Source organism: Papio anubis, chromosome 16 (assembly GCF_008728515.1).
Source record: "Papio anubis isolate 15944 chromosome 16, Panubis1.0, whole genome shotgun sequence".
Classification (NCBI taxonomy): domain Eukaryota; kingdom Metazoa; phylum Chordata; class Mammalia; order Primates; family Cercopithecidae; genus Papio; species Papio anubis.
Window position 1 is genome coordinate 45,448,054 of NC_044991.1, and position 144,179 is coordinate 45,592,232.

Sequence of the window (144,179 nt, forward strand, 5' to 3'; positions counted from 1 at the left end):
CAAGATCAGGAAAATATTTAGGAAGGGATGCTGGTTCCTTTCTACATCTGTTCTATTACAAAATTGTTAGTGTAATTAAAATCTGATGGGAAGAATAAACAATGACTTAAGCTCAATTTTGAATGTTGTTGTACTTTAACATTTTTGTCATTTGGATAGCTGTCAGTTGACTTTTAGTTTTAAAAAAAGTCTTTGCAATAAGCATATACAAGCTTTTCTATTTAAAATATAGAATAATTTAACAATAATCTATTGTATGTTTCAAAATAGCCAGAAGAGAACAATTTGAGTGTTCCTGGCATAAAGAGAAGATGGTGGGTGTATAAATTGCTACAGCATTTAGAAAACAAGCAATCAATAATTGGTAAACTAAGAATGCATGTGCCCTTTTACCCAACCATTTTGCTTTTGGAAATCAATCCCATGTTAGTAACAGTGGCAGGACTCAAAGATATGTGTATCAAATTTAGCAAGGTGTCATAAGACTGTTTGTAGTAGAAAAATAAACAGTCACAAACAAAACAAAACAAAACAAAATACCTGGACACAGACTGAATGTCCATCAGCTGTGCAAGGATTGGCCAAATTGTGTTACATCCATAGAATGAAACATTTTGCAGGTATAATACAGAATAATTAGATCTTCAAGATTTACTTGGAGGAATACTCAAGAATGATTGCTAAGTGAGATGAGAAGTCTGAAGAGTAATGTAAATAATACAAACTTATTTTGTAAAAACGTTACAAAACATGACACACATTTGTTGAGTCATGGAGAAATATGTGAAATAATTCTCTGGCTACCTTGGAAATAAGGATCTACATATTAAATTTTTCCTGATATATCTTTGTACCAGTGAGCCTGAATACATTTATTGTGTAATTTCTGAAGAGAAATTCAATTTTACAAAGTTAAAACTTTTGGCTGGGCATGGTGGCTCATGCCTGTAATCTCAGCACTTTGGGAGGCCAAGGCAGATGGATCACCTGAGGTCAGGAGTTCGAGACCAGCCTGGCTAACATGGTGAAACCCTGTGTCCCACTAAAAATACAAAAAATTAGCTGGCCATGGTGGCAGGTGCCTGTAATCCCAGCTACTCAGGAGGCTGAGACAGGAGAATCGCTTGAACCAGGGAGGGAGAGTTTGCAGTGAGCAGAGATCGCGCCATTGCACTCCAGCTGGGGCAACAAGAGCAAAACTCCGTCTCAAAAAACAAAAAACAAAAACAAACAACAATGAAAAAAACCAAAATGTTTTAAAAGTCATTGATTTTTCCAAAGCACTTACACTTGGGTACTCAAAAAAATTATGTGACATAAATTTCTAAGTATAGAATTATTACTAATGTGACTATTTCATCTAATACCAAATGGCATGCATGTAAGAGTCTACATATGATTCCACCTGGGTAGTGTCATGAACAATCCAAACACCAGTAAAATAACATGAAACCAATTAAGAATATTTTTCTTGAATGCTCATTTTTGGTGCATATGAGAACAATTTTTGGTTGATTTTTTTAAAAAGTAGAATTGTATAGCATCCTTAGGTTTTTTTTTTTTTGGCAAATATAACATTTTCCTAAGTGTTAATCTTTTGATTTCTGACATTTACAAATACTTGAGCCTCACTTTCAGTTAGTAAAATGCTGCCACCCCTTCCTCTGTTTACTTCGGATGGGGTGGGGCAGAAACTTGAACTAGCACCCAGATGTGACTGCTGGCATTCCCCATCCTTAGCCCTGTTCACACGGGCTCAACTTGTTTCATGGAAGGGGTGGGGCTCCCATTAGCCTCATCCCCAGCAACCACCTGCTTCATGGTGACAGATGAGAGTTCTTGGTTCCCAGAGCCACAAAGAGAACAGAGGAAACACTTAGATGAATAGAAATTAGTTGTCTGGCCCCTGGGGTCTATAACAGGTAAAGGTCCTAAAATTTTTATTTTTCTCTTGCCAGAAGCTCATCTGATGAAGGACCTCTTGCAATCAGCTAAGGGGCCAAGGGGCATCTCTGATGTGCTGGCGAAATCAGTGCCTATGGGAACAAACTTTGGTTAATTTCATCTTAAATTCTAGTAAAAAACATAGAACATGAAATCTGCACTCTAAACAAATTAAGTGTGTCAGTTTTTTTTTGTTTTTTTCCAGTTACATTTCTTTTTCAGTGTTTACTTTTCAGGTGAGAAAACTCTGACATATGATTTTTTGTCCTCCAAACCATAGAACAATAAATTATGGTGTGCATCACATTGAATTTTGAATAGCCCAGATTACAGAAAAAGAGGGTCTCTGCCTTGGGTCTCAGGAAACACTATACCTCTAACAGTCCTGCTTCTGTTACTAACATGGGATAGATTCCCAAAAGCAAAACTCCTCCTTCTGGCGACACAAAATATCCCACGCAGACTGCCTGTAGCTATTGAGACAGCTTTAATCCTAAAGACTGTTAATAAATTCCTTTGGAATTCAGCGTTACAATAATTTAGTTTTTGAGAGGGACTCTTCTTAAGGGTTCCATTGAGTTTTCAATTGATACTTTTTTGTTAAAAAAGGGTAATTGTAATAAAAGAGAAATATTTTTGCATTGTAATTTTCCATTTTATGTAATGATATATTACAATCATCCTATGAGGGAGAAAAAAGCAGATACTGTTATTCTTGTTTTATGAATCAGAAAACTGAGCCCAGAGAGGTGAAGCTACTTGCCCAGGATCACATCCTGTGAACAAAAGCAGCACACACAGTTTTATCTGAAAGTATAAGAGGCGATCTCTCCTACTCTACAGCATAAGGGTGAGAATGATACTAATGAACACTAATCAGTTGTTAATTCTCTCTAGGTAAGGCCTAGAGCCTCCCTACTTTGGTAACTCCATCGGTGTCCTTAATTGGAGCAAGAAGGTGTGGCATTCTACACCTAAACTCCCCTGTGTCTTATTCATATGTATATCAGTTGTTTGTGTTGGAAACTGCCTGAATAAATACACTCACTGTAGAACAAAATAAACAAGAATACAAACGTGGCATATATTCACCCAAACATACATATATTTATAGTCACATAAAGGCCAACCCTCACCTGTGTGTAGTGAATGCAATATTCATAGAGGTGATCTTTTAAGTAAAATGTGTAAAGGGCAGCAGATGTGTTTTGACAACCACAGATAGAATAAATTACGTCTTCTAGAACCTCTTCTTGGCAATTGTCTCAGTGCAGTAGAAATTGCTGTATGTTATTTTCAGAATCCACAGACATTGTTCCATTCAAAGAAGTTATTGTTCTCATCTTGACTGGTGCTATCTTGTGAGGAAATGCTCATGGCAGGACACAAAAGAAGATGTCGGAGGACCCACAAGAAAACTAGAAAGGTGGAAACCATATATTGTAATATACCAAGTAGTAGTAATATACCAAGTAGTAGTAATATATCAAGTAGTTGAATTCCACAAGGACATTCATTCAATAATAATGAACAAAAAGAAACAGGTTTTTGTTTGTTTGTTTGTTTGTTTGTTTTGAGACAGAGTCTCGCTCTGTCGCCCAGGCTGGAGTGCTGTGGTGCGATCTCGGCTCATTGCAACCTCTGCCTCCCGGGTTCAAGCGATTCTCCTGCCTCAGCCTCCTGAGTAGCTGGGACTACTCAGGAGTAGTCCCATGGTGGCACATGCCACTGTGCCCGGCTAAGTTTTTGTATTTTTTTTTTTTTTCAGTTGAGACAGGGTTTCACCATGTTAGCCAGGATGGTCTCCATCTCCTGACCTTGTGATCCACCTGCCTCAGCCTCCCAAAATACTGGGATTACAGGCATGAGCCACCATGCCTGGCCTTTTTGTTTTTAACTTAACCTGGATTTTAGAGGTTGCACCAGCACCAAATGCTCTGCAAGAAGGACAACCTCTCTCAAATTCCTTCTGAATCTTTTTGAGATGTCCTTGCAGGTTTCTTACATACATTCTGCAAATAAATCCTCTTGTCTTAGCGAAGGGGACACAGGAGAACAAGCACTCCACATTTCTTTCCCAGTGAAGAAGGGAAAAAGGAGTCACTCTGCTTTGACTCCTTGTTCTAATCAATCCCTAACTATCCTAGGGCATGGCCACTACTGCCTTGGGCCTGGAACCTGCCAACGTCCTCACAAAATCAGCTGACCTGTAATATGGAGGCTGGTGACATTTGTGCTGAGAGTGCCAGTTCCTCACTGCTGTTGGCTAATTATTCTCTCCAAGTGTCATGGAGAGCTTAATGACGTAATTTTATCTTTTCATTTGCTCTTCTATGAGAGTCTTTATCCACCCTTTGATCTCCAACATGCTCAGGGGCTACTTCAAGGAAGGTACTCCCCTACCTGTGACACTGCTCCAGTATCCTTGAATCAACGTTGCGGGTTAGACTTCCAGACCTCCATTGAATCGGTCTTAGTGGTCCTACCTCACATGCCCTCCAAACCTATGTGGATACACTTGAGTCCTTAGAACAAATACAGTTCAGACACAAAGAGGACCCATCTCCATGGACTAGATGCTCAGGTATCAGAAACATTCCAGTTTTAAAGGTAGCCTCCTTGAGTCCATAAATACACCAAAGGAAGAGTTATCTGGTAAGTCCCCATCTCCAGAGGTGATGGGGGGAGACTCGGGAGGCATATACAATAGCATCTTAGGCTCTTTATAACCACATTATCCTTGAAGGGTAATTGGACTTCCCCAGAGGCCAAGCATCCCTTGGAAGAACTGGTGATGTCCTGGGAGCACGGTGGCCTGTGGTGTCTCCTCCAGTCATTTCTAGAACAAACTTGGGAGTTTTCATTACACTCATCAGTGCTCTGTTGTTCTTATCCGCGGGCTTGCTGTCTTGTCAGGGAGGTGACGTAGAACAAAGTTTATTTTTCCCCTCAACCTCCTTGATTTGCCAAGAACGACTGATTTCATTTGTAATTCAGTATCTGTTTAGGTAAGAGTGCCCTTAGATTGCACTTGCAGAGCAGAATGGAGGAGAGAAAGATATGAGTCCGGAGAAACTGGTTCCACCCAGGGCAGAAATGTCTTTTTGATGTCTGAAGGCTGGAGAGCCTCATGTGCTCCACCTTGTACCTTTTGGACACCAGGCCGCCCCACAGCTTGCCTTTATCTTGATAATACTTTGTTAAATGCTCAACTATTCCACCAAGTCATGTCTCTCCAACTTAAGCGGCATTGCTGTATAAGCTTTGAAATATTTCTCTGAAGTCCTCAGATCTTTGTATTTACAAACATTACCTTGGTACTCACTGAGTTTGTATTCACGAAACCTCTTGCCATCAATACCTTCATAAATCATGTCGAATGTGTGCTATTGTACTTAAATCCTAAGCATTCTCATCACCGTTGTCTCAACTATTGATATGATTATTCCAAATCTGGCATGGGGTGTCAGTAGATGTCTTGAGGTGAATTCATCTTTTTCTCACCCATTGAAGGCACATGGTAGGCGAGTGCCAAATGAATAAATGGGCCTCAATTTACTAATCTGTGAAGTGGGGAGGTTGGAATAGCCTATGATAAGGTCCTGTTCAGCCCAAACATTTGATGATTCCTTAAGGCTATGTCATCATAGCTGCTGAGGGGACTGTGCCACGCATTGGATAAACGAGTTAGACATGACTGCACCCTGTGACTAGATTTCTTCCTCAGGTAGAGGACATTGCATATACATGTAATGTATGTGTAATTTCTTCCTTAGGTAGAGGACATGCACATACATGTAAGGCCATAGAACGAAGACAAGTTCATGGTACGTAGAATTGGCTTTAGGATGAAAATGTTTCCTTTTGAAAGGTAAACAAATGTTTTCAGAAAATTCTTTAGAAAAGACAATGAAAAGAGGCCAGGCATGGTGGCTCACGCCTGTAATCCCAGCACTTTGTGAGCCTGAGGCAGGTGGATCACCTGAGGTCAGGAGTTCAAGACCAGCTTGGCCAACATGGTGAAACTCTATCTCTACTAAAAAAAATGCAAAAATTAGCTGGGAGTGGTGGTGCGCACCTGTGATCCCAGCTACTCCAGAGGCTGAGCCAAGAGAATTGCTTGGACCTGGGAGGTGGAGGTTGAAGTAAGCTGAGACTGCACCATTGCACTCCAACCTGGGCAACAGAGGCAGATTCCATCTCAGGAAAAAAAATAAAAATAAAAAGAAGATAATAAAAAGATAATTTGTTTTTTACATCTTGAAGTAGCCAAAACTTAGTTTAATTCTTCCATTGTGCATTGAAAGCATCTATGTAGGACAAGCAAGTTAGAGATCTCATATACTACCTGAGAACTAAAGTTAATAAAATTGTATTGTATTAGGTATTCTTGTTAAATAAGTAGATTTTAGCTGCTCTTGTCACACATACCAAAATAACTATGAGATATGATAGACAGATATGTTAGTCTACTCCAGTAAGTAACCATATTATCTATATGTATCCCATAGCATCATGTTGTAAACCTCAAATATATACAGTAAAATGTATTTAAAGAAAGCATCTCAACTTCATTCAATCACTCTCAAGGTGATTGGTTGGTATGTTGGACCGTTATTTATAGGCTCCCAATGAGAAAACATATATACATGTGTTAGGGGGCTGTTTCTGATTTGAGATGTTTACACCTAATGTGGGACAAGTTACATAGCTTTGAAGACAGGCTTGAATTCTGGATCTGATCTGTTACCTACCAACCCTGAGCTTTTAGCCAGTCTGAAACTCAATTTCCCCATCTGTATAATATATAGTATGTATATGATTTCACCTATGTTTCTAGACTTTTGGGTACCTTATGATGTGTTTATTGTACTTTTTTCCAACCAACAAATACACAATTTTAAATTTAGTGCCTACTATTTGAAAATATAACTGACATGTTATTTTAAAATAAGTCTATCCGGTGGCTTCCAACTTTTCAGACAGTCCATGGGTGGAAGGAGTTTCCATTTATAGAAGTGAAATGCATATTAATGGGAAATAAAACTCTTAAAGAGAGGACAAAAATCCCAGGAAATGACCCAGAAATACTCTTGGAAACAGTAAGTGTTTAATTTTCCCTAAACTAGAAAACTGGTCATTCAGGATGGAGTGCAGAGGAACTAAGAGAAATAGGAGTAATAATGATTGCTATGGAAGAAAGATCCTATAGTGACACTGGGGGCTCAAAACTACCACCCTCCATGGCCAGGTTGAAAAGCTCTGGATGGAACAAAAAGAGGAGCCCTGGGCCCATAGAATCCCCACCAGGCCTGCCAGGTTAATGATACCTTTCTCTCCATGCCAGTGAGGAAAGTCCTATGGTGCATCGTGATTAATTGTGTAATATGGACACCAGATTGTCCCCAAAGTCCCCATTTAGTACCACTTTCATCATTAAGTCCCCAGTTACCAGTTTGAGGTTGCTTTTCCTTCTGATGAGATTGACCTGTTACAAGGACCTAGCAGCATAGACACAGAAAAGTCTTTACCTGTCCAATCTCCTACCTGTTTATATATGTCAGTTTTGAGTAACTCAATCTTCCCATTTAGACTCCAGGAGAGGGATTTCTATTTTGATGGAGCTGAACACTCTTCTTTTGCAGTGGCAGAAACTGTACCCAGGACAGCCATGTGACTTGCACCAGCAACTGGCTAATGGCAGAGATGGGGTTAGAACTGGTTTCTCCTGACCCTAAGCCCAGGGCTCTTTTCATACAACCGTGCCTATCCTATGCAGAACATAACTCTACAAAGAGATACAGTGTAAACACTCATCCTTATTCCTTAAGGAAATAGACATTTTGTGTGTTTGGTTGCAGCAGCTTTGGGAGGAGACCCTCTGTGAGTGGGCCTACTGCTGAATGGCTGATTCCCAGAGGTTCCAAGGAAAGATTAGATGCCACAGATAACAAGGAGAGACTCCATGATGAGAGCTCAGGTATAAGTGTTTATGGGTCTGGGCATGAAAGGAAACCAGTATGAGTCAGAGCAGGCTCATTAGGGCTAGTAGGTAAGGCCAGGGCCTCGGAGATAAGATTTATTCTAATGAAGCCATTTGGGGAGTGCCTTCTGCCATTTCCTATGCTCTGTTTCTGTTTTTGGCTTATGCAATCCCACAACCTATGCTAAATCCTTTGTTGTGATGTGTCCAGGTAGATGCCACACATCCAGAAATTCTTCTCTTACAAAAAAGAAAATGAGGCTGGATGAAGACTGGCTCTCCCTTAAACATTCTTTTATATGACTTTCCTTGGCTATGCCATTCTGAATTGTGTAGCCAAGCATCTCCTCTCCTCTTTTATATGGAATTCTAAGTTTTACCTCACAGGAACATTATGTGTCAGCACCATCAATGGGTGAATGAAGGTCTATTTCTGCACGGTTCTAGAAGGTAACCATTAGCCACAAGTGGCTATTTAAATAAATTAAAATTAAGTGAAAATAAAAGTACACTTCTAAAATCACGAGTCATATTTCAATTGCTCAATTGCCACCTGTGGCTGGCGACTTCCAAACTGGTCAGTTATAATCACAGAAAGTTCTTTGGCAGCACTGATTTATTCAATAAGGATTAAAGAAGTGGGTTGGGCAATTTACCAGATTAGATTAGATACACTAAATAACTCTTCTAACTGAAGCAATGAAAATGTTGGATGGAATATTTTTTTTTTTTAAATTATGTAAGTGCTTCATTGAGCTAGCATTAGGCAAAAAAGAATCTGCAATCTGCAGCCTCCACATAGAAGTGAAAGCAGAATCCTATAACTCAGGTAAACACTGCAGCTGGAGCTTCCTTAAGGATTCTAAGAAGCGTGGGGGAACTTGAGCTTTTGATTAGCTCTTTGGATACAGAGTATGGGAGGTAAATTTTAGGGCCCACCCAAAGTGAAAGTCTCGTAGGACTGCACAATGCTTGGATCCTTAAGGGCTATGCCCCTGGAGATAAGGTGAACTAGGAAAGAAAATCTCTCTGTGCAGAAAGAAACATCAGTAAAGCTTGTGGTTTTCAACCTTAGTGCTGAATGGAGGGAAAAAGTGTCTTCTAAATATATGTAATCATAAGCCAGCTCTGAAGTGGGTTTTAGTTCATTTTTACACTGCCTGTGCAGTCTAGAAAATGTCACTCAGATCTTCTAATGTAAGTGGTAGCAATTTGGTAATACCTTTGGCACCTGGCAGATGAAAATGCATATCCTTATTTAAAACTTTGAATTAAAACTCACATTAAAAAATTCACAGAGATTAAATTTCAAATAAAAATTAGTAGCTCACAGTTCAAAAATTCACAATGCACAAGGAAAGATGATACCACTGATGAAAATCAGCAGATAGAAGAAAAATGGCCTGTTATAGAATATAAAATAATATATGCCAGTTAATTTGAAAACTTAGCTGAAATTGGTAATTTCGAAGAACTGTCAAAGGAAAACTTGGATATAGCTAGAAACTTCAAAAGATTTATTTCGTTTGAAGCTAAAAATATTCCCACACAGAAAGCACTAGCCCCAAATTTTCTGTGCGGTCCACTAGACATTCTTAGGATAAATAGTTGGGGTATTATACAATCTATACCAGAGTATATTAAAAGCAGGAAATGCTATCCTACTCATGGATGAAACAAAGTAACCTTGATACCAAATTCTGACAAAAACACAAATGTTACAGGGTAATTTTACTTACTAGCACAGATATGAAAACCTTCAACTAGATATTAATGAACCAAATCCAGCAAAATATAAAAATTATAATATTTATCATTGCCAGGTTTGCTTATCTCAGTCTGACATTAGATAACTTATCAATGTGATTTATTTAATTAGCAAATTAAAGAAGAAAAAATATCTGATCATCTCAATAGATGCAGAAAAATCATCTGACAAAAATTACCATTCATTAATGAAAACAAAACAGAAAACAACCTCTTGGCAAACTAGCAATGGAAGGGAACATTCTTAACCTGATAAAGGATCTGTACCAAAATGTATAGCCTACTTAATGGTGGTAGATTGAAAGCATTTCTTGTAAGATTAAGAGCAAGAAAAAATGCCTGCTATAGTAATTTCTTTTCATGATTATACCAGAGATCTAGGGAGGATCAGCAGGTAAGATAAATATCTGAAAGGCTAAAATAAAATTTTCATTATTCATAGATGATACAATTGTCTGTATTATACACCGAAAAGAAAGTTCAGTTAAATATTAGAAAAATATAAGAGAATTAATAAGGTAGCTGTATACAAAACCCAGTTTATAACCAATTGAATATTCATATGCCGGAGAAAGATTAATTGCATAACCCAATTTTTAACATACATCTGAAAAGAAACATAAAAATATGTTCCATTTCAGGATTGATATAACAAAAGTTTTCAGATACAAGACGGGTCAATTTGCACCAGCTCCACCCTAGCCCAGTTTAATGCAGAAGACTGGGTGATTTCTGCATTTTCAATCGAGGTATTTTAGTTCTATTCTACTGAGTGCCGGATTTGTGGGGTTAAGCCGCTGTTTGTGCCCACCTGCAGCCAGGCCGCAGCTTATGCATGAGAATGCCTCACCCGGGAAGCCAAGGGGAACCCCTCCTGCTCGGTGAATCCGAGACACACAACACCTGGAAAATCGGGTAACTCCCACCCCAATATTGCTCTTTGCCAAACAGCACACCAGGAGATCATATCCCACTCCACGTGGGAGGGTCCCATCACGGAGCCTCCCTCACTAAGAAAATGTATGAAGCCCCACCTGGCCGGCAAGGTGCAGCAGCGAGAAGCAGGGAGGTGGGCTGCCCGCCACTGCTGAGGCTTTGGGTGGTAAATGCACCAAAGCCAAGCTGCAGGCCTGAACTTTCAAGTGGAGCTCTGCCACAGCCCAAGGAAACCTGCCTGGCACCCCGGTGACTCCACCTCTGGGGGACAGGGCACAGCTACACAACATAAACAACAATGAAATTTAACAAAGCAGTAGAAATTTTAGATTTAAACGACTCTTGTCTTCATTGAAGCTTTGTGGAAGAGAGTGGCGGATCTCCCAACACTTGAGGCTGAGGACCTGAGAACTGACAGACTGCCTGCCTGGGAGCAACCCCACCCCTGAGTAGCCTTAACTGGGAGATGGTCTCCACTAGGGGCAGTCACCCACACCCCACACCTCACAGGGGTGGGAGTATACTCTTGAGAGGGAAGCTCCAGCAAGAATCAGAGCTGAGGTACACCTCGCTGCTCCAGAAATATTCCCATCTCTGCAGCCTGCTGCTACTACCCAGGCAAAAACAGGGTCTGGAGGACCCCAAGCACCCCCCAAATGACTTGATAGCTGAGGGTCCTGACTAGAAGGAAAACTATCAAACAGGAAGGACACTACAAACCCATCAGGCACTTCTACCTGAACATCAAAGACCTTGAGGCAGATGCAAAACCACAAAGATGTGGGGAAAAGCAGGGCAGAAAAAGCTGAACAAAAAGAGCACATCTCCCCGCAAAGTAGGTTACGCTTATCACAGCAACGGATCAAAGTTGGATGGAATGACTTGGATGAGATGGAGAGGTATGGTTTTAGTCCATCGGAATTTCTAGAGTTTAAAGGAGGAATTACGTACTCTGCGAAAAGAAATTGGGTAATCTGAAAGTGGAAGAACTGGACGTTGTGATCAATTCACGCAGCTGGCTTCAAACGAATACCGAAAGAGATGAAAACCAGCTACACGGCAGCCACGCGACAAACGCCTAGCAACCACCTTGGCCACCACTGGAAGAAAGCATCAGCCATCGAGAATCAAAATGAATGAAATGAAATAGAAGAGAAACCAAAAGAAAAAGAAGCAGAAAAAGAAATGAAACGTACCAAAGAAGCGGCTGATTATGCAAAAAAGAATTCAAATTCATTCGACTGTGCCCCAAGCGAGGGGAAGTGGTCGGAACCGTTGGAAACACCTCTGTGATATCATCCAGGAGAACTTCCTAACCTAGTAAAGGCAAGGCCAACATTCAAAATCCAGGGAAATAGAGAACGCTTACAAAGATACCTCGAGGAAGAGTAACCTAAGACACACATAATTGCCAGATTCACCAACAAACAAGAAAACCCATAAGCAGCCAGAAAGGGTCGGGCATCACAAGCAGCTTCCATCAGACTCACAGCAGATCTCTCGGGCAGAACTTCCTCTAAGCTAGAAGAGGGCTAATATTCAATATTCTTAGTGAAAAGAATTTTAAACCAGAATTTCATATCCAGCCAAATCTGGAAAGCCTATAAGATAGGTAATCTCATAGATAAGCAAATGCGATTGCCTACTCTGGATTTAGGGTCGCCTTTACAAGAGACCCTGGAAGGAAGCACTCAACATGGAAAGGAACAACCGCTGCTCACCGCCAAAACAAAATGCACACCACTTGCGGCCAGGGAAGAACCGCACCCAACCGAACGAGCCAAACAATCCAGTTAATATCATAATGGTATGCAGGATCAAGTCCACACATGTAACAATCTTAACCAACAAAATGGTCAAAATGCCCAATTAAAGAGACCAAGCAAACTGATAAAGAGTCAAGACCATCAGTTCAGTTGTATCTGCAGACCACCCTACACGCCAAAATGGATGGAGGAAGATTTCACTTAAGCAATGGAACAAAAAGCAGGGTTGTAAATTTAGTCCTGATAAATGCATCTAAACCATCAGCATCAAAGAGACAGCAGCTGGCCATTACATAATGGTCAAGGGATCAATCTAACAGGGTAAGAGCTAACTATCCCAATGAGAAGGGCAAAATCCGGGATCCATGCCAAGTCCTGAGACTCAAAAGCAGACTTAGACCCCACACACAATGGGAGACTTCAACACTCCACTCAAAGCCACAGATGATTCAATCAGAGACAGAAAGTTAACATACAGTCCGAGGAATTGAACTCATCTCCTGCATAAAGGCAGAGACCTAATAGACATCTATAGAACTCTCCACCCCAAATCAACAGGAGAATATACATTCTTTCTCAGCACCACATCAGGCTCATCTAAAAACACCACATAATACCAAAGCAAAGCACTCCCTCAAAACAAATGTACAAGAACAGAAATTGCAAATAAACTGTCTCTCAGACCACAGTGCAATCAAACTAGAACTCAGGACTAAGAAACTCAATCAAAACCGCTCTGCACACAAACGGAACAACCTGCCCTGAATGACTACCAAGTACATCACGAAACATGCTAAGAAAATAAAGATGTCTTTGAAACCAGAGGCACATGGGTCAGAATTTGGGATGACGAAAGTGAGTGTAGAGGGAATGAGGTAATTGGGGTCATTTACAAGAGAAAGTAGGAGACTTCCAAAAATTATACACTCTATAACATCACAATTAAAAAAAAGGAACTAGAGGAAGCAAGAGCAAACACATTCCAAAGTGCCAGGCAGAAGGCAAGAAATAACTAAGATCAGAGCAGGAACTGAAGGAGATAGAGATTAATAAAACCTCCAAAAAATCAATACTAATGAATCCAGGAGTTGTTTTTGAAAAGATCAAATAAAATGATAGACCACTAGTAAAGACTAATGTTAAGAGAGAAGAACTAAATCGGTCGCTAATTAAAATTATTTAAAGGGGATGTCACCACCGACCCTCACAGGTGCCATGTCCACCACCGTATAATGCCTTCAAACACCCCCACAAACCCAAGTCTCTTGTGTTCTGATGCACTTCCTGGACACCCCTACACCCTCCAAGACTAAACCAGGTGTTGAATCCCTGACAGACCAATAGTAGCTCGAAATTGAGGCACACTCATTAGTCGCTACTGCAAAACTAAAAAAGTCCAGGACCAGATGGATTCACAGCTGAATTCTACCAGAGGCAAGGAAGGAGGAGTTGGCACCCATTCCTTCCTGAACCACCCAACCGAATAGAAAAGAGGAGGGAATCCTCCCTTAACTCATTTTGCGAGGCCAAGATCATCCTGATACCAAAGCCTGGTAGAGACATTATTAAATAAAAGAGAATTTTAGACTAGCTTATCCCCTGGATGAATACTGATGCAAAAACCTTCAATAAAATACTGCTCGGATTCAGCAAACACTGTGCGCTTATCCAATGATCAAGTGGGTTTCCATCCTGGGATGCAAGGCTGGTTCAACATTCTAAAATCAATAAACATAATCCAGGAGAGAAATGAACCAAAAAGACAAAGAACCACATGATTATCTCAATAGATGCAGAAAAGGCTTTGACAAAATTCACAGCCCTTCACAAGAAAACGCTCAAATAAATTCGGTATTGATGGGAAACGTACCCCAAAAATAACAACAGCCATCATGACAAACCCACGTTTCACCACCGAATGCAAAACCGGAAAAAATTCCTTTGAAAAACTGGCATTAAGACAGGGATGCCCTTCTCACCTCATTCAACATAGTGCTGAAGTTCTACAACAGTAAGTAAGAGAAATCAGGGTATTCAGTAGGAAGGTAAGAAGTCAAATTGTCCTTTGCTTGTAGATGATACATTAGAGAGTTTGAAAAACCCCAATGCCCTACCCAAACTTCTTGTTGGATAAGCAACTTCAGCAAAGTCTCTAGGGATAAAATAATGTGTAAAATTGGCAAAGCATTCTTATAAGCACTAATAATAGATAAAATATTAGGAAGCCACAACCATGAATGAACCTCCATTCAGTACCATTTCAAAGAGAACCTAAATTACCCAGGAACCAACTCTCTATTGGCATGTAAAGCACCCTCTGCTATAACTACAAACCACTGCTCAGTGAAATGTAAAAGATAGCATACGTAAACAAATGCAAATGGATGGAATGACCATGCCCATGATAGGAAGAATCATTATCGTGAAAATGGCTGCTGCCTAAGGTAATTTGCGATCTAATAAGCATCCCCATCACTAATGAGGGCTCTAGAATTGGAAAAACTCATTGCAGTTCGAGCATGGAACCAAAGAGCCTCCCATCTCCCAAGAGATGCCAACCCCTGGCCAAAGAATGAAAGCGGGAGGACACGCTACCTGACCGAACGGAGTACTTATTATGGTTAGCAGTAACCCAGATGTGTTCTATACGGGTACCATGCCTCATGGCAAAATAGAGATAAATTCAATTGGCAGGTTTGAGATTCTTTGTAAAATAATACTGCCACTCATGGCTATCTGACCTTTGACGAAACCCGGAGAAAATACAAGAAATGGAAAAGGACTTATTAATAAATGAAGTGGGGAATTATTAGCTATGGGGGGCGGAAAGCCGAACCGATCCCCTACCTTTGCATGGCACTATTCCGACGATTTATGACTTTAGCTCTAATTGAATTATCGGCAACCCTTAGGGAGGAAAACCGTAGAAAACGGTCTCCAGGATGATAGGTGATGGTGGCGACTCCGCGGTTCAAAACATCAGCAAGTAACGCGCAAAGCTAAAATCGGGACTTAAATTTGAATTAAGATTTCTCGGCATGGTGCGGCGAATCCGGCCTTTAATTGAGGATTTGCAACCCGTAGAAATGAGAAAATCCCGCAATCACCATCCGAGGAAGGCTAATAATCCAAACCCCAGCGAACTCACCATAAGAAAACGCAACCCCACCGCGGTATGAGCGAAATAGACATTATATCATCCATACAGCCCAAAACGGTGACAATACGCGTTCAGCCCACCCATCACCGAGGTTCTAAACCTGTCCACGGTGATACTCAATCCACCAGCGCGGTTCGGCGACGCTGAAAGTCGCGGGCCGTTATGCCGGGAGAGATGCGGATACAGGAACAATTTCGCCAATTGTTTAGTGGACAAACCAGCTCAACCGATGAGGGCAGTAGATTCCCGCGATTCAGAAACTAGATAAAATGGCGATGACCCAGCCATCCGCCATTTCAGATATGGCCCAGGCGATATAGACCGCGCCGCAAAGACATACCACCCACGCTCGGCCATGCAGCACCATTCATGTTGATCTCCGGAACGGTCCCACCCGTCCAACGGTGCGACAGATTGCAAAACGGGCATATACACCGAACACCATGCGAAGCCGCTGTGGCGACATTTAAGGCCCCTTAGGTGGCCGCGGATGCAGCTGGAAACCACTATTCCCGGCAAACTACCGGCGCGAGTCGAGAAAACTGTGGAACACCGTGATGTTCTTTACCTTTGAGGTGAAACTAACGCACCCAGGCATCACTCTGGACCCGGTGGAAGCGTGGGAACACGCCAATAATCAAATCTCACCGGGGAGGGGGATGGAGGGATTCACTGTGGTTAGCACCGATAAAACGGACGAGCCGATGGGCGTGCTAAGACCACCATGCCGCATGTAAACAAACCCGGCACGTTAATAAAGGTAAATTCCATGTAACCAGCTTTACAATAATAAATGCAACAACTCTTTCATATACCGGTGGTGCCGGGTGCAAACGCATAAAAACAAAACATAATGAAACACCCTTTGATCAAACCAGCCAGGCAGGAATACATGGGTATAGCTTGGTCGAGCGATCCGTGCGAAGAAGAAAGATGTGGAATTCTCACCGAAACTGATCTGAAGGATTAACAAATTGTGTTGTAAATCTCTAGAGATGCAGGGGTATTCAGAAGCCGAAAGATGATTCCATGTTACCCAGATCTATGAGCTTAAAATAGATGAAAACAATCCTTTAATGGAATAGAGGACTTTCACTGAGGCGGGTGAATATTACTATTTACGCAATTAACTGGCATGGCCCGTGCCTGGAACAGAAATGGTCCTGGCGGTGAAACAGCAGCAGAGCCTGTAATTAAAACTTCGCCTGCTCGGAAATTTGATTCAGCGAAACAGCGGCAGTCGCAGCACTGTGATCATGGTGGTAAACAAATTACCCTTCACATTTCTCAGGGTACAAATCCAGTGTAAGTTGTCTGGAGTGAGTGGGTGTGGGTATGTGCTCTGCTCCTCAGAATCACTCAGGGATCCAGGGAAACAGAGCCTTCCTGGCCTTGTAGTTGTACTTTTGAGAACCCTGTGGCTTGTTTTGTCACTGTGGCATGGATAGCAAGAATGAGAGGGTCAAGTGCCGGCTTGTAAATTCTTTGGCTTAGAAGTGACCCATCATAGGCCTTTCCTCATAAATTAGCCATGTGATTCCATATAACTAGAAGGGAACCGATAAATGTGAAGGACCATATGGAAATTTCATAAATAACAAATATGACTGTTCATGGGTATCAAAGATCATAAGCAAACCGATAGCCTCTTTTATAAATGGTTTAAGAAAAAACTCGAAATTTTGGGGAGAAATGGTCAGGTGGCATAAACAAAAATTTTCACAGCCAAAAAAAAATACAGATGGCTCAAAATATATAAAATAATCCTAAAATGTATTTGTAGTAATAAGAGTTAAAATTAAAACCAAAATGGAACACCATTGTATACTGCCATTTTGGTAAGATTTTAAATGTTTGAAAATGATTAAGATGTAGGGGAACTAAGACTTTCACCCACTGTTGGTTGGGGTGTAATAAACAGTATAAGAACTTTGGGAACCAGTTTAGCATCTAGTATGGTACAGAACCTATGCATTTCTGTAATACAATAATCTATTTCAAGAGATAATTGTGTACAGTACTCATGTAATAGAGTGTGTATAAGAATGTTCACAACATCATGATTCAGATTAACCCCAAGTTGAAAACCACCTAATTTTGATTAAAGTAAACTGAATCAATAAATAGTAATATAGTCACTCAATGAAATAAAATTCAGCCATGAAAAATGAATAGATACATAACAGTTAAATACCTCAACATGGATAACCTCAAAAACACAATGTTGAATGCAGAAGTCTTAGAAGAATACTTATAGCAAAATTCTATTTATAGAGATCAAAACCAAACAAAACTAAGTTATATGTATACATAACATGTATCATATAAAATTATATAAAAAATCATATCTGGTACATGTATTTACAGATATATAGAAAAACCTTTAAAAACTGGGAGACAAAAATGATTCACACACAAATCAACATCAGGAATGAGAGAGGGATGTGATGTGAAAGAGACACACAGGGAAGGTTCTAAAATATGAGTAATTTTAAAACTGGGTGATGGAAACACGCCCAATTCTTTAAACTATAAGTATTAATACCCTTGTATATTTCATCTCATAAACAATAGTGAAAGTTCTGAATTACCTGGAGTCATCTAGGTAATAGAACTGCAACCCGTTTTCACCAGATCAGTTGGCTTCTTCTGCCACATACATTCCTCAGCATCCATTCTAAGATGGAAATTTTCTTCCTTTTTTCTCACCCATTCCTTGGTCATCACCACTTTTTATTAGGTTGGTGCAAAAGTAACTATGATTTTTGTAATAAAGTAATGCAAAAACTGCAATTACTTTTGCACCAACCTAATAATATGTTACCTATCTTCCAGAAATCTATGGACATCTCTCTTTTCTAACTCCTGGTTAGAACTCCTAGTTCCAACTCCTAGTCTTTTCTTTTAGGATAACATAATCTCTCTCTCTCTCTCTCTCTCTCTCTGTCTCTGTGTGTGTGTGTGTGTGTCTGTGTGTGTGTGTGTGTCTGTGTGTGTGTGTGTGTGTGTGTGTGAGAGAGAGAGAGAGAGAGAGAGAGAGAGAGATACATAATTCAGGGCACAGAAGAGAACTTAGAAATACTAATTTACAGAGATCTTGTATCCACAAGGCAAGAACAGGATGCTATAAAATGGAACAAAGTGTATGAAAGAATCATTTTAATTAAAAGAGACAAAAGTGAAGAAATTCTTAAAACGTAGAACAACAAAAAAAGAAGACAGAAAGTTGTAAAGAAATAATAAGAGACATAAAGGATATATCAAGGAGGTACAACAGCCAGCAAGTAGTAATGCCAGAAAGAAATAACATGGGGAGTTGAGGGTTCTAAATTATCTAAGAAGCAATATAAAAATATTTTTCTGAGCTGAAAGAAAACAGTTTTTTTTTTAAAAAATAGATAAGACTGACATCTAGATCCTGATTATGAAATATGAGAATACTAAGGATGAAGAGGAAAAAAGTTATTTCAGCAATAGAATTATTATTAAAAGCATAAGATACTGGGAAAATAAAGGAACAGTGTTTTTGGATTGTTGAAGAAAAATAATTTTCCTTCTTCCCTTTATTTTGTCCCCCTCATTTCCCATCCATCCATCCATCCATCCATCCATCCATCCATCCATCCATCCATCCATCCATCCACCCATCCACCCATCCATCCATCCATCTATCCATCCATCCATCCATCCATCCATCCATCCATCCATCCATCCATCCATCCATCCATCCATCCTTTCATTCATGTATCCATCCATCCATCCATCCCTCCATTTAGCCATGCTAACTCATCTTTCCTGGTTTTTCTCTCATAGTCTATGCATTCCTGAGCTATTTCCTTATAGCAGTTGCCGTGTGCATTATAAACAGATCCTTCAAGTTTTTCCTCTTAAATCCAAACAACATTATTAGTTCTTCTAGTATGACATTTGTTTGTTGGACTGATTTTAGATCTGTATTGGAATTTTTGTCCTTGTGCTTCGTTTTTGTCAAAATATATTATTATAATGCACATTATCCTGATTCTTGCTTTTTTCTTACATAATATATCATAAACAGTGCACAATGTCAATATGGAACTAATTAACTCTACTCATTTGCTTTCTAATAGTCCCTTGTAGGGATTTACCACAATTTATTCATCCACTTGCTCATTAAGAGTCATTCCACTTATTTCTAATCAAGTTCTAGTCTCTTCATGTAGTGGAAGTTCAGAGAATTAAGTGGCCAAAGTGGGAAGCTGGAAAGATCCAAATAATTATAGTGCATTTCAGGAGATTACACTGAGTGACACTCTCCACTCAATCAACTTTCTATACAATATCCCATTTCTACACAGAGCTTATCACTGCATATTTGCTTATCACTGGAAAACACACCTCCAGGTAGCAGCTTAGCTTTTCCTCTAGAGAGAGGTACATGAGTTATACACGGTGCAATATTTTCCCTCTTGAATGGACTTCCAGCTCCTTTTAACTCATGTTTACTCCCAAGCAAGTGACTAGAATGACAAACTCCACAGATCTCTATCTTGTTTTTAAACATAACATACAATCCTGACTTCCAAACAGGTAACCTTAAGTATACATGTAGAGCTTACCTGAGTGAGAGATGATGAATTGTAATTTAATTTTGCTTCCTAAGCTAATTGCATAAAGCTATACGCGGCCTTTTTTTAAACCTTAGCTCTATCTACTCAATAGATAGAAATACACGTTTCAGTGAGCACTATATTACTTCTCAGTGTGAGAAATAAGTGCAACCACATCAGTTTTATTTTCAAAGCCAATTTTATGAACCATGAGCTTAATTGAAAAGACACTCACTAGAGTCTACAATAAATACTTTAAATGTAAAAATATGGTATTTGAGAGTAATATTGGCTTTGTCTGCAGTTAAGGCTAAAATAATGTCGTTTTCTTTAAATTCACCACTGTGTTATCTTTTCCCATTGACTTTTCAGAATTTTTGGCCACAATTTAAGCATTAATTTTATCACTTTAATTGTCTTTTACAGAAATTAGTAAATTGATTTAAAAATCTAAGCACATTTATTTTCACCTATAGTTTTTTTATTGCTCACTAATAAGCTTTTTTCTAACCAGTATTTCAGCCATTGTATTAATTTTGACTGATTCCACAGATAATAGAAATAAGTGTTTTTATTTGCAGGTTTTATTTTCAGGAAGGGTGAGTGAATGCTACATTTTCAGTGACCTAGATTTTTTTTTAACTAAGATAGAACTATTACAAAATAAGATGTACTGGTATCACATGTTCAGACTGTGAGTTTTAGACAATTGTATAATATGTGTACTACTACCCCAAATAATATGCAAAGCATTTGTCTTCCCCCAGGGAGTTCCCTCATGCTCCTTCCAGTCCAGTCCCCATCCTTCCCTTCTCATCTCTCCCCAAGAAGCCACTATTTGATTTCTATAATTTCAATAGAAGATTAACTTTCTCTGAATTTAGATTTCAAACACAGCAAGTGAAATCACACAGCACGTACTCTTCATTTACTTAACACTGTATTTTTGATACTCAATCATGTCGTTGTGTGTCCTAGTTCATTCTTTTTATTGTTAAATAGTATTCTATTATATGAATATTCTATAATTTATTTAATTTTTGTTGATGGACATTTGGGTTATTTCCAGTTTTTAGATATTTTGAACACAGTTGCTGGACATATTATTGTACAAGTTTCTCTGTGGACTTAGCTTTTTATTTGTTTTGGGTAAACACCTAGGAGTGAAATTGCTGGGTCATAAGGTCAAGTTAAACATTGCAGGAAATTGCCAAAATGCTGAAAAGCGAGTTTTCAACTTTATACTCCAAGCAGCAGTGTACAAAAGTCCTAGTTGTTCCACACCCTTGCCAATGTTTGCTGTTATAATGCATCCCATGATAAATGTAATTTCCTGGTTCTTCTTCCTGTCTTTTATTTTATAGATTTTCAGTTTCTCCTACTTTAATTGATCCTACATGGTGTACCAGGGCTCACTATTCTAAGGCACAGCCCTTGTAAGGTAATAGCTCAAAGTCTTCATATGGTTTCCTAGTCAAATCCTTAGCCTGACAGTGAAGGTTCTCTGTGATCCAATCTTTACTTACATCTCTAATTTTATTTCCCAATCTCCAATATATAAATTCCACACACCCTGCATTCCAGCCAAACTAGCTATAGCTCGCGGTTTCCTAACCTGTTTCCCAGTTCTTGCCTCTCTGCTTTTCTTCATGCTATTCTTCACCGTCTAGTCCTTCCCTACTATCTCTAATCTCTGCAGCCTATTTCTCCAGAGTCTCGGCTCAAATCGTAATTTGCTATGATGCTCACTGCTCCAAACAGAAAAATCAAGCTTCGGAATCCCTATAGAACTGATTTTTTGCCTTTGTGTTAGGCCTTTTCACCTTCAACTTTTATTAGAGTTCATTTTCTCTAAGCCTTTAAGCCTTACTTCTCAGTGTGAGAAATAAGTATGTGTCCCTTTCTAGCTGTAAGCTAGTTAGAAGGTGAGGATAGCACCCCATCTCTTCCCTGTTCACACAGCAAGTCCTCAATAGCTCTTAACTGAAGTAATGAATAAGCTGAGTAAGTTGTAAGTGGGAATGGTGAGTGCTGCTTATTACCAGTGGTGGCCACTTATTTTAAAATGGCTATTATCTGGGTGGAGGAAATGAAATACACACTCTACCCTCCTCTCAGCCTGTCTTGTTCATTGCCTGATAAATACGTGAGCCGAGGATATCTACTGAGGTGAAAGTCTGAGCTCTGTTGTTTCCATTTTCGAGTTGTTTGTTTTTTCCCCTCTTTCTGCCAGCCCCTCTCTTCGCATCCCGGTAGGAAAGGAATCAGCTCTCAATCTTAGTTTCCCAGCTTCAGGGGCTGGTGGGTCTGTGGAAATAGTGGCTGCTGAAAGTAAATACTTTTCTGTCTTTTGAGAAAGTCTAAACCTGCAGTTCTCAAACTTTTTGGCCTCAGGACTCCTTGCCACTGTTAAAAGTGACTGAGGATGCCAAGGAGCTATATTCACATAGGTGTTTATCCATCAGTGGCTTTGTGTTCGTTTTATGAATCTCTTTAATAGATTAAAGAAGACAGCTGGATTCTCAGGTCGGCTCTGTGTTCATTCATTCTATCCTGGTATCACATTATGTAGTCTCTGGAAAACTCCACTGCACACTCCTGAAAGAATACAAAAGGCAAATGATGCCTAGCATTATAATATCAGTATTTTTGATCTCTCAGACTCTCTGAGAGGGTCTCAGGGACCTCAAGTCTTCTTGGACCACGTGCTGAGAACTGATGGCTTAATTTGAAGAGATTGTGATGTCCGTGGCTGGAGTGAGTATAATGGGGAAGGGAAGATGCCTTTAAGGAAGAGAGAAGAGTCAACTTTTTCTTTACTGAAAAGGGACCTACATCCTCTGGGTGGCTACATTCTGGGAAGCAGCCAGTGCTTCATGGGGTATGGTCATGAGGTCCATCTAAGAAGGCTAGGTTGGGGTTGGTTATCAACCTTGGTAAAGTCTCCCAGCCCCTAACTAAGGCCTGAAATCTCAGTGGTATCAGGCTCCAGGAAGCAGGATGGCTTTGGTCCAGGGGCATCTCACTTGTGACCAACGTTGACTAAAAGGGCCTCTTCAAGTGTGCTCAAAATTTAAGTTTTTAGGAAGCAGAGTATGGCCTCCCAGAAAGTTTTGAAACTTTTGAAGGCAATTTTAGTTGATTAGGAGGGGTGTGCTACTGGCATTGAGCCATTTAGCTCTGTCTGTGCACTGAAGATGCTAAACATCTCCAATGCACAGATCAGTGCCCCACAGATTTTCAGTGGCCCCAGATATTCATGAAAATTAAAAACTTGATTATAATCTTTCTAGTTTGGAATCTAATTCTGTATAACAAATGAAAAAAAAAGCATTTATTGGCATAATTTTCATATACCCTACATTTTTCAGAAATAAATCATGATGTTAATCATGGGAAATTCCACTTTGTTTTGTTTGGAATTTCATTCAGATTATTTTACCATTTTAGAAAATAACATTAAGGCAGCAATACTTATGGTAATTGAGTCACCACTACTGCACACCTGGACTCATCTGCCTTTGTAGCTGTGGCATTATATGTACAGATACAACCCTCATATCATTTCATTATATCTTCAAATTTAATCACACTTGATTATTTGCAAATTTATATACATTTATTTTTATTAGACATTTATCTTATATTTGCATTATAGTTTAATATATTGATGATTTTAAAGATTTTGTGTATAGATAGGTCATGTTATCTATGAATTTTATTTCAACGTTGTAGGGAACATTCAAATAAGTTTGGCACAAAAAAAAAGTGGTGAATCTGAATCTGATAGGGAACCCTAGAAGGAGGAAACTGAGGAGGGAACCCTAGAAACTTCATATGACCTTAGGTGAAGGCAGGTTGCAAGTCAGAGAGAGCACCAATAATGACTTCAGTAGATACATTGGTTTATTCATGTTTTCCTTAAAAAAGTATGTTATACTGAGAGAACATAATAAAAAAAAGAAAACTACAGACTAATATACTTATTGAATACAGGTTCAAAAATCCTTAGCAAAATACTAGCTAACTGAATCCAATAGCATGTAAAAAAGATAATCCACCATGATCAAGCGGGTTTTATATCCAGGATGCAGGGATGGCTCAACATACACAGCCAATAATTGTGATATACCACATAAACAGAATTAAAAACTAAAATCACATGATCATCTCAATAGACACAGAAAAAGCATTTGACAAAATCCAGCATCCCTCTATGATTAAAATCCTCAGCAAAATCGGCACAGAAGGGACATACCTTAAAGAAATAAAAGCCGTCTATGACAAATCCACAGCCAACATAATACTGAATGGGGAAAAGTTGAAAGCATTCCCCCTGAGAACTTGAACAAGACAAAGATGCCCACTCTCATCACTTTAATTCAACATAGTACTGGAAGTCCTAGCCAGAGCAATCAGACAAGAGAAAGAAAGAAAGGGCATCCAACCAGTAAAGAGGAAATTTAACTGTCACTGTTTGCTGATGATATCATCATACACCTAGAAAACCCTAAAGGCTCCTTCCAAAAGCTCCTAGAACTGATAAATGAATTCAGCAGGCTTCATGATACAAAATTAAAGTACATAAACAGTAGCTCTGCTATACACCAACAGCAACTAAGCAGAAAATCAAATCAAGAACTCACCCCCCTTTACAATAGCTGCAAAACAAACAACAAACAAACAAACAAAAAAACCACCACCAACAAAAAAAACTTAGGAATATACCTAACCAAGGAGGTGAAAGACCTCTATGAGGAAAACTACAAGATAGTTTTGAAAGAAATTATAGATAACACAAACAAATGGAAATACATCCCATGCTCATGGATGAGTAGAATCAATATTGTGAAAATGACGATACTGCCAGTAGCAATCTACAAATTAAATGCAATTCCCATCAAAATACCACCATCGTTCTTCACAGAACTAGAAAAAAAACTCTAAAATTCATGTGGCACCAAAAAAGAGCCTGCATAGCCAAAGCAAGACAAAGCAAAAAGAACAAATCTGGAATCATCATATTACCTGACTTCAAACTATATTATAAGGCCATAGTCACCAAAACAGCATGGTACTGGTATAATAGGCACATAGACCAATGAAACATAATAGATAACCCAGAAATAAGGGCAAATACTTACAACCAACTCATCTTTGACAAAGCAAATAAAAACATGAAGTAGGGAAAGGACACCTTAGTCAACAAATGGTGCTGAGATACTTGACAAGCCACATGTAGAAGAATGAAATGGGATCCTCCTCATCTCTCACGGTATATAAAAATCAACTCAAGATGGATGACAGACTTAAATCTAACACCTGGAACCATAAAAATTCTAGGAGATAACATTGGAAACACCCTTCTGGATATTTGCTTATTCGAAGACTTCATGACGAAGAACCCCAATGCAAATGCAACAAAAACAAAGAAAATAGTTGGACTTAATTGAACTAAAAAACTTCTGCACAACAAAAGAAACAATCAACAGAGTAATCAGACAACCCACAGAATGCGAGAAAACCTTCCCAATCTATACATCCCACAAAGGACTAATATCCAGAATCTACAAGGAACTCAAACAAATAAGCAAGAATAAACAAACAATCTCATCAAAAAGTGGGCTAAGGACATGAACAGATAATTCTCAGAAGAAGATACGCAAATGCCCAACAAACATATGAAAAATGTTCAACATCACTAATGATCAGGGAAATGCAAATCAAAACCACAATGTGATGCGATATCACCTTATTCCTGCAAGAATGGCCATAATAAAAAAATAAAAAAATAATAGATGTTGGCATGAATGTGGTGAAAAGAGAACACTTTCACACTGCTGGTGGGAATGTAAACTAGTACAAACACTATGGAAAACAGTGTAAAGATTCCTTAAAGAACTAAAAGTAGAATTACCTTTTGAACCAGCAATTCCACTACGGGGTATCTATACAGAGGAAAATAAGTCATTATATGAAAAAGATACTTTCTCATGCATATTTATAGCAGCACAATTCCCAATTGCAAAAATGTAAAACCAACCCAGATACCAATCAATCAATGATTGGATAAAGAAATTGTGATAGATCTATATCTATCTATATACCATGGAATACTACTCAGACATAAAAATGAACAAAATAGTGGCATTCACAGCAACCTGGATGGAACTGGAAACCACTATTTTAAGTGCAGTAACTCAGGAATGGAAAACCAAACATCAGATATTCTTAATCATAAGTGGAAGCTAAGTTTTGAGGATGCAAACACATAAGAATGATACAACAGACTTTGGGGGTTTGGGGGAAAGTGTGGGAGGGTGTGAGGGGTAAAAGAATACACACTGGATACAGTGTACACTGCTTGGGTGATGGATGCACCAAAATCTCAGAAATCACCACTAAAGAACTTATCGAGTAAGCAAACACCACTTGTTCCCCAAAAACCTACTGAAGTAAAGAAAAAAAAAGAAAACCACAGTGAGATACCATCTCACACTAGGCAAAATGGCTATTATTAAAAAGTCAAAAAATAACAGATGTTGAGGAGGTTGCAGAGAAAAGGGAATGCTTATACACCATTGGTGGAAGTGTAAATTGGTCTAACCATTGTGGAAAGCAGTGTGGTGATTCCTCAAAGTGCTAAAACCAGAACTACAATTTGACCAAGCAATCTCATTATTGGGTGTATACCGAAACGACTATAAATTGTTCTATTATAAAGACACATGCATGCATATTTCACTGCAGCAGTATTCACAATAGCCAAAGTATGGAATCAACCTAAATACCCTTCAGTGGTAGACTAGATAAAGAAAATGTGGTATGTATACACCATGGAATATGATGCAGCCATAAAAAAGAATGAGATCATGTCTTTCACAGGAACATGGATGGAGCTGGAGGCCATTATCCTTAGCAAACTAACAGGAATAGAAAACCAAATTCTGCATGTTCTCATGTAAAAGAGGGGGCTAAATGATGAGAACACATGGACTCAAAGAGGGGAACAACAGACACTGGGGCCTACTTGAGGGTGAAGGGTTGGAGGAGGGAGAGGAGCAGAAAGATATAACTATTGGGTACTAGGTTTAGTACCTGGGTTAAGAAATAACCTGTACAATAAACCTCCATGACACAAGTTTACCTATATAATGTACATGCACATGTACCCTTGAACCTAAAATAATTTTTTTTAAAAGAAAAAATAATACATTACACCCATCATAGAAGAGTGAATGGTGGAGGTGATCATTTATTTTGGACTTTTATTATTGGTTCCATTCAAACCTAGAAATGCAGCTCAGTTCTCTCCTGGACATTCACTGTCTTTGTCACTACTAAGAGCTACTTGTATTTCCAGTTCTGATTATGTAGTTTTAACCAGGAGGTCAAAGGCTCAGCTCTAAATAATTGAAACAGATGATTTGAGAGTCTGTCGTAGCCTACTGGAAGAGGAAGTTTATACTCTTTCAAGGAAGTTTTTTATTCATATAAATTTCCACAGAGATTATTTAAAACTAGTTATTTAGAAAGTTTTCAGGCCCACTTACCAGATACCACTTTGTGTCAAATGCAGGAGTAGTAAAGGGAATTTTTTCAAAAGGAAAGAATGAAAGAAAAAAAAAAGAGGGCTCTAGAATCAGACAGACTTGTGTTTCTGTCTCACTCACTAACTCTAAGACCCTGAACAAGTTACTGAATACTTTCTGAGCTCAAATTTTCCTCATTTATCAAGTGAAGTGATAGCAACTTCACTGTCTTGTTGTGACAATTAGATGAAAAAAAGTAAGCCCTCAAAATAGGTTAGAGTTTTCCTCTTTTCTTGAGTACTGCACACTGATCCACAAGTCAAACTTTAAGTTCTTTCTAGTAACTGTTATTTGTGTAAAATGTAAAAGATATTGAGGAGGACATTCACCATGGCTCCATCTTGATGACAATGAACCAAACCTAATGACAAAGTGAGTTAAATGCCAACTTTCTAAAAAGGGCTGCAAACCACTGAGTCCAGTCCCTGCCCTGGGCTGGCCATGAGGAGACACATCCTCTGTACTATCCCTAAAGGTCTCTGCAGTCCCCTTCCCAGCATGTGAAAGAATTGAGAGAAGTGGGAGTTCACAGGAGTTTCAACCTGATGAAGCAAGAGTTCATGATAAAGATGCCTTCTCATCTCTAAAGCTACGTGATAGGAATCCCTCATAAGGCTGGGGGTGCCTGGTAAAAGGAAAGGTAGGATCTCATTCCCGAATGGACATCTACAAGGCACGGAGGATTACTCACCTGCCCCAGAGAATAACTGAGGAGGGGGAGAAAGGACAGGGCAGGAGAGAGAACAAGGACCAATGGTGGAGATCCGTGCACACCCACACTTGGAATGCAGTTTCCTGGGTGGTGTCACAGAAAGGAGCCAGTTTTGGGTTATCTTGTGAAATCTTCACTGAAGATGGCTGAGAACAGGCATAAAGAGCTCCCAGGGCAAGCAGCTGCTGTGGTCTCTATACCTAATCCTGAGGGGTCATGAGCTTCTCCAACTTTCTCTTGGTCATAAAAGTGAAAAAATGTAGTTGTTGCAAGGGCCAGGAAAATTCAAAATGACTAAGCTTAGGCTGACATCTTGTGGCTCAGCCTGAAATAGGTGCTTCATTAAGAAATTATTTGTCAAGACTGGCAAAGAGAGGTGGCCTGCGAACAGAAAAAAGGCATAAAAATCCACTTATTATTTTGCACAATATGATGCTATCCTTTAATGTATTTTAAAGGATATCTGTGAGAAAGATAATATTTACAGATTTAAATTTATTTTTGGCTAATACACATGGCATAGACAATTATTGAAAAAATGACTTATTCTGCTTCCAATCCATTTCCAGCATGAGAGGTCTCCTTTCCTTTGCTGTACAGTGGTCTACAATCTGATCCCTCTGTGATGTCAGCAGGTATTCTGAGAACCCTGAGGAGTGCTGGAATATTCCATGTGCCCATCTGTGCCCTCAACACATCATGCTCCAGACTGAGGCACTATCTATCTCCTTTTTCAGGTCTGTGACCCATCCTTTTTATTTTATTTTTTTGAGATAGATTCCCGTCACCCAGGCTGGAGTGCAGTGGTGCGATCTCGGCTCACTCTGCCTCCCAGGTTCAAGCAATTCTCCTGCCTCAGCCTCCTGAGTAGCTGGGGTTACAGGCATGCACCACCTCACCAGCTAATTTTTATATTTTTAGTAGAGACAGGGTTTCACCATGTTGTCCAGGCTGGTCTCGAACTCCTGGCCTCAAGTGATCTGCCCACTTTGGCCTCCCAAAATGCTGGGATTACGGGTGTGAGTCACCGCTCCTGGACCTTCTGACCCTTTCTTCACACCATAATTATTTGCCAGGTCTGACCCAGAGACCCTGGCTGAATGACAGACGAACAAGCGCACTCAGACACAGGTATCCAGTGAAAGAGCAGGCTAGGGGACCAGGGATGGCCACAGACCCCAAAGAGAGTACTGTAAAGAGTCAGCAGCTGTGGCCCTGACCAACTGGTGCTGTGGGCATTTATTCAGTATAGATTTAATGACAAAGGCCTTGAGTCAATACACTTGTGGGTAATTGCATGTGGATGATTAAAGGCCAGGTTTCTGGAGATACAAGTAAACAACCTATTCAGATAAACTCCCCTGCATTCCTTTGTACCTACTTCTTGCCCTTTACCCCAGGGTAAGAACTGCTGCCTTCAGCTCATTCTTCCCCGAAGCTTTGCAAAACCCCCAACGGACTTCCAAGAAGTCTGTGTTTTTCCTACAATTTCTCCCACCACCCTGACCAATCTCCTACAATTATTCTCTCTGGTCTGTTTTGCCAAAGAATGTGGACAAAGATGATTCCTTTAAGCACAGTTCCAAAATGGCTGTGAATTAGACACTGCTGGCACTTGACAATAACATAAGGAATGTAAGTACAATGCACAAAACAGAAGCGCACAGATACAATCCCAGCTTCTCCTTGTTAAAATAATTCCTCAGCTGCCTTTTATCTCTGATTTCTCTATGGGCACAGCTCCGAGAACACTGAAAATCTGCTGGGTTTCATGCTTGTGTCCCAAAAAGAGTCCAGGTTTTTAATGTTCTCCGGAGTGAAAGACCCCCAAGTCCTGCCTCTGGTTATTGCCAGAGGAAGGAAAACATCACTTTGCACTACTAACCTCTGCAAGGATGCACCACCCACAACCATGCTGTGCACATTTTAAGAACATTCTGGTGCATTTGAATTTAGAGACTTTTGACAATGTTCAGAATTTCCCAAAGGATAATGGGCTCCTATTTGATTTACATCTCATGATGAAAGTGGTTCACAAAGAAGGCTCTTCTCAAAGCCGCGAGTCTAGCCCAAACTCCTAGTTTCAGTTTTTACTTTCAGAGTTACATGATAGGTATGTTTCAAAATGAAAGGTTCTTTTTTGATCTCACTGTATCACTATATGCTGATGGCAAATAGTTTAGCCTTTGTCAGCCTCCAAATGAAAACAGCAAAACTTCATTTTGTGAGGATCAAATGAGATAATTTATGTGAAAACATCTTGAAACAATAAAGGATTATATAAACATGAATGTCTGCTGACTTTAAAAAAAAATCTTCGTAACTCAATGCTTCTGAAGCTAGTAAATCAGTGTTCTTTTGTTACAATGTGTGGTTCTGCATAAATGCAGGAATATTGGGGAAAATGCTAAAATTACTCTTCATGCAACTTACTACTTTATTTGTGTATGTTGGGATTAATATTTTGAGACATATTCACACATTTTTCTCTTTTCTGTTTCTAAGTATATGGCCTTCTCTATAGTCAGCCTGAAGTATCCATTGCCTTGGGAAGACTGGTAAAGTGGAGGGTAGGGGATGGGAGGATGAAGAGACATTAGAATTGCTATAGCAGAAATTCAAAGAGAACAACATTACTTGTAAAATCATTGTTGTTTAATAAGAATCTTGAGAGTCAGTCACTATTATGAGAGAAAAGATTTTCTAAGGTGCCTGTAGGCCACATTGAGCAGACTAAGAGTTGTATCTACAGGCTCAGATGACAGGTTTTCTTCTACAGCAAAGAAGACGCCTCCTGTCTAGGACCACTAAGGGAGGAATAGTTGGATATGCAGTGGAAGAAAGAAAAGCTCAGTGGGATAGGACAGGCTATAATACAATACAGATGAAAGCCAAACCTGAATATCATCACTTTACATACCCAAAGTCAGAAGAGAAAGGAAGGCAGATGCTGGAGGGAGTGAACATGTCAGTTCTTGAAGTTCTTACCCCCAGGAATGTGGCAGGTTAAGTTCATCCAGAGAGGTATAGAGTAGCCCCAGATTACTGGGACTGCAGCCTGTTTCTTTGGGCTTCTGCATGGACTATAAGGAAGGAAGACTCTGCATGTGACCACTTTTAATATGGTGATGGGCAATGGTACTCCTACAGTGGCCAAAGACTGATTTGATGGTGAGACGCATGGTTAGATGTGTATCTGATATCCCTTTCAAGATCTATTTCCCATTTGGGATCCTGGGAGGAGAAAATGTCACGGTGATAAAGGCATGAGAGGGCTGACACTGAATGTCCTCAAGCTGTCCTCAGTTCGCATATGACATGAATGGGATCCAGATGTACCCACATGTTCTTAAAGAGGGGAAATAGAAATAATGGTGAGAATGGTCAAGGATGTTGCAGAAAGGTTATCATGGTGGGGAAAGAGCACCATCTTGGAATCATCTGGGTTAGGATTATGACCTTGTACTGAGAGAGATTCACAGCATGATTCGGAGCTAATGTATTGATGGGGGCCCAGTCAAGAGAGAGAACTGGGTTCTGTTCAGCTGTACATTACCTGAGTGACACCTGCCAGCAGCTGGTGAAAGCAGGGTGTGCTTGACTCTTGTCCTAGGACCAGCATGAACTCTGATGCAGATCTGAGATGCTCCTCCCCCATTCCCTGACCATGAGATGCTTGTGCCCCACACCCTCCATGTCCAAATGCCCAGATGCTATCCTGCTGAGGGCAGAGAAGGGAGAGAGTGGCACAGTCTTACAGATTGGGTGTTTTACATAATGAATAGTTTATGCATGATTAAGATATTAAAACAGACCTAGATTACTAGACTGGATTATGTCATTTACTCTCACTCTAAGATCTAGTAACAGAGAGATGGCAGGGGGGTGGTGGTTTTGCCAGGCTGATGATGTTCTATTTCTTGCTCTGAGCACTGAATCCCTATCTTTATTTTGTGAAAAATCATGGAGATGTGTATTTAAGACATTTGCACAGTGCTTTAAATACATGAGGCTTCAACCAAAAAGGTTTGAGAATTCTAATGCCTCTGAACCTACTTGTACATTCACAAGGACATACACATACAACCCAGCAGATGGCACTTATGAGAAGCCAAAAGTCCATTTTAGAGAAATAAAGATGCTCTCTTTTCTCCACACATTTGAGTGCAATGTGAGTAAATGTGTGACTTTACTTCCTGAGCTTTTGCTAAAGAAAATAAGTCAAAAATCTGTGAACCTAGAAGACTCTCCAAGTGCAGTGGCAGTGATGCCATAAGGAAAAGTTCAGGCTCATTTTATATTTAATACTCTCCAAGTAGTAAGTGCTCTAGAATCAACTTCAGATGACAGACATTAGAGATTTAGTATTATTGTATCTGTATATTATAAGTATCAGTGTGTCAGAAATTGAAACACGTCTTTTATATTTTGTCATCATTTTTATATATTTTTAGATACAGCACATACTTTCAAATATTCTTGGAGGCCTTAAATTAACTTTAGTTAAAATCTTCCCTGAACTGGCAGTAGTCTTATAATGCAGCAAGGTATGGTGGGAAGAAGAAAAGAGAAAGAAGAAAGTGGGTCAAGTCCGTACCTCTTGGTGTGACGTTAGTTGAACTATGTAACCTCTCAGGATGCTTCTTCACCAGTGAAATAATGCTCACATCTGCACACCCTGCAGCCTTGTGGTGAGAACAAAGGAGATGCTGCGTGCCTAAGTCCTTTGCAAACTGCATTCGTAGGACGCCTCTTGATCATTGCAAATCTGTCTTGAGAAATGAAAGGCAGAACACGTCCATCCTCTGCAGCTTTGTATTTCTAGAGTTTTGTGCCATGTTAGGTCATTAAAGGAGGCAGTATTAAAATTCAGTTGGCCCCTAATTAATTGTGCTTAATAATCTGTCACATGAAGTGATGTATCTATAAAATAGCTTGTGCAACATGGAAGTCAGTTGCTTTGTGGGTTATGATACAAAGTGGGAGTTGGAGAACCCTTTCTTTATATTTAGCCCATACATAACTGTAGCTGACAATGCTGGTGCCCATCCACCCTCCCTCCCCTCACTTCAGTATATACTCATGGACTCCAACTGCCAACACCTGTATCACTGTGCCTGGGGGCTTTCTCTGGTGAGCAAGCCTGTCTCAGCCTGCTCATGGACAGTGCTGAAAGTGTCAAAATGAATACCCTTAGAGGCAGCAGTCAATGAGTATCCCAGCTTTCTTACTCCCAGAGAGGGAAGACCTTTGAGGCATCTGTTCTACACGAATTCCCAGAATTCTCTGATGGGACTGAGTCCCAATCACTCCAGTGCTGGCTGGATTTTATCTTATTTATTTATTTATTTATTTATTTATTTATTTATTTATTTGAGACGGAGTCTCGCTCTGTCACCCAGGCTGTAGTGCAGTGGCCGGATCTCAGCTCACTGCAAGCTCCGCCTCCCGGGTTTACGCCATTCTTCTGCCTCAGCCTCCCGAGTAGCTGGGACTACAGGCGCCCGCCACCTCGCCCGGCTAGTCTTTTGTGTTTTTTAGTGGAGACGGGGTTTCACCGTGTTAGCCAGGATGGTCTCCATCTCCTGACCTTGTAATCCGCCCGTCTCAGCCTCCCAAAGTGCTGGGATTACAGGCTTGAGCCACCGTGGATTTTACTATCATTACAGTTGAGTTCCTTTCTGTGTCTTGCTTCCTCACTGTCCTACTTGTGTTTCCTTTACCTCTGAGATATGCTAATTTCCTCAAATCCCTGCATCAGGGTCTGCCTCTGGGGGATCCCAAACTAAGACAACAACCAGCAATATCAGCTTTAATCTTTGACTCTTGAAGTTGGATTTGTTGCCTCACTTGTGGGCTTCCTTAGGTTCAGAAACCTTCCTTTCCACTGCTAAGGTTTGAATATCCCCTCCAAAACTCATGTTGAAATTTAACTGACATTGTGATGGAATTAACAGTTGGGACCATTAGGAGGTGATTAGATCATGAAAACTTTGGCCCTGTGAATGGGTTAATGCTATTATTGCAGGAGTGGGTTAGTTATCTCAGTCTGGCCTCCTTTTTCTCTCTCTGTCCCTTACCATGTGTTGCCTCCTGCCATGCTGTGCCACAGCAAGAAGACCCTTACTATGTAGCCCCTTGATGTTGGATTTCCCAACCTCCGGAACCATGAGCCAAATAAGCTCCTGTTCATTATAAATTACCCAGTCTGGTACTCTTTTACAACAGCAGAAAATGGACTAAGCTAAGCCATCCACCCTTCATGCCCTACCCTTCCTGCTCCTTAAAACAATTGAGATTTCCTATATATGCTAATTTATTAGGGAGGAATGAGACATTTTAAGACCCATTCAATTGTTGTTTTTCTCATTGATTCTCTGTTTTTTTTCTCCCTTGTTTTTAGCACTTCACATTCCTTCCCTATTCTTTTGTCTATCTCTGGACCCCAACCTCCCACTCCATGTAAAAATAAGACAAGTATCAAATAGTGCTTCCAGAAACTTATCACAGGATAAACACACTCTTGAATAATAGTATGCTTCTCAAAATCATTTTTTTGGTACTAAAATATATAATGACTTCAGACATTGACTTCTGAATACATCACGAGCTGAAGTTCTGTTAGCCGGCACAGTCTTTAACGGAACAGGCTCTTCTTGAGTCACATGTTACAGTCTAAGATCTCAGGTAATTTAGGAGATCTCAGACACAGATCTAATGGAGAATAGACACACTGGCTTAATTAAGACATAGACAAAGGGAAGTGCGTTTTCTAAATGAGCTACTCTTTTTTTTTTCTTCTCTTTCATTTGAATATCACGGCAAACTTCAACTTTTGAGTAGTTTCATGGGGGAATAAGGACTGGCTTATAATCACTAAATCACTTGGAAACTGATCCCTCCATAACCAAGCATCCACCATGAAATATGTTCTCTTTGTTTTAGGAAAGAGGAAGAGAATACATTCCCTCCCTGAGCTGAGAGGATTTAACCAATCACAGTGACACCAAACCTGGGTGTCTCTTTATAACTGAAACGCCAGGAAGAGTTATTTATTATTTATCTTTTAAATTTTGTCCACTAAGTAATCCAGTATGATGTTTGAAGAACTCAGAGACCTTTTCAAACTCGGTGGGACTGAGAAACAAAAGAAGGAATCTTTTGTCGCTGCTGTTGATATTTTCTCCAGAATTAGAGAATCAGAAAGGGTGGTTCATGGTCTCGTAAAGCTTCTTCCATAAAATTCAGTAGAGGATCAGAACGTTCAGAGTTCTTAAATTCTCCCTTTGAGGATTAGGAGGTAGTAGTTTATAGAGCTGATAGTATCTCTAAGTTTTCAGTGGGGAAAGGCATTTCCCATAAAAACATAGGGTGTGTGACTAAAATAGAGTTTTGTTGCTGTGAGCATATCTTAAAATTTTATGGCCTGATTTTTTATTTCTTTGCAAAACCGGTCTTACCCTTTTACTTAGTCAAGCGTGTTTGCATAACTCCCTTACAGAAATGCCAGAGTTTCTGAAATCTGCTGAACACAGAGGGTCTCTTTGATGAGGAGGGAATCAGCCGTCCCTGTGGTATAAAGCCCACTTCCCGCATTGTGGGAATTTTCATTTGGTGGGACTTTAAGGTCCCTATGTGCTTCAAGTGTTAATATTGGTTAGTGGAAAATGGCATTTCCCACAGCCTCCATGGGCTGGAAAGTTTTATTTTCATTTGAGGTGACCATAGTTGTAAAGATCCTTAATCTCCTGTGTCCATAATTTCAGTATATCTCTCCCTCAATCAGGCGTGCATAATAAACATTCTTTCCTTTTATGTGACATGCAAGAAAGTTAATAAGTGCTGGAGAAAAGTGAACATTTTAGCTTTTAAAAAAGTACTGAGTTTTCTCCGTGCTATTTCCCAACTAAAGGAGGTAAAAACTCCTCCTTTATGGCCCACAACTAAAAGGAAAAGGTGAAAGTATTCAGAGCACATCGCTCACCGAGAAATCATAATGTTCAAGCTGGGAAAGCATTGAGTGAGGTGATGGGATTTTCTGTCCTCAGATTTTTCATTCAGACTTTCCCCGTTGGTGTTCAGTAACCCCTTAAGCATTGAGAAAACAAAGACTTTGTAGTTGTATGCCTTCACTCCTTGAACAGGCATGCGCCAGGTGATTAATAATGTTTTGGACTCTCTTAAGGGCATTTTACTGTGTTCTCATCTCCCAACCTTCCTTTTCCACCATGCCTAAGACAGAATTTATTTTGATATCTCTGTCTTTCTCTCTTTTCTGAGCATTTGCACAAATGATACCTGAATATATATTATTTGTCTTTATAAATGTTTTTAAACCCGATTTTGAAAACCTGACCTGATCAAATGCTACAAGAATACATATTAATATTTATATACCACTAATGAGAGTGGAAACTGTTAGAAACCTCTGAAGAATGAGTTGCTATATTTGGTAAAATTTAAAATTTGCATATCATCCAGCAATTGCCCACTTATGTTTTCTATATCTGTAAAATGGTGGCAATAATTTTATCTGTCTTATAGCATTGATGTGAGGATAAAGTGATTTAATATATGTAAAATACTTAGAAGTAATATTTTTAGCTTTTAATAAGTTGCAGATTGTATCAGTAGTAGTAGTAGAAATGTTGTTATTATTAATTTCCCACTTTAGAGAAACTCTCGCAATGTCCACAAGGAGACTGCTATGTGAATGTTCATAAAAATGTTGTTTGTAATAGGAATAAAAATGTGCAAAGAACCTACATATTAATCAAAAGTGAAACGGATGAAAATATGTTATATTCATACAATGAGATACTATACAACAGCCACATGTATCAGTAAAGCTAAACTTCAAAAATGTAATATTAATGAAATAATCTGCAAAAGAATGTATAAATTATGATACCAGTTACATAAAGACCATAAGTTTGTAAACAATAATATATATTTTAAGGGATGAATATATATGAAGAAAAGTATAAAGAGACACATAGGAATTATAATCTCCAAAGTCAAGGTAGTTGTTATCTCTAGCTGGGAGAAAGAGCTATATAATCAAGGATAAGACCACTTGGGACTTCGAATGGATTGAAAATGTTTTATTTCTCAAGATGTGTAATGTGTAAATACATTTTCATTGTATCATTCATAATGTATTTCAGTAAATATTAAATATTCACAACAAAATAAAAAGCAACAAATAGCAAGAATGAAGAATAAATAGCAAATTCATGAATAAGCTTTTACTTAAACATTTTTTGGAAAAAATAGTTATTGGTTAACTTGGAAAGTGCCTTTGACTACAATACAAGACGTTTTATATAATGATGTCTTGATTCTATTTAAATCCTTGTTAGGGAATTGAAGACAAGTGAAAACCAAAAGCCATGAGAAAATTCATATAGCAAGTACTTACTCGGGCTCCTCACAGAGTTAAAGAAGACAAGATAGTTTACCTGAAGCTAATGTCACCAATTGAGCATAAATAAGACTCCAGTGAAGCTAGTCAATCATTATTAGTTGTGCACCCCTGCAGCCCTCCAGACGCATACCCCGTGGCCCCTGTGCAGGTCTTTAGGTGTGGTAACTCGTTGTTCATTTGTGTCTGGGCTTTTTCATGCTGTTGTCCAGATGCTCATCACCAAATGCCCATGGCAGTATTTCTTACATTTAAAATTTCCAGACGGCTGAGATTCAATGGAAAGCACCCATCACAGACCACTCATTCATCCAACAGACATTTAATGAGTGTCTACTATATGCCTAACACCATAATAGGCACTGACGTAACTGTTGTAAATTTAATCTTTTATAAACTTCCCCGTGATGAGACTGCTTCTTAGACCAGGACATAAGATGAAGAATGATAATGCTCTGAAAGGCTGTCATTTAATGAGAGCTTAGGGACCTCTATCTCCACCAGCCCTACTTTAATCTCAAAGTGCTTTTGGCAGCTATATGTTCAAACGTTTTTCTTAAAAGCCTGGAGCCTTTCATGATAATCTATAATACAGAAAACAATTGCCATACATAATATTAAAAAATGAAAGGACACATGGTTGGTAACAAAGAGTGAGAAATACTGTTTACTGAGCTCAGCTTCTTTTTCTACTCAGCATTAGTTACGGGACTGATTTTAAAAGCTGACTTACTGTTGGAGACACCATGATTTAATTGTTTGAGCTTGTAAAATCCAGGGGAGCTAATGCGGAGCCTGTTGAAGGAGCATTTCCAATGAGCGACTGGAGTCTGCCAGAGCAAAGGCCCTTTCCCATGACCACAGGTGGAGTTTCTGGAATGGAAAGTTGCCTTAGGAAAATCTCTGCAATCATGGTAAAAATTCACTTTTTTTTTTCCTGCCATTGACTCAAATTTCCCTTAGTAAGAATGGCAGCAGAAAAGGATTTTGAAAAACTAGAATATGGAAGTTATAATGGACCATCCAGTGCAAGGCTCCATGGCTTTCTGTGAAGGGTCAGATAGTAAATATACTTATAGGTTTCCAGTATTGGATTTATATACTTATAAACAAGTTTACAACTAAACATAAATAAGTTACCATTGATTCCATAACTTGCTTAAAATACAAAATTATATATATAAACGGTATTCAATTGAATGAAATGACAATAATGGATGTCTTTTTAAATTTTTTTATTTCCACAATTTTTTGGGGAAGAGGTGGTATTACACAAGTAAGTTCTTTAGTGGTCATTTGTGAGATTTTGGTGCAAGCATCTTCCAATTTGCAGTATTCTATCCCTCATCCCTGTCCCATCCTTTCCCCTTGTGTCCCCAAAGTTCATTGTATCATTCTTGTGCCTTTGCATCCTCATAGCTTAGCTCCCATTTATGAGTGGGAGCTCATAACTGATGCTTGGTTTTCCATTTCTGAGTTACTTTACTTAGAATAATAGTCTCCAATCTCATCCAGTTTACTGTGAATGCCATTAATTCATTCCTTTTTGTGGCTTAGTAGTATTCCATCACTATATGTGTGTGTGTGTGTGTGTGTGTGTGTGTGTATATATATGTATGTATAAAGCAGTATCTTTATCCGCTTGTTGATTGATAGGCATTTGGTTGGTTCCACATTTTTGAAATTGCAATTGTGCTGCTATACACATTTGTGAGCAAGTATCTTTTCTTGTATGCATGGACTCTAAGGAAGGAAGGCTCTGCATGTGGCCACTTTTAATATGGTGATGGGCAATGGTACTCCTACAGTGACCAAAGACTGATGTAATGGTGAGACACATGGTTAGATGTGAGTCTGATATCCCTTTCAAGACCTATTTCCCATTTGGGATCCTGGGAGGAGAAAATGTCACGGTGATAAAGGCATAAGAAGAGAGGGCTTGACACTGAATGTCCTCAAGCTGTCCTCAATTCGCATGTGACGTGATGGGATCCAGATGTACCCATATGTTCTTAAAGAGGGGAAATAGAAATAATGGTGAGAATGGTCAAGGATGTTGCAGAAAGGTTATCGTGGTGGGGAAAGAGCACCATCTTGGAATCATCTGGGTTAGGATTATGACCTTGTACTGGGAGAGATTCACAGCATGATTCGGAGCTAATGTATTGATGGGGGGCCCAGTCAAGAGAGAGAACTGGGTTCTGTTCAGCTGTGTATTACCTGAGTGACACCTGCCAGCAGCTGGTGAAAGCAGGGTGTGCTTGACTCTTGTCCTAGGACCAGCATGAACTCTGATGTGGTCTGTGGACCACTGATACACGGCCAATATTTAACTACTGACCTGGGATATGATTAATACAATGGTTGAGAGCAAGTGTTTCAAAACTTTTAGTGCAATTTGACTGTGTCACAGCAAATGGAATTGCTTTATTGAATGGGATACAGAGCAGGAGAAATGTTGTCAAATTCATGTGGTGAGTTATAAATGGAAGGAGCTATGTAATTAATTGTTGAGCACAGTAGGGCCATGTTCTGGAACAATTAGCCAGACTTAGAAGCTTTTGATAGGTTATAAATCAATGTAATGTTTTCTTCATTGAGAAATTCTTGTTATTTGTAAAAAGCAAAAAATCTAGTTGAACTAAACATTGTGACTACAAAAATAGTAAAACATATGCATCACATAAATGGTAATAATTTTAATTCAAAATTTTTTGTAGGCAATAATGGGGAAACTGGTTAAAAACAACTGTCAATGTATGTGGAGGTACATTTTCATTGAGGGGAAAGGTTTGGTGGAGAATATTTGGACTAGAGAAAGAACTCAGTGTTTCCAAGTTAAGCAACCAATTTGATACTGACCTAATACGGAATAGGACAACCAGTCTTTCTCATTTGTCTAATACTTTAGTCATTTCAATTATCTTAATATTGCTTTGCAAAGAAAAAATTCAACATGTTTTTCCGTGACTGATAAGGTTGAAGAGCAAAATCCCAAGTTAGAAGCTCGGAAGAATACTGTTTCTGCAGAAAAGTTCCACGACTTAATGACAAATATTAGTAGAGTAGTTGGTGGTCATGATATTGCACATCTGCCAAAATTTATCACCAAAAGCCTTACAAATTTATATAACATTTTGATGTTTTGTGTCAAAAGAAGGTCCATGACTAACATTCATGTATCCAGATCTCATTCCTTTCATTGAAAGATAATTTAGATATCATCTTAACCTCAGTTAGAATGAGTATTATTAAAAAGACAAAAAATATCAGATGCTGTTGAGGATGTAGAGAAAAGAAAACTTGTATACACTATTGTTGAGAATATAAATTAGTAAAAACTAAAAATACAACTACCCATATCATGCAGATATTGCACTACTGGGTACTTATCTAAAGGAAATAAAATCATATTTCAATAAGATATCTGCACCCCCATGTTTATTGCAGCATTATTCACAATAACAAAGACATGGAATCAACCTAAGTGTTCATCAATAAACCAATGGATAAAGAAAATGTAATGTCTATACACAAAGGAATATAATTCAGCCACAAAAAACATAAATCATGTGATTTGCAGCAGCATGAATGGAACTGGAGGTCATTATGTTAAGTGAAATAGGGCAGGCACAGAAAGACAAATATTGCATGTCATTGCATATACGTGGAAGCTAAAAAAATTAATCTCATGGAAGTAGCGAATAGATTGATTGATACCAGAGGCTGAGAGGAGTGTGTGTGGCAAGGGTGCAGGGAGATGAACAGAGGTTAGTTAATGAGCACAAACCTACAGTTAGATAAAAGGAATAGGTTCTAATGTTCAATAGCAGCGTAGAGTGACTATAGTTAACAATGTATTGCTTATTTCAAAAATAGCTTGAAGACTTGAAATGATAAACATGGAATATCACAAATACTTGAGGTAAGGTTACCCTAAAGACCCTGACTGGACCATTACATATTCTATGCATGTAAGAAATATCACACTTGTTCCATAAACATGTATAAATATTAATTACCAATTAAAAATTTAAAAATATTTATTTTTAATTATAATTGTACAGGAAAATTATGTAACTGATTATTGCTGAAGAATTGAAGATACAGTTTGAAAACACATCACTTGTTTCATTTTGGATTAGGCTAAAAAAGTTATTGTCATGAGATTGCTGAAGTGGCTCAAAAACTCAATTGTTATTTCAGTCAAAATTTTACTTTAAATGTAGTTATTGAAGGACAAAAGTGACAACAACAGTAGCAATTTTCTCTATTAACCACTTGTGAGATATACATATACATACATATACATATACATATACATACTTTTTTATCCATGATGGTTGGCTTATAACTTTCATAGTCTTCTTTTGTAATGTTGGAGTGTTTTAAGTTTCAGGAGGAAACCTCAGACAATATAATCTCTCCTTCTGACCTTCCCTGTCCTCTCTAATCTTCCTTCACCTCTCTGATTGTGGGCCATAAGATCCTCCTTTAAGAAAGGGTCCTGCTCTACTCTGGAGGAAGGAATGCTGCACAAAGGAATGCTGCCCGGAGATGCCAAAAAGAATCTGAATAGACAGACCTTGCTGGGTTTCCCCACTCAGTCTATCAGCATTGTAATATATATTATAGATCATACCCTCTGATCCAATCACATTTCTACACATTTGTCAATCATGCCTATCCAATGGAGTCCTCATAAAATGCCTAAGAGGACAGAATGTGTAGAGTTTCTGGAGAGCTGAACATGTGGAGGCTGACAGGCAGGTGAAGGAGAACTTGTCCATGTGCCAGCAGGGTGGCACACCCCAACTCCACGGGGACAGGCGCTCCTGTGCTTTTCCAGGCCTCACAGTATATATCTCTTCATCTGACTTTTCATTTGGATCCTTTAAAACATCCTTTGTTAGAAATGGATTAACATAAGTATTTCCTTGTGTTCTGTGAACTGCTCCAGCAAATTAGTCAAACTCAAACAGGGGTTTGTGGGAACCACAAATTGAAGCCAGTCAGTCAGAAGTTCTGGAGGTGTGGGGTTTCTACTGGCTAGAAGAAGGGGGTGTTCTTGTGTGACTGAGCCCTCAACGTGTGATTTCTGAGGTCATTCCCAGGTAGACAGTGTCAGAACTAAATGAAATTGGAAGACACCCAGGTGGTTTTCACTACAGAATCAATTGCTAGCTTGGGGTATGAAGAGAAACCTGCACATGTTTGGTGGTAGAAGTCTTCTGTGTTGATTTTTGTTGTTGAGAGGAGAGGAAAAATACAACTTGAGTTGCTCTTTTCCACACTCATTCCCCAATGCACATATTCAGCAAACACTGAGTATTGTTTCTGAAATTATTTTTCTTCTATATATCTGTTCTGATATATGTATTTAAATTTAGTTTTACATTTTCTAAATTTATCAGTAAACACTTTTGACTTCTAACGTGTATACTTTTTGCATTTTCTCTTTCCAGTAATTTAAAAAAATTTTTCTTTTACAAAGGTATTTACTTGAAAAGGACTGGAAATTTTAAAAATGGTCCTTAATACAGTTAGCTTTAGAAGCATCAGCCTAAATAACTTGAATAAACAACAGATCATGATAAGTGTTACAGTAAATGTAAAGACTAAATCATCAAAGCCTAAAGAGAGAGGGGAGACAACAGCACTTGCGTGACTCCTGAAAAATGCACCAACTCGTTGTTGCTTTTCTCATTTGACCCTCTAGAAAAAGCCATGAGATTGACAGAGATCACCAAGCTTGAAGCTGTCTGACTCAAAGTCTTAAACATTTAGCACACATGATAAGGAAGGGTAACACTTATTGAGGGCCCCTTGTACTGCCAGTGTACGAAGTTGGTGTCAGCTTTCCTTCTTGAAACTTCTTCCAAGTGGCCTATGCTTGCTTCCCTTAGGAGGTTTCTAGACATTCTTTTAATGGAAACATGTCTTACTGAAGAGCAGTTTTATTTATTATTTAAAAAATTTTTTATTTCCGTAGGTTAATGGGGGACAGGTGATGTTTGGTTACATGGGTAAGTTTTTATTGGTGGTTTCTGAGATTTTGGTGCACCTATCACATGAGAGCAGTATACAATGCAGCCAATTAGTAGTCTTATCCCTCAGCCCCTTCCCACCCTTTTCCCTTGAGTTCCTAGAGTCCATTGTGTCATTCTTATGCCTTTGCATCCTCATAGCTTAGCTCCCACTTTTGAGTGAGAACATACAAGGTTTGGTTTTCCATTCTGAGTTACTTCACTGAGAATAATAGTCTCCAATCTCTTTCAGGTTGCTTCAGATACCATTAATTCATTTCTTTTTATGGCTGAGTAGTATTCCATTGTTGGTGTTTATATGCCACAGAAACCGTAGCATTTCTTTATTCATTCATTGATTGATGGGCATTTGGGTTGGTCCCACGTTTTTACAATTGCTAATTGTGCTGGTATAAACATGCATGAGCAAGTATTTGTGTGTGTGTGTGTGTGTGTAGTGACTTCTTTTCTTCCAGGTACTCAGTAGTGTGATAGATATATCAAATAGTAGTTCTACTTTTAGTTCCTTAAGTAATCTCCACACTGTTTTTCATAGTGGTTGTACTAGTTTACATTCCCACAAGCAGTATAGAAGTGTTCCCTTTTCATCGCATCCATGCCAACATCTATTTTTTTAAAATTATTTTTTGATGATAGTCATTCTTGAAGGAGTGAAGTAGTATCACATTGTGGTTTTGATTTGCATTTCCCTGATCATTAGTGATGTTGAGCATTTTTTATATGTTTGTTGCTCATTTGTATGTCTTCTTTTGAGAATTGTCTATTCAAGTCCTTAGCCCACTTTTTGATGGGATTGTTTGTTTATTTCTTGCTAATTTGTTTGAGTTCATTTTAGATTCTGGATATTAGTCCTTTGTCAGATGTAGTGATTGTGAAGATTTTCTCTCACTCTGTCAGTTTTCTGTTTACTCTGCTGACTGTTCTTTTGCTATGCAAAAGCTCTTTAGTTTAATCAAGTCCCAGTTGCTTATCTTTGTTTATATTGCATTTACTTTTTGGTTCTCGGTCATGAAATCCTTGCCTAAGCCAGTGTCTAGAAGAGTTTTTCTGATGTAGTCTGCTGGAATTTTTATAGTTTCAGGTCTTAGATTTAAGTCCTTGATCCATCTTGAGTACATTTTTGTATAAGGTAAGAGCTGATGATCCAGTTTCATTCTTCTACATGTGCCTTGCCAATTATCCCAGCACCATTTGTGGAATAGGGTGTCTTTTCCCCACTTTATGTCTTTGTTTGCTTTGTCAAAGATCAGTTGGCTGTAAGTATTTCGGTTTATTTCTGGGTTCTCTATTCTGTTCCATTGGTCTATGTGCCTAGTTTTATATCAGTACCATGATATTTTGGTGACTATGGCCTTATAGTATAGTTTGAAATCAGGTAATGTGATGTCTCCAGATTTGTTCTTTTTGCTTAATCTTGCTTTGGTTATGCGGGCTCTTTTTCGCTCCCATATAACTTTTAATTAATTAATTAATTAATTATTATTATACTTTAAGTTCTAGGGTACATGTGCACAACGTGCAGGTTTGTTACATAGGTATACATGTGCCATGTTGGTGTGCTGTACCCATTAACTCGTCATTTACATTAGGTATATCTCCTAATGCTAACCCTCTCCCCTCCCCCCACCCCACAACAGGCCCCAGTGTGTGATGTTCCCCTTCCTGTGTCCAAGTGTTCTCATTGTTCAATTCCCACCTATAAATGAGAACATGCAGTGTTTGTTTTTTTGTCTTTGTGATAGTTTGCTGAGAATGATGGTTTCCAGCTTCATCCATGTCCCTACAAAGGACATGAACTCATCCTTTTTTATGGCTGCATAGTATTCCATGGTGTATATGTGCCACATTTTCTTAATCCAGTCTATCATTGATGGACATTTGGGTTGGTTCCAAGTCTTTGCTATTGTGAATAGTGCTGCAACAAACATACATGTGCATGTGTCTTTATAGCAGCATGATTTATAATCCTTTGGATATATACCCAGTAATGGGATGGCTGGGTCAAATGGTATTTCTAGTTCTAGATCCTTGAGGAATTCGCCACACTGTCTTCCACAATGGTTGAACTAGTTTACAGTCCCACCAATGGTGTAAAAGTGTTCCTATTTCTCCACATCCTCTCTAGCACCTGTTGTTTCCTGACTTTTTAATGATTGCCATTCTAACTGGTGTGAGATGGTATCTCATTGTGGTTTTGATTTACATTTCTCTGATGGCCAGTGATGACGAGTATTTTTTCATGTGTCTGTTGGCTATATGAATGTTTTCTTTTGAGAAGTGTCTGTTCATATCCTTTGACCAATTTTTGATGGGGTTGTTTTTTTTTTGTAAATTTGTTTGAGTTCTTTGTAGGTTCTGGATATTAGCCCTTTGTCAGATGAGTAAATTGCAAAAATTTTTTCCCATTCTGCAGGTTGCCTGTTGACTCTGATGGTAGTTTCTTTTGCTGTGCAGAAACTCTTTAGTTTAATTAGATCCCATTTGTCAATTTTGGCTACTGTTGCCATTGCTTTTGGTGTTTTAGAAATGAAGTCCTTGCGCATGCCTATGTCCTGAATGGTATTGTCTAGGTTTTCTTCTAGGGTTTTTATGGTTTTAGGTCTAACATTTAAGTCTTTAATCCATCTTGAATTAATTTTTGTACAAGGTGTAAGGAAGGGATCCAGTTTCAGCTTTCTACTTATGGCTAGCCAGTTTGCCCAGCACCATTTATTAAATAGGGAATCCTTTCCCCATTTCTTGTTTTCGTCAGGTTTGTCAAAAATCAGATGGTTTTAGATGTGTGGTATTATTTCTGAGGGTTCTGTTTTGTTCCATTGATCTATATCTCTGTTTTGGTACCGTTACCATGCTGTTTTGGTTACTGTAACCTTGTAGTATAGTTTGAAGTCAGGTAACGTGATGCCTCCAGCTTTGCTCTTTTGGCTTAGGATTGACTTGGCAATGCAGGCTCTTTTTTGGTTTCATATGAACTTTAAAGTAACTTTTTCCAGTTCTGTGAGGAAAGTCCTTGGTAGCTTGATGGGGATGGCATTGAATCTATAAATTACCTTGGTCAGTACAGCGATTTTCACAATATTGATTCTTCCTATCCACGAGCATGGAATGTTCTTCCATTTGCTTGTGTCCTCTTTTATTTTGTTGAGCAGTGGTTTGTAGTTCTTCTTGAAGAGTTCCTTCACATCCCTTGTAAGTTGGATTCCTAGGTATTTTATTTTCTTTGAAGCAATTGTGAATGGGAGTTCACTCATGATTTGACTCTCTGTTTGTCAGTTATTGGTGTATAAGAATGCTTGTGATTTTTGCACATTGATTTTGTATCCTGAGACTTTGCTGCAGTTGCTTATCATAAATTTTAGAATTGATTTTGTAGTTTTGTGAAAAATTATGGTGGTATTTTGATGAGAATTGCATATATGTACAACAAATAGCACTATGAATGGAATAGTATCTCACATCTCAATACTAATATTTAATTTAGATGACCTAAATGCTCCACTTAAAAGATACAGAATTGCAGAATGGATAAGAATTCACCAGCTATCTGCTGCCTTCAAGAGACTCACCTAACACATAAGGACTCAAATTAACTTAAGTTAAAGGGGTAGGAAAAACATTCTGTGCAAGTGGAGACCAAAAGTGAGCCAGAGTAACTATTCTTATATCAGACAAAAGAAACTTTAAAGCAATAGCAGTTAAGAAAGACAAAGGGGCACATTACATAATGATAAAAGGCCTTGCTCAACAGGAAAATATCACAATCCTAAATATATATGCCTATAACTGCAGCTCCGAAATTTATAAAACAGTTACTACTAGATCTAACAAATGAAATAGACAGCAAAACAATAACAGTGGGGGACTTCAGTACTCCACTGATGACACTAGACAGGTTATCAAGACAGAAAGTCAACAAAGAATCAATGGATTTAAACTATACCCTAGAACAAATGGAATTAACAGGTATTTATAGAACATTCTACCCAACAACTGCAGAATATACATTCTATTCATCAGCATATGGAACTTTCTCTAAGATAGACCATATGATAGGCCACAAAATGAGCCTCAATACATTTAAGGGAATTGAAATTATATCAAGCACTCTATCAGACCACAGTGGATTAAAACTGGAAATCCACTCCAAAAGTAACCTTCAAAACCATGTAAATACATGGAAATTAAATAACCTGCTCCTAAATGATCATTGGGTCAACTATGAAATCAACATGGGAATTAAAAAAATTCTTCAGACTGAATGCAAATAGTGACACAACCTATCAAAACCTCTGGGATACAGCAAAGGCAGTGCTAAGAGGAAAGTTCATAGCTCTAAATGCCAACATCAAAAAGTCTGAAAGAGCATAAACAGACAACCTAAGTTCACACCTCAAGGAACTGGAGAAACAAGAACAAAGCAAACCCAAACCCAGCAAGAGAAAGGAAATAAACAAAATAAACATTTAGCAGCACTAAATGAAATTGAAACGACAACAAAAAACAATACAAAAGATAAATGAAACAAAAAGCTTGTTCTTGAAACCAGCTTAATAAAATAGATAAATAAAATTGATTGAACACTAGCAAAATTAACCAAGAAGAGAGACAATTCAAATAAACTCAATCAGAAATGAAATGGGACATATTACAACTGACATCACAGAAATACAAAAGATCATTCAAGGCTACAATGAACACCTTCATGCGCATTAACTAGAAAACCTAGAGGATGTGGATAACTCCTTGGAATCATATAACCCTCCTATCTTACAACAGGAAGAATTAGATACCCTGAACAGAACAATAACAAGCAGTGAGATTGAAACGGTAATTAAAAAAATGTTTTATATTTCAAATCTCTGTATTTATTTCTCTAATTTTTACTCCAAATACACAAGATATGTTAGTGTGTAGGAAGCGAGTGTAAGTTTGATGTTCACATAAGAAGTAGTATCCAAGGAGAGTATGATTGTATTGTGACCTTATGTGTCATTTATTACATCAGGAGTGAGCCAATGTTTTATCCTTTGAGGTGAGCAGATTGCTTGAGGGGAGTTAGAGTCCTTACCTATGTCATCAGCACACCATTTTCATGGACTGCTGAGCAGAATTTAGACAGATCAGGGAAGTGATGAGAATGGCTAGAAGAAGGGTAGAAAGGGAGAGACATAGGTGAGAATGATAGACATTCAGGAGGTGCATCAGCGGGAGCAAGATACGGCACCACAAAAGAAGACCCAGAGAATAATATAAAGCCGTATTTACAATTTACGGACATGCAAAACTATTCAATATATTGTTTAAGAGTACAGAAAGTTGAAGTCAAGCTACAAAGAATAGCAATTGATTAATAAACATAAAATTCAGCATAATGGCTACTGAGGAGGTGGTTTTTTGATACAGGGTGCGGGGGCCCACAGAAGAAGGCTAAGGTAAATACTACTCTGTTTCTTAAGACGAGTGATGGCTATGCTGGGATTCTTTAATTCTTTTTCTGCTTCGAGTACACATTTTCTGTATTTCCTCTAGTGAGTCAGATATTTTATTTTATTATACTAAAATAGGAAAAGTAACCAGACATAGAAACCTTAAGTTATACTGATCAATTTGAGAGCCTGGGCTACAGTACTGAACCTTTTCTTATAAGGCTCTTTCCTATTTTTATTAAAAAATTGAAAAAATGTTTTCTAATAGGAAGCTCCTATAAAGAAAGAACAGCTGCCTTGATCCCCAAGTTCAGATCCCAAATCTCAGAGCCTCTTTCATCCATATCCACATCCCCAGGCTAGCTCTTCCCTAAAGCCAAGCCACTCCACTCACCTGGGGGCTCCAGTCCTCCCTGTTTCTGCTCATCATAGCTGCACATCTGGGCTGTCAGTCCCTGAGCGGCCAACAAGATCAGAAGTGGGGTGAACACAGCAGATGGCCAAGGCAGTGGATACCTGTTTACTCTCACCATGGGAACCTCTGAAAGTGCTTTAAGGAGGTGGAGCCAAAAGCTGGGAGCAGAGTCAGAACAGCTGGGCAGCCACACATTTCTGACCCCTCCCAACCTAGTAATATTGGGAAGCCTTTCTGCTTGGCTCTTCAGATCCAGCTCACCCCTCTGTCCTGGAAATGAGCCTCAATTAGTTTCTCTCCAAAATTTGGGACATCTGGCTCTCCAGGGCAGATGGTGGTGAGATGGGTGAGAAGGAAGCAAGGGTGGAGGGAGATAAGGGCTGTCGCTGGGTGGGTCTCCATGGATCAGGGGCCACTGGAGAAGAACTTCCCGTGATGGAATCACAAGTGGGGGTGGGGAAGCATGAGGTCACAAGGGTCAGATTGTGACCACCTGGAGTGAAGCTGGGGATTTGTCAGCCAGGCCGAGGGGTTTCATAAAAGGCTGGTTGCCAGGGGGTGATCCCAGCAGAGAGAGGCTGGACGTGAAGGGATGGGGTGATGGTATGTCAATTGGGCTCCAGCTTCTGCTCCAGGACCTTTTCATGGAGGCTTATTTCCCAGGTCCTCCCCCAAGGACACCCTTCTCCACATTCTCAACCGCATCCTCTCCTGAGTCTGAGGCTCCGACCACAGTCTATGGTCTACAGCTTCCCTCTCCTCAAGTCCCAACTCCAGCTTTCTCAGTTCCTGGCTGCAATGGTCCTAGGCCCTCCAATCAATTTCCAAACCTTTTGCCTGGCACCACCTTCCCTACCCAGAGCTTTGGCCTACCTGTCAATCCTGCCCTGTATGGCCCCTTAGCCTGGAAGTCCATAGGACTGTGATGAAGATGACTGCTTGCATTTTCTGAATCACTTTGTCGATGAGACATGCGTCCTATTAGAGCTAACTAAGCTTCCCAGAAAGGTCGTTTTGAAGTTGACACTGAGGAAGATATAGGTGCTCTAGGATCAGTATGTGAGGCTGCCACAAACATGCGGCAGTTTGCACATTCTTGCAGAGAGGTTGCAGTCTGCTTGGGAGAGAAGCCTCAAAAACATGGCTGGTGTCTTGGCAGGGTTTGCTCTGGCCCCCAGGAGGGTGTACAAACAGCCTTCACAACAAGGTGTCTTGCCTCTTAACCACTAGAAGAAACTGATGCCGTGAAACTTTGAAAAATCAGAAAGCAAATCCACAAAAGAAGAACCTCTGAAGATAGCAGAGCCCAGTGAAGATAAATGACATCACTCATAGGAGGGAAATAGTGGTATCAACCTAAAGGGGGTCGCTGCCCTGTGCTCTGGAAGCCAACACTGTGACAACGGGTTTTTGAGGAAATAAAAACTTTACACTGAGATTCAACCCCTAAAGAGACAGAAGTCAATCTCATCTTGTCCCTGTGCAGTATTTAGAAAGATTTATGGGATAGATACTGGGATTAGCAGGTGATTGTAGAAGGTAAGCAGAGTCTGAAAAGTCCTCAGGCATGTGCAGTTATCTCTGTGTTGCTTCATGAGTCATATGTGCAAATTTGGGAGGAGTGAGAGTGAAAGAAGCAGGCTGGAGGGCAGTGGTGCCATCTTGGCTCACTGCAAGCTCTGCCTCCTGGGTTCACGCCATTCTCCTGCCTCAGCCTCCCGAGTAGCTGGGACTACAGGCGCCCACCACCACGCCTGGCTAATTTTGGTATCGACCAGTTCTTTTATCAAATAAGCAGAGAGAGTTTCAGTGGTTTTTTTTTTCTTTTATTTTTTTCATCTGTGATTCTTCGAAGCAAGAATTTCTGTTAGTCATTATGAACTCTTTGGGACATTGTTTCAACAGAAGGCCTTGAAGCATCACAGACATGTCTTACAGTGAAAAAATTCTGGGCACATTATTATTGCTCTTTTATTCCTGACATATCTACTCTTTATAAAGAGAGGATATGAAGTGTCTCAAAAGCAGACTAAGAAGAATATAAACAACATCGCAAGAGAAATCTAGGTAATTTTAAACAAACTACCAGATTATATTTTATTTAAATCCTGCATGTACTTAAAAAAAAAACTACAGAAAAAAAAGAAACATGAAATAATCAAAATTTCAGAAAAGATAAAAAATACAAAGAAAAAAATCAGTAATTACAAGGGAAATTACACAAAACTGAGTAGTCTTATAAATTCCACATTAGAAATTCCATGATAGTGCTCTTAATAAGAAAGCCCATGCAGTTCTATTGTCGCCTGGGGGAGGGGAGCAGAAATAATTTATGCAGAGAGAATGAAAGTGGCCACCTGAGTAAGGTCCTTAGAAAGTAAACCATCAGCTCAGCTTTGATGGCCATCTCCAGAAACATTCACCAAACAGTTTCAAAAACGTCATTCTAGCTAGGGAGCCTCTTTGGTCCTTACATTGAAATGGAGGAATTTCCTACCATCTCTCCACAATGATTCAACTTGTGATTTCTTTCTCTTCTGGAAATGGAAGGTATATACCTCAGGTATAAGCTCAAACCTGAGGAAGAGATTCCATTTAGTACCAGTGAATCATCAAAATACTCAGTAAATTAATGATCTCAGAGCTGTGCCCTCTTTTGACCACAGCTATCGCCTTAAGCAGTCTGGATTCTTCTAGATTGAAGAGAGATTCTTTTCACATTGATGCCCCTGACATTGGGTTTTCCTTACAAATGTCCAGTGTGATCCCACCAACTGCAGGATGCCCACCCCTGCATAGTTCTTTGAGACCCTCTCTTGTCTGTGGGAACCTGAGAGCCTTCCAGCCCACCTCGCAGCCCTGCTAGCCCATATCCTAAAGTGCGGCATTCCTGGATTCATCACATTGAAAAAGAGAAAGTAGCCCCCGGCATGTGAGAACTGGACTGTTACTGTTAGATGTGGTGTTGCCAGGATCTGGCCTGGTACTCAACAGCTAGGTAGTAAAGTTCTCCTGTTGAACATAAAAAAGATACGAGCATTAGACAAGGCCACTCTCTGACCATAATGGATCAAGAGAAAATAAGATCAATCTGTAATATTTTCTGAAGACAGAAAAAACATAAAAATTGCTCAAACCACAAAAATGGCCAAACATTTTCCTCTCCTGGTCATAATATGAGTACCTGACATTTGTTTAACAATCACAGCTTTAAGGTCACTCTCCTATTACTTTTTTGTATAAGATTTATCAAGATAACCAATCATGGAGTGCCCCCACTACCTAATAGTATCCAAAACAAAGCAAAACTCTGCTTCCTGAATTCTCTCCAAAAAACCTCACACAAGCTAAAATCCTATATGTATTTTGCCTATTGAGATATCAAATTGTTTTTGGGTGGTAATTTAATGTGCAGTTGAGCTCTAATATTTTATTGAAGCACATCTGCATTTCATTTTTCTAAATACGGGATCCTCTGGTACTTTCGTTTGTCTGATCAGTTTTGTATTGTTCCTGAGTGAATTTGTTTTGTCCTGATACCAGCCTCTGTGGTTCTTCTGCTTCTTTAAGATATTGTGTGTTGTTTGTCTATTAAAAGAAATTTATTTGGGAACAAATTTACATAGCCTTGATTTAAAAAATGAACAGAGCTTTAGAAATCTGTGGGATAACATTGAGTGAAACTTTATATGTGAAGTGGGAGAGAAAGAAGAGAGAAAGAAGAAAAACTATTTGAATAATGACTAGAAACTTTCAAATTTTTATCAAAATCATTAACCTGAATATCCAAGAATTTCAACAAGTAAGAAGAGAATAAATACAAATAGTTTACATCTAGATGTTTTGCAGACACACTGTTGCAAGCTAAAATAAAGAAAAACCTATTTAAAGCAGCAAGGGGAAAAACCATACAACAAACCTCATCATGTACAGGGGAGAAACTGTACCTTAATGGCTAAGTTCTCATCAGAAACAATGATGGCCAAAAGGCAATGGGATGGCATATTTTAAGTACTGAAAGAAATGAAACTTTGCCCAACAATGGCTGTATACCCAGAAAAACTATTACTCCAAAATGAAGTCACAATTAAAACATTCTTAGAGAAAGACTGAGAGAATTGATTGATTGAAACCATACTTGCCTTATAAGAAATGCAAAAGGAATTATTTCAGGCTGAAAGCAAATTATGTTAAACAGTGACCCAAAACCAAAGGAAGAAATGAAGAGTATCAGAAATGGTTAATATGTAGATGTGGATCCATAGATTTAAAAAAAGGTATGTTTCTAATTCCTTCTCTTCATGTCTCAAAAACGATACATTGTATTATTGTAATTAAAACATATTTCAACGACAATAATAGCACAAAGGAGGGAAGAAATGTATTAGAATAAAATGTTTATATTTTACTGTAATTAAGATAGCATTAATCTGCAGTAGACTGTAATGACAGTTGTATTTTAATCTCTACAGCACCCATTAAAAAAACACAAAAATAGTAAAAAGAAAATTTACACAGAATTTAAAAATTACTTAAGAAATATTTAACAACAAAGAAGCATGTCAGTAAATACCAAGAATAAAAACCACAGGAGGCATGTAGGAAACAAATGGTAAAATGACAGACATACATGCAATCATATCACACGAATATAAACTGAACACCCCAATCATAAAGCAAAGACTACCAGATGGTATATAAAAGGATGCTCAGACTACATGGTTTCTACAAGAGACACAGCTTAAAGGCCTAAAGAGATAGAAGACAAAATAAAAAGATACCATGCAAATAGTAACCGTAAGAGAGGTACAATGGCTACAGATATCAGAATAGATTTTAAGATAAAAAATATCATTAAATATGAACAGGGACATCTCAATGATGAAAGCTTAACATATCAAGATGATAAAACAATTATAAATATGTATGTATCTCCAATAATAGAGTCAGATAGTTCATGAGACAAACACTGATAGAATTAAAATAAAGTGTGCCATTAGAATATTAACTATAGCTGGAGAATTCAATACATGATTTTCAGTAATTGCTAGAATATCCAGACTGAAAATTAGCAAAGATATAGAAGACTTGAACAACACTAGCAACCCAGTCGACTACGAAGATGTATGGAACAGTCCACTCAATGACTGCAGAGTACAACTTTTTTTCAAGTGTACATGTGCATATGTAACATATGTCTCCTAGATACAGCACATGCTAAGCCATAAAATAATCATGCTAAATTTTAAATGATCTAAATCATACAATGTACTTCAACTACAAAATTAAATTAGAATCCAACAACAGAAACAATTCCAGGATATTTACAAACATTTTGAAATTATCAACACATTCCTAAATAACTAATGGGTTCAAGAAGAAATCAACAGAGGATAAGAAAATATTTCAAATTCAATAAAAATAAAAACCTAATATCAAAATTTATGCAATGCAGTGAAAGAAGAGATTAAAGAAATAGTTTTAAATGCCTATGTCAGGAAAGAATCAAGGTCTTACATTAATAACCTAAGTTTTCTCCTTAAGATTTTAGAAGCAGACAGCAAACTAAAACCAAAAGCAAGCATAAGAATGGAGTTAATAGATTAGAGTGGAAGTTAATGGGCTTGGAACAAAAAAATGAGGAAAATTAATGAAACTAGAATTGATTCTTCGAAAAGATCAACAAAATTGACAAAGCTTTACTAAACTGACCAAAAAATCTAAACCAAAACAAAACACAAATTTGTAAAATCAGGAATGATAGAGGGGATATCACTGTTAATACTATAAATATTACAAAGTTTAGAAAGGAATATAAGAAAATATTATGTATGACTTTATGCCAAAAAAGTAGGCAACTTTGATAAAATTGACAAATTCCTTCAGAGACACAAGGTACCAAAGCTGACTGTAGAATAACTGGAAAATCTGAATAAACTTATAAAAAACAAGGAAATTGAGGTAGCAATCAAATTTTTCCAACAGAGAAAAGTCTGGACACAACTTCTCTGCTGAATTCTATCAAATAATTAAAGTAGTAATATAAACCCTTCTCAAGTTCTTTTACAAATAGAAGAATAAGGAATACTTTTTAACTCATTCTATGAGGCTAATGTCAACCTTGATACAAATGCAAAGATATACCGAAGATAAAACTGAGGATAAGTATATCTCATGGACAAAAACTCAAATATCCTTAAGAAAATATTAGCAAACAGAATGCAACAACATACAAAAAGGATTATACACAATGGCCAAATAGGATTTGATTCAGGATTACAAAGTAGGTTTAACATTCAAAAATCAAAACAATATGCCATATTAGAATAAGGAACACAAACCACACGATTATCTTAATAAATGGAGGAAAAGTATTTGAAAAAAAATCTAACCCATAAATGATAAAACTTCAACAAACTAGTGAAAAAAAGCACGTCTTCATCATTCTAATAAAGAACACCTATACAAAACTCACGGATAGCATCACACATAATGATACAGAACTGGATGCTTTTCCCCTATGTTTGTGAACAAGGCCAAGATATCCACTTTTGCCATTTCTATTCAAAATTATAGTAGAGTTTTTTTACTCAGTGAAATAAAGAAAACATAAATTATAAATAGGAAAATAAAAGCATCCAGTTTGTCAAGGAAGAAATAGACTGTTTTTATTCACAGATGTCAAGATTCTGTACGTAGAAAATGTTATAAGTTATACATTAGCTTAACAACTTTGTAGGATAGTAAATCAAACTCCAAAATTATGTTTCTATATACTAGCAATAAATAAATCAAACATGAAATAAAAATTTCATTTATAATAGCGTGAAAAAGAATAAAAGTGATAAATACAGGAAAACATTTGCAAAACCTATACATGGAAATTTATAAAACATTGCTGAGAGAAATGTAAAAGGTATACATAAGTGGAAAGACATTTCATATTCATTGATTAGAGACTAATTCTAGTCAAGATCACAATTCTCCCCGAATTAATCTACAAATTCAAACTAATCCTTGTAATTATCTTAGGAGGCATTTTTGTCAGAATTAACAAGTTGATCCTAAAATTTATATGGAAATGTAAAGACTTTAAATATTCAAAAGAATATTTGAAAAGAAGAATGAAGTTGGAGGACTTACGTACTTGTTATCAAAATTTGCCATGTAGCTCCAGTTATCAAGACATCTTAGCATTGCCACAAGGTTAGGTATATAGAGCAACGAAAACTCTGAGTCTTACCTCATACTGCACAAAAATTTAACTGAAGTGGATCATAGGTCCAGATATCATAGACAACAACCACAATGATATACTACTAAATACCCACTACAATGGCTACAGTAAGACAGTAGCAAGTGTTGGTGAGGAGGAAGAGAAACTGGAATCCCCACACGTTGCTGGCACGAGTTTAAAATGGTGCAGCTGCATTGGAAATAAGTTTGGCAGTTTCTTAAAAAGTTAAACTTACCATGCAACCCAGAAATTCCACTTCTTGGAATCTATTTAAGAAAAATGACATCATGTTGACACAAAGACGTGTCTGTCAATGTTTCTACTAGTGTTTTTCCTAATAGGTCTAACTGGATGCAACTGAAATGCCCACTGATTGGCCAATGGTTAAATAAATGTGGTATATCCATACCATGGAAAACTGTTCCATAATTAAAAGCAGACAACTAATATATGTGCTAGAACATGAATGAACCTTAAAAACGCTGTGCTAAGTGAAAGAATCCAGACGAAAATAGCCTATGTATTGTGTAATTCCATTTATATGCAATGTCTAGAAAAGACGAGCACATGATTGTGCCTAACCAAAGCTGGGGACGAAAGACAGAACTGACTGCAAACAGATGTGAAAGACCTTTTGTGGGGGGTATGAAAATGTATTAAAATGGGATTGTGGTGGTGCTTATGCAACTATAAATTTAGTCAAATTGAATTGTACACTTAGAGTGCGCACATTTTATAGTATGCAAATCATATTTTAATTAAGCTATTAAATGTGAAAAGAAAGAAGCAAAAGGTTATTCTCCAGCCTGGGTGACAGTGTGAGACCTTGTCTTTGAACAAAAGTCATTAAGTGGTGTTTCTTTTGGTGGACATTTAAAAGCATATTTAAATAGTAGGCCTCTGTTCCTATAATTATGAATTAAAAAGTAATGACTTTGGGTTTAATATAAAAGAAGTTTTTGACATAATTAGTTTTAAAAAATCAGTTTACCATATAAACATAATGTTAAGACAGTATTTTTGTTTGTTCCATAAGAGGATAAAATTTATCATTACTTAAATTTTATAAATTTCTTATATTGGATTTATATACTTACAAATATGTAAGTTTATAAATAAACTTCTAAATAAGTCATTTCATAAAAATGCTTGTAAATAAGTTACCACTAATTTCATAATTTGCTTAAAATACAAAATTATAAGTATAAATTGTATTCAACTAAATGAAATGACAATAATGAATATCTTTTTAGAAATTTTCATTTTATGATACTTTTACAAGCTACAAATTATAATTATTTAATTTATTAACTAAATTACAATTTCTCTGTCCTTATCTACCTATAATACCTTATACAAATAATTCAGTTAATTAATAAGTTTTTAAATCCTGGAAAGTTTCTAAGTAAAAAATGGACTCAAAATACAAATAACAAAGGTTTCTATTTTGATTATTTTAGAATGGCAATAGATTAACAACAAAATATGCAGTTTTCTTTGGAGAATATATAGTTAGTATATTCAAAATTATACAAATAGAAATAAATATGTATATGGGTATATATGTGTGTGTGTGCATCCATCCCTTTGAATTGTTAAAATAATGTGTGTTCATAGAGAAAAAATAATATATATAAATAAATATATATAAATATTATACATTTTAAATATAATTCATATATTACATATTGATAATATAAATTATGTATTTTATATATTTATAATATAATTGTATTTTATATATTTATAATATGAAGTACTATATATTTTATAATATGTATTTATTTAATTTAATATAAGGATAATTAATATAAATCTCTAATTACACAAGATATGATAATTAGAGAAATATGAATATGAATATAATTTTATGCTTAAGAAATTTTTAATAGCTTATTTATAGGACAAAGTTAATATGATATGTATGTATTATTTAATATACTGGTAAGTTAGTTGTTTTTTAAAGCCATAGGTAGAAGTTTTAACTATTACTTATTTTTATATTTGTCTCTGCATACCTAAATACATGTTTTTTACTCCAAATTATTATAAAAATGATGTAAAACAGAAAAAAAATGAGTGTCATTTTCATGTAAAATGACTGGCCTATTTTATGCTTAGACTGTAGAAGTTTCTTTTTGTGATTTAATTATTCTGTTAAATTTTGCCTTTTGTACGCACTTAAATCAGTTTTTAAGAAACTTCATGTTTACTTTTCTTAATTTCTTCTTAATTAGAATAGTTATTTACAATGTATTTATAACGTTGCCTGAAATTATTTGACTTTAGTTATGATTTATATCTTGTCTTTTATAATGATTTTTTTTACTCTTCCAAAATTCAGAATAATTTTGCTCTTTCACCCTATAAAATAAAGGAAAATAGGAATAATTAGGTTTGTTGAAACTCTTCAGGTTTTAAATAATTCAAAACTGTTAGGAGACTCCTTCAACTTTTGGATTTAAAAACATACAAAAAATTTTCCAAATGTGTCAAATCCAGAAGAGAGCTGATGCTACTTTTATATTAGTAAAAAGTTTTACTAGAATTAGCTTTTAGTAATTGTATACTTTTCAAGTTAGAAGAAGTATGTTCCTTGTTAAGCATAAACACAGAAACAATAACTATTAAAAGATTTTTCTCCAAGATTCTAGATTCACAAATCCCTTTTTCCTTTTTGTTTATAAAAATTCTCAGTAAGTGTTGACCCAATTACGTGGGAATCATTGGGGACCTACTGCTTATTTCAGTCTTTTTTAGCTCTAGTAGCCAAGCTCTATCGACCTTGTTTAAGATCTGTAACAGCAACAGCAAAATGTATGAAAACTTCCATTGATTTAATTCTAGGATCTCTACTACACTTAACAGTTTCTCATCCTACACAGATTCTTTCATTGACAGTCGTGTGGCATGTATGAAATAGTACTGCCTTACCCTTCAAAGGTCTACATCCATTGCTGCTTCACTCTGAACCCAAGCACCATCTTTTTTATTTTAATTTGTATTTTATTTTATTGATTGATTGATTTTTTATCTCATGAAAGAGGACCCAATAATTACCAGCCTTTTGGGAACTATTCACAATCATGCAAACCGTCTAGCCAAGATAAATGTGATTTTATTTTGATTTTATGCGGTTCATACTGAAAAAGAAAAACTGAAAATTAGGAAGCTGTGTATGTAATCAGAAACTCAAATTTGGCCTTGAAATATAAGCTTCTCTCAGAAATTAAATAATTCCAGTGGGCTAACTTAATTGCCCTCACTCAGATATGTCAGCTGCCCAAAGATAAAGAAGGTGTTATAGCAGCTATGATTTTTAGGTTAGTTCATGACTTTGAAATGCTTTAGAAGAAGAGAGATGTCCTGACTACTACAAGATGGTGAATTAAAACCCTAATTTGCCTGCAGGCAGTGAACTCTGGATAAACATCAGATTAGCAACATCTCAGCAATGGTGGATATCAATGATATACATCCTGATGCCTGACTAATTTGCTTTGGCCAAAAGAGGGTATAAAGAAAGAGAGAAGCAACCCTTCATATTGGCGAACTGGTCCAGCACTGTTAGGCCTTGGTGTTGCTAGGTGTGGAACAGGCACTCACAGCTAGGTCATAATATTCTCTGACTGAGTATAAACAATTTCACCGAGTACCAGCATCAGAAAAGGCCACTCTGTGATGGTGATGAATCAAGACAAAAAGGAGACCACTCCACAATCATGTCTGAATGCAGACAGAAACGTGAACCTTATCTAAACTACACAAATGACCAAACACCCCTCATTCCCATCTAATATGTGTAACAGTGGCTTCTTCACCAATCACAACTTTAACCTTACTTCCTTCCAAATTGTAGGTAACATTTTTAAAGATATTCAATCATAGTGTTAACATCACTTCCTGATGACCTCCACTTCAGAGCAAAAGTCTGATTCCGTCAAACATTCCCTAAAGCATTGGTAAGCACTGAATGTTTACTTTTCCCCAAGCACTGAAATTCTAACCCCCAAGGTGACTGTTGTAGGAGATGGGGCCTAGGGAGGTGTTTAAGGAATGAAGGTAAAACTCTCACAGATAGGATCAGTGTTTCTATAATAGGGACTCCAGAGAGCTCTCGCACCCTCTTTCTGCCATGTGAGGAAACAGCAAGAAATTGGCATTCTGCAACTCAGAAAAGGATCCTCCCTGGACCCCAACCACGGTGGCATTGTGATCTTAGACTTTCCAGACTTCAGAACTGTGAGAAATAAATTGCTGTTGTTTATAAGCCACCCAGGCAATAGTACTTTGTTATCTAGCAGCCAGAACGGATGAAGACAGGAATCTAACTTAAGTCCCACATCCTATACTGTCTTCTTTCACACGCTCTTACTGAGAGACACCACAGTTCTCCACAGTGTTTTCCCTTATTTCAAAGAGTAACAAACTCAACTTGTTCAGCCACAGGTCTGTTTCTGGTGATGTTGCCGTAAGTTGCCACTCTGGGCACACTGTCTATGGGTTAACCCTCCTCTGCAAGGAACAGTGCCTCTGTTGCTATAGGCTACTGCTTCAATAAAGTTGCTGTCTAACACCACCAGCTTACCCTTACATTCTTTCCTGGGTGAAGCCAAGAACAAGGCTAAGCCCCAATTTGGGGGCTCTTCTGTCCTGCATTGCTTTGAGGTAGGGCAAGACTCCTAATTAGGGCTCAGAGAAACCCTCTTGCTCAAAATTAGAATAACTGGTAAATCATAGTAAAAATAATAATAAAAACAAACATTTACTGAGCCCTCACTGTACCATGCATTCTTCTGAATTGTTTTGTGATTTTAACCTTGTAAAAATTCAGGGGCAGGTACTACTGTTGGCCTTATTTGCTAAGGATAAGACTGAGCTACAGAAGTCTCCAGGGAGATTGCCAGAGGTCCTAGAAATAGGAGAAATGATGTAGTGCATTGGACTGGGCTATTCTGGTGCAGGGTCCATGCTTTTACACACCACCATATGTGTCCCAGTGAGAACCTGGCCCTTCCCTCTCCTTCCATGTCCAGAGCTCTCAGCCTGGCTCACGAAGCCCTTATGCTTGGATTTCCCTCTTTGAAAATAGCAGGACAATGTTGGGGCAGTGAGTGGAAAAGGAAATTGAACCATCCAGCCCTGGCAGAGACTCCTTCAAATTGTGACATTTCACATTGCTGCCAAGTTCTCTTTTGCACAAAGTTGTGAACTGAAAGCAAGGGTGAAGCCAAGGGTGGCTCACAGGTTCACCCCATTCCGGTTAGAGGCTGCAGTTGCTGTGAATGTATCTGAGTTTCTCACCCACTTATCTACCTCTGCCAGTGGAAGCTGGACCACTTACGATTCAAGCCTTGAGTCATTAGTTTTCTTCCATACCCGTGGAAATAACAGCTGGGTTGATTCCCAGTGTGTGTCAAGATGAAGCCTGGTCCCGTGGTGTTTAGTGTTCCTGAGGCCCTGAGTCCCCTGCAGGGGATGCATCAAGGTATAGTGACTGTTCATGGGACAGCAACATCCCAGCAGATAGCATGCTTCTTTCTGCGAAAAACTGCTTTCTCTGAGAAAAAGCATTGCACATACAACCCAAAGCCACATCTCATTTCTTTCTCTTCCTCTTTCCTCCAGAGTTGTTGCATACCACAGCCTTGCACACATAAATACCTTTATTATATAGTTCCGTCTAATGAATGATAAATCAACTTGTCTTCCATTTTATAGGGATGAACAGGAGTGGTCTCACTGTTCCTCCCAGGCCCCCTTCCTCAGTATGTCCTGCTTTCATGTGTGTGTGTTTTATCCCCAGAAGTCGGCTCCAGGAGAGGTTCTAGAAAGTGGGCATAGAAGTCCCTTTGGTTGGAAATTACTGGCTCCCATGACTCTGGTGGCTCAATGGCACAGTGAGAGACAAATAAACATGGGCCTGAGCCTGCCTGTTTCCATGGAAGGCATGTAGCCCAGGCTGGTTCTGATGCTGCACATCCTGGAACAGGCTGCACTTCTCTGAAGGAAACAGACCCAGAGAACAGAGGCACCGTGCTCTTAAGTTCTCAGACAGTCTGAGCAGAGCAGGTCCCAGAACCCAGAGTTACTACACTGACCCCAGTCCTCTTGATGCCAGAGGCAATATAGTCACTGCAAGAATTAAAGAACGAGGAGAGAAACTTGAAGGGTGGCTTTACAGTCAATAGGGACAGGTTTATTTTAAATAAACCTGAGTGGGGCAGCTGGCCAAGCTAGGTCAGAGCCACACTCTCTTACAGACTAAGAGTTTTTAAGGATTCAGGGTGGGAGAGTTTATCAGAGGCTTGGACTGCTTCTGTGTCTCTTTGTTGTGATTATCTGGGAGGGAGAGTTGTGTGTCTGTTCTCATGTATCTTTCTGCAGCTGTGGGCATAGCCCCAGAGTCTGCTTTCAGCTTCCCTATCTTAGTGCACCTGAAGGGAAAGGAATGTGCTTATTAAAGCCCACTGTTTCACTGGGGCCCATTGTACGAGGGTGGACTTTGGCAGTTGCCCAAGAGACTTTCCCCCTTCTTTCCTCTGTGCCCAAGCTGTCTTATCTGTGTTTTACTGTCTGCTCTTTCTGTCTGCTTATAGTTAGAAGAGAAGTGATGTCCTTGAAATGCATGAGGCTAAAAAGGGAGCTGAAAGTTAAAGCAGCGGTGTTTGTCCGAGATGACGGTGCTCCTGCTCTGTCAGTCACAGTCTCATTTATTTCTTTTTCCTCCTCCTCCTCTTCCTCCAGCAAAGGATATGTAGTTTAGTTTGTGGTTACCTGGCCTCTCTTTAGCAAAACTCTAGCCCACTGCAAATCTCCCTGGGCAGTCGTGACTGGACCTGTGTTCACTCAGCCCCTGGGAGACAGAGCTGTGTCCTGAGTTCTGGTTCATCAGTGCAGGCCCTGGAATTCAGCTCCAGGAGTATTGATCTCGGCAAGAGCTATGTGCTTGAGGAAGGTGGACCCTCCCTAGACCCAGGAGATGGATCTCACTAATCTAAACCAGTTATGACATCCCTACTCCTCTTGCTGCTGACTGTTTCAGGGACAGGCAGGTGACTGATTTCTGACCAGTCAGTTGTAAGTGTATATTTGCTGGTGTGTGTAGGGGGGTTTTTGGAAAATTTTCAAAAGCTTACAAAAATCCACGGGGAAAGAAAATCTGCCCCTTTTTTGCCTTCACCAATGTGGTGAGAACATGATTCTTAGAGCTACTACAGGCATCTTATACCTGAGTGGTGTATCTTGCCCTCAAATACTGATGCTTTGGGGAAGACAGGTTGCAAGTGAGAAAGTAGTATTCACCCTTGAAGGTTCCCAGGGCTGCTGAGCCAACCTGAAATCGCCTTCATCCACCTTCCTGGGAGACAGGTTAACAGTCTTCTCTCCTAGGGGTCACGGATCCTGGATTTTTTGTCCCTGTGTAGGAAGTGCCAACACATAGATACACTTGGCTTGAGAGAGGACAATGGCCTCCCAGGCTTGAGGACTGCAATGGGAAGGAAAGGGGGCTCTTCCTGCGACTCTGTGGAAGCTGCTATCAGTAGAGGCCCTTTGAATGCCCAAGTTACTCCATTGTTATTTATTTAGTGCCCACAATCCAAAAGAGTATTCATTTGCTCAGAGCCGAAAGAGGAAATGAAATGGAAGGGAAGAAATGGATTGGAGGCGTGGAAAAACTCACAAATGGCTAAGCGTAGGCTGACATCTTGTGGCTGAGCCCAAAAAAGGCACATCACTAAGAAATGAACTGAGCAGCTGGGCAGCTCAGCAGGGGGCAGCCTGCAGTCTGAAAACTGGGAACAGCAGCCTTTTAAATCCACTCTTACTTTTTCTTCATTCTCCTTTTTATTACATGTCAAATTTCTTCAGCAGTCTTTTTTAGTGCTGTTTAGCTGTTAGAAAGACTATTTTAACTCTAATGACTACAGACTTACATTTATTTCTGGCTAAAATACACTGTTATCCTGACTAATCCTGCTTCAAATTAAAACTGTTCACCCAATATCAATTGATTATCCTTTTCTTTAAATTAGCAATGACATGCAATTGACTTGAGTAATTGTATGGTTTTCTACCTAGAAATTAATAATCTGTGCCTCATATAGTACATTTTTAATGATTAGGAAAGCACCTTTTCCCCATTTTACACAGGTGGAAGCCAAGTGACGGCCAGGGTCACAGCGAGCAAATGGCAGATGGGATCTTGCATCCTAGTCCCTCAGAACCTACAGCCTGGAGGTGGAGTTAATGGTCACCACTTCCTTTGAATGCCTAGGACAACAAGCAGTCTGCATGTTGTCTCACATAATCTTTAAAACCACCCTAGTAAGGTAAGTGTTGTTTTTCCTGCTTTACGAATGAGGAAACAGAGGTTGGCTCCCTGGGAATCTGAAGCTGGCTTATCTACTTCTAAAATCCATCCTTCTCATCTACCTCCACTTTTAGAGACAACTCACTCTTCCCCCAACCCCTTCTTCCTTATCTTACACATACCTCTCCCACCGCTGAGCTTCCAAGAAATTGTTAGCATTTGTTGCTATGGCTCTCCTTGAAATATTAGCTGATGAAGAATTATTAATTTTTCCCAGGGACATTTGCATAACAATAGATAAGGAGCTCTTGAACGCAGAAAGCCTTTGGGATTTAAAGGGAGCATGCCAGACTGAAAGAAATAATGGGACAAAGACATTTGGGGGCCAGTGAACAAAGATCTCCTTTAAATAACCTCACAGAGATTGTTCTGTCCTTGGCAGCCCAGGGCTTCCAGACATCAGGTCACATATCTGATGTAATTGAAGATCCAACTAAAGGCAAGGAGTTGTTTATTCAGCATCCTGGACGGATTTACCACAAAACTAACGCAAATGCCACCTGATAAGAGCTGGAAGATGACCCTAAGGCAAACAGAGAGTTCCCCCCCACCCCTCCCACCACCATTATTTTGAGAAACAATATCTTTTATAATTCCAAAATACAAGGGGTCAGAGCATTTTAATTTTACTAAGCTTGAAGTTTTCATTTTTCTTAAAATGAATTTGAACAATGGCCAATTAGCTGGTGAGCAATACTTTATCCTTGGCACAGAACTGAACTCATGAAATACTTATTAAGGGCCAGGAAACCAGTCACCCTGCTAAGTACTTTTTCTAAATTATCTCATTTAATCCTGACAAAGCTGCCTATAAAGTAGCATTGGTATACTCATTTCACAGATGAGAGAATTGACTGTCAGCGGGATTGAGTGGCCCACCTGAGATTGCATAGCTGGTAAGGGCATGGCTGGGATCTAAGTAGTTTCTAGATTCCAAACTCTTACTTTCTCTACATCCATAGTATTAATCTCTTTTCTTGTACTAAAATAAAATATTGGCGGTGAGCTTTTTATTATCAGAATCACTCTCCTGCCTCTTTGGCACATAGGTAAGAAGGGTGGATAGAGACACAGACTCAGACACTGGAATCCTTTTTGTTATTTGTAGTTATAACCCAGGTTCCCTGCATTAAAGGAGCCCCCTTGTATGAGTCAGTTCTTGCATCGCTATACAGAAATACCCGAGACTGGATAATTTATGAAGAAAAGAGGTTTAATTGGCTCACAGTTCCACAGACTGTACAGGAAGCACAGCAGCTTCTTCTAGAGAGGTCTCAGGGAGCTTTTACTTGTGGTTGAAGGCAAAATGGGAGGAAGTGTCTTACCTGGCAGGAGCAGGACCGAGAGAGAGGTTGGAGGTGCCATACACTTTTAAACAACCAGATCTCTTGAAAACTCACCCACTCTCATGAGAACAACACTGAGGGGATAGTGTCAACGTATTCATGAGAACTCTGCCCCCATGTTCCAATTGCCTCCCACCAGGCCCCACCTCCAACATCAGGGTTTACAATTTGACATGAGATCTGGTGGGGACACAGATCCAAACCATTGAATTCTACCTCCTGCCCCACCCAAATCTCATGTCCTTCTCACATTGCAAAATAAAATCATCCCTTCTCAACAGTTCCCCAAAGTCTTAACTCATTCCAGCATTAAATCAAAACTTCAAAGCCCAAAGTCTCATCTGAGACAAGGCAAGTCGCTTTTGCCTATGAGCCTGTAAAATAAAAAACAAATTAGTTACTTCCAAGATACAATGAAGGTATAGGCATTGGTATACTCCTGTTCCCAAAGGGAGAAATCAGCCAAAAGAAAGGAGCTACAGGCCCCACACATCTGAAACCCAGCAGGGCAGTCATTAAATCTTAAAGCTCCAAAATAATCTCCCTTAACTCCGTGTCTCACATCCAGGAAACACTGGTGCAAGGGGAGAGGTCTCAAAGCTTTGGGCAGTTCCAACCCAGCAGCTTTGCAGGGTTCAGTGCCTGTGGCTGCTCTCACAGGTTGGCATTGAGTGCCTGTGCCTTTTCCGAATGCATGGTGCAAGCTGCTGCTGGATCTACCATTCCAGGGTCTGGAGGATGGTGGCCCTCTTCTCACAGCTCCACTAGGAAGTGCCCCATGAAGACTCTGTGTGGCTCTTTTTTTCTTATGCAAATTTCTGCAGCCTACTTGAATTTGTCACCTGAAAATGGGCTTTTCTTTTCTACCACATGTCCAGGCTGCACATTTTCCAAACTTAGTCTTTACTTCTCTTTAACATGTAAGTTCTGGTTTTAGGTCATTTCTTTCCTCGTGCATATGACATAGGTTGTTAGAAGCAGCCAGGCCAAACCTCGAACACGTTGCTGCTTAGAAATTTCTTCCACCAGATATTCTAAATCCTCACTCTCAATTCAAAGCTCCACAGATCCCCAGGGCAGGGGCACAATGCAGCCAACCTCTTTGCTAATGCATAACAAAAGTGACTTGCGCCAGTTCCCAATAAGTTCCTCATCTCCATCTGAGACCTCCTCAACCTGGACTCTATTGTTCATATCACTATTAGCATTGTAGTCACAACAACTTTACAAGTCTCTAGGAAGTTCCAAACTTTCTCTCATCTTCCCGTCTTCTTCTGAGCTCTCCACACTCTTCCAACCTCTGCTAGTTACCCAATTCCAAAGCTGCTTCCACACTTTCAGGTATCTTTAGAGCAATGCTCTACTCCTTGATACCAATTTTCTGTATTAGTAAGTTCTTGCATTGTTATAAAGAAATACCTGAGACTGGGTAATTTATAAAGAAAAGAGGCTTAACTGGCTCACAGTTCTGCAGACTACACAGGAAGCATAGTGGCATCTGTTTCTGAGGAAGCCTCAGGGAGCTTTCACTCATAGTGGAAGGCAAAGTGGGAGCAGATATTTTACATGGCAGAAGAAGGGACAAGAGAGAGAAGGAGAGAGGTACTACATGCTTTTAAACAACCAGATCTCATGGTAACTCACTCACTTTCATAAGAACAGCACCAAGGGGATGGTGCTAACTCATTCATGAGAACTCTGCCTCCATCATCCAATAACCTCCTATTAGGCCCTACCTCCAACATGGGGGACTACAATTTGATATGAGATTTGTTGGAGACACAGATCCAAAAAATATCGCCCCCTTTTCTTTACTGTGTAGGGGTCCCAAGTCTGAGCCCCTTATGGGTGCTGGCAGGTTTCTGGGAACCCTGAGGAATACTGGAAGATTCCATGGGTCCACTTGTGCCTTCAGTATCTCTTGCTCCAGGCTGAAGCTCAATCCCCTCCCTCTATCCCTTCCTGAAGTCTGTGATCCCTTTTCTACTTCATAATTATCATCTCTGGTCCGTTTTCCCAAAGCCTTAAACAAAAGATGATTTCCCAAGAACAAATAATACGTAGCTTTTGAACTCAATGTACCTCTTTGACTCTCGATAACACAAGGGAATTGCAATGCCGAAAAGGGAAACTTAAGATAAAATACCAGGATACCCTTTTCCTAGAATTTCCTAGAGCTTCTTCTTCTCTGGGAACCTCTCTGCTTCCCATTTTGATAGTTGAAGCTTTTAATGGTCTTCAGAGTGGGAAATCTACAACCCCTGCCTCTGATCCCTGTCTAGAAAACACAGTGTCAACGCACATCACAATAGTTTCAAGGGGAGCACTTTACTAAGAAGCTGGGAAGATGGTGGCCTTTTACGTTTTCCTAAGTAGGGCACTTCTTTCAGGCATGCACAGTTGGCATGTAGCTTACTTCCCCTGTTGGGTGCTTCTAGGGCACATGGAGTGGGCTTGTGCTTGTTATCACCTGAACAACTGAAACAACTTGATAAAAATATCTCTTTGGAAAAACAAGACAGCTTGCCCCAAACACCCATTTCATTTCTACCTTTAGAACCGCAAGCAAGACGTGTTTAGAATACACTGTTTTTTTGTTCTCACATTATAGCAGTACGTGGGTCACAAATAGTTGAACTACTCTAGGCATCCAAATGAAGATGGTAAAACATATCCCACAGGGGTCGTGTGAAGTTAAAATAAGGCAAGTGTTCAAAAGTATCTCATAAACTATAAAACACTACAGTTTATAAACTATGTATAACCACATAAATGCAAGACATTATTATCTCCCTTTTGTTTTCAGAGTTCTTTAACCCAGTGCTTCTAAAGTTGATGAATTAGAATTCATTAGTTACCAAGTGTGGTACTATGTACACGCAGGCATATTGGCTGAAATCATTCATTGTATATTTTACATTAATGCATTTTTTTCTCTTGTGTGATTGATATTTTAAACTATGTGGATATGCTTTTCAATTGTATGTTTCTGTGTATATGGCTTTCCCCTCTTCTTTCTAAAGCAGTTTCATTTTTTATTTCTTTGGTTTCAGAGGAGAAAAATGGAGTGATGAGATTAGGATTAGGATTATTACAGAAGATATTTAAAGAGAAAAAAGTAATATTCAGCTCTTGACATGAAATATAACATCTCTCTTATCCCTCCTATAAGGCCAGAATCTTGAAAATCAGGTTTTATTGGGTCGGAAAGTATTTCCTAACTTTGGAGGACTCTTACCAATATTTTTTCCAAGGTAGTGAGGATACTGTTTTTGTTTATGGCCACTAGGATGGAAGACAGATAAACCAAGTGAAGGAAAAAGAAGCTCAGGCAGGAGAGTTAATGTCCTGGAGTAGAAGGATATGATATGGAATAAAGGAAAGTTTGAAGACTCATGCTTCTAGGCCCATAAGATCAAAGTCAAAAGAAGGAAAGGAAATGGAGAGAGTAATACGTCAGGTGCCTGAGATCTGTTCTGAGCTGAGGTTGGATCTTGTGGCGGGGTCAGGTTTTCCTAAGCTCATCCAGCTGGGAATGCAGCATGCTTCTACATTATACTGGATGGACTCTGAAAGCCTCTGTCTCTGCATATGGTCATTGTCAACTTGGTGTTAGGCAAGAACAGAAGCAAGTAGACAGCAGTATCTAATTGTTGCTCTAAGACTGATGTAGAACAGGTTTCATTCACAAAAGAATTCAAGAGAGAGCTGGTGGTGGAAGAAAGGAACTATATTGAAGCAGTTGTATTATAGTTCTGCGATTTCAGGGTTAGCACATAGGCAGTGCACAGAGAGTAGCTGCATGGGATGCTGGCAGTGGTATTTATACTCACTTTTAATGACATGCACATTAAGGGACAGGTTATTCAGAAATCACTAGAAAATGGGGAGTAACTTCTGGGTGTTGCCATAGAAATGGGTGGTAACTTCTGGGGTTTGTCATGGCATTTGTAAACTGTCATGGCACGGCAGTAGGGTAGTGTCTTGGCGGTAGTGAAAGGTTGCTTTCCTGCCACTTGCAGTTTCAGTTTTGGCAGGTTTCCAATTTGCACTGGGAGACAAAATGAGTCCTGATAGTCTCCTGTCTCAAGACAAGCAACTGCTTCCAAGAATGCCCTGCCCCCAATCTAGGGTGGTCCCATATAAGCAGTTTTCATGGTACTGCATTGATAGGCAGAAGGAGAGAGGGCTTGAGTTTGGGCATGGCATGGCGGAAACAAAGTGTTTCAACCCCACCTAACTCCCCTTCTCCAAGAGGGAAAGGAGAAATAGTTGGGAAAATAGTGGAGGATCCTTCCAGAGGGTGTCACTGTGATGGAGTGTAGGTTCTGTCCTGCAGGGCTGCCAAGTGACCACATAAGCCAGAATCACAGGGGAATCACCATAGTATTCCTGAGGAGGGAGGGGTTCACAGTACCAACCAGAGCTGATGTGGGGCCCAGTCAGCAGAGACCACTGATGGGTGCTGCTCAGTTACACTGGCCACAGATGTCAGCAGCTGATGGCAGAAGAATGACCTCTGCCCCAGAGACCACCACCAAGGACTCTGAAGGCAGATATGAAAGTTTGTATCACCCCCTACCATCTTGACCAAGATAGGGTGCCACAGGAGCTCCTGGGGGGCTGGTCATGCCCTGTTTCTTGATCTGGGTGCCGATTATGCAGGTGTGTTTACTTTGGGACAGATCACCCAGCTACACCCATATTTCTGTATATATATTATACTTTAAAAAAAGATGACTTAAAAAATCTATACAAATCATCTATACTCTCCCCAACAAAATAAAAAGGTACACACACACACACACACACACACACCCCAGATACCCCACACACCCCCCAGAAGGCAGGTAGTTGTGAGAAACATGAAGCCAATTATAGATAAATAAAAATATATTATTTTTTCTGCACATTTGAGATTAATGTGAGCAAGAGGACGTACTTCATGTTCTTTTGCTAAAGAAAGTGAAACAAAAATCAGTGAATCTGTGAAAATCCCGAAACATAATGCTAGTGATGCTCTAAGGAAAAACTCAAGCTCGTCAATATTTAATTTTAAAAAAGAATCAGCAAAGTTCTCTAGATTAACTTTTAGCCTACAGGAGTTTAAGAACAGATTCAAGCATAATTGTATCTGCATGCTGTCTTTATAGATAATTATTTATTGAAACAAGTTTTGTTTATTTTTTTGGAAACATTACGTACTTCATACTATTCTTGAATATCTTAAGCCAGCTTTTACTAGAGTTTTCCCTGAACCTCGCCTGAACCTTTCCTGAAATAGCCCAAAATTCAGCCAGGTGAAGTTATAATTATAGCAAGGAAGACCTGTGTTAACTTCTGCTCCCTTTAGCGCTCAAAGATCTTAGATGAATTGCATAACATTTTGGGCTATGCAGTGTAATTCTGACTGTAACTATCTGAAGTTAGGTCAAATTTTCAAGTGAAGAACAAAGTTTTGTACAAGACAAAATTCACTTCAGACACTAGCTGCAAGCTTGGGAATTCCTAGGCCATTTCTGATAATTTGCTAGAACTAAGAACTAAGAACATCACTATGCTTACTACCAGAGTTTTATTATAAAGGAAACAAATGAGTAATAGTCAAATAAAGAGATGCACACAGTGATGTCTGGTAGGGTCCCAAGTGGGAAACTTACAAGTCCTCAGGACTCATTGTCCTCCGCTAGCACATCAATGTTTAATTATCAACCAGGGAAGCTCACTTGAGCCTCGGGTGTCCAGATTTCTTTTATTAGGGTTTCATTTCATAGGCATGTGTGATTGAATCATTGTCTACATAGTTGCACTCAATCTTCAGCTCCAATTCTCTCTCAACAAGTTGGACTGATATCATGTGGCTCAAAACCCCAGTCTTCTAATAATGTGGTTGGTTTTTGCAGCATGATACCCCATCCTGAAATGATATTGAGGGTCCTCCATGAATCACCTCTTTAGTGCAAACTCAGTGTGGTCCAATACACCCCTCATGAATAACATAGACATGCCTATTACTCAAGAAATCCCAAGGGTTTAGAGGTTTCCTCCCAGGAACCAGTGAGAAAGACCAGCCAAATGTTGTATCCTATGCTTGGATGTTTGCTCACATAGTGTGATGTGAGGATTCTGCAAGATGGGAATTATAGAACACAGGACACCTTTTCATGACTTGAGATCCATCTTGAGAAATGAAAAGACAAAGCATGTCCAAGCTCTGTAACTTGAGTGAAGCTTCATCATGTTCTCTTTGGGCATCTTGCTAGAGAGTAGAAAGCAAACTGAGTTGGTCACATCAAATTCCATTGTCCTCTGACTCCTGGGGCTTAATAGCCTGCCTTTGAAAGAGATGACCCCCACAATGTTTCAATCAGGTGCTCTGTGAAATGTGGGGCAATTCTTTCCTTATACTCAGCAGTGTTGAGTCCCTGCATGAGTGTAAGCAGATGGTGTCATGCTCCTGTACCCCTTTGCCATTGCAGCCACAGTTCACAGGGCCCAGGGCCCACATTCACCTGCCAGTATCTGAGTTGTTTTGCCTGAGGCTTTTCTTTTGCCAGTTGGAGATGACTGGGAAATAATGCATCTCCTCCCCTCATCCAAGCAGCCCTTAACCAGTGACTTATAGAACTTGGTGTATACATTCCCTAGCTCCATCCCCGCTTAGATAATCTAATTCTGAGGCACTGTGTTTTGTACTTGTCCCCAGACTTTCCCCAGGCATGCTCTATGACAGCTGATTTGACAAGGCATTCTTTATTGATGATGTTTCTCCCTGTCCTTCTTCCCCACTCCTCTTCCTGGTGTTTCCTTTATCACCCCAGTAAGCTAAATACCCCTTTTAGATTCTTATCTCGGGGTCTGTTTCTGGAGTAATCCACCAATGGCCAATAATGTCAATTTCCCATTGTCAGCTCCTGATAATTGTGGATGTATTATCTCACTTAACAGTTGTATCTGAAATACAGTCGCTTGTTCTTACAATGACTATGTCCTACAGCCAATGGACCGCACAGAAGAGAGCTGAGATCAGGAGAAGTCTTGGTTTATTTTGGTAGACGTGTATGTGTGTGTGTGTGTGTGTATGTGTGTGCGCATAGCCAGTTCTTTTTCTAAAATTAAATCATTATTTAGTGCTGCAACTTTTCCCTTACTGATATTTTGAATACTGATATATCCATACCGATATTCTGGAGTTTAGTGTAGTTCCAAAGAAATAGATCTCAAATGTGCTAAAGAAAGGAAAATTGTATGCTTCCTTATGGAGAATTATCAGTTTCTTATCATATTCATTAATCAGGGGGAGCTGTGATGAAATGCAGTCTACTCTTTTTCTGTTCTCTACATTGTTCTTTCTCCTCCTTGCTTCCTCTCCCTTTCTTTTGTCACTCTGCATTACTTCCCACCCGCCAAACCTTGGTCTTTCTCTGGACCTCTCCCACTCCTCACAAACACCTTAAAAACAAGACAAGGCCGGGCGCGGTGGCTCATGCCTGTAATCCCAGCACTTTGGGAGGCCGAGGCGGGTGGATCACTTGAGGTCAGGAGTTTGAGACCAGCCTGGCCAACAGGGTGAAACCCTATCTCTACTAAAAAAGTACAAAAATTAGTCCAGCATGGTGGTGCATGCCTGTAATCTCAGATACGTAGGAGGCTGAGGCAGGAGAATAGTGTGAACCTGGAAGGCGGAGGTGGCAGTGAGCTGAGATCGTGTCGTTGTACTCCAGTCTGGGCGACAAGAGTGAGACTCCGTCTTTAAACAGAACAAAAACAAAAACCGACAAGCTCTAGATGGCTCCTCCAGACATCTGTCTCAGGATACACACATTTTGCATAACAACATACCTCCTGATATCTTAACCTTCACACTACATTATTTTAAAAGACGTTGTCTTCTGAGAAAAAATTCAACTACTAGTTGGAATATTCTTTAGAAGTTGTTGAGTATTCTTGGAACCACGAATTATAGCGATGAGTAAGTCATGGGGTAATTTAAAAGGCTTCAGAATCAATTTTCTAATGGAGAATAGTTACATCATGGTTTGATCAAGAATCAAATGGAGAGAAATATCTTTTAAAATGACAAGTCTTCCTTTTTGTTTGAAATTTACAGTGGAAGATTCTGTCTACCTTAGGAAAGAATAAGAGCCGGTTTGTGATCATTAAATAGCTTGCAAACCTTTTCAATAACCAAGGATCTAAAATGAAACATGTTCACTTTGCTTCAGGAAGAGGAAGTAACAAGACATTCTCCCATCCCTGAGCTGAAGTGGTTTTATCAGTAACGGTGGCACCAAACGAGGGCTTGTCTTTGAAATTGGAGTGCCAGAAAGAGACGTTGAATATTCTCAGTATTTTCCACTGGTAATCGTGGTTGGTATTTTAAAAATTGAGGCGATAATAAAATGGCATAGGACTGAGAAATGAAAGAAGGGAGACTGTTGTTGTTGTTATTACTGCAATGCTTTTTTCTGGGGTTGCAAGATCAGAGGACGTGATTCATAGACAGTTACAATTTTTAAATCAACTCTAATAGGAACCCAGAATTTCCAGAGCTCTAAAATTATCTCCTTGAGAATTAAGGCATTATGTTTTATGGAGGTGATAGTATCTTCAAGTCCTTCAGTGTGTAAAGGAGTTTGCCGCAAAAACATTGGATGCATAAATAAAACATAGTTTATTTTATTGTTAGAGCCTATCTTAGCATTTTACGGCCTGAATTCATTTTTTAGTAAAACAGGTATTACTCTTTGATCAGGTCCAGCATGTTTTCATACCTTTCCTACAAAAGTACCCGCATTTCTACAATCTGCTGAATACAGAAGGCCCTTTGATGAGGAAGGAATCTATAGTAGCTACAGTGAGAAGCTTACTTCTCACACTCTGGAGATTTTCCAGTTGGTGCTACCTTAATGTTCCTTTGGTCTTAGAGAGTTAATGCTAATGAACTAGTGAAAATTAGTGTCTCTAATGGCCTAGTAAGTTATATACTTTTTTTTTTTTTTTTTTTTTTTTTTTTTTTTTTTTGGGGGTGCAGTTGTCTGATTTGTCCTAAGGCCTTTAATCTCTTTGTGTTCATAGTTTGGGAGTGTTTGCCCATCGATCAAGCATACATAACAAACATTTCTTTCTCCTAGAGGAAACAAAGAAAATGAAAGAATGCTGGTGAAAAGTGATAACTTTAGGTTAAAAAGAGTGTTATTGATTTGCTCTGTGCTATTTGAATTATTCATAACAAAAATGAGAGAGTAGAGGTGCTTAGGGACACAGCATCTATTGAAAAGTCATAATGTTAAAAGTAGGGAAGAATTGAGAGTTAGAGATAAAGGAATTTTCTATTCTCTGATCTTTAATTCAGATATCCCCCTGTAGTCTTTGACAGCTGAATGAGTGCTGGGAAAATGAAGAATTAGCATGTGTATGACTCTATTGCTTGGACAGGTATGTATAAGACTATCAATTAGGTGTCAAGCTTTAGATAAGGTGTTTTTGTTGAGTTTTCAACTCCTAACTACTTTGACCACCTTTCCTAATTCCTGAAATAATGTAGGGTGAGAAAAAATTTTTTCCTTTCCCTTCTTCAGGCTTGATAAATTGAGTCTACAAAACAAACTGACAGATTAACAATAGACAGATTAATAGGAAAAAGTGGGACACAAATATATTAAAGAGCATATTGACACAGGGGCCAGTATGACCAAGTATGAGATTCAAACAAGAGCCAGATGGCTGAGTTTGGAGGTTACATTGGGAGGTTACAGAAAGAATAGAGACTTGTTTCTTGGGAGGGAGGTGGGATGAGAGTAAGGGAGGAAGCCATGGCTGCTTTGCTATGGAGATGACAAATCTCAGAGCTGCCCTCAGAAAGAATAGATGGGAGCCTGTGATAGAAGTTTCTCTGGCAGACCCTTAAATGTTTCAGACTTTTAGTCTCTTTTTTCTGTGAGCTAATCATTCTTAGGTTGGGATAAGGAGACAAGGAGGGCCTCAGAGAAAACCTGTTTGTATCTGCTGTTCACTTCGTTAGTGCAGATTTCCTTTCCAGATGCAAAACTCTGCCCCAAAAAGACAGTATTTCAAGATATTCCTGTGGTTTGCAGCCCCTCTGAGTATCCATCTTGAAATATGCTAAAAAAGTATATTTGGGGGTGAAATGTTCCAGTTTCCTTCCATAGGCTTGCCTTTCTTTTGATTTGTTCCTATGTCAATCTCAATCTACCTCCTTAGTCTTTCTTGATCTATGTTTCAGTCAGTGACTGTATCTCTTTACATCTATCTCTATGTACACATTTGAAGACAGATTTTAAGTCTGCCAATACTAAGTTTTTGTGAGAATGTAGAGCAACGGGAACTTGTATATATTCCTGATGGAAATATACATTTTTGTAAGAAGCCAGGAAAATAATTTGGTAATATTTCTAGATGATAGAAAATGTTCATTCAATCCCAGCTACTTGGGAGGCTGAGACAGGAGAATCGCTTGAACCTGGGAGGTGGAGGTTGCAGCGAGCCGAGATCGCACCATTGCACTTCAGCCTGGGCAACAAGAGCAAAACTCTATTTCAAAAAAGAAAGAAAAAAAAAAAAGAAAGAAAGAAAGAAAATGTTCATTCTACAGCTAATAATTCCCCAAAATGTTCTCCTTATTGGTAAGTTGGAGTTAATAATTGTATCTACTTCATATAAGTCTTGGATTAAATGAGATAGTAACTTTAAAACAAATAGGCTAATAAAAGTTAGCCTTGTTATCACTAGTAGTAGTTGTTGTAGTAACTGTAATAGTATCTTTATTATCCTTGTTAACTGTGTACCATAGAAAGCTTGCACATAGCCCCCAAAAGGCCTGTATAAGAATTCTTATAACATTACTTTTTATAATAGAAAAAAAAAAAAAAAAAAAAAAAAAAGGAAAAAGGAAAAAGAAAACAACTTACTCATATAAGAGGGAATAAACTGTAGGTATATTCATATAATGTCATATAATAGAATAGTGTATAGGAGTTACACATATCATGAGGGATAAACCTCAAAACGATATTATTGATTAAACATTTTTTGGGGGAGGAAATAAATTATCATACCAGTTATACTTAGACTAAAATATGCAAACACACTGTATAAACTTTTAAATGGATAATTACAAATGTTTTAGAAAAATATATGGAAACAGTAATCCCCAAATTAAATATTATTGATACCTCTTGGGATAGATGGGTCTGTAATCAGAGATTTCAATTGGATCATTGTTTTATTACTTAAGTTGGGTGTTCACTGTACCGTTCTTTGTGTATTTTGTTACATCCTAAATGTTTCCCACTTAAATAAATGACCAAACAGCAACAGAAAACATTAAATAGCATACTGGTGAATCAGACATTTGTTTAAGTATTTGCTGTGAATAATAGTTATTTGTTAGCTTAAGAAGATTAAAAATTGAGTATCAGAAATGTACTTACACGTAAGTCTGAATAGAGCTTGGTTGAAAACAAACCGAACACACTGTAGAAACTCATCCATCAAGCATTTACTGGTAGATACCCATAAAGTTAAGGAAGGTGGGATAACTGACCTGAAAACTAAAGGAGTGATGGACTTAGCCAATTAAAGTGAGCTTAACTGCTCTGTTTGCACTGAGTTAACAAACAACAACAACAGCAAAAACAAAACAAAACAAAATAAAAACCAGACAAACAATAAGAAACATTTTATTGTTCTGTGGCCCTAGGGCAAGTCTTGTCCTCTTATGTCTGAACTACTTTTACACTGCTGTCTGGTTGCTTTTTATAATTTCCAGGTCAGCATTTTCTCTCATACTTACATTTCTAGAGGGTGGTATTCTGTTTGAAGCACATATCAGAGCCCACTCATTTATTCAAACAGATATTTATCAAGAGTCTATTAAGATGCCAAACATTGTGAGACAATGACTCAATCCTTGTAAATTGAGTATTTGGAAAACACTGAAGATTAACTGTCCAGATGAGAGAGATACGACCTAAATGGGCCAGAAAGATCGGGAGGGAGGATGCTCTGGGCAACCTCTGGCATGTTTCAAAAATATCCCCCAAAGCCCAGGGCCTTTTACATTATGCTAGGATTATCAATAATTATTACCAAAAATATTTTTAAAATCACATTTTCAGTAAGAAAGGGTGAGAGACAGTTCTAAGATTAATTTATCTTTCTACTTAATCTTGGGGCTGATTTTAAATCCATTTTAAAGTCTTACTGTGGCTTAATTGTTCCAACTCATAGTCCAGAAGTGTTAACATAAAACCACGTTGCATATTGAAAAAGCATTTCAAAGGACCAAACCTCTTCCACCAGCACCGAGGGTATTGTCACACCGAGTGACGTTTCTGAAGTGGAAATTTGCCTTGGGAAAATCTTTGCAGTTTGAGGGATTTCTGTAGACACAGTACATGGTGGTTTGTTTGTTTTCTCCAACTGCCTTATCTGCAGCTTCTATCCTTGGCACAGCATCATTGTCCTTTTATTTGCGTTCACCCACAGAGTTTATACTACTAGTAATAGTTATTATCATTGTATTTCTTGTTATACATAAGATTAAATTGAGTATTGCCACTTGGCAGTCTCTGTTCAAAGCAATTTAAGTTCTTCCAGCTCAATCAGTCTAAGACCACCAGGGACAAGCTCCTAGTCCCACTAAGTTGGGTTGCTGATTCATTGCAATGAGGGAGAGCACACATTGGAGGAAGTGTGGGACATCTTACCAAATAAAGGATTTTGGAGAAAGGTGGATTTTTGGGCAAGATTTAACTGAAGTAGTATTCTGATAGACTCAAAGCAAAGCAGGGCCATATTTGATGGACCAACATTAGGTCTGGACACAAAGTAGACCCAGGGTTGGTCCTGTTAAGGTTGTGTTAGTTACTTTGAAATACCAAAGTTAAGGTAGATGTAAAATATTGCAGCCAGAAACCTCTTATTTGAAGGTCTGCACATGAGTCGTAACTCCAGGCTGCTTTTTAAAAAAAAATGTTAAAGTGCCTGCAATCTTCTAGGTAAGAGGGGGACGTTTTTGTGGGAAACCTCCAAGAGCAGAGACCAGCAGGCTCACAGCCAGCAAGGAAATGGGACCCTACTCCTACAACTGCAAGGAACTGAATTTGGGCAACAACCTGAATGATCTTGGAAACATTCTTCCCCAGAGCCTCCAGAAAAGAGTGCAGCCTGGCCAACACTCTGATTTTAACATTGTGAGACCCTTAGCAGAAGAGCCAAATGAACCCACCCAGACTTCTGGCCTACAGAAACTGTGAGATAATAAATGTGTGTTTAAAAAAACCAAAGCCCAGACCAAGCAACCAAACAATCAAAGAGTGAGATGCTTCATGCATACTGATATGACTTCAACATCAAATTTCTGATAGTCTATGATTTTGAAGAACAAAATTTCTCAGTAAATAAGAAAGCAGTTGTCACCCAGTGAAGAGGGTTTTATGACGCTTTACAACAGCAGTGTGTCCTTGCAAGAAATATCATTAGCTGTTAACCTTGCAGCTGTTTTTATCTTTTGTCTGTTATCCAAGCCTGATGAATGCCAGACAGTTTTACTTGCTCAGTCCAAGCTAATTTTTACTTTCTCAAAGTATTAACTTATTTAATCTTCAAAACGATGCTTTGGAATAGGTGATATTATCATTCCCCCTTTAATAGATGAAGAAACTGAAGCATCAGGAGTGATGAGTTGCTTAAAGGGCAGAGGGGGAGGTCGTAAGGAGTGGTTCCAGGCTTCAACTCAGGCCATCTGCCTTCAAAACCAAGTACTTGGTTGTACTGCTAATTGAGCCCTTATATGCAGGCCAATAACAGATAGTGCTCTAGCACAAGGAATAAAATTCCTCTTAGGGAAGAAAAATTAGTTACAAACATTTTTCAGGCCAGAATGTGAGATGGGTTAGTCCATGTGATGGCACCAATAAAGAAGATAATTGAACCCTCCATACTAACAATAATGAAAGCCCTAATGCTTGCATGCACTCATATGTGCTAGAAGCTACATATGTGTATTAACTCACTTTAAAAAAACATTATATACGTTAACTCACTTTACAAATCACTTGTAAACTACGGTGATTCCTATTTCACAGACATGCAAAATGTGGCCCACAGGTCTAAAATAACTTGTCCGAGGGCACACGAATTATAATGGGTAGAGCTGGAATCCATGAGGCCTGGTTCCAAAGCCTGATTTCTTAGCTATTTTGCCATATAGAAATATATGAGAATTAGGGGATACAGGGACCAAAAGAAGGGAAAGAGAAATAGAGGTGATGGGTGGCTGAGTCTTACTGCAAGAGAATAGAAGGATTTTGAAGCTCAGATAGCAAATATTCATTTCAAAGTTATTTGCATTGCTGTGATATAAACATCCGTCTCTCCCCAAATCACTATACATATAAAGGTCTTACGTAAATGAGATTCTTTGGTAGTGGAGGTGGTAGTCAGGGGAAAACTACGAGTTTCACTTTTGGTGAAAAAAGTCCCAAGGTATATAATGGAAAGTGTATAATTCACACAAGGTTGAAAGTGGAAGCCAGAGGGAAATAGAATTTACAATGTTTTTGGTTGGGTGAGGATTTGTAACTTTCCAGAACATGCACAGAGATTTGAGTCAGTCTTACCAAAGCCTTAAGGAGCTAGAAGACTTCAGTTAACATCCAAGTTGCATTTCTGTTAAGCAATTTCAGAGAGAACACTCTGAGTTGAATGTAATCAGACCAGTAGCAGGTGATATATTATTAACTGTTAATTATTTCTGGCCCCCTAGCATAGTATCAGGTACTTGGTAGTCCTTGAATAAATAAGTATTTGTTGAATAAAAATGATGAAGACTTTAATGACCAGTTGTTTTTAAACCATGATGACTAATGGACAGAAATAAATAAATTATTTCATTCTGATGTGCTTATAGGCAATCAGAAAACTCTTTCCCGTCCCCACACTATTTACATCTTTACCTTCTGGGTTAGAGTATAGACTACAGATGGTTGCTAGTGCCCTTCTGTCTATGACAATAGCACCTGGAGCATGTGTTGTGACTAAAAGCAACAAATTGGTGGTACTTGAGTCATCAAGTTCTACATAACTGAAGTTGATCTGATGACATAATGCACGTAAAATGGAAAGCACAAAGTCTTTCATGACTTCTCCTAAATTTTTGCATTAACCATTTTCCAAAATGGAAAACTTTTTATAATGCATCATAGCCTTTAAGTCCCAGTTTTCTGAACACATTAAACTCTTTGTTTTTGGTAATTCATTTTTATGAACTCTCATTTACTGCCCAAATATTTACTGAGCACACCTTTCTGGGCTGCGATGCAATGCTAGTCTTGAGTGCAAGTAATTTGTGGCATTCTTGGTTTCAAATAGCAGAATCCACTGTACCAGTTAAATAATAAAATACACTTATTCCAAGATACTGAATAGCTTGTAGCATTATGGAGGGTAAGAGAATTAGGCACGGAGCCTATGCAGTCTGGAATGATGGCCAAAGGACACCAATGACTGCAGAAAAGAGATCAAAGTGCAGCCACCATCAGGCACCAACCCTATAGGTTTTACTCTCTGTGGGGTGCTATCTCAGCTACTGCTTCCTCGGAATCAGGCATTCTCTCTGCCACAATTAGCCACCCTCAGCAGAGAATGGGTTCCCCATGGCAACTGCTTCCTCTTCCAAGTCCAAGTTGAGAATATATGATGGAGTGGGGTTGAGGTCCCATGTCCCTGCCATAATTACAAGGAAGTCTGAAAAAGCAAATAAGTGATTCTAGCTCCTACCTAAGGGCAGCAGACTTATAAGAGGAGAAATTATCCAAAAATAGAAAGGCCACTTCAAACAAGCTGGGTAATCACACACATGGCACATGCCCACTACAGCCATGGTGTCATGTGGGAGTATATGCTGAGGCGTCTTTTCAACAAGGAGGGCTCTCCTTTAAAGGATCTAAGCTTGTTGCTTCATTTTACTTGGTCTTTCTTGGTCTTGTCTCTTCTTTACTTAGTTGTCATTTATTCCTACTATGGGTTAATGGGGAAAAAATACTCTTTATTTTTAATTAGTTACGATAGATATAATGTGTTGAGCTCCTAGTATGTTCTAGGCTCAATGTAAGAAAGTTTTACATATGTGTGTGTGTGTGTGTGTGTGTGTGTGTGTATATATATATATATATTTATATATTTATTTTATTTTATTTTATTTTTTTGAGACGGAGTCTTACCCTGTCACCCAGGCTGGAGTGCAATGGCATGATCTTGGCTCACTGCAACCTCTGCCTCCCAGGTTCAACCGATTCTTCTGTCTCAGCCTCATGGGTAGCTGGGACTACAGGCACGCGCCTCCCTACCCAGCTAATTTTTTTTTTATTTTTTGGTGGAGACAGGGTTTCATCATGTTGGTCAGGCTGGTCATGAACTCCTGACCTTGTGATCCGCCCGCCTCGGCCTCCCAGAGTGCTGGGACTACAGGCATGAGCCACTGTGCAGGGCCAGTTTTATATATATTTTAGATTTATTTCTCAAAAAACCTTTATAAGCTCATGACATAAATATTATCTCCTAGCCTTGAATTTTGTAGGTGAGGAAACTGAAGCTCAGAGCAGTGGAGGTATGTGGTTGGGATCTGTACTGAGACGGAGTGAGTGACAGAGGTGAAATCTGAGCCCAGGCCCCCAGGACTGCAGCCCTAGTACTCTTTTTGCCCATTATGTTAAATCTTTCACTTGCTGGTCAATCAACCATGAACTGTTCTCCAGGTTGACCAATTACTTACAGGTAACCATATTGACTTCCTCTGCTAAGAAAGTTAATGAAGTGCCCTGAATTCATTTTACTTCCAAGAAATTCAAAAATATGAACAAAGTGATTGCCACACCGTGCACCCCTTTGAGAGAGAAAAACAAAACACAACAGCTGCACTGTGTCAGAGTTAATCTTATGTGAGTTCTGCATTAATCAAGTTAGGAATACTGATCTTTCAAGAAATGCAGCCCCCCTGCACTGATTCCTGGGGATTCAAGAATGCATAAGACTCCATCTCCACATTCGGGGGCTCATAGTCAGAAGGGGTCTTAACTGATAACGCTGTGGGTCTGATTTGCTCAGTCTCCTCTAGTGTCTCTAACTTGTTCCTGTACTTTGACTTATCCCCCAATTTTCCCGACCTTCCTCATTTTATCTACTGTATTAGGGTTCTATAGGGAAACAGAACAAATAGGATGTCTATGCAGTCATGTGTCATTTAACGATGTTGATACATTCTGATAAAGGCATCATTAGGCAGTTTTGTTGTTGTGTGAACACCATAGAGTGCCCTTACACAAACCTACGTGGTGCAGCCTACTACACACTTAGGCTATATGGTATAGTTTGTTGCAAACCTGTATGTCATGTTACTGTACTGAATACTGTAGGCAATTGTAACACAATGCTAAGTATTTGTGTATCGAAACATATCTAATCATCGAGAGAGTTCAGGAAAAGATAAAAAGATATACTACAAAAGATAAAAAATGATGCACCTGGCCGAGTGCGGTGACTCACGCCTGTAATCCTAGCACTTTGGGGGGCTGAGGCAGGCAGATCACCTGAGGTCGGGAGTTCGAGACCAGTCTGACCAACATGGAGAAACCCTGTCTCTACTAAAAATACAAAAATTAGCTGGGCGTGGTGGCACATGCCTGTAATCCCAGCTACTCAGGAGGCTGAGGCAGGAGAATCGCTTAAACCTGAGAGGTGGAGGTTGTGGGGAACCGAGATTGCACCATTGCACTCCAACCTGGGCAACAAGAGTGAAACTCTATCTCAAAAAAACAAAAACAAAAACCAAAAAAACAAACAAAAGTGGTGCATTTATGCAGGGCCCTTAGCACGAATGGAGCTTGCAGGACTATAAATTGCTCCGGATGAGTTAGTGAATAAGTGGTGAGTGAATGAGAAGTCCTAAGACATTACTATATGCTATAAACTTTAGGACACATGAAACGTATTAAATTTTTCCTCAATAATAAATTAACTTTAACTTATTGTAACTTTTTGCTTTTCCAACTTTTAATTTTTTTCACTTTTTGAATATTTTACAATAACATTAGCTTAAAACACAAAAATATTGTACAACTATACATAAATACCTTCTTTCTTTATATCCTTATTCAATAAACTTTATTTATTTATTTACTTATTTATTTACTTTTTCTGAGACAGAGTCTTGCTCTGTCACCCAGGCTGGAGTGCAGTGGTGCAATCTCGGCTCACTGCAACTTCTGCTTCCTGGGTTCAAATGATCCTCATTCCTCAGCTGTCCGAGTATCTCGGACTATAGGCACGCGCCACCACGCTCAGCTAATTTTGTATTTTTAGTAGAGACAGGCTTTCACCATGTTGACGAGGCTGGTCTCGAACTCCTGACCTCAAGTGATCCACCCATCTCAACCTCCCAAAGTGAGCTTTAATTGATTAATTAATTATTTATTAAACTCTTTGTTAAAACCTACGGCGCACATCTGTACATTAGCCTAGGCCTACAGAGGATCAGAATCACTAATATAACTGTCTTTTACCTCCTTATTTTGTCCTGTTGGAAGGTCTTCAGGGGCAATAATACTCATGGAGATGTCATTTCTTATGATGATAATGCCTTCTTCTGGAATACCTCCTAAAGGACATGCCTGAGGCTATTCTATAGTTAACTTTTAAAAAAATAAATAGAAGGAGTACACTCTAAAATGACAGTACAAGTATAGTTTAATAAATACCTAAACTAATAACAGTCATTTATCATCACAATCAAGTATCATGTACTGTAAACGATTGTGTGTGCTGGATTTTTGTATGACTGGCAGCAGAGTATGTTTGTTTACATCAGCATCATCACAAATGAGTAACGCATTATGCTATGATGTTAGAATGGCTCTGGCGTTATTAGGTCATAGAAATTTTTCAGTTCCATTATAATCTTATGGGACCACTGTTGTAAATGCGGTTTGTCATTGACTGAAACATCAAGTGGCACATGACTCTCTCTCTATATATAATATTGACTTATGCAATTATGAAACTGGAAAGTTTCACATCTGCTGTCTGAGAGCTGGAGGCTCAGAAAAGCTGGTGGTCATTTATAGACCCGAGAACCAGAGAGCCAATGATGTAGGTTCCAGTTCCATTCCGAAGGCCTAGGAACCAGGAGAGCTAAGGGCAGGGAAAGACTGAGTCCCATCTCAAGCAATCAGGCTGAGAGAGAGTGAGTTCAGTCTTCCTCTGCCTTTTTGTTCCGTTCAGACTCTTAATGGAATAGATAAAGCCTACCCACACTGGAGAGGGTAATCTGCTTTACTCAGTCCACCAATTTAAATGACAATCTCTTCTGTAAATAACTTCACAGGCACAATGGAAAATAATTCTTAACCTGTTATCTGGGTATCCCATGGCCCAGTCAAGTTGACACTCAAAAATTACCTATCCTGCCTACTAATACCAAAAAGGGAAGCTGCAACTTGAAGTTTCTTTGCTCTTTCAAACTTAAATGACTCTATAGATTTTTCCATCTGCCCATTTACCTCATGGATAAAGGTTAACACAACTTAGTGTCCAAAATAGAATGATTATCACTACCTATCATGAGCTATCTATAGATCCTCAAATGTACCTCTTACCATGGCTTATGCTTTCCCCAGAGATGTTGGTTTTGAGAATATTAAGTCTGACTCCCTGTGAAATTCACATATACCTTAAAATTTAGACTCTTTATTTCCTAATGGACACTAAACTTGGGAAAGATATATTGCTGTTTTTTTAAAAATAAGTTTGAAAAAAGAAGTGTGAAACTAACTTAAAAAATATTTTTTCCCTCCACCAAGATTACTTTTGTGTATTTGTGCAGAGACACTCCAACTATGTTCCATGGAGTATCCAGGACATGTGTGAGGGGTTCTGGGGTGACAGCAGGAAGGAGCTGGGGTACATGCAGCCTCGTAAGTCCTCATCTGCTTCCCACGGCCACTCTCCTTGAACTTCTTTGTTTTTGGGGCTCTATGTAAACTTTCATTTGAAAAAAGGATTCCACTATTCACAGAGTTTGGAAGGCACTGAGGTATGAAAGCGTTAAGAGAAAGAGATTTGCAAAGAGCTAAAAATAGACTTGTCATTGGATTCAGCAATCTCACTACTGGGCATCGACCCAAAGGAAAAGAAAGCTTTATATAAAGACACCTGCACTCATATGATTATCACAGCACTGTTTAAAATAGCAAAAATCATGGAATCAAATGTCCATCAATGGATGATTAGATAAAGAGAATGTGGTACCTATACACCACGACATACTACGTGGCCATAAAAAAGAATGAAATCATGTCTTTTCCAGCAACATAGATGAAACTGGAGGCCCTAATTTTCTGAAATAACTCAGAAACAGAGCGTCAAATATCACATGTTCTCACTTATAAGTGGGAGCTAAATAGCATATACAAATGGATGTAGAGAGTAGAATGATAGACACTGGAGACTTGAAAAGTGGGAGAGTGGGAGAGAGGTGAGGGATAGTAAATTACCTATTGAGCACAATACAATGTACATTATTTGGGTAATGGGTACACTAAAACTCAGACTTTACCACTATGCAAGGTATCCATGTAATAAAATTGCCCTTGTACTCCTAACTCCATAAGTTTTTTTGTTTGTTTGTTTGTTTTGTTTTGTTTTGTTTTTTGAGAGAGAGGAGAGAGAGAGAGAGAAAGTGAGAGAAAGATTTGTTCATAGTCACTGGAAGTTGGAGGGAGCAGGGTAGGCTGCCCTTTCACCACTGGGTTTCAGTTAATTGCTTTCTTTTTTTCCTTTAAGGTATGAATTCTTAGCATTCAAAATATCTATATTCATCCCTCAATTCAAAAATATGCCCAAATCAAATATATATATCTTTTTTATCTGAGACAGGGTCTCACTCTGTCACCCAGACTGGAGTGCAGTGGCATGATCTAGGCTCAACCTCTTCCTTCTGGACTCAAGTGATCCTCTCACCTCAGCATCCCAAGCAGCTGGGACTATAGGTGTGCACCACCACGCCCAGCTAATTTTTGTATTACTTTGTAGAGTCAGGGTCTCACTATGTTGTTGCCCAGACTGGGCTTGAATGACTGGGCTCAAGGGATCTGCCCACCTTGGCCCCCCAAAATGTTGGTATAATGGGTGTGAGCCACTGAGCCCAGCCTCAAGTATATGTTGCTTGAACAAATCTGACATTTCGGATTTCCCTCAAGTGGTCTTGTCCCTTAAGACAAACACTAAAAAAGTTCATTCTCAAATAATTTGAATGTGGAGTTTTTGCAATAAGTTAAGAAGAAATCAGCACCATCTAGTACATTCCTTAGGTACTTTATTAAAGCTGAGGAGGTATCATGAGTTGTAGAGATCTTTCTGTAATGTTCTACTTCTCTGAAAAACTTGAATTCACTGTATGAAAATAGAATTTTCCCATGGCTTAGGCCATCTAGCCGGCTTCCCAGTTGTTACTCTGCTTTTATTTATTTATTTGCATTTAGCAAAATGTCTTCTGCTTTTTTTAAAAGGTGAAGGTAGGCCAGGTGTGGTGACCCACACCTGTGATCTCAGGATTTTGGGAGGTCGAGGCAGGAGAAGCATTTGAGCCCAACAGTTTGAGACCAGCCTTGGCAACATAGAGAGACCTTGTCTCTATTAAAAAAAAAAAAGAACAATAAGAAGAAAAGAAATTTTTAAAAAGGTTAAGGCATTGCCTGAAAACTCCTGAGATAAGTCCCAGTGGTCTGATTATAGCTACCCTCAGCTCACTTGCTCAGGGCTGACACAAACGTCCCAGCTTTGAGTGAGCACAATGTTCCCCTCTCCGTGTCTAGATGTGTTTTTGTGTGCCTGGCTATGAATTTGAGGTCAACCAGGTGCTGGAAATATTTGGTTGACATTATGTGGCACATGGCCTGACTTTAACCTGACAACATCGGGCCTGGCGACATGTGCCACCGATGGCAGGATTCATTTCATTCCTCTTCCGTATTTGGATGCTTGGTGCTCTTGCTATTCACCCTGCACAAATACATGACAACCAATGGCCTTCTTCTCTGGCTCCTTTTCATGGTGCTGTGGCTGGGCTCTGGAATATAGAGTACCACTGGGTGGCCTTGCAATAAAGGACCCAAAGCTCCCAAAATGACACTGGGCTCATTAGCAGCTCTTCTCCTCAGGTCTCCTGCACAGGGCAGACTTCTTAGGAGGCAGAGAAGCAAGATAGGATCAGAGTCAGGTCCTGAGTCAGGCTCTGAATTATTGCTGAGTTTCGCTCCTAGCAGAAAAGCCCCACACCTGACTCCAAGCATCAACCTGCAAATTGGCCTTCAGAGTTCTCCTCAGTGACTCAAGAGAGACCAAACACTGCAATTAAGCCTGGGCCAGGAATTCAATTATCCTGTTTCTTTTCCATTGCTCTGGTGGCTCTGGATTGAAGGGAGCCCCTCTGCAGCCACAGAGGGCAGCCTGAGCTTGATTGCTCTGCTGAGGGACAAGCTGCCATTTGAGTCTTGATTTTTTTTTTTTTTCAAATGAGTTATTTTTAAAGAAGTCTTTAGATGACTCATCATTATTGCAAGCTGTGAAGGTAGATCTTTCTTCACATGTAGGGAGGAGAACAGGGAAGCCCCTTGTAAGGACCAGTGGTTTATATTGGGACTTTGAAGTATTCATTCATTCAACAAATATTTATTCAGGGCACACTATGGGCCAGTAACTTATCTAGGCCCATCAGCGTATTCATCAGCAAACAAAACAAAGCTCCCTTGCTCCTGGCACCTGCATTCTAACCATTAGATGTATTAAGACTCAACCAGAAGGAAACAGTGACCAGGCTCACTCCTGTAATCCCTGCACTTTGGGAGGCTGAGGCAGGTGGATCACCTGATGTCTGGAGTTCGAGACCAGTCTGGCCAAAATGGTGAAACCCCATCTCTATTAAAATACAAAAATTAGCTGGGCATGGTGGCAGGTGCCTGTAATCCCAGCTACTCAGGAGGCTGAGGTAGGAGAATTACTTGAACCCAGGAGGTGGGGGTTACAGTGAACCAAGATCGTGCCACTGCACTCCAGCCTGGGTGACAGAGCAAGACACCATTTCAAAAAAAAAAAAAAAAAAAGGGACCAAGAACCTGAGCAGACATTTCTCAAAAGAAGCTATACTAATGGTCAACAGCAATATAAAAAAAGTGCTCAACATCACAAATCATCAGGAAAATGCAAATCAAAATCACAATGAGATGCCACTTCATACCTGTTAGGATGACTATTATCAAAAAGCTATAAGACAATTGAGGATATGCAGAAAAGGCAACCCTTGTATACTATTGGTGGGAATGTCAACTGCTATAGCCGTTATGGAAAACAATGTGGCAATTTCTTAAAAAATTAAAGACAAACTGCCATAAGATCCAGCAATTCTGGGTATACATCCATAGGAAAGAAAATCAGTATGTCAAAGCAACATCTACACTCCCATGTCATTGCAGGATTATTCACAATAGCTTAACAAAGGAATCAGCCTAAGTGTCCATTCATGGATGAATTTATAAAGAAAATATTGTATATGTATACATACACAATGAAATATTATTCAGCCTTATGAAGAAGGAAATTGTGCTATTTGCAAAAACATGGGTGAAACTGTAGGACATTATACCAGGTAAAGAGGGCCAGGCCCAGAAAGACAAATACCACATGACCTCATTTATATGTGGAATCTAAAATGGTCAAATTTGTAGAAGTAGAGAGTAGAATAATGGTTGCCAGGAGCTGGGAGGGAGAGGTAAATAGGATGATGTTGGTCAAAAGGTACAACATTTCAGTTATGCAAGATGAATACGTTCTGAGGATCAAATGTGCAGCAGAGTGACGATAGCAATACTGTATTGTGTACTTGAAATTTGCAAAGACTGTAAGTCTTAAGTGTTTTCACCGCAAAAAGGAGAAAAAGAAAAGAATGTGTTAACCATATGAGGTGATAGATGTGATGTGGTTATCATTCCACAACGTATCCACTTTTCAAAACATCAAGTTGTATATTTTAAGGGTATATTTTTATTTGTCAATTATACATCAATAAAGCTGACAAAGTTCTATCAATCTATCTATCTATCTATCTATCTATCTATCTATCTATCTATGTATCTATCTATCTATCACCTAGCTACCTATCATCTCTCTCCCATCTTACATGCTCTTCTTATAATGTGACAACCACTCCTCCCATTGAAAGGTAGAGCTACATTCCCTCCCCTCCCCTTGAATCTGGGTAGGGGTCGGGGGAGGGCTTGTTACCACAATAGATTATGATGGAAGTGATGCTATGTGACTTCTGAGGCTTGATTCTCAAAAGCTCTATAGCTTTTCCTTTCTCTCTCTCTCTCTCTCTCTCTCTCTCTCTCTCTCTGTCCGTGAGACTTGGGAGCTCTGAACCACTGTGTAAGAAGTCTGGCTACCTGCAACTTGCCACTCCCATGCTTGTCAGGCCTTGTTGGGGGGACTACATGGAGACAGGGCGAGTTGCTCCAGCCCACACCTGTTTGAGATGAACCCCAGTCTCAGTTACCACCTGACTGCAATGTCATGAGAGACCCTGAGGCAGAACTGCCCAGCTGAGCTGCTCCTAAATTTTTGTCTCACAGAAATCATGAAGTAATCAATCAATGATTATTGTTTTAAGCTACAAATTTTGGGGTGGCTTGTTACGTAGCAATTGACAACTAATACAGAAAGTTTCATAGTCAGTAGACGTGTGGTCCTTAGAAATTAGTTTGTAGCCCATTTTGGTTGAATTTCTGAGATTCAAACATTCAAAAATAATATTTAACTTTTGTTGTAAACTTGGGATGTATCCAGCAGGCTTTGTTTTAAGTGCTTTGCATAAATTGATTCATTTAATTGTTGTAGCGACTCCTCACCTTAATGTGAAATAGGTGTAAAAAGGAAGCACAGAGAAGTGAGGTAACCTGCTTGATGTTGCACAGCTAGTAAATGGCAGATGAGGAGTTAACAAATCACATACAGGTATTGTTCCATGAAATCTAAAATTACACAGATCACAGAATTATTTTTTGAACCTTGCTGGGACTTAAATGGAATTTGAACACAAGAAGTACTGTCATTTGGGAAGGAGAAATTGATATCAATGTTCTTCATTTTGGTGAAATTTAAATGAAAATAAAAGTAAAATTATTCAGGAATTTAGACCAGAATCTTGTGCATATACATCTGTCTCTCTAAAATATAAGAACAGACCATTATTCTTCCTTTTGGCCACTGGTATGGGAGCCACCTGAATGCAGAGACTGTGTCTTGTTCATTCCGTTTTCTTTGTTTCTAGGACATAATAAGTTCCCAGAATGTAGTTGTGGACTAAATAAATAGATGTGAGTTTTCAGATAAAAGAGATTATAGTAGTACCTCCTTCTTCGTGGTTTTATTTTCCATGATTTTAGTTATGTGCAGTACAGTACAATAAGATATTTTGAAAGAGATTGTGAAGAGTGACCACATTCGCATAACTTTTATTACAGTATATTGTTATAATTGTTTTATTTTGTTATTAGTTATTATCGTTAATCTCTTGCTCTGCCTAATTTATGAATTAAATTTTATTATAGGTATGTATGTGTAGGAAAAAATTACGTGATATATAGGGTCCGATATTTTTCACGGTTTCTGACATCCATTGGGGATCTTGGAACGTATCCTCCCAAGACAAGGAAAGAACTTTAAATATTATATAGCTTTGTATTCCACTACTTGACTGTGTCTGGGGTATAGCAAGTACTCAAAATGTTTGCTAAATGAATTGGTTCAGCAGATCACAGGTTTTAGCTAGAGTCCTAAGAAGTAGCAATTTTATGGAAAGTAGTAAGCTTATGTATCTCCAGAATGAATATATTTCTTTAAAAGCAGCTTTAGAAGCCAAATGCCCTTGCATTCTGGAGGGAATAGAGATATTTTCATTTTATACCTAATGAAGACTAAGTTTTTTTTTAAACTTTTTTTCTCTTTCAAAGCTGATACATTTACCTACAACATTGGTCTATGTTATTTGGAATTGAAATTAAGCTTAGAGCTGTACCTCTATTTCTTCAGCCTCTATTTCTTGTTGAAAGAAAATAATTAGATTCCTAGTTTTAAACTCCCAGGTTGCTGGAGGCTGGGTGTTACGAGGAAGTCACCATGCAGGCCAGTGGGGGAAATGTGCTTACTTAATTTCATGACCGTAACAGTTGGCCATGATAGGTTAACTGGCACTGATAAGGCCATGGAGTAATCACATTGTCCAATCACTTGACAATTGAAGAAAATGGAGACTACAGAGAGGTGAAGTTGCTTGCCAAAGGTTACAGTTACTAGTTGAACTAGAAATCAGGTCTCTAGAATCTAAGTGTCATTTGCATTATTTAAATGTATTTCATTGTTGTCCATAAACTAAGGAATGAGTCTTGTACAGGTTTCTTGATGATAACAGCTGTGCTTCTCTCTCCTATTATTATTATTATTTTTTGATACCAAGGATCAAGTCCTATACATCATGAGCTCTGTCCATCATGGGTCTACCCAAAACAACAGAAAAAGGGCTTCCCATCACTCCCACTCATTGCATAATAGAAAGGGAATGTCCCCTGGGCACCTGCATTTCTGCTCATTAAATAATTGACCCAAGGTTTAAATGACCAAAATCCCATGTTCAGTCAATCCTCATGGAAAAATCATGTGGCCTCACCTAGATACTGTCCTTCCTGAGGGAGGGGCTGACACTGGCAGAGAAAGGGCAGAATGGATGCCTTGGAGTCTTCCATTTGACAAACACTGAAAGCCCATGTTTATCCAAGTCTCCTCGGTACTAAGTCTGATTATGTGTCTTCTGCTTTCGGGGCACAGTTTCCATTCTGTTTTTCCAAAAGTGTACCTCCTCCCTTCACTCCTTCCTTAATTCTCCGCCTGGTAAAGTTTTTTGATTGCAGAGTTTGTTACAGGAATTAACTTTGGGTAACTTAAGAGAAAGTGGTTCATTGGGAAGCTCATAGAACGTAAGGCAGGTGGAGACTGAGAAAAACCAGGTGGGAGCAGCTTGGTCAGGAGGCTGCCACAGGACTGAGCAGTCTTTCGTTTAAGAGTCTGTCTATTTGGGTTTTAAGTTCCATGCTGTGACTGTCTGGTGGTTCTCGCATGAGTCATTTGACTCAAGTGAGTGATTCCAGCTAAGGAGAGCAGAGTTCCCCGAGAAGCAGACCATGAGACAAGGATTCAAGTAGAAGTAGTATATTTGGAAGATGATCCCAGGAGGCACCTAGAGGGCACTGGGAAACTGAGACAGGGAAGGGAAGGGGAAGGGAAGGCAGCTGGTAACCAGGCTAACCAACCCCGCTGCCACTGGGCACCTGGAGTTTAATCCCACTGGGGAACTTGGAGACCTTGTGTAGAACTCACACTGCAAAGTTATTCCACCCAAGGGCAAGGGAGCTGGGATTTGTATTCGCCAGCTCTCATCAGTCATTGTTTGTTAGCCCTTGGGAGGAGGTGGTGACAGTTACTCTCCAAGCACTTCTGGCATGCCACAGGCACAAGTGGTCTCAGAAAGCAAAACAGAGGCTGGTAGCTAGAAGCCAAATGGTCTTACAGTAACATAGTGTCTTAGTTTCTTATCAATTTCTATTATTTTCCTATTAATGTTCTAATTATCACAAATGTAGTGGCTTAAGACAAAAATTTCATTTACAGTCTGTAGGTCAGAAGTCTAAAATCAAAATGCTGAAGGGCTGAATTCCACTTAGAGGCTCTAGGGGAGAATCTATTGCCTTGCCTTTTCCAGTCTCTAGAAGTCACCTACATTCCTTGGCTCATGGCCTCTTAGCATCTCCTCCCTCTGGCTCTGTACATCTCTTCTTCCATCATGACACAGCCTTCTCTTCTTCTGACTCTTACCCCTCTTGCCTCCTTATGAAGACTCTTGTGGGTCCACCAGACTCTGGATATTGGGTCCACCCAGATAACCCAGAGTAATCTTCTGTTCTCGAGATGCTTGACTTGATCACATCTTCAAAGTCTCTACCTGTGTAAAGCGACATAGTCACAGGTTCCAGGGATTAGGATGTGGTCTACTTTGAAGGACTGCTGTTCCACCTTCCACACATGGTAAGGCCTGAGGCTGGTTGGCTTTTCCCCTGGACAGGAGGCCACTATGACTAATCTTGCTGACCATTCAAGAAATAACACATTGCTTTTACAGAAAAGCATTTTCTCCTTTTGTCATAGAGTAAGTTGTCCACCCTATTCTCTCTACTTGGTTTAAAAACAAAGGCAGATGAAGAAAAATAAAAGGCTCAGAATCTTTGATCCCAGATATGAAATGATTAGTGACCCAGTCCTGAGCACCTTTGGGATTTCCACTAATGATTCCACAAGATTCCCACTGATTCCCACTCAGCTGAGAACTTCAAAATACTCACACCCTCTTCTTCTTATCCAGGTCACTTCCCACTGAGAGCTTGTTTACACCCATTTCAAACACCATCTCCAAACGGATACCTTGACTACCAGATCAAGTGCCAGAACATAACAGAAGCTGACTAATATTTGGTAGAAGAAGAAAGGGAAGAGGAGAATTCAGATATTAATAGAGAGTGTGTGTTCGCATGTGCACGTGTGTGTACTCACATTCAGGTCCTCTGACATCAGAGTAAAACCCTGTGCATAAACCTAGAGGCTGGCCTGGAGCCTTTAAACAGAAGTGAGGGGCACGGTCCTTTATTTTGGGTCAACTCTTGGCAGATGTAATGAATCACCTCTGGTGCTTTTCCCATGTTGCTGATATGCAGAGTGCTGAGGGTGGGAAACGGGGGCCAAGGAGCCCGAACCCCTGACCCATCCTACACTTTGGGGTAGACCTAGCTCCCGGCCTGAGGTATGAGCAGAGCTGGCTTGGAGGAAAATGCTGACATTGTCTTAGCATGATGGGCCTTTCCCTGAAGGGCTGTTTCAGCTGCAAGGCAAAACTGTTATTCTGGGTTACTCTGGGAACAAATTATAAGAATCATTTCCCCAAATGCCCTCTCTGATAGAGTTCCCACATAGTCAGAGGAAATGAAATCTCCCTTAATCAATTCCACTGGTTCGGTGTCAAGCTCCTAAGCCCCTCTGAGGCTCCCATACCACCCGCCTCCTCATTCTCTGCACACATTACCATAAATCACTCTCCAAACCTGACCCGGGCAATCCTGTTCGTACTTAGGGAGCTAAATGATACTTGCCTGAACTGTGTGTGTTGGTTTATAAACAGAATTCCAAATACCAAATTTTGGCTAATAATAGTTTCTTCTAAATATAACGTTCTAGGCAAGGGAAAAATCCTAACTCTTCTAACTCCCTCCAACCCCCCAAAAAACACACTGCTGTTGCTGATGTTTTTTTGTGTGGTCCTGGTCCTAAGCTATTACATAGAAAAGTCTTCTGAGGAATAACCGATTGAAACTATAAGATATTTTTCCAGCTACATTTTCCAAGGGAAGTTCATTTTTATTTTATTTTATTTTGTATTACCAGAGTTCCCATGATAGTTCATGAATGTCAGAGAGGCCCTAGACTTTCAAGTTTGCTTTACTTGTTTAATGGAAAACTGAAAAGGAGATGAAGATTTAAGTCATTTTCCCAATGCCACAAAGTGGGCTGGGTGCAGAGCCTGTGTGTTAACCAAGAATCCCTCCGGTGATTTTTCGAGAAACACCTGGCCTGGCAAGGAAGAGGTTGCATCACAATGTGAGGGTGGTTTTCTTCTTCTCAGTCTTTGAGAGGTGTGAGAGTGCAAAGGGGCCTGGGTGCGGTCTCTGGGACCACTGCCCGCCTCAGTCAGATGCTCCAGAGACCCCTAAAGGCTGTTTCCAATCTCTGGGGGGTGTGGCCAGACAGAATGCACCCACCCTCAACTTCACCACTTAACTGCATTTGTAAAAATTTTAAGTGCATCCGAAGGCTCTCCAGTTTGAAACCCTGCAGAGCAGGATGAAGCTCCCTGAGGGCTGTGGAAGCTGCAGTGTCATTCTGATACACAGCAGTTCTTGGAAGAAATACTGCAGCCTAAGCCGGTGGCCACACACTGCTGCTTCTTAAATGGCTCCCCTCTGCCTTAGGGATAATGTGTGAGTCCTTAAGGTGGCTCAGGAGGCTCAGAAGACAGCTGTGCAGTTCAGCTTCTTAACTCCTACCACACCGGAGCTGTTTAGTCTCGGTCTTGTCTCCTTGTGTACAAGCTCTGGGAAGGAAGGGACCATGATTCTCGCATTTACATCTTTGTCCCCAGAGCTCAGCAGAGTTCCTGACACCGGGCAGGTGAGCAATTGTTGATTGCTGGAAGAGTGAATGACATCAAATTACTTCTTAGTTGACTGGAAAGTGGACAAATGTCTAGTCAGGAGAACTTGAGGAAGCTCAGGTCACTTGCCAGGGTCAGACCATAATTTTGAGGGAAGGGACTTTGACCCTGGAGGACTTTGCTATGCTTACTTTGTGTCCACAAGGAGAAAATGGTTTGACATGCACAAAAGGAGCATAGAGGCTGGAGTTTCTGGTTGGTTGATTTATATAAGTATGTGCAGCAGAAATGACCACCACAGTCTTACCCCCTATAGGTGGGCAAAACTTGGCCTTAGTTTCTACCCATTTCTTGGAACAGAATTATGTCTAATCTACTTGGCTGTTTAAGCTGAGGGTGGGCTCAAGTTAGATAATATTTATCCCCCAAGAGGTGAAAAGCACCTGCTGCAAGCCATTAACCACATCCAGTGACAGAGCTCATGCACCTGCTGCTCCCCACCCTTGAGGGTGCCCATCTGTGCTCAAACTGAAACTACCCAGGTGAAAACACAACATCCCTTTGTGTTGTGATTTACTTCAAATGTTCCCAGGGAAGCAATAGGTAGGCCTATGATATCTGGGATCCATTAGATGGCTGTATTGCATTTCTTTCCATTAACAAATGTTTCTTCTCCCAATGCAAGGGGTGAGCTCCGTTGCTCCCCAGAGTCAGCCTCTAGACTGTGTGGGGAACAAACATTAGGAAAACCAAAGTGAGGTTTCTATCTCATATCTGTATGGAGCACTGTAGTATTCTGGGCTCATCACCCTTCCCTGTCAGGCAGTGGGAAGATGTGCTGGAACTTTCCCCTGGGACACAGCTGGGGTCCAGCTTGTTGGCTTCCAGACAATGTGGAGACAGTGTGGCCTGATGCAGAGGCACTGGCCTTGTTGTCTGGAGACCTGGTTTCTGTTTCACCTCTTATACAAATTTGGATTAATGAGATTGTATTGTATGTCCTAAGTTTTTCCTCCCTGTCCACTCTTGCCATTGTTCACTGGGGGTAAAATATCTTTTCTGGTTCATTGGCTTTGGCCTTGGTCAGTTGACTTGCTTTGGCCAATGGAAGGTGGATATGACAGGTCACTAGTTACAAGCGGAGGCTCTAAGGGCTCTCACTGCTTATTTCTCTTCTGCTTTTGCCAGTGCCATGAGGAGAACTTGCCCTGGGTAGCTGCTGTAGCCACCAGATAACATGAGTCCCCAAGTACTACTGGTCAACCTGCACACTTGTGAGCAGGAAGCAAATGTTTGCTGTTGTAAACCACTGAGTTTTGGGGTTTGGTACTTGACATTTGTATTAGTTCATTTTCATGTTGCTGATAAAGACATACCCGAGACTGGGAAGAAAAAGAGGTTTAACTGGATCTCCCAGAATTCCCCTTTTTACATGGTAGCGGCAAGAGAAAATGAGAGAGATAGAAAAGTGGAAACCCCTGATAAACCCACCAGATCTCGTGAGATATATTCACTATCATGAGAATAGCACGGGAGAGACCAGCCCCCATGATTCAATTACCTCCCCCTGGGTCCCTCCTATAACATGTGGAAATTCTGGTAGATACAGTTCAAGTTGAGATTTAGGTAGGGACACAGTCAAACCGTATCAACATTATTGAAGCAATATTTGGTTAATGTAAAGACTTTCAAGATCTTTAGTTTTGTTTGAATTTTTCTATCTTTGGTCTGAGGTATGATTTTTGTACCACAAAGTAGAATGAATAAACTTTACTGTTCTTACTGTTTGATGAATTTTGACAATGTTCCACACTTGTGACCACCATCCCCAACAAGCTATTGACCATTTTCTACCACTCCAACAAATCCCCTCATGCCCCTTTCTAGCAATTCTACCTCCCCCGCTCTAGAGGCAACTGTTTTTAAATTTCTATCACTAGCTTAGCTTGCCAGTTCTTGAGTTTCCTATAAATGGAATCACACAGTGCAATCTCTTTGCATTTGGCTTCTTTTGATCAATGTGATGTTTTTTGAGATTCATTCATGTTGGGTGTCTCAGTAGTTTGTTCTTTTTATTGCTGACTAGCATTCCATTGCATGAATATCCACAATTTGTTTACATGTTTACCTGGTGATAGACATTTGGGTTGTTTCCAGATTTTGGCTATTGTGAATAAAGCTGCTTTGTTTTCAGTGGATGTTTTCTTTTCTCCTTGGTAAATACCTGAAAATGGTATTATTGGGTTATAAGGCAAATTGTTTTCCAAACTGGTTATGATATATTACCTCCAATCAACAATTTATTAGCGTTTCAGTTCCTTCACATCCTTGTCTTCTGGATTTTAACTCTTCCAGTTGGTATAGAGTGATATCTCATTGCGTTTTTAATTTTCATTTCCCTGATGAGTAATGGTGGTGAGAATCTTTTCATGTGTTTATTGGGCATTGCTGTATCTTCCTTTATAATGTGTCTATTTAAGTCTTTTGTGCATATCTTAAATTGGATTTTTTCTGTTTTCTTATTGAGTTGTAAGAGATTTTGATTTTTTTTATATAAGTCCTTTATCACATATATGCCTTGTAAATCTTTTCGCCTAGATCTCTGATTAGGATTATAGATTTGACTATTTCTTCCTTTAGTTGTGTTACTTTTTGCTTAATAAACTAATGTATTTTGAAGACCTGTTATCTGATGCATAATTTAGGATTATGTCTTATGGATGAACTTCTTCTTTCATCATTGTGAAATTCCCTTCTTATCTCTTGTGATACTTTCTGTTTTAAAATTTACTTTATCTGGTACTAATATTATAGCCAGCTTTCCTTTGCTTTCAGTTTACTTGTTACATCCTTTTCCCACCTTATATTTTCAATCTGTTTGTGTCTTTATATTTAGAGGATTCTCTTAGACCACAAATATTAAATAGGTGGATCTTGCTTTTTGTTTTGTCAGTCTCTGCCTTGAAATGGTCTTTTCTTCCCACTTAAATTTAATGTAATTATTATTGTTGTTGAGTTTATGTCTATCACCTTGATATTCATTTTTATTCTCTCACCTTTTTTGTTTTTTGCTTTGCATCCCCTTTCCTGTCATCTTTTGGATAAATGAAGTCCCCCTCCCTACTATTCCATTTTATCTAATCTCTTTATTTTTCTTAGCTATACATATTTACATAATTTAAAAATAGTTGTTCTGTGTAATAATAAAAACTTTTAGTTGTCACAGCTATATGCCTTCCCATGCTTGTAATGATTTGTAAGAGTACCACTAAATTTGCTTCTTCCTAGCCTTTGTGCACTTGTTGTCATTTATTTTACCTTTATGTGTTATAAACCCTACAGTATACTTTTATTATTTTTTGTTTAGGTCAATAGCCTTTTAAATAAATTTGCTATAATACAGATAATTTAAAAGTATTTTATGGTTACCCTTTTTGGTACTCCTCGTTCATTATTATTAATCTGAGTTTCTGTCCAATACTTTCCTTCAGCCTGTAACATGTCTTTTGGTGTTTCTTGTAGTTCAGGTTTCTGTCTACACAGGAGTCCTTTTCTTCCCACCACTCTGCTGGGGACACAACAATCTTGAGTCTCTTCTTTCCTTGGAAGTGTTTGTTAATTTCTAGATTTTATTTCATTAAGGTTTCTTAGTGTCGTCAGCTCCCTGATGGGTTGTAAACTGATTTAGAGCCTACTCTTTTTGCTTTTTTGGCTAGGGTGGGTGGCAGTGACAGTGTCTGGCAACTTCCTGAATCAGAACGAAAGTCCAAGATTTAGTTTCCTCCTTGTTTTTGTTTGTTTTTTTGAGACAGAGTCTCACTCAGCAGCCCTGGCTGAAGTGGCGCGATCTTGGCTCACCACAACCACCATGTCCTGGGTTCAAGCAATTCTCCCGTCTCAGCTTCCCGAGTAGCTGGGATTAGAGGCACCCGCCATCATGCCTGGCTAATTTTTGTATTTTAGTAGAGACAAGGTTTCACCATGTTGACCAGGCTGGTCTTGACTCCTGACCTCAGGTGATCCACCTGCCTCGGCCTCTCAAAGTCCTGGGATTACAGGCATGAGCTACTGCGCCTGGCCAGTTTCCTCTTTTTAAGGTGAGCAGTTTAAATTCTATTTATTTATTTGATCAATAAACATTTCTGAGCAGCTCTTCCAGAAGCTCAGCATCCAGACTATAGCGAAGAATAAAGCTTTTCTTTCTATGACTCCTTAGGCTAAAGTTTACGTTTTTAATATAGCCTCCAATACCCCACTTTTATACACTTTTAAATAATACTTTGCACTTCTTTACATTGATACTTGTGATTCTGACACTTTTTAATTTAATATTTGTTTCTCTGCTTGACTCTCAGCTACATAAAGGGAGGTCCTTTCATTTTTACATGGTTGATCTGTGCTTTCATGTGCATTTTCTCCCCAGCCTTCCTCCCACCCTGGAAATGCCTTTTCCTTCTTTATTCAATGATCATTCTCACTCCCCTCTCTTGAAGTCACCCTAAAACATCTCCTTCCTTCATACTCCATCCCCAAATCCAAACAGACCTATCTCTTTGGCACACAGTAAAAATGAATTTTATAGCTCATTATTCAACTGTTTCCAGATTTGAAATAAGAAATAAGAATTAAAAAAGAATTTGAAATATTCCAGGGTAACCCTACTGCCTGGGAAGGGCTGGTGTGCATTTTATGATCTGTGTAATACTGATTATTAAATATTTTTGTAAATTGCTCCAGCAGGACTGTCAGTGCATTGCATGGTGTCTATCTCATAGTATGTGCGCAGTACATATGTGTTGAATAAATTAAGGGCCTCCAGACTGATTACTTGGGATGGCACAGATTTGCCAGCTACTCGGTTCTGGTTTATGCACTAAGGTACAAAAATAAATGATACTTTGTCTCTAGACTTAATTGCGATTCATGCATGTACATTAGACATGTACATTGTCCCATCCCAACTTTTTGCTCTGGTCACTGCTGTGGACACATGCTGCATTCAAACACATCCCAAGTACACTTGCAACACACCACATCTCTGACTGTCTGCCTCACTGTCACTACTCTCTGAGCCCACCCTTGATCACTGGGGGACAGGATCTTTTGGATAAATACATACTCTTCTGTTTTTAGGTGGACAATTCTAGGCATGCTTTACATAGTCTCCCAGAGAACTCCATCCCCAGTTGATGAAGCCCAGTTGTCCAGCTTAGTAATTACCCCGTGGATGGCTTTCCCTCCTTTCATATTTTATTATTCCCAGTCCTCCACTACTGTTACCTGAAGTCACTTTTCAAAATAAATTCCCTGAGAGTATGCTTCATATCTTCTTTTTGGAAGTTCCCAAGCTAAGACAATCTGTAAACAAGTAATCAGAGTAAGGCATTTGGACAAGATTAATAAAAGCATTCTATGCTGAGACAGCAGTGTAGTAAAGCAAGTAGGGGAGGCAGCCTCCAAGATGGGCCCCAGTGAGTCCCACCTCTGGTACCTCTGGTACACCCTTCTTTAGTCCCCTCTTCCTCCCACATTGTACCAGGATTGATCTGTGTGGCCAATGGAATATGACAGAATAGATGACTTGACTCTTGCTGAGATTAAGCTGTAAAGAACTTCAGCTTCCATCATGACCTGTATCCCTCTTGGGTCACTTGATCTGGGAGAAGGCAGCTATCATGTCATGAGGACATTCAGGCTGCCTAAGGTGAGACCCACATGGTGAAGAATTTGAGTCTCTGGTCAAAAGTGAGTGAGGAGCTGACACCTGTCAACAACTGCATGAGTGAGCTTGGAAGCAGATTCTGCAGCCACAGTGGAGCCTAAAGATGCCTGCAGCCCTGGCTACCAGCTTGACTTCAACCTCATGGGGACCCTGAACCAGACCCACCCAGGTGAGATGCTCCTGGATTCCTGAGCACTGTAGCTGTGTGGAATAATAAATATCTTGGATAATTTGTTATGCAGCAATAAATAACCAATACAGAAAGGAATTGTAAGAAAATATAATGAACTTTGAAATTACAACCAGGCATTTAGGCTTCCAGCTCCAAAAATTATGATTACATCATCATTTAGATCAACACTGTTGAGATTAAATGCGTTGTCTTTGGAGAAAAACCACCAACATTACATTATGCCTCTGGAATGTACTAACCTTGTGATCTTGGGCAATTTGCTTGACTTCTAAACTAATTTACTCATCTGTAATATGGGACTGGAATTCATATCTATCTCAGAGAATAGAGAAATTTAAATGAGATGTTACATGCAAGCTTTTATTATGGTTCTTGCGTGTGATAAGCACTTAAAAATCACTAGCTATTATTCTTACAAAATAGTCCCAAAACTATAGGGACAAATAGGTTAAAAAATAAGATCACAACCTCCCTTTTCTTGGTTTATTTGTAGTCTCTTCTAGCTATTTTCAAAGATAAATTCAACCAAAACTTTACCCCTGTCTTCTTAATCAACTTAGCTCAGCAGTTCAAGAATTTGAAGAAGTATAAAGGTATATTCAGTACCTTTAATTAGTAACCAGTAATACATTTTCCCAATGCGCCAACAAAAAGGTTGAAAGTAATCAACTGGGGGAAGGTTAATTAACTCAATCTTTTATAATTCAGAACAGGCTGGGATGTGCTTCAAAACGCTTCATTTTGGGCAGAAAGCCTTATACCCAAAAGAGAAAGAGAAAGAAAACTCAATCAAAATTAAAGCTGAGACCGCACAAACAACGAAGCCAAGAAGACTGACAAACAACTCAGCCTGAGTTCACTTTTTTCTAAAGACCTACCCATTTCCACTCTCGTGGTGGTGGCTGGTGCTGGGATTGTGGCTGAGATGATCTAATTGGAGGAAATGGGTAAGTCAGTTTCACCCAGAACAAAATTTGGATAGGCAAAGCAGGTGGGAAAACCAATCAGCATCCTGAGGAAAGTCAAGGGTCACCTTAGCTACGAGATGATGTTTCTCTGAATGGCTCTGCCCTCTCCTTTTGTATCTTTCTCCCACATCTGACTTTCTGTGATTCCCTTAAAACTCTGCATCTGGTGGTATCTTTTCTCTCTGTCATTTGGACTGTATGGATTGAAGTCACTGGACTGCTGCTCATGAGGACATTTGTGTGTAAAATTTCTCCATCCTCCCTGATAGGATTTCAAGCATCGGGGGACACTTGGGGCAGAACTTCTCAGAACACAGGGAACCATTCTGGGTGGGCTAGTACCAAGAGCTTCATAGAGGACCTTACAACCCAGAAGGGCAAGGCAGGGCCAACAGTGACACAAGCCCAAATGAAGAGCACAGTCTCTGGGGAAAGAGGTTGACATCTGCAGTTATTAAGAATTTCAACTAATTCCATTGACATTAGGGAATGCATTTAAAGGAAAGAACCCTTAACCCCTTCCCCACTATTTTTTTTTAATATAGCACTTGTAGCCTGGGCTTCTTTGTGTCAGAATTTTATAATTAGATCAGATCAGCCATACAAGAAAAACCTTCATAGTCACTTTTCCTGTTCTCCAACCTGGCTGTGACTATGTCTTGGCCTTCTCTTATTACCCATAATACCTATTGCAGTGCCAGCATACAGTGGTTGGATAACTGCATACCTCTGAGATGCATGAAAAGCCCACCCCTTCCTGCTGGGACAAGGGGGTATCTGAGATAGTGAGTGTAACTTGAAGAAATGGTACCTAGCTGTGTCCAGGCTTAGGATTTGAAAAAACAAATAAAAATAAAATAGAAGACTCCCTTTTTACTTTCCTTCTTATCTTGAAATCTTGACCTAAAATCATTTTTTAATTTTTAAAAATTAATTTTAATTTTAATTTTTGTGGGTACATAGTAGGTATATATTTTCTGGGGGTACATGAGATGTTTTAGATACAGGCATGCAATGTGTAATAATCACACCATGAAGAATGGGGTATCCATCCCCTCAAGCATTTATACTTCACATTACAATCTAATTATACTCTTTTAGTTATTTTAAAATGTATAATTAAGTTATTACTGACTGTAGTCACACTGTTGTGCTATCAAATAGTATGTCTTACTTCTTCTTTCTACGTTTTTGATACTCATTAACCATCCTCACCTTTACCCCATACCCCCGCTACCCTTCCCAGCCTCTAGTAACCATTCTTTTACTCACTGTCTCCATGAATATAATTGTTTTAATTTTCAGATTTCACAAATAAATGAGACCATGGGATGTTTTGTCTTTCTGTGCCTGGCTTATTTCACTTAACACAATGATCTCTAGTTCCATCCATGTTGTTGCAAATAAAACATCTTTAGAGAGAGGGGAAGAGTCTTGGAAAAGAATGGAGAAAAATTGAGGGGAAGTAAAAGGGGGAATGAGTGGAGTTCACAGAGGTTCATTCTGTAGGGGTTTGCATCCTAGCAGGGATCAGGCTTGCAATTGACAAAAGATGTGTGAACCCCTCTCCCCACTCCTCCCATCATCTCTCCACCCAGGAATTGTGCTGTGGCAGGAAGTCACCTGTCAACTTTTCTTCCGTACTTGTGAAAGCATGAGTTCTAAGAGGATATGATAAGTGTTTAGTTTCTTTGCCAATCTGTATCCACCTAATTTTGGAAATGATGATTCTGGAGGCTGGGCATGTCGTTTTTGACTGACCATCTGGTCCACTGACTAATGCCATGAAAAATCTGCATCATCTTACTGCATCATTGACTACAAGGAGAATGTGTCAGGTCTAAATGTGTTTTAGCATGACCATCAACACTGCTAGGACTCCGGCATAGTTGAATTAACAATGACTCCAGATACTAGAGGGTAAGTCCAGACTTGATTCTGACATATGGGACAGGTCAGCTGACTCTTCCAAGCCACCAAGTCCATTTGTGCTAAATGGCGGCATCGTCAGATTCAACGAGCTATTCCTTCCTTTGCTGTTGTATGAAAGTTGAGATTCACTTTTCATCAGTTCTTTAAAGATCTAAATTACACAGCAATGACAAATGCATTTCTATGTTAGACTTCAACCTTTGGAATTCACTAGCTTTCCAGGTCTTACTTTGTTAAATTTAGGTCACGATCCACAATTTTCTCACCAGTTGGATCTGTTCAAGTCACACTTAGCTCATCATCACTTATTTCTCTACTACTAGAAAAAATTCTGAGTAGGATTTATAGAATCTTGAAACACTATCAAATACTTGCTCTCATGTACAGACAGCTATGGAACCATAACATAAATCTCTCTGCAAGCAGATGTGGTAAAATGAATCATTAGGCAAGCAATATAAAAATAAACAGCTCCCACTCATTTGATGCTTTCAATGTGCCAGGTATATGTGCCATGTGCATTGCATATGCTAACTTTTTAAATCCTCTCCACAACCCTAGGAAGTGGGATTTATATTTTTACAGTTGAGGAAACACACTGCAGGTGGGCAGTCAGATTTTGTTGGACAGATTTTGGGATAGTACTTCTAGGTTCCTCCAGACACCCCTTCCCATTTCCACAGTCCCTGGAATCAGTTTGAGTATACGTCCTTCACTAGCCAGCAGGACCACAGCCTACAGGCTTTGGAGTCATCTCTTCCTGGGTGTGAGTTCTGTCTCTATCTCTTGTTAGCTGTTTGATTTCCTGGAGATTTCCAGATCTCCCTGAAATGCAGTTACCTCCTCTGTAGAATAAAACTAATCCTGTCTGTCTGTCAGAGTTGCGATGAGGATAAATGAATTCATAGGCACGAATAAGTGCCCAACTAATGCTAATCTACCCCTACTTGTTCCTTCCTTCTCCCACATGCCCTCTCTTCTCCCTCCTGACTCATCTTGCTTGCTAAGTCATCCAATGCTTATTTCTTGTGCCTCCATGGAAGAAAGATGACATCTTTCTTCTTGTCTGTAAGTACCTTTTGTGATTTGTTCGTTCTTCTCTACCCACAAGTATTTCCTTTCTGTACTCACCAACTTCCTTAGGCTGAGATGCACCAACCTTCACATTCTTTGAAGAATAGCCTGTGGGGACTCCATCCTAGTGCTTTGAGCAGCCTATCCCTCCTTCCTACAATTGTGTGCTAGGATCCAAGAGTAGCCATGTAACAGCAGCACAGACAAGAGTCAGGGGAGGTTATTGGATTCTAATTATAAACAAAGCAATCCAAGAGTTGTATAATTAGATTGGAAGGAACACAGTTACAGCTGTTTTAAAGGTTGTGACCTAAACTGACAAAAGATAGGAAATTCTGCGAGACAGATGCCTCATCAACCTTGCCTTTGAATGGCCTATTTTTTTTCCCTAATACATTGCTCCCCTTCAAGGTATTTTGAGCTTCTAATTTCTGAATTTTCATTTTTAAGGCATTCACAGAACGTTATACCTGGGAGAATGATGGACTCCTTTGAAACTTAAATAACCCAAAGGAGTCATCCAAAACTCTGGGTGGAATATGTATTCATGCATTTTTAAAAAGGTGTATTATATACATCAGAGACTTGGATGGCTCATTAGGAAGAGTTTGGTGGAGTGTTTAATTCAGGATTTAATGTGCTGTCCATGGACTAAGCTTACTGGGGCTGTACTAAAGCTGCTTTATTTTACTTTATTTTCCACAGTAACATCTAAAGCCTAAAGCATTTACACAAAATGACTGACTAATCATTTGCATAGTTTCATTTTTGAAATCGAAGGCTTTTTCAAGTTAGATGAAAACCAGACATACCTGATGCCAAAATGCCTTCTGTGAAACTCAAATAATCTTTGTAAAACCTTCTTTTCTTCTTCTCCTTCCTTTTTTTTTTCTTTAAATTACAACTCAGCTGAAATGAGAGATTTTAACCTTTGTCTCTTAGAGTTTTTTTTTTGTGTGTGTGTGTGCTTGGATCCCTGCAATGGAACTTTTGTGATTCCTCATAGAAAACAAGCTTAACCTGAATTAAACTATATAAACAATTATTAATATTTTTTCTCTGGAATATTAATACTTTTACATTTTTCAGAATTGAAAAAGATAGGACGGTAGTAACCAGGATTTAGAGGGAAGCTAATGTGATGACTAACATTTTGGGAACTGTCTATTCAAGATGTGAAAGGACTGATTTGGTGGAGAGAGACAAAATTGACTTTCTGTACCTTGTGTGTATTTCAAGATCCCCATTTTCCTAGTCCTTGCCCATCCACCTCTCTTTGCTTCATTTTTTTTTCCTGCCAAAATGTATAGATAGAAAACATCTCTCACTTTGCTGCTATTTCAGTTGACCATATAGAAATATCTAAGCTTCTAATGGGCCCATATGGACTACTGATTGTCACTGAACATTCATTCTTCTAAATCTTGGGGAGCTGCAGAGAGAAGCAAAGTCAGTTCTCATCTGAAGAGGAATAATCTTTCCTCTCTTGCCGCAGAGAGAATGGGTCACATTGAGGGTGTTGCTGAAAGCCTGAGAGACACAATCTCTTACCTAGGGTATCACAGCTGTGAGAGAAGATGCTTGGAAAGGTGAAGCATATTTAAGAAGCAACATAAAGCACTTCGAAGTTTTTTTGTTTTTTTTTGAGATGGAGTGTCGCTCTGTCGCCCAGGCTGGAGTGCAGTGGCCAAGCTCCATCTCCCGGGTTCACACCATGCTCCTTCCTTAGCCTCCCAAGTAGCTGGGGCTACAGGTGCCTGCCACCACGCCTGGCTAATTTTTTGTATTTTTAGTAGAGACGGGGTTTCACCGTGTTAGCCAGGACGGTCTTGATCTCCTGACCTCTTGATCCACCTGCCTCAGCCTCCCAAAGTGCTGGGATTACAGGCTTGAGCTACCGTGCCCTACCATCACTTCTAAGCTATTTAATAGTCTAACTGTGGATAAAACATGCAGAAACATATTCATTTGAGATACAGTGTACCCTGAAAATTTCCTTCTCTAAGTGTTCTTGAAACTGGCAAAAGGTTTGTGTTTTCTTTAATCTGTTGTTTCTCATAGCATTAAGTAATGCATCATGTTGTGGGTACAAAAAATGGGAGAGAGAGAAGAGACCAATTTTATGAACTTCTGCTGTGTATCAATCCAGCCAATCACTGTGGAGGTATTTTACATACATCCATTATTTTGTTCCCTGCCACCCAGCAAAATGATCATTATTATCTCTACTTACTAATGGAGAAGTGGAGACTCAGGGTGAGAAATTGATCCATGGCATCATGCTGGATTACTCATTCTTGTCTTGGTTTTGCACCTAGCTAGCTGTGCAACTCACATAATGTCTCAATTTTTCTCCTTTGAGAAATGAGCGAGTTGGACTAGGGCTTTGTGTATTCTGGAAGGAAGGTTCTGGATTCTAGTATTCCAAGTATTTTCTGTGAATTCTGTGATCTCTTCCAAGAGGGATAATTTAGATGGCTCCCATGTTCCACAGAGCCTGCAAACCCATCTGGCAGAGCAGGCATTAGTGGTCCCCAGTGCACTGGAAAACCAAAAACATTATCTGAAACCTCCATTGTTAAGAACTGAGGGAACCATGGCAAAAGAGACTTGTCTGGCTGAAGAAAGTGAGGGCTCAGATGACATTTTTTTTTTTAAAGTGATGAGTCAAGGAATTGCAAGTTACCTTGCAGGGAAAACACAAGGTGTGAGATTTGCGGTCAGAAACTGAAGTAACTGCTTGATCACTTCTCAGATGTCTCTGGCACCCCTTCCTACTTGGTCTGACTGCCACATCCTTCTACATTATTCAAGACTTTGTTAAAATAGCTTAGACTTGCTTGCTTGATCTCTCCCTTTTTTTAGTTCTTTCTAGCCTTCTTGCTAAGTCTTACCTCTAGCCTCATTTATTTTGGATAAGACTCTCCTATAAATCCCAAGATTACTTTGCCACTCTTAAGACTGTAAACTGGGTAATATGCTCTGAATGAAAGGCCATGGTGAGTTACTCTGCATGAGATGTAAATGCAACACCATCTGACACAAATCACTCCTGGAACTCCAGATCCTTGTATTGCAAATGAGCATTTCCATTTCAAGCCCTGGAGTAAATTATTTTAAAGTACATTTTCTGCAAACACTATGGCTTTGGTTTCTGGCATGCTCCTCTTATAATCTTCAGTTCAGAGGAAAGACTGAGCTCAGCTTTGAGCTTTTCTCTTAACCAATCCCTGCTCCATTATCAAATAGCCCCATCCCTTGTGTAACTAATCCCTTTAATTTTTCTTTAGCTTGTGTGAGGATTTTCACCTTAAATTAGAAAAGTAATATATTTATAGACTAACTCATTTGTGATTTTACTAATTTCCGGGTCAGGTTCTTCTATCTTTTATAGCATATTGATAATGCTAGGAACTTTTCAGCAATTTTTCCAAAAAGGAAAAATCAGGATCTCAAGTGGATAGCACAAATTAAAGGCTTCCAAGCCAGATACAATGTTAGGTGCTGCACAAAATGCAGAGAAGCGCTGTTTATGCCCTCAAGGAATGCACATTCTTGTAGACAAATTCAAAAATTGCTGCTATGAAAGGCATGCCGACGTACTGTTGCTGGAGTTCAGAGTCAAGGGAACTGCAGGTGTTGGACTCATGTGGAGATGAGATCACTAACTGCTTCCTATCGCAGAGAGCTGCTGCTTGCAGGGACATCAGGTTCTGTGGAAACTTGTGGATCTCTAAGTGTATCCATCTTCTTCTCTCTCTTATCATCATGGAAGAAGAGTTCATACTCCTATCAAAGGCTAAGTCCTATCCTCAAAATTCAGCATTCAATCTCTTCATGCTTTCAAAAACATTTAAGTAAATTAGAAGCTTTATTGAGGTAAGACTGACTTTATGTTCATATGCTATTTGGTTTCTTAGTAATAGTTGAGATGGTTAGCACTCACTTCTCCTGGGAGAGTCTCCCATTTTTCCTGACTGTGTACATTACACCTCCTGAATGCCCACTTCCTTTTGGACTGCATTTCCTGTGTCCCCATTAAAGATTCCCTGGCTTTCACTGAACCTCAATTCTAGGATTTCTAAAGACTAAGAACTGAGCCAGAATCTTTTTTCTTTCTTTTCTTCCCTTCCCTATGTCATCTAATCCATTTTTATAATTTTACATACAGTCTTATAGTAATAGCTCCTGTGTTTATTTAAGCTAGATCTTTCCTTTAGACTCTTGTCTTACTTATGCAATTGCCTATTTCATATTTCCATGTAGACATTTCATAGACATCTGAGACAACCATCCAAAATGGAATGTTTGATTTCCACCTCCCCCAAGCCCATTGTTGCTGGTCTCAGTTTTGGCTCTAATAACCAACCACCCCGTTTCTCAAGACAGAGGTTGAGGTGTTTAGCCATAATTCATCCCCTCCCCACATACGATCATCAGTGAACCTGGTAGATCTGTCTAACAAATGCCTTCAACCTGACCATTTATCACCCTCTCTACTAGCATGCCCATGGCTGTGCCTTCATGATATTCATCTGGATTAATGCTGCTGCCCTCTCTATTCATACTCCAATCTAAGGGCCATATAGCAGCCATGATTTCAGCATGCAAATCTTACAGTTCTAATTTACCCAGCATAAATAACTCTGTTGTTTACCTTTTTTTCATGCACAGACACTAAATCATTCCACTTTTTGATTTGGGATTCTGCTTTTCTGCTCTTGCTTCTGACACCATGAGATTTCTAAGGTTTTTTTCCGAAAACAAAGGGAGCTTCCTTTTAGAGAAATTCTGGTAATTTTTTTTTGACTAGTAAAGTGTTCATCTAATCAGAAATGGAAACAAATGGAAAAGGTTCTTTGAAAAGTGGAGAGATTTTTGACAACCTGAGATGCTCAGGGAGCACGTCACACAGAGGTTACACATGAAACACAGGGCTGCTGTTTGCAGGGGTCATAATGTTGGTTTGAAGAAAAGTGAGTTTCTTTGGCTTAGCTGGGGGAAAGATGTGAATGTGGGTTATGTGGATGATCCTGGAAAGGTAAATTGATGCCCTATCGCAGGTATCTCAATGCCTGACTCAGAAATTTGAATCTGGTTCAACACAAGAAGTTGGAAGCCACTGAAGAGATTTTGAGCTTAGATGGGATGCAGTGAATGTCGTGCTTTAGAAATACCAGGCTGACACTAGTGGCAGGGATGGACTGGCATGGACTGGGATCGGGGAGTCAGAAGGTAGGAAGGCCAAGAAAGAGGCTCATCCAGCCGTGCAGATGAGAAGCATTGAGAATCTATGCTGGAATGACAGCCTTGAGTCACTTTCATTTGCTTTAAATATTTTTATGCTGGACTAAATATCTGTTTTCATTGATCCAGTTCTTCCCTCTTGTTCAATACAGATGCCATTGGGCCTTTAGATCTTTCCTTTACACTAAACATTACCAGATACTGCAGCCTTTCTCCATATACCCTCCCATTTTCATCCGCCCCTCTGGAGGCCCTGTTTATCAATGCCCTGTCTAAATTTCAGGGCCAGAATTAAGCCAATTGCTTACATGTGGTTTGCCTACTATAGACTCTCACAATTACGCTCTCCAAATAAGTCATATCAAATCTCTGCTTACCTCATTCAATGTGTCTGTCTATCTATCTATCTATCTATCTATCTATCTATCTATCTATCTATCTATCATCCTTGAAAACAAATGATGGTTCTAAATGATCCCTTGCAAAGAAGTAAACATTCCCTGCTTTTCATTCATTTGTCATGGCAATTTAGGTGATTCTTTTTTGTCTGGTTTTGCTTGTTCTTGCTTATTGCTGAAAACTATCCTCTGTCTACTGTCTCCATTTTACATGTTATGAATCAAGTTTGTTTCAGCTTCAGAGAGCATCAGCAGTGTTTGCTATATACACAATCTAGTATTTTTGTAAATGTATTTAACAAGTATTTATTGGACACCTGCTGCATCTAGACATCGTTCTAGGTGCCTAGGAAATTTCCATGAACACAATATTAAAGGTCCCTGCCCTCCATTCCCTGCTGTTCCATGAGTTACTCTATGGATAATGGGTCCCAACAAAGGAACATTTATTTTCACTACAGTAATGATTTTAAGGCACTGATTCAAATGGAAGGCATTTCAAGGACAGCAGATTCTGTAATATAAGAGTGAGAATTTCCTTCTTTATCTAGATTATCCTTGCAGTTGGCCCTCTCCTTCATTTAAATTTCACCATTACTGGGGAGGGGAAAGAGATGTTAGCTTGAGTCCCATGTGGAAATTAATTGATATTCTTCCTCACACTGGCTGAATAATTTAAAAATTAATATACTGTGCTGACAGCAGCACCTAAAGGTTACAGAGGCTGACTGGTGAGCTGCAGGCATTTGAGTCTGCCAAGCAGAATAAGAAATAGATAAAGCTAAATTACAGACCTATTAAAAATAAATTAGTAATGTCAAAAAAGCAAATTAAGATGCAGATAATCAATCTGATTTCAGGGTCTCTGGTGAGTGTTAATGCTTAATTCTTCTCATGTTTGATGAAGGCATCTATTAATTAAAAATATTTATATAAAAATGAGCCTGCATAAGGTCTTTATTTCAAGAGGAACCAACTTCAATTGATTTGACTCTCAGAAGATGGCCTTGACTTTGTCATGAAAGGCAAGACCTGCCTTCACACAGTCTAAATCAGGGCTAATTTTCCTAAAATATTTTTGCCAGCTGGAGAGAACATTTGCCTTCACTTTCCTTCACTTTTTTTTTCTCCACTTTCTCTTCTGGCTTCTTGTGACCAACTCCGAATGATCCATCCTGCTTCCTTCTACTCCGTGATTGCTCTCCACGCAGAGGTCGCAGCTGAGCACCAAAGCAGAGAAGAGAGCTGTGTTCATTACAATTTTTGGAGAGCGAGAGGGGTCAAATAAGCAGAGAAGGCACAAGCAAGGAGAAAGGAAGGTGCACTTCTAGAAGGGAAGGAGCAAAGCAGGATTCAGAGGACCTGAGCAAACGCATGTGGGGGAGTTACAGAAGCATTTGGAGCCCTGGGGGTGCCCTGTGGTGTTGAAAAAGCAAATTATGGTCCAGATAATTGGTCTAATTTTAGGGGGCTCTCTGGTGAGTTTAACAGTTAATTATTCTTGTGTTTGATGAAGGCATCTATTAATTAAAAATATTCATAAAGCTTGCACAAGGTCTTTATTTAAAGAGGAACAAATGTCAATTGAAATAGAAAGCTGTGAGAATTCTGGCTCTGATGAAAGAATGGGCTGTTGTATTATAATTGACTATCCTTTTGCTTCTGTCTACTCAATATATTGGGTAAGAGGATTACTACACAGGTGTGGAAAGCACAAGCCAAATAAGTTTAGCCTTTCATATCCATTCCTCTTACCCAACCTTGGACAGGGGTTCAGAGAATAACTCCATGGGGGGCCACACAGAGCTGTGTCCTGTGCACTAGGCCTTCTGCAGTTAAAGAAACTCACAGTCATGCAGCACTGGAATAAATGGAGCAAAGGAGGCCAGTCCTGCTGCTATACCTCATTGCCCTACTTTGTAGCAGAAATGGGATTGAGTCAGAGGCTGGAATCAAAGCAAATCTTCCCAGCCAGCTACAAGTCGTGCTTGGGTATAATTCTTGCTAATAATATTGGTAGGAAGACTGGTGGAAAGCAACATGTAGATTTTTGGTCTTTTAAACTCATTTTTTAATTGAAAATGTTATACAATTCACAGGACAAAGTTTTAAAACAAGTTTAAAAAAAAAGGATAGATGTAGAATGAAAAGTCAGTCTTCCTTTATTCTCTCAGTCCAGGCCTGATTTCTGTACAGAAAAAAAGGGTTTGCACAGGAGATAGAGAAATAAATAAGAAAAGTGACATGATGTTCCAACCAAACATTGAGAACCTGCAGCTCAGAGTGATCAGTGTCACAGGGTGAAATCAAGGTGGCAGAGGCTTTCATATTCTTCCAGGAACAAAGCACTGTCATCATAGCAGGACAGAGTTCTGGCCTGGATGGGCCCCGATCTGTGGCAGGGACCTAGCACGTTTCTAGTCATCTTATATGACAATGTTGTTGGGGAAAGGTCACCATCTAGTCATGTCATATGGCAATGTTGTCGGGGAAAGGTCACCATTTATTTCTGTCAGCTGTCTCTAGGGAAGTGTTGGATAAACCTTACCAGGCCACCTCTACATGGATTCCTGTTCAGGGACTGCAGGCAACAGGCTTTTTCCACTCTGAGGGTTTGACACCTGAGAATTTTCAGTTTAGCACTCTATTTTACTTTTATTTATTTATTTATTTTTAAATTTTTTATTATACTTTAAGTTCTAGGGTACATGTGCACAACGTGCAGGTTTGTTACATATGTATACATGTGCCATGTTGGTGTGCTGCACCCATTAACTCGTCATTTACATTAGGTATATCTCCTAATGCTATTCCTCCCCCCTCCCCCCACCCCACAACAGGCCCCAGTGTGTGATGTTCCCCTTCCTGTGTCCAGGGGTTCTCATTGTTGAATTCCCACCTATGAGTGAGAACGTGCATTGTTTTCTGTCCTTGTGATAGTTTGCTGAGAATGATGGTTTCCAGCTTCATCCATGTCCCTACAAAGGACATGAACCCATCCTTTTTTATGGCTGCATAGTATTCCATGGTGTATACGTTGCACTCTATTTTATACTTAGTGTATATAGCCACAACAATGAAAAATTCAGCAAATATTTATTGAAAACCTGTTAAGTTCCAGGCTTGTATATATGTTTCAGCCTATTATGTTTCAGGAATATATATATATATTCAGGAATATATATCAGGAGTAATAACGTGTAATATATATATATATTCTCCAAGGCAGATTTGGTGGTCCCTATGATATACCCCAGCACTTCTGTACTTCCTCTTTTTTCTTAGCATTTATCATACTGTATCTCTTTCTCTCTGTCCTCTCTCTCTCACTGTCTCTCTATGTATGTATGGGTGCATGTGTGTATGTATATATGTATACACACACACATGCACACACATGCACACACACGCACACACGTTAACCCCCGATGTGCTTTTCTGTTTTGTTTTCTTCTCTCCTATCATCCCCATTTGCCTTCATGGGTCTGGAAAGGTTATTCTCTTTCTCTTTCACAGTACTTAATTTATTCGAGGGAAATGGCTTATTTTCTGGGCAGGTCCCAGCCACTCTGTAAAGCCTAAGGATCTCAGGCTGCTCTGCCACTCCTTTTCCAGATATTCTCTCTGAAGCAGTGAGTCAATGAGGATGAACAGCATGGTTAGAGCAACCTCAAAGATGAGCCACATGGCTGATGGACCACAGCACTATTTTTATGTTTGTGTTATTTTTATGCCTCTTTATATGTGCATACATAAAAATAATTCTACTGCTTTGGGGCAGCTCTGAGATGTAAAGATATCTGCCAGGAGATTGGCAGATGACTCAAGAGCCTAAAAATTGTTTTATTCTGCAATTTCCCTGTGGCTTCTAAAGCGTTAGAGCAAAAGAGTAATAACGTTTATGTCAGCTTGCAGGAAACATCCATCATCAATTTCTACCTAAAATCTAGATATGGCCCTAGCCTTTTCTGCATTGTAAGGTATCTTGCAATACTGTTGAGGATGGGGTGGTTATGTCAGACAAGACTGTGTCCTTACCTCCTGCTCTTTGCTGCTGTGACAGCTTCACATATTTCTGTAGCTTTGCTGCTCTGGCCACTATGTACCCTTCAGTCATTTATATCTGATGATTCCTAAAAAGAATTAACCAATTTAAGAAGCCCAGTGAGCTCTGTTTGTCCCTTCAGATCCATTCCCTGTCCTTCCTTTGTCTTAGGAAGCTGATCTTGACAGATAACATATCCTGGACACTCTTGCTGTCTAGTTTCCGGGTTTGCTAGAGGGAGGGACTGGGAGGAGATCATTGGGTGGATAGAGAGAGACTCCAGCCATGACTTCAGCCACAGCAGAGCAGCCTCTCTCCCACAGATGTAGCTCTCCCCAGTGTCTGGCAATGTTCTTTCTTACCCCAGCCTCTCCAGTGGCTTCTCACTGATGCTAAGCCTGGGGAATTCCACTGACCCTGGCTGGCTCCCTTCAACCTCCAAGCTGGCCCCACCTCCAAAAACTGTTTTTAATCCTTTCATTAAAATTCTCTGTGGCTACTGTGAGTGTTTGTGTCTTGCCAGGACCCTGGGTGATGCAGCCATCACACTCCTTAGACAACTGGCTGAGTTGTAGCTTCCAGGTGGCAGCCAACTTCAGAATAGACTGAAGGCTTATAAAATAGGATGTCCTGGCCTCTTGAAGAGTCTTAAGCCAAGACTTCTAATACCCTCACATCTGGATTTATATATCATATATGATATATAAATAATAAATAAATGATATATAGATGATTACCTATATCATTTATAGATGATCTTGAGTATGGAATCACAGAGATGTGAATTCAAAAAGTAACAAACAGTAGTTTTGTTAGCAGGTACTTGCCTGCTCTGAGACAGTCTTTATCAGAAGGATGGGTGTAGCCCCGCCTCACCCATGTGGGGTTCTTGTGAAGAGCATGGGTGATGGTATGAAATGTCACAGAGCTGGGAATGTCTGGTTCCAAGCACCCTGCTTGCCATGGCCCTGCTTATTCACTCACATCCCCGCACACACACCTGCACACACACACACTTAGTGTTTTCTTTCCGAATCTGCCTTGGCTTTGGCCTTGTAAAGAACATTCTTGTATCCCAGGAATGCAGCCTGATGGGGTTTTGCACTGTGGGGTTTTCACTGTGTCAGCAAGGCCAGGTTCAACTGCATCTTTCAGAATCCCCTTTGCTGTATGTTTCCGGTGAGGATGTGCCATGGGAAATTCTTGGGTGAGATCCGAAGCCTGGAAGAGAGGCAGCAGTTGTTTTGTGGTTTACACACATTGTCACTGAGCTGCTCTCTCTCCTCATTTTCGTGAGAAAGGAATTGGCGTCTTCCATGGTCCTGCTGCAGCTGCTCTGACTTAGGGGCCAGGTATGTGTGTGAAGTCCATGACAAAGGCCTGGGGGCGTCTGTAGGCCACCATATCACCGAGGTCAGAAGAAACGAGAACTGAGGTCGGTTTCAGTCCATTTCTGTGGTCTTCAGCTCACTTTTGTGAGTTCTAGTTTGTTCTTGTCCTTCCTCACCTTCTAGCCCTCCCCCTCTGCAGTGGCCAGATGTTCTGTGGATTTCAACCTTCAACATCAGACTCAGACCTGTAACACACACACACACACACACACACATCTGATAGAGGGAGTGTCTCAACAGGAAATAAGGAGTGGGGCTTCAAGTTTATTTGAACTCTGTTTCTTGGCTGAAGCAAGAAATGGTCTCTTGACTTCTACTAAAGTTGGAGTCAGCAGCAACCAGACCTTCCTAGAATTCAAACCTGCCAGGAGTCCAGTCCACAGCTGGAATCATTCCCCGTCCTCATTCGCGGGTGGTGGCAGGAGGGATTGATAATGTGGCTGAGGAGTCGGGGGCCAATTTGAGAAGTGGGATTCCTGGGTCTGCAGAAACTTGCCAGGCACTTACCAGGGATGGAAACGGATGCGTGTGTCCCCTCAGCACCTGCAACACACCAGACTCTGATTTCCTTTTCTGGACAGACTTCAGGGTCCAATGCCGGACACAGAATAAAAGCCAGCAATGGCAAGAGGGCAGTGTTCAGGGGCTCTCAGGACTGAATAAGCAGTGGGAACCTGACCTTCTGCTGAGTTGCTGATATTTGCAATTACATATTTAAGAAACAGCCTCTTGTTTAAGTAGGGTAGAATAATGTATGGACATATTCACCTTTCTTTTTTTCTTTTTTCACTGAATTTTCCCCCATCATGCGGGTGGCAGTTGCTTCAGAGGAGGGATGCCTAAGGCAGGGCCTGGAAACCAGAAATAGCCTGCAGATCTCCCAGGCTTTTGTGTCCTAAGCCCTAGACTCATAGGAAAAATTAGACATTTGCAGTTAAGAAAAATACAGATGACAAGATATTTCTTCCATCTTTAGACTAGAAAAGCATTTTCCTTTGTTCATGAATGAGAGCAGGGAAAAATAGTGAGGAGGGTCTATAGTTGCCCTCCCAGAAATGCTTCTGAAAACTGGTAAACCCTTGAAGAGAAAGTGGCCATGTCGTACATTTTGGAGAGGTCCTGGACAGCCTTGCAGGGGGGTTCCTGGGTCCTCTGTGTGGCTGATAGACAATTGAGGTCATTTGGCTTGAAAAGTCTCATTGACTAAGGGGAAGATCTTTTCTGAAGCCTGAGAGCAAAGACATCCTCTCTGTCCACTCTGTCCACAGCTCTGCATCCTTCATTATGCCAAGACTCTACATAGTCAATATTTTGGCATAATGATAATGTAATAATAAGAGCTAGCCCTTAGGCTGCGGATACTATGTGCCAGCCACTTTACATATGTTAACTCATTTAATTGTCATGAAAACCTTATGCAGTGGCATTTTACACCCCAATTTACAGATGAGGAAGCTGAGGACACACACCCCGGATTCTAACCTGAGCAGTTTGGCTCTAAGATCCGTGCTTGAATTGTGATAGTCAAGGAAAGTGGTATTTCTTGTCCAGGCATAACCTCATACCAGCTAAATGAGTAACCATATTTACAATGAATATATTTTATCTCGGTAATTCCACAAAGGAGAAAATGAGTACTCCTTGTCTACAGGTGAAAAAAAAAGAAGTGTATACTAAGATCTGCTCATAATCTTTTGGCAGGCTGGCAGGGGTCATAAGTGAAGATTTAAGATTCTCAAAGGAACCTGTCTGTGGCCTCAATAGTATCATGCTCTCAGTTAAGTGTCTGGAACATAATAAGCCCCCAATAAATATCAGTTGCTTTAATGATTATGATGATGATTATGGTTATTATCACCCCCAGAGAAGGCTGCACAGAACCAGTTTCTTGGAACAGAATTGCTGCTCCTTGAGATCCAAATCCTAGTTTTACGGAATTAGACAAGTCTGAGGTTATCACAGTGATTACTCCATCCCTGCCACGGGTGTCCTTGGTCCTTAATTCACTGCTCCTTCCTATTGAGGAGAAGCAAATTATAATAATCTAAATTAAAAGTTTGGTGTACTAACCCTTTCAGAGGTATTTGCATTTAAAAGGAGAGGGCAGTGCTTAAAAATGGAAGCGTATTTAACAATGTAATGACAAGATTCCCTAAATATTTAATAGTGTAATTGAAGGATTTAATAGCTGTGATATGTCGGGGTGATCAGGCTTGCTGTGCTTTTTCAGGTCTTACCCTTGACCCAGCGTTTGTTTCACACATTCCTTCACGTCCTCCTTACAGGTAGGCAGAAGCAGTATGGCCCAAGGGTTGAGATGCTGCTACATAAATAAGGCCAAGCATGAGTATTGAGGTCAGAAAAATTTCTTTGGCAATAAGCATTCTAAAACATCATGACCTCATGAAGCCTGCTAGGAAGCAGCTCTGCTTCCCCAAATGATAAAGGAGCCAGCCTGTTGTGTTTTTATTAAATAGGAGGTGCCAGTGCAGATAAACTTTGCCCACTTTGTATCCTACAAGGTACAGATCTGTGTCATGGAAGGGACGCTTACCCAAACATGTTTGTGCATTTAGAGAAGTGTCATCTTTGGAGAGGAATGCCATGAATGAGTAAATCTCAGTGATGTTAAATTCCCAGTGGGCCACACACTGGTTGGTAAAGGCCAGTTGATTTATTTGATCCAAATGAGGACAGGCAGTGTTAAATCATTCTTGTGGCATCTAGCACAGCACCTTAATCACACATGATGTTCAATAAAGATTTATGGGGTCAGTGACTGTAATGCATAAGGCACAGGTGCTAGAAAGATTGGCAAATACAAACTCAAGATGCCCTGAGTTCTATCCATAGCACAGCCCCCTGAATGGCTATATGACCTTGGCTCTGTTTCTCAGTGTCTCAATCCTTAGATGCTTCCTCTGTAAAATGAAGGGATGAGGCTAGATAATAAGCAGGGTCATTTCCAGCTAGACAGTGATATAGAGGTACATTCTGTGCTTGGACATCTTCAAATTAAAGTAGCTAGTTAAATTACTCTTTGGAATCTAATGCTTATCCCTTGGGTACATCCACCTTCTGATCAATGGCTTCTTAGTGACAGTCTCTTTCCATGTCCTGCCTCGAGTCTCCTGCAATGATCCACTGTGCAATGATCCACTTATCAATTGTAGAGTCTCCGATGAAACCATTTCCAGGCTTCCAATTTTGTTTCTACTATAAGTTTATGGGTGACAGATGATACCAAATTAATTCCCTTAGGTTCACTCATGTACCATATGTCTATTCAAACAACGAGTAGGAATGTAGAAATAACATGGATTTTGGCAGCCAGCCTTGAATTATTTGTTTTGGATGACGTGTTCGTAGATAGTAAGCTTCCTAAGACTTTGATGTTTGCACTTAGACATTTTAATTTTCCATTTTAGGTCTTCGAATCTTATTCATTTTGAATTTTCTTTTAGATAAAATGACTCACAATTATACCTCTTCTCTCATTCCACACCATCATCCAGTAAACAAATAGTCCAATTATATTAACATTTCCCACTTACTCTTTTCTGTTTATTAGTAGAAAAATATTTAGTTTTGAATTTGATTTTGTATTAAACTCAGAGAAATGGCATTTTTCAGCTATTTCTTCTCTGGAAATAAAATGTTCGAATGTCAGGTCTTTGTGGAATTTTCCTGACTCTTTGGCTTGTGGCAGATATATGAGCAATTTGACCACTGTGGTTCTTTAACAGCCCATCTTAGAGGTGATAAATAAAATGAGTTGACATGAAATTCATCACCTTAATCTGTATCTGTGGGTTAATGGGAGACATCAAGCATGAGATGCCAAAGTGTCCCCAGTGTTTGACAATACCTGGCATGTGGGTGTCCATGGCAAAGAGATGAAGCTGTCAATCAGTTTGTTTTAATGCTGTTGGACAAATAGCCATCCACCTACCTGTCTGAACACAGCTACCCTCACAGAAAATCAATGAAGGGAGTCTCAGTAGCCACGAAAATTAGCACAGCTTCACAAGCTAGGGCCAAGGATCATCTCAGATTAGCTTAAACAACTAGAGAGGAGAGCATGCAAGGGTTGGATTAGTCTGGGAAGTTGACTGGTGGTTCTTTTGGGGTTTTCTATAGGTTACAGATGCTTCTCAGATGCAACAATAAAGCCTTCTCGAGTTTTGTTTTTTTTTTATGTTTTAGAACATGATAAAATACATTGCTTTGGTTGACCTTTACGGTGGTGCAGGCAAGAGCCACAGACTGAGAGGTATGGTGTTGAAGAGTGACTTTCCCTGGGGTTCCTCAATGTGCCCCTGAAGGAATAATAGTAGAGCTTCAACTTCACCCTTCCATGTCCTGCATCATGGCTTGCCAATTCTAAATGGCTGCACAAATCTGCAAGCTGGAGGCATTGTCTGTGGAACAATAATGCCTGGCTGACCATGTTAGAGCCTACTGAGGGACTGAAATGAAATGACTTATAAAAACTGCTAAGGGATTTAGAAAAGTGCAATAAAGAATAAGAGTCTGTTTGGGGTGTTTAGAATCTCACTGTGGTGTTAACATACAGAAGTACCAGTTATAGCTGGTCCATTAACCCCATATTTTCACCCAAACGGTTTGTCCTTTTGTGTTCTCCTCTCAGAAGATGGCACAGGCTAAAATATGGAAATTGTCCTAGACCCATCCATCTACCTCAGGCTAAAATATGGAATATGCCACATGGTCAATCATATACCAAAGCCTACTGTAAAATATACCCTTATTAGCCTCCATTCCTTTCTATCTGTCTGATTTTATTTCCTTTAGCTTAGATTTTTTTCCAGAACCTCTCATCTCTATCCTCAATACTCTATTATAGCTACACTGATGACTTTAAATGCAAACCTAATCATATTTCACCCTATTTAACACCAACTCTTGATTGCTCAAAGAGCAAACCCAAACTTCCTAACAAGGCTTAAGAGGTCCTTTATAATTTCAACTCCCTTAGTCCTCCCATTTCTTCTCTTCTCATTCCTCTCTCATAACCTCAAAGCCCTGTGTTTCAGCCATAAGAAATAGCTGCAGTTCCTGGAAGGCACTGCAACCTCTCTCACCTCCAGCTTTTTATTTTTTTTATTTTTTTTTATTTTTTATTACTCTTTACTGCAATTGACAAAGCTCACTCCTATCAATCTTCCAGGATTCAGTGTAGCCATCCAGGACCTTTTCCCCAATCATCTAAATCAGTGTCAGGGTTTCCTCGCATGTGTGTCCTCAGTAAACTCTATCGAAGCACTCATTATAGTTTATTTCCTTTCAAACTCTCATTTAAATGTAGCATTCATGCAGAAAAGTGCACAACTCATAGTGCATGGCTTACTTATCCTGAGGTGAAGCTACCCATATGATCACCACTCAGGACAAGAAGCTGAACATAACCAGGACCTCAGAAGAGCTCTTAAGGCTTTCTTCCAATCAATACAATTCCTCTTTCCCAAAGGTAATCATCAATCTTGACTTTTAATATGATAGTTAACATTTGTCTGTTTTAGAACTTCGTATAAATGGAATTGGGCACTACAAATGTCTGATTTCTCTTACTCAATAGTGTATCTGTGAAGTTTTTCTATGTTGTGTGTAGCTGCAGCTCTTTTATTTTCATTATTGCATAGTATTCCATTGTATGAGTAAAGTACTATGTGTCTATTCATTCTCCTGTGGTTAGACATTTGTGTTGTTTCTGGATTTTGGTTTTTGCAAATAATGGTTCTCCGAACATTTTTATTCCTGCCTTTTGGTGAAAATATACACTCATTTCTCTTGGGTACATATTTGGGAAATATAGAGTAGGCAAGCATCTGGCTTTAATATATACTGCCCCAAATTTCCAAAATGATCTTACTAATTTGCTCTTTCTGGCAGTGTACGTAGATTATAATTGTTTCCCATTATTGTCAACAATGGGCATTGCCAGTAGTGAGTCATTCTGGTGGTTGTATAGTGGTGTCTTGCTGTGGTTATAATTTTCTTTATGTGCTTTACAAATGTTTATTGGTCATATAGCTGTCCTGTTTTGTAAATACCAGTTGAAGTCTTTTGCTCATTTATCTATTGGAGTGTCTTTTTTATTCTTATTAATTTGTAGGAGTGATTTGTCAGGTACATGTAATCAAAATATAGTTTCCCACTGTGTGGCTTACTTTCTTACTCTTTTAATTGTGCCTTTTGATGAACAGAAGTTCTCATTTTTAATGTTATCCAATTGATTAGCTGTTTCCTCTATGGTCATTACTCTTTTGCTCTATTTAAGAAAACTTTCTCTAGCTGGAAGTAGACAAGGTAGTTTTGGACACATTTTTCTATAGATTTTTTTGTTTTCCCTTTCACACATATATAAATAATCTATCAGGAATTGTTTTTCATGTATATCCCACTGCATTTTACTTACCCTGTTAGTTGCTTGTCTCTCCAACTAGGCTGTAAAGAGCTAGGAGGAAGAATGTGAACTGCAGCTTCCTAACCTCCAACAGGGGAACCATCTGTGTGATGTTTAGGTTTCTGCCACTGTTAAGCAGTAGAACTTTTTCTTACTTTTAGTTAATTTTTCTCTCTGAGTTTAAAAACTTTTTTAGATTCAGTGAAAATTGCATCCTAATGTGTTATTTAAGAAAACATACACACCACTCCTTCGCCATTGCGATGCTCTTTTACTGTTGGAATGGTTGTCTTGTTGCACACGCTATGTTTTATTTTTGTGGTTGTTGATGTCCTTTTCAAATCCATGCTAAGAAATTTGGAGCAGAAAATGTTGTGATGTTTATTTAAATTATTTATTTTAATAATTGTTTCCAAGCAGTTATTGATTTAACCTTTTCTCCTATTAATGATATATATTTTTAAAAAATAGATGGCATATCCTTATCATTCAAACATTAAATATACACATTGAGAAATCTTTTCTTACCTCTGTTCAGATCAACCCACTACTCCTTTTCCATCTTGGTCTACCAGTTTTGTGGATTTCTCATGTGCCATACCCTGGTTTATTTATATGCAGGGGCAAGCTGCATAGCAACCAAGGGTGAATGACCTGATAACAAATATAGCAGGTGATCTGGAAAAACACTTACTGGGAGAGAAACTCATAGAGATATAAGAGTTTAGTGCCTGTGTGATCCCCCATTATTCTGTGGGATAGCAGACAAGGATCCTGAAAGGCCAGTTGTCAGATTTCGGGATTAGGTCTCCAGCCAGTGGGTGGTGGGGCACATGGGTCCCCTCCACTGACACCATCTTGTCCAAATTTTGTGGCTGAAGCTATGTGACAGTAGTTAATTGCACTACATCAGGACCAAGTGTTCTACCTCAGTCCTTTCCAGGATTAATTGCCTTAAGCTGACAATTTTTATGGAGCCCTACAGAGGTTATTACCTTTTCTGAGGGTCCAGCCCACAGGGAATCAATAGAATTAAACGTTATGTCTCAGCTCACCCCTTATCACAGGGACAGATGCTTTGCATAATTACCCTCTCAGTCAGGAACCCATATCATTTTAATCTGTAAGATCATGAGGCTAGTCCCTAGTATTGCTATAGGAGATACTGGACTATGGTTATGATGTAAATAAGAAAATGGGAGCCATGAGTAACACCTGAGGTCCTCTCCCCACACAGAGGCTCAGAAAGCCCAATACCAGCCCAGAGGACAGGTTCCAGGTTGCTGAAAGCTCTAGACAATCCTTCTTCCTGCTCCCATGTATGGGGCACTGAACGTTCCACTGCCCCACTGTTGCTGATGCTGACGCAGGTGGTGTATTGGTACAGGCTAAGATGCTCCCTACCTGGCCAAAAGATAATTAAGTTATTATGTTGTTTAAAACACACCTAGAATTTAGGTTAATTTGCTGGATCTTTGAGGCATGGGGGATCTTGTTGGCTACTTGGCCTTGGTGTCTGACAGATCCTATGTTATGTCATCAGCATGATTATCCCCCACCTAGGAATTAGGCCACAACCAAGATTATAGAGTGGTATGTTGCCTACTGGGACAATCATGAATGTACATTGCTCAGATATCTCTACAAGAAAAACCTGCTGAAAGGAATGCAAATAGCTGACAGCCTACTGTAGCACCTGCAAGATCTGCTGCAGCATCTGAGCTGAGAGTGCACTGTTCCCAAGCTGCCTTCAGTCATTGTCTACATGCCATGGAGGGACTAGGGTCTGGGCTTTACTATTTATTGAGAGACTCCTCTACGGCCATTCTTTGCACTGGAACTCCCCACTGGGGTGGCTAAGACTTTCTCAGAGCTGCATCACGTTGTAGCCTCTTTCTGTGTTATCCTTTCCTTCCCTTCTTCATTCATGGCATCAGGCCTGCAGAATGGTCCAAAGGCTTTCTCTCACCCTTTTATCTTTCACAGGTTTTACCTCAATAAATCCCTGAAACTTCTACTCCTGTTTTAGTGTCTCCTTTCTGAAGGTCCTTAATTGGCAAGCATACCCCAGGAGGATTATTCCTTCACACTTGGGCCAGAGGGGTGCATAGGGTCCTGGAAGACGTTGCAGGAAAATTTGAAATGACTAGTTGACCACCTGCACCCTGGGCTCAGATTTTGTTCAACTGAGGTAGAAAAGCATAGGCTGTTGATCCATAGGGCGATAACAGCTCAGGGGAACTATATTTCCCAGACTGGAAAGTGTCATGTGTAGTCGTAAGGGTCAATCAGTCAGTGGCCTTTTTCCTAATTGGTGATCCTAAGCAGTGAGTGGAGTTGGCCAGACTCAGTGTCTGCAGCTGCAATCCAGAGATTAAGACTATTGAATTCAGGTATTCAGAATTGGTGTTAGCCTCTTTTACTTATTAGGAATACTGTGTTATCCTAGAAGGATGGGAGATTTCATTGGCGTGGCATGCTTGGCCTTGGGATCTAAGATGCCTATTAGACAATTGAATTTACTGGCAAGTAATGAGTGATATTCTCAATAGAATATTTCAGAACATGAGAGATACTGGAAACAGTGTTTTAGAAGATGTGGGAATGACTGTCAACTCTTCCCAAGATCCAACACAGTATGGCAGATGCAACAGCAAAACAGTGAGAGTCCCTCAACTGTTTTGAATACAGCAAAGAATGCCGGATGGCCTGGGTGACAATCCTACTGGAGCAATTTAGGTTCAAGGTAAATGTTAGGCATTAGTCCTCCCACCACCACCATGACTGTGACTTCCTGAAGTTTTAGGTATCCCTGTCCCACCAGGCAGTAGGCAAGGTAAGCAAGACCTTATGTCTCACAAGCAAATGATGATACAAACAGATTCTTATTTTTAGATGAAACACTAAATATTGATCTGCATATAACTTTATTCATTAACAATGTGCCCATGTCATTTAGGTAAACAAACAGTCCTTATGTTTTCTTCATCCCTGTAGGAATTTCAGAGGTGAAAACATTGAACAAGCGTAAAAAGAATCTACAAGGATGACTACCTTTGTCCGTTTCCATTCTTAATTTTCAGGTTCCATTTGAGAAAATAGATACTGTACAGGCAGTGAGCTATTAGTCTTTTCAAACATGAGAAAACTGCTTTTAATATCAGCAAGTCTAATAGATATCTGCCTGATTAAAATTGATCTTTTAGAACTGATTAATTGACAAAATACTCCATGATCAACATCTACTGTGAGTTCGTGTGAGTTGAATGATGCTTTCTAATTATTTTTCTTTTATTAATCACAATAACATATGTATCTGCATGTGTGTGTATGTGTGGGTTTTGTATATATATACACATTTGAAAAAGACGAATGAACAATGGTGAGATATTGTATTTATTCAGATGGCAATATTTGGTGGCCATGTGGAATATTAGAGCCTCTTACAGTCACAGAAGCAATAGATCTATCCTTTTGAAAGTTGACATCAGACATTCTTTTATAGAGAAGAAACTTGATTGAGAAAATGTCTTGAAGAGCTTCTTGGAATGGGAAGAGAGACCTAAAGCATGATGACAGAAAGATCAAAGGCAATAAAAGAGAAGACTGAATTGTTCCATGTGAGATGAAGTGAGAAATTTGTTTTAACTCTGGAGAGGATGGGTGTGGGGGTGGCGTAAAGCGGGGGCCAGGAGCTTGCTGTGGGCTTAGGAGAACCCGTAAGTGATGTCTTCTATAGGGTGGAGGCTAAAGTCTTCATAAGAAGAAGAATGTTTCATGTTTAGTCTAAAGGTTTTCTTTACAATGTCTCGGTATAAACCTACCTTAGATTGTCTATAAGTCTTTGTTAAAATTTACCAAAAACACAAGTTTCCTTATGTGAGAAGATTATTTTTTTGTGTGTGCGGCAAAGATGGCATGCAGAGGATGACAAGATGATTCATAAACTAAGAAATCAGGCAGTCAGAACTAGAGATCCCCTGAAGACATAGAGCCTTGGAGAATCTCAGAAGCCTTGGGAAGGGTTCTGGAATCTATAGGTGTGTGGGGGGGATGGTAGTGGTAGGGTGGCAGAGCCACTTAAGAAAACCTTACCTCAACTTCAAAATATTGTGAGTCTCCAGCTACTATTTAGCATTCATTCATCATTTACTCACCAAATACTTAGTGAAGACCTACAACATAGCAGGTATGCTCCTAGGTCCTGGAGATAGAATAATGAAAAAAACATAGCTCCTGCCTATGTAAGGCTTACTTTCTAATAGGAAAGACAGTTAATAAATAAAAGAGCAGAAAACATGTGCAATATGATGCCAGTTAGTAAGAGGTGCTATAAAAGAACAAAGTGAGGGGGTGGGTAGAATCGAGAGATGCTTTTTCACAAAGGCTGGTCAGGAAAGGCTTTGCAGAGGAAACAAGGTAAGGTAAGAACCTTGAGCAGCACCTAAAAACAGATCTTGGAAAGAGCATACTAGATGAATGGCCAGTGAAATGGCAAGAACAGAGGGCCTGAGTTAGGAGTTTGCTTGTTGTGCCTGAGGAATAGCAGTCAGAGTGGCTGCAGAACACTGAATGAAGGGGAAAAAAGCTGTGAGTGAGTGCAGAAGTGTTACTGTTGGCCAGCTTATTAGGTCTTGGAAACTTTGGAAAGGAATTTGAGTTTCATTCTAAATGTGGTGGGAACCCACTGGAATGCTCTAAGTAGGAGTGTGATGAACGTTTCCTGATTCGTATTTACAAAAGCTCACTCTGGCCGCTGCGCAGAGAATAGTCTGTAGCAGGCAAAGCTGGAAGGAGATTAGTTAGGTCTACTGTAATTGTCTAGGAGAAAGAAGAGTGTGGCCTCAACTAAGGCAGGGGTTGTTGGAGCAGTGAGAAGTTGTATGACCGAGAGTATATTGTGAAGGATTATCCAATAATCCACTTATGGATTTGAAGTGAGTTCTATAAATTCAAAGTAAGTTGTGGCAAAAATTTAGACATCAAAGATAGTTCTGCAGATCCCCAAGGTTACATTCCAAACAATGAGAATCACATGGATACAAGTTTTGATTTTGAGATGCTTTCTACGAATCACCTAAAAAAGGTAAATTGGCACTATTTCCACTTTAAAATTATGCTTTTAATGATGATGATGATCACGGGCTTAGTTGATAAGAAAACAAATACTTTTTACAACACACATGTGATATAACTACTATTCTTAGTGGTTGAAGACTTTATAAATAATTCATCATTTAGTGTTGTGATGTCAGTAATAAAGAACACTCAATTAAATATTACATAAAACTTTGACTTATTTTCTGTGAACTTTTTACAATTTATTTTATTACTTATTATTACAAAAATATTAAATTATTTATTACATAAAACATCAGCTTATTTTCTATGAACTCTTTGGTGATCACACATTTTTACAGAAAAGGGATACCGAATAAAGCAGAGTGGAAATGATTATAATAATCAGGAGCCTTTATAAATGCTGTAAGAGTATGTGTTATTACTCAAAGCGGATTTTAAGTTGAAGACATCAAATTTCAAATCCGAGTTTTACTCTTTTTTATCTTGTGGCTTTGAACAATTCATTTAACTATAGCTTATTTTCAACACTAATAGCTGAAGTAATGCTACCCACCTGCCAGAGTAGTTAATAAGGGTTTAAGAAGGATTTGCCAATGCCTACCATGTAAAAATACCCGGTCAAGTTTATTTGAATGCAAACTTATTTATACTGATATCAAGAATATATATTTTATTACTGATGTTTTCTATTGGCAATTGACAATATTTATTGTATCTTGGATGTTGACTATTTTTCTTAAATTGTTGTTCTCAAACACTGAAAAATTTGACCCCCAGGGATCATTTGACAATGCCTAAAGACATTTTTGGTTAGTATCACTCGAGAGCACTATTGGCAGGTAGTAGGTAGAGGCCAGAAATGTGGCTAACTACTTTTCAATGAACCACCCAGCCACCCCCTCCACCACCTTACTCCCAGAAACAAAGAAGTATGCATTCCTAAATGTTAGTAGTGCCAAGGTTAAGAAGCCCTGCTCTAAAACATAGTTAAGTCATACAAAATGTTCTCAGATGTAATTATATTTTTTGATTTCTTGTTTTAGTCATTTGAGTATGGTGAAATTTCACTAGAGCACCTGGCATCATGAAAGCCTTAGGAAATACTAGAAAGTTGTTTGTGATTTGTGAAGTATTATATTAGTGCTCAGCAAATATCCACTCTCCTATTCTACCATGGACATTTTTGGCCACTTCATCGATTCTGGTTTCAGTCATATGACTTGGCTTTGGCCAATGCAATGTTAATAGATGTGATGCAAGTGGAAGCTTTAACTGGGTCTTGGTGGCTTGGTTTGCCTTTCACTCTTCTGCCATTTACTATTAGAACCTTCTCTAAGCAGCCTTTGGCCCAAGGATACAAGAGACACTTGGATCATGCCCAAACCCAAGCCATGACAAGTCTACCTGATGTTTAGCTTAAAGCAGAACTGCCTGCGGAGCCCAGCCAAGGCCAGCCCAGATACAGGCCTGCAGACTTGGGAAATGCTAGTTGTTGTAAGACACCCAGTTTTGAGATGGTTGATTATACAGCATTATTGTGGCAATAGCTGATTAATGCATGGCATTGACAAGACATCATTTACTAAGTCTGAATGTTCAGTGGACCTGATCAGGTAAGGAAGATCAGCACTTTGAATATGGGAAGAAAACAATGCAATAACGTGGAGATGTTTATAATTAGTAATAGTCTCCAAAGATACTGGGAACAAATCTGTCTATCACCAGCTCTAGGATTTTAGAGATGTATTTGATATTTGTTATCTGGACATTTGAGCATTATCATATCTTGAATGAGCATTTCTCTAAAACAGGTCAGAGAAAATGGTTCCAGCAGTGATTATATAGTTTTGATCAATCAAAAAATGTGTGTGTGTGTGAATTTTTTTTTTAGAGGGTGGAAGTGGGTCCAGAACTTTCACTGGATTCTCAAAAGCATTTGTGGCCTTCTTTAGGCCTCTCATCAAACCAAATCAAACCAAACAAACCAAAACAAAAACAAAGTAACAAAACCTCCACAAAGGATTCTTAATCCTTGGATCTAGATGCTATAATATTGGACCTCCTATATACACTTGTGGAATGCTATTTTTTCGTTCTCTGAGATCTCATTAGCCAACAAAACCTGCTTTCTTTTTCTCCCAATTCCATAATACTTCTTCGTAACATGCTTACTAACAGGTTTACTAGGCAGAAGAACTTGAGGGTAGAAACCATGACATGTAAGCCATCTGTTGTGGCTGTTGTGGCATATGTGCTGCTATCGTCACTCAGTGTTTGGCAGCGTCATACTCCTGATTTAAAACTTTATTTGAGTGGAAAATAGGAATTATGATGATTTAACACTTGTATGTATGTATACATGACTTAGAATTTGTATGTACATTTAGGGTGAGTGAAAGATCAAAACACAGTCGTCAGTCAAAACCTTCTGGCTCTGGAAGGAATACTAGAGTGTAGGCAGCCTGAAGGATGGTCTCTGCACAGATGGTGGAACATCTGCTTCATGTGCCAAGTAGACTTACAGAGGCACATCTTCCCCTACAGTGTGTGGTGAAACTGTCCATGTGCATTTCTAAGACTAGCTATGACCAAGAAGCCCATGTTTGACTTTAAAAAATTAAACCTTTGGCCGGTCGCGGTGGCTCACACCTGTAATCCCAGCACTATGGGAGGCTGAGGCGGCCGGATCATGAGGTCAGGAGATCGAGACCATCTTGGCTAACACAGTGAAACCCCGTCTCTACTAAAAATATAAAAAATTAGCCGGGTGTGGTGGCGGGCGCCTGTAGTCCCAGCTACTGAGGCTAAGGCAGGAGAATGGCGTGAACCCGGGAGGCGGAGTTTGCAGTGAGCCGAGATCGCGCCAGCCTGGGCGGCAGAGCAAGACTCCGTCTCAAACAAAACAAAACAAAACTTAAACCTTTTACTCTGAGATTAGTGTAGATGCATATGTATCTTACAATGAAATGGAATTTTACAACACCTTGTAAGAAATAACAAGATATTGACATTGATACAGTTTAGATACAGAGTATTTCCATCACGAAAGGCTCCCTCTTATGTGCCCTTTACAAAGCCACACCCACTTCTCTCCTGTCTCATCACTCCCTTAACTCTGGGCTGTGGTTATTCTGTTTTCCATCTCCAGAATTTTGTAACTTCTGGTATGTCGAATGAATAGAATCACACCATATGCAACTTTTGGGATTGGCTTTTTTCACTCAGGGTAATTCTCTGGAGATTCATTCAGGTCGCTGTGTGCCTCAGTAGCCTTCTCCCTTTTATTAGAGAGTAACAATCGTTATGCACATGTAGCACAGTTTGTTTGACCATTCACCCATCGGAGGTGAAGTATGTTTTGAGCTGTTTCCATGTTTTGGCTGTTATGAATGACATCTGAGAACATCTGAGCTGTTCCATGTTTTAGCTACTGTGAATAAAGCTGCTGTCAACATTCACTTTCAGATTTTCGTATAAACACATTTTCATTTCTGCTGAATAAATGTCCAGGAGAGGAATTGTTGGGTTATATGGTAGTTGCATATTTAGTTTTTAAAGACATCAACAACTGTTTTCCAGCGTGGTTGTACCATTTTACATATGCATAAGCAATGTATGAGCGATCCAGTTTCTGCACGTCTTCGCCAGCATGTGGTGGTGTCACTTAATAAAAGAACAAAAAATCATTCTGATAGTGTGTGGTAATATCGTGGCTTTAGTTTGTATTTCCCCAGTGGCTAATATATTGACCATCTTTATACGTGCTTATTTACCATCTACAAATCTTCCTCAGTGAAATATCTCTTTATGCCTTTTCCTGATTATCTAACTTTTTGTCTGCTGAGTTTTATGCATTCTGTATACATTTTAGATAAAAGTCCACTGCCAGATATGTGAAATGCAAATATTTTCTTCTAATAATCTATAGCTTGTCTTTTTATCTTAACAGTCTTTTACAGATCAGCAGTTTTTAACTTTGATAAAGTCCAATTTGTCAAGTTTTGCTTTTATTGATTATGCTTGTGATGTTAATTATAAGAACTCTTTGCCTAGTTCTAGACTGGGAATATTTTGTTTTATTTTTTTTCTAAAAGTTTTACCGTTTTATGTTTTGCATTTAAAGTCATGACACGTTTTGAGTTACTTTTTGTACATCGTGTGAAACACCTGCCGGGTTTTATGTTTTTATTTGTTCTTTTTTTTTGTTTTGTAAATTTTTAATTTATTTTTTATTTTTAAACTTTTATTTTAAATTCAGGGGTTCATGTGCAGGTTTGTTACATAGGTAAACATGTGCCATGGGTTTTTTATGCAGATTATTTCATCACCAGAGTATTAAGCCTAGTGCCACTAGTTATTTTTCCTGATCTTCTCTCTCCTTCCACCCTCTACCTTCTGGCCCCGTGTGTGTTGTTTCCCTCTATATGTCCATGTGTTCTCATTATTTAGCTCCCACTTATAAGTAAGAACTTATGAGATGTGATTTTCTGTTATTAGTTTGCTAAGGATAATGGCTTCCAGCTCCATCCATGTTGCTGCAAAGCATATAATCTCATTCATTTTTATGGCTGCGTAGTATTCCATGGTGTCCATGTACCATATTTTCTTTATCCAGTCTATAATTTATGGCCGTTTAGGTTGATTCCATGTCTTTGTTGTTGTGAATGGTGCTACAACGAACATATATGTTCATGTGTCTTTATAATAGAATGGTTTATATTCCTTTGGGTGTATACCCAGTAATGAGACTGCTGGGTCAAATGGTATTTCTGTCTTCGGGTCATTGAGGAATCACCACACTGTCTTCTACAATGGTTGAACTAATTTACACTTCTACCAACAGTGTATAAGCATTCCTTTTTCTTTACAACCTTGCTAGCATCTGTTATTTTTTGACTTTTTAATAATAGACATTCTGACTGATACGAGATGGTATCTCATTGTGGTTTTGACTTGCATTTCTCTAATGATCAGTGATGTTGAGCTTTTCTTCATAATTGTTGGCAACACGTATGTCTTCTTTTGAGAAGTATCTGTTCATGTCCTGCTCAGGTTTTAATTTTTTTTTTCTTCTAACTTTGTTTACATTCCTTATAGATGCTGAATATTAGACCTTTTCCAGATACATAGTTTGGAAAAATTTCCTTCCATCCTGGAAGGTGTCTGTTTACTCTGTTGATAGTTTCTTTTACTGTGCAGAAGGTCTTTAGTTTAATTAGATCCCACTTGTCAATTTTTGTTTTTGTTCCAATTACCTTTGGTGTCTTTGTCATGAAATCTTTGTTCCTACCTATGTCTTGAATGGTATTGCCTAGGTTGTCTTCCAAGGATTTTATAATTTGGGGTTTTACATTTAAGTCTTTAATCCATCATGATTTAATTTTGGTATATGGTATAAGGAAAGGGTCCACTTTCAATTTACTGTATATGGCTAGCTATTTATTCATAACACCATTTATTGAAGAGAGAATCCTTTCTCTATTGCTTGTTTTTGTCAGGTTTCTCAAAGATGAGATGGTTGTAGATGTACCATCTTATTTCTGGTTCTCTATTCTGTTCCATTGTTCTATGTGTCTGTTCTTGTAGCAGTACCATGCTGTTTTGGTTACTGTAGCCCTGCAGTATAGTTTAAAGTGGGGTAGAATGATGCCTTCAGCTTTCTTCTTTTTGTTTAGGATTGCCTTGGCTATTCAGGCTTTTTTTTTTTTTTTTTTTTTTCATTCCACATACATTTTAAAATAGTTTTCTCTAGTGCTGTGAAGAATGTAAATGGTAGTTTAATGGGAATGACATTGAATCTATAAATTGCTTTGGGCAGGATGGACATTTTAATGACAATTATTCTTCTTATCCATGAGCATGAAATGTTTTTGCATTTGTTTGTTTCATCTCTGATTTATCTGAGCAGTGGTTTGTACTTCTCTTTGTAGAGATCTTTCACCTCCCCTTTCAGCTATATTCCTAGGTATTTTATTCTTTTTGTGGCAATTGTGAATAGGAGTTTACTTGTGATTTGGCTGTCAGGTGGCCTGTTGTTGGTGTATAGAAATGTTAGTGATTTTTGCACATTAATTTTGTATCCTGATACTTTGCTGAAGTTTTTTTTTTATCAGCTTGAGAATGTTTTGGGCTAAGACAATGGGATCTTCTAGATATAGGATCATGTCATCTGCAAACAGGGATAGTTTGACTTCCTCTCTTTCTATCTGGATGCCCTTTATTTCTCACTCTTGCCTGATTGCCCTGGCCAGAACTTCCAATACTATGTTGACTATGAGTTGTGAGAGATGGCATCCTTGTCTTGTATGGGTTTTCAAGGGGCATGCTTGTTTACTTCTGTTGCCTATGGGTGTCCATTTACTCCATCACCACTTGTTTAAAAGGCTATCTTTCCTCCATTGAGTAATTGAATAATTTTTGTATCTTTGTCAAAAAATCAATTAAACATACTTGCGTGGTTCTATTTTCGGGTTCTCTGTTCTTTCCCATTGGCATATGTGTCTATCCCTTTACCAATACTACACAGTGTTGATTAGTGTGGGTGTGTGTATACGTCCTGAAATTAGGCAAACTGACTCCTTGCACTACATTCTTCTTTTAAAAAATTGTTTAAGCTATTTCTAGTTGTTTTACCTTTCCATCTGGATATTATAATTATCTTGTCTATATCTACAAAATTTTTGCTTGGATTTTAATAGTAATTGTGTTAAAGATGTACACCAGTTTGGAGAGAACTGGCATCTTTACTGTGTTGACTCACCCAGTACATCATATGTATCACCATTTTATAATTTATTTGATGTACTTAATTAGTATTTTGGAGTTTACAGAAAATGAATTCCTTACATGTGTTGCTAGATTTATACTTAGGTATTTCATTTTTGAGCAACTGAAATGGTATTACATATTTCATTTCAGTGTCCATGTGCTTATTGGTAGTATACAGAAGTACAATAGATTTTTGTGTATTTATCTTTTGTTCTGTGGCCTTGTTGAACTTACTTAAAATCTCTTTTTGGAAGAGATTATGTAAAATTGGTGCTATGTCTTTGTTAACCATTTGGTAAAATTGTTAAGGTGAAAATATCTTTCTGAGCCTGGAAATTAATTTTTTGAACGTTTTAAAAATTATGAATTTAGCTAACTTAACAGTTACAGGGCTATCCAAATTATCATTTTATATTTAGTTATTTGTGATAGTTTTTTTTTTAAAAGAATCAGATTGTATTCATATTCCCTGTGTTATTTCTGATATACTTGTGTCTTCTCTTTTTCTTTTCAGTTTTTGTGATGGTTAATTTTAGGTGTCAACTTGACTGGACTGAGGGATGCCTACATGGCTGACGAGGCACTGTTTTTCATGTGCCTGTACAGTGTTTTTGATAGGCATTGATTTTTGAGTCAGTGAATTGAGAGAAGCAAACTCACCCTCAATATGGTCAGGCACTATCCAATTAGCTGAGGGCCCATTTGGATCAGGCAGGCAGAGGATGGGGATTTGCTCCCTCTGCCTTCTCTCTCCTTTCCGAGAGAAGGCTTTTCCTACTCCTGCCTTTGGACATCAGACTCTAGGTCTTCAGGTTTTGATTCTGAGTCTTTTACCAGTGGCCTCCCAGGGGCTCTTGGGCCTGACTGGAGGTTGCACTGTCAGCTTCTTTGGTTCTGAGGTTTCGGACTTGGACTGAGCCATGCTACCAGTTTTGATCCATGCAACCAGCTTTTCTGGTTCTCCAGCTTACAGTCAACCTACTGGAAAACTTCTCTGCTTCTGTGATCCTATGAGCCACTTCCCCTTAACAAATCCCCCTCCATATATCTTACTTGTTTTGTCTCTCTAGAGAACCCTGATACAGTCCTGATAGAAGTTTGTCAATTTTATTGATCGTTTCAAAGAACCTGCTCTTTATTTCATTCACCTTCCTCTATTGTTTCTCTGTTTTCAATTCAATTCCATTGTTTTCTGCTCTAATCGTTATTAACTATTTTCTTCTGCTTAGTTTGGATTTATTTTGTTATCCTTTTTCTAGTTTATTGATGTGGCTTAGGCTATTAGTTTGAGAATTTTTCATCTGTTTGAATATACACATTTAGTGCTATAAATTTCTCTCTCAGAACTGCCTTAGAAATAGCCCAAGGATTTTGATATGCTCCATTTCTTTATTGAGTTAAATGTATTTTTTAATTTCCCTTGAGAGTTTCTCTCCAATTCTTGGATTATTTCGAAGTGTGTTGTTTAGTTTCCAGATATTTGAAGGTATTCTTATCTTTTCCTTTTCAATGTCTATTTGATTCCTTGAGGTATAAGAATCTATTCTGTGTGATTTTATTTCTTTCAAATGTGCTCAAGTATGTTTTACGTTCCAGAATTTTATCTATGTTGAGTCAGTTGTTCTGTAAATGTCAATTAGATCCTGCTGTTTAATGGTGGTGTTGAGGTTTTCTACATCCTTGTTGATTTTCTCTCTGGAGCAGCAATATCAATTGTTGAGAGAGGGATGTTGAAGTCTCCAGCTATAATCACGGGGGCATCTATGTTTCCTTTCAGTTCTATCAGTTTATTCTTCATATATTTTGCAATTCTGTTGCTTGATGCATACACATTAAGATTGCTATGTCTTCTTGACAGATTGACTCTTCTATTACATAATGTTATCTGATATTAATATAGACATTCTTGTATTCTTTTAATTGATATTTGTATAATATATCTTTCTCATTATTTTACTTTTAACTTACCTATATCGTTATATTTGAAGTGTTTTTTTTTTTTTGTAGACAGCATATAGTTGAGTTCCGTTTTGAATCCACTCTTCCCATCCATGTCTTTTAATTGGTATATATTTGGACTATTTACATTTAATATACTTACTGCCATGAGTGGGTTTATCATTTGTTCTTGGTTCTTTGGCTATAATAGTATAATTATTGTCTAGAAGTCTTCTTTTTTTCTAAGATTCCCCTTCCTGGTCCTTTGGCTAGTGAAAAATGCTTTGTTTGCTTGTTTTCTATGTCCATTGACATTTTCAGGTTGCTTCCTTTTTTAGATCCAAGTCCAGAGGACACACCACCACATTGTTCCATGGGTTCTAAGTCCCCTAGTTTATCTGCCTTATTTTATTCACCTTTCAGAGTTCTCCTTTGTTTGTTTTATATGTCACATCCAGGATTTTTAGTTTGCTTAGAGAAGAAATAGAGAACAGTATGTCTAATCCATCTTTCTGGATGTATAAGTTAACTTAAGCTCTATATTCAGACAGACTTTGATTCCAATCTTGGCTCCAGCCCTTGCTAATTATATGTCTTTCGACAAATGACTTTCCTCTGAGCCTCACTTTCTTCTTCTGCAAAATGAGTGAAGCAGAGCTGTGAAGATGAAGTGAATTACCTAAAATAAGCATGCAACACAGTGAAAGCACATAGTAAACTCTCATTAAATGTAATTTTTATAATTATTACAACTATTATTACTATCATCATTACTGTTGCAATTGTTGCCGTTATTACTACAAGTGTTACTACTTACAAACACTTCCTTTTGGTTCTTTCTATGAGCACAAAATGTTTTCAGTGACTTACAGCTTAGAGCCTGGTTTCCTGAAATAACAATCAATGGAGAGGTCAGGTTAATCCCCTTTGAGAAATGAGGGTGATGGCAAAGATGTTAGAATTTCTTGCTCCTTTGGTCAAAGATTATGATACGTTCAAGGACACCCAAGCCCAATTGGTGACTGGACTCTCATAATTGCAAAATTTGCTCCTGAACTGCTCTTATTCCACAGTTGCATCCCCCAGCCTTTTGCTCTTGCCTCATTATATGCCTGGTTTGTATTGTTTTCTCTCTGTTTCATGATTTGTCTCTTCCTCTTTGGATTGTTCTCACTCTCTCTGGCTGGGACCCCTCTCTCTGAAATATAAGTTTCAATGTTGTTCTGCCCAGCACTGCCTGGTGTTCTTTGGATGTGTCACTCACCTTGGTGCTGGAATGAATGGCTAGAGTTCGGGCAGTGCCAGTGGTAACAAAGGATTGCTTCCAAATCACCAGTGAGAATGTGAAGGAGAGGAAGCGGGGAGTAAGAGGTGCCTCTTACTCCAGATTCTAGTCCTTATAGGTATAAACTCCTCATCCCAGAAGTAGATATGATTCCTTCCAGAAGATAACACACTCTTGCATTTTTCTTTAGTTTTTCTTTTTATGACAAACATTTTGGGAACAGTTTAGGGGAAAAAGCTTATGTAATCTCACTCCCCTCACTCCCTGAAGGATTACTTCTTTTACTTCTTGAATGTATATTCTTCCATCTCCAGCCCTTAATATTTTCTGTTCTTCAACTTCTACATATTAATGTTGTTATTGATAAGTTTTGGGGGGACTAGAATTGTTGTTTAAAGACAATTCAAAATGAATCTAGACAAAGATAATATAGAAAATTGTAATTTATTGTTCCACTCTTATCTGACAGACTAGCTAAAAACCAATAAATCTCTAAATAATGTAAAACCCTTGAGAAACCTCTGGCTGATATGCAAGAAATCTACATTTCATGTTATTCTTATATTTTGTCATGGCAAATTAAATGATTCAAGTTTTTGGGAGGCAGTAATAACAAAGCTTTAGTTTTTTTGTTTTTTTGTTTTTGTTTTTTTTAACATTGATGTACATCAATCATTTCTAACTAATGTGGGTGTTTTCCTGTTTGTAGGGTAGGGATAACAACTGCCTTTACTTCAAAGAGTTGCTTTGAAGACTAAAATAATGATAACATTTACCAAAAAGAACACGATCACACAGGGGTTTGCGATTATTATTGTTGCTGTTGCTATTGTTATTACATTATCTAATCAATGTCTCCTTTAACCAACAAACATAGAGAAATGAGGTTAGCAAAATTGTTCCATATCCAATGATTATTTTTCTTACTGTGTGGGAATTCACAAATTTCTGGCAAATAGTTTCCCCTTAAGACAGCAACTATGTAAGATGTAGAGTACCCAAAACCTCAAGTAGGAAAACTTTTCCTAAAAAATAGATTCAGAAGAACAAGAGGAGGGTCAGAAGTTTTTCAGGATTGTTCTTGTTGGTTTTACTCTAACAGGTACAGGTTGGAGGCTGAAAGCTACTGAACAATTTCACCCCAGAGAGAGGTTTGAGTGAATTCAGCCAGTGGGGTGGGGAGTTTGGTGAACTATCTCAGAATAAGAAAAAGGAATCTAACTGTGAACTTGAAAGACAGCATTCTTAAAATTAAGTTAAACCAAAACTTAAAATAATTGAAAGTTAGGATATTGGTTGACTTTCTCTTTAACACTTGACTTTAAGCTGACACAGGGTGAGTATACCAGAATGGTTATTCCTTTCCAAAACTAGTCTATGAAAATAAAGACAGAGAGTTAATTCCCATTTGTACAAAGAAAACCCAGTCCTTTCCTGCACTTGGCAGAAGATGAAAACTATGAGCACCTATTCAGTGCTCTTCCACGGGCTTCTCACGTAAAGCTGACATTTCTTGTAGCAACAATCTCTGCCTCATCCTTTCACTGTGCGTCACTCTGGGGTTAAACCTAACAAATTGTCAATGTTTCTGCTTCGCTCCCCAGGACTCTTTTTTTCTCCTTGATAGTCTCAGTGGTGACAGATTTCCCTTCCATCTTTCCTTAGCCCCAGATTGTTTTAATTACCACTGCTGTGTTTTGTTAGATGGTAAACTGTGAAAATGGCTTTAGGTGGCTTAGTTTTTTTTTTTTTTTTTTCAAACAAAACACAAACACTTGCTTGGAGTAAAAGGAGGTGCATATGACCTAGGGATATATTGATTTACTCATTTATTCACTAGGAAGGGAAGCGGAACTAAAGATAAGAGGTAATTCATCTGCTGTGCTCACCGCATTTTGACTGCAGAGATTTTTCTTAGTTCATGCTCTATTGACAGTGTCTGCAGAAAGTGGGGAGAAGATGGAACTTTGTATTTCATTAGGAGATCTTAGTCTCTAAATTATCCCGAATTGTTTTCTTTACACAGTTATTATAAAAGGGGAGGTGGGAAGAGGTCAGCACCTCTGTAAACGTGGGCTACTCAACAGTGAGGTGTGAGTACAGATTAGACATTGCCGAGCACTTATGGCAGAGTGCCTAAGGCAGGTCCTCCCTCTTCTAAGCCGCAGTTTTCTCACCTGTAACATGGGATAATAATAAAAACTTGTTTAATGTGTGTGTGTGGCGAGTGGGGTGGGTGTTTGCTAATGTTCAAATGTACTATAGGTTGTGTGTTTACAATAGCTCTTGTTATTAATGACAGAGGACCTTCAAGCTCCTTGACTGGCTTCTTGTAGAAACCTAATCTAGCACAGTGTCTAGTTTATTAAGGGGGCTTGATAGAGGAGTTTTTGTTGAAAAAATGGAGTTAACTTTGACCTCTTAAAAATGGGAAACATCTTTAGGGGAAGAAACTCTATGGTCCATTCTACAGAAATAAAAGCATCACATAGCTAACACTGTAAATAAAAGTTCAGCTTAGCATTTAGGTTTTGCTTTGGTAGTATTTATACAAATGCATGTACTTCACATGTCCTTAGTTGGGAAAAATACCTGTCATTGATATATTACCAATACTTATAGCATTGTGTGTTTATTAAGGACTTAGTTCTTTCTTGGTTTCTGTCCTAATTGCATTATATATCCTAACCTACTTAATATCAATTTAATTTTCTCACAAGGCCAAAAAGTAGATACAGTTGTTATTCTATATTTTAGACAATAAAACAGAGAGATAAAGGTAGCAGTGACAAATTAGTAGTGCCAGAATTGGTAAACTTCTGGAGACATATCTAATTTTAGAGTTTTATTTTGGACATTTTCTGTTTTTGCTGTGCGATGATGGAGTTCTTTTTGCCTAACTGCATGTACTCTGCCACCTCTATGCAGGCAATCTAAGTATGTCATTGTTCATTAGCTATTTGTACAAACGATCATGCTGCATTTTTAGAGTGTCATATTTGACAATGTGTTAAATAGCCCTCTGCTATGAATAGCCCTCTGTATGAATCAGCTTGCAGACTGGCAGGCTTGTTCTTGTAAAATCAGTTCTAATCTAGACTTGCCTAATCACAAACCTTCTTCTTTTTCTTCCGCCATAGCTCTCCAGCAACTTTGGATAAATAGTGCTTTAGCTAACAAAAGCTCCTGCCTCCATCCTGGGCATTGCTACTTCCTTTTCTGCCTTAAAGCTTGGTTGTTCTGCTGTTAAACAAGTAACAGCAGTTTCAGCACCGGGGACAGCATATTTTAATGAAGTGGTAATGGAATGTAGAGTCAGACATGCCTTGATTAAAATGGAGTACTCTGATTAAAGATTACCCTCCATTCCCATTTCTTCATGCAATTCCAATTTTTCTTCTGGTTACCAAGTTTCAATCCCAGTCACTGAAGACAGCAATGCAGTTAGTATATGCTGTGCCTCCAAATAACTTTTAATTAGACATTTAAATTAGACTGGTGCTGGTTCACTGAATCCAGAGTTTTTATATTTTCCAATCCAATTATTAGATGTTTTAATTTACCAATTCATGGCTTGCTATTTATTTAAATATTACTTACCATGGCATTAAACCTATAATTCCTGGATTTTCTCATAAAGAAAATGAGATATAAATGTCTGAAATTAAGAACAAAAAATCCTAAGCGGTCAAATTTATAATGAAAAGTAAATAAAGTAAGCTTAAGTCATCAAATCTGTAATCAAAAATAGCCATTTTCTAGACAGGTGCTGGCGAGGGAGAATGAACAAAAGAACTGGAATGTGATGGAGAGGACATCGGGAATATCCTATGGGATTTCGTTGTGCTTTTTTTGAAGGTGAAAGTGAATACGGGCTTTCCTGATGAGATGGGCTACTGCATGAACCCATTTTGGTCTCTACTGGCCAGAATTCAGTCACAGTCACAGTTACAGGCTATCAGAGTCCTTTCAGGATAGGGGAGACTGGGGCATGAGGTGTGGAGTTAAGTAGATGTGAGGAAAATTGACATGGTCCTTCTGAACATTTATTGAATACTTGTAATACATTGGGCATTTTCTGAGTGCTTTTGCTCATTTAACACATACTGTTATAAAGTATGAACTATTACTATCTCCATTTATAGAAGAGCAAATTGAAGCACAGAGAAGTTAAGTAACTGGTCCAAGGTCACACAGACAGTAAGCACTGGGAGTGAGATTTGAACTCAAGCTGACTGGTTCCTGAATTTGCACTTTGTGTGCTTACTCTGCCATACCTCTCCAAAAAGGCAGATAGTGAAAAAAAAGAAAAAGCTGGGCTCATCTGTCAAATCAGTCACAAGTGGTAAGAGTTCTTGCCTAATATAGTCATTGTGAGGATTAAATTGGATAATTCATGTTAACATGCTTAGCCTAGTACCTGGCACAGAATGTTATTCATAGTGGACTTTAATTGAAAGCTTGCTGCATGTCTTCAAGATGAAGAAAACCATTTAGTGATGATGACAATGATGATGATGGGACAGAAGTACAAGGAGGAAGCCTAAAGCAAACCCTTAGATGTGGCTTCACGCACTCCCATCATTATGTAGTGCTCCCAATCTTGATG

General features: G+C 39.1%; 3 long non-coding RNA genes across 7 annotated transcripts; 1 reads left to right on the forward strand and 2 right to left on the reverse strand.

The window, feature by feature from the left end:
• Positions 1-7,562: 7,562 nt before the first annotated feature.
• On the reverse strand, positions 7,563-49,848 carry LOC110740537. 5 transcript variants are annotated; one of them, XR_004179014.1, is made up of 3 exons: positions 49,741-49,848; positions 33,047-33,221; positions 7,563-7,638 (listed from the first exon to the last, which is right to left on the reverse strand). It is a non-coding gene; the product is annotated as an uncharacterized LOC110740537 (long non-coding RNA). The 5 variants fall into 5 exon arrangements; XR_004179013.1 differs by lacking the exon at positions 7,563-7,638 and adding an exon at positions 22,489-22,743 and having other exon boundaries at positions 49,741-49,847; XR_004179012.1 differs by lacking the exon at positions 7,563-7,638 and adding an exon at positions 28,744-28,830 and having other exon boundaries at positions 49,741-49,847.
• Positions 48,552-65,937, forward strand: LOC108580664. Its single transcript, XR_002515221.2, has 3 exons — positions 48,552-54,038; positions 60,858-60,960; positions 65,153-65,937. It is a non-coding gene; the product is annotated as an uncharacterized LOC108580664 (long non-coding RNA).
• Positions 65,938-77,251: 11,314 nt separating this feature from the next.
• On the reverse strand, positions 77,252-107,646 carry LOC116270787. The gene is made up of 3 exons (XR_004179015.1): positions 107,047-107,646; positions 78,172-78,291; positions 77,252-77,272 (listed from the first exon to the last, which is right to left on the reverse strand). It is a non-coding gene; the product is annotated as an uncharacterized LOC116270787 (long non-coding RNA).
• Between the last annotated feature and the right edge of the window lie 36,533 nt (positions 107,647-144,179).